The sequence below is a fragment of the Capricornis sumatraensis genome, chromosome 2 (assembly GCF_032405125.1).
Source record: "Capricornis sumatraensis isolate serow.1 chromosome 2, serow.2, whole genome shotgun sequence".
Classification (NCBI taxonomy): Eukaryota; Metazoa; Chordata; class Mammalia; order Artiodactyla; family Bovidae; genus Capricornis; species Capricornis sumatraensis.
The window spans coordinates 110,207,735-110,351,913 of record NC_091070.1 but is presented as its reverse complement, the minus strand read 5'-3'; the positions used below and the strand labels follow the sequence as shown (position 1 = coordinate 110,351,913).

General features: G+C 42.2%; 3 protein-coding genes across 3 annotated transcripts; 1 reads left to right on the top strand and 2 right to left on the bottom strand.

Moving 5' to 3' along the window:
- Window positions 1-20,560: 20,560 nt before the first annotated feature.
- On the bottom strand, window positions 20,561-29,953 carry LOC138071600 (SLAM family member 9-like; the record flags this gene model as incomplete). The annotated part of the gene is made up of 5 exons (XM_068963108.1): window positions 20,561-20,634; window positions 21,917-22,180; window positions 22,907-23,179; window positions 25,175-25,516; window positions 29,854-29,953. Coding segments are annotated over 5 exons (1,053 nt in total), but the record flags the coding sequence as incomplete, so codon positions are not given.
- A 21,308-nt stretch (window positions 29,954-51,261) lies between these two features.
- LY9 (lymphocyte antigen 9) lies at window positions 51,262-88,331 on the top strand. Its single transcript, XM_068966140.1, is given in 9 exon segments — window positions 51,262-51,385; window positions 69,911-70,234; window positions 76,682-76,957; window positions 77,452-77,790; window positions 80,304-80,413; window positions 81,392-81,443; window positions 85,014-85,294; window positions 85,668-85,742; window positions 88,263-88,331. Coding segments are annotated over 9 exon segments (1,650 nt in total).
- Window positions 88,332-96,456: 8,125 nt separating this feature from the next.
- CD244 (CD244 molecule) lies at window positions 96,457-130,030 on the bottom strand. The gene is made up of 11 exons (XM_068993852.1): window positions 129,999-130,030; window positions 125,199-125,238; window positions 112,717-112,819; window positions 106,536-106,874; window positions 106,171-106,461; window positions 104,589-104,696; window positions 104,095-104,159; window positions 101,740-101,793; window positions 99,978-100,043; window positions 98,101-98,157; window positions 96,457-96,537 (listed from the first exon to the last, which is right to left on the bottom strand). Exons 1-11 carry the CDS (start codon window positions 130,028-130,030, stop codon window positions 96,457-96,459), a joined length of 1,236 nt encoding a protein of 411 aa, XP_068849953.1.
- Between the last annotated feature and the right edge of the window lie 14,149 nt (window positions 130,031-144,179).

The window sequence follows — 144,179 nt, the reverse complement described above, 5'->3', positions numbered from 1 at the left end:
AACGTCTGTTCTTTATGTCTGTGTCTCTGTGGCTGCCCTGCAAGTAGCATTGTTGGTACCATCTTTCTAGATTCCATATACATGCGTTAAAGTATGGTATTTGTCTTTCTTTTTTTGACTTACTTCACTCTGTATGGCTTTAGGTTCATCCATCTCATTAGAACTGACTCAAATACATTCCTTTTTATAGTAAGCAATATTCCACTGTGTATATGTACCACAACTTCCTTATCCATTCATTTGCTGATGGACATCAATGTTGCTTCCATGTCCAAGCTATTGTAAATAGTGTTGCAATGAACATTGTGGTACATGTATCTTTTTCAGTTCTGATTTCCTCAGGGTATATTCCCAGTTGTGGGATTGCTGGGTCATGGGGTAGTCTTATTCCAGTTTTTAAAGAAATGTCCATACTGTTCCATAGTGGTTGTATCAATTTGCATTCCCACCAAAAGTGTAAGAGGGTTCCCTTTTCTCTACACTCTCTCCAGCATTTATTGTTTGTAGATTTTTTGATGATGACCAGTCTCACTGGTGTGAGATGATACCTCATTGTGGTTTTGATTTGAGTTTCTCTAATAGTGAGCAATGTTGAGCATCTTCTCATGTATTTATTATCCATCTGTATGCCCTCTTTGGAGGAATATCTGTTTAGGTCTTCTGCCCACTTTTTTTATTGGGTTGTTTGTTTTTCTAGTATTGAGCTGCATGAGTTGCTTGTATATTTTGGAGATTAATTCTTTGTGAGTTGTTTCATTTGCTATTATTTTCTCTCATTCTGAGGGCTGTCTTATCACCTTGCTTATAGTTTCCTTAGTTGTGCAAAAGCTTTTAAGTTTAATTAGGTCCAACTTATTTATTTTTGTTTTTATTTCCATTACTCTAGGAGGTGGGTCAGAAAGGATCTTGCTGTGATTTATGTCAGAGAGTGTTCTGCTTATGTTTTCCTCTAAGAGTTTTATAGTTTCGGGCCTTACACTTACATCTTTAATCAATTTTGCATTTATTTTTGTGCATAGTGTTAGAAACTGTTCTAATTTCATTCTTTTACATGTAGTTGACCAGTTTTTCCAGCACCATTTGCTGAAAAAACTGTCTTTTCTCCATTGTATATTTTTGCCTCTTTTGTCAAAGGTAAGGTTTCCACAGGTATGTGGATTTATCTCCAGGCCTTCTATTTTGTTCCATTGGTCTATATCTTTGTTTTTGTGCCAGTACCATGCTGTCTTCATGACTGTAGCTTTGTAGTATAGTCTGAGGTTGGGAAGGTTGCTTCCTCCAGTTCCATTCTTCTTTCTGAAGATTGCTTTGGCTATTCAGGATCTTTTTTGCTTCCACACAAATTGTGGAATTCCTTGCTTTAGTTCTATGAAAAATACAATTGGTAGTTTGATAGTGAGTGCATTGAGTCTGTAGATTGCTTTGGGTAATATAGTAATCTTCACAGTATTGATTCTTCCAATCCAAGAACATGGTATAACTCTCCATCTGTTTGTGTTAACTTTGATTTCTTTCATCGATGTCTTATAGTTTTCTGCATACAGGTCTTTTGTCTCTTTAGGTAGGTTTATTTCTAGGTATTTTATTCTTTTGTAGTGGTGAATGGGATTGTTTTCTTAATTTCTCTTTCTGGTTTTTCAGTTAGTTATGCAAGAGAAATGCATTTCAGTTAGAAATGCAAGAGATTTCTGTGTATTAATTTTATATCTGGCAACTTTATTATTTTCATTGATTAGCTCTAGTAATTTCCTGGTGGCTTCTATGTATATTATCATGTCATCTCCAAACAGTGACAGTTTTACTTCTTCTTTTCCAATTTGGAGTCCTTTCGTTTCTTTTTCTTCTCTGATTGCTGTAGCTAGGATTTCCAAAATTATGTTGAATAAAAGTGGTGAGAGTGGGCAAGACAACTCTTGTCTTGTTCCTGATCTTAGAGGAAATGCTTTCAGTGAGCAAGTGAGCCTGAGTGAGCAAGTGAGCCCTGATAAACTGAATAGCCAAAACAATCTTGAGAAAGAAAAATGGTTCTGGAGGAATCAATCTTCCTGACTTCAGACTATACTACAAAGCTACAGTAATTACAATAGAGTGCTACTGACACAAAATCAGAACTATAGACCAATGGAAAATGATAGAAAGCCCAGAGTTAGACCCATGCACCAATGGGTACCTTCTCTTTGACACAAGAAGCAAGAATATACAATGGAAAAAAGATGGCATCTTCAATAACTGGTTCTGGGAAAACTGGACAGCTACATGTGAAAGAATGAAACTAGAATACCTCTTAACACCAAACAAAAAAATAAACTCATAATGGATTAAAGACTTAAATAGAAGACCAGAATCTATAAAACTCCTAGAGGGTAACATAGGCAGCACACTCCTTGACATAAATCACAGAAAGATCCTCTGTGACCCACTTTCTAGAGTAATGGAAATAAAAGAAAAATAAACAAGGGGGACCTAATTAAACTCTAAAGTGTTTGCACAGCAAAGGAAATTATACATAAGGTGAAAAGACAACCCTCAGAACAGGAGAAAATAATAGCAAATGAATCAGTTGACAAAAGATTAATCTCCAAAACATACAAGCAGTTCATACAGCTGAATATCAGAAAAAACAAACAACCAATCAAAAAGTGGGCAGAACCTGAGACTGGATCTCCTTGAAGGAAGACAAGTCTTTGTTTCACAGACATGGGGACGCTTGGGCTGTAGGTGTTGCTGAATCGTCTTAGTACTGAGGCTTGAGGCCTGGTAGCTGGCCATGTGAAGATCATCTGTGGTCCTGGGCTCCTGTCCCAATTGGGCCTTTACTGCCCTGTCAGACCCCCAAATAGGGACCCTGCTCCCAAGAGAGAGTTGCTGAGCCAAGACCAGAAGTGGTGGGATGCACTAGGGCTTATTTTGCCCAAGCAGTGTCCTCCGTCTGCAGGACAGAGGCTGTGGAGACAGCTCAAGGCTCCAAGAACCTGGCCCAAATGAGATGCAGTTCTCCTAGTGCCTAGGGTGCCTGACTGCGGGGTCAGGAGGAGGGAGCATCCAGGTCTCTGCTCTTCCCGGCCTGCTGCATCCTGGTTTACGTCCACCTGCCCTAGCATGCTGGCTGGGTGACTTTGGAAGCTGTTCTCTTGCAATTTGCATCTGAACCTGTTGTCTCTGTGCACACGCACACACATACCCCACCCCCAGTCTTCCTGGAGCACGGGACTCCTCAGGCTGGGCACTCCACATACCTACTTGCCTCACATGCTATCTTATTGCTCCTGTGTGATGGCTGCTGCACCTCAGAAGTGGTTGTGTCCTTGGTTGTGTGGCTGGAGCCATGGGGTTTCCATGCCAAATACTCCAATAAAGTCCGTGCTTTTTGAGGCCAAAAAAAAAAAAAAAAAAGTGGACAGAAGACCTAAACAGATATTTCTCCAAAGAAGACATTCAGATGGCTAGTAAACACATGAAAAGATGCTCAACATCACTCATTTAGAGAAATGAAAATCAAAACTACAATGAGTTACCATCTCACACCAGTCACAAAATCTACAAACAATAAATGTTGGAGAGGGTGTTGAGAAAAGGGAACCCTCTTGCACTGGTGATGGGAATGTATTAAATAATTTGATACAGCCACTATGGAGAACAGTATGGAAGTTCCTTTAAAACTTTAAAAACTAGGAATAAAACTACCTTATGGTCCAACAATCACACTACTGGACATGCACCCTGAGGAAACCAGAATTTAAAAAGACTCATGTACCCCAATGTTCATTGCAACACTATAATAGCTAGGGCATGGAAGCCACCTAGAAGTCCATCAGCAGATGAATGGATGAAGACGTTGTACATATATACAATGGAATATTACTTAGCCATAAAAAGGAATGCATTTGAGTCAGTTCTAATGAGGTGAATGAACCTAGAGCCTACTATACAGAGTGAAGTAAGTCAGAAAGAGAAAAACAAATATCTTACATTACACATATATATGGAATCTAGAAGGATTGTACTGATGAACCTATCTGCAGAGCAACAATGGAGACACAGACATAGAGAACAGACTTGTAGATAGAGTAGGGAAAGGAGAGAGTGGGACAAATTGAAAGAGTAACATTACCATATGTAAAATAGACAGCAAGTGGGAATTTACTCTATGATATACGGAGCTAAAACCTGGTGATATGTGACCACTTAGAGAGGTGGGATGGGGTGGGAGATGGGATGGAGGTTCAAGAGGGAGAGAACATATATGTACCTATAGTGGATTCATGTTGATATATGGCAGATAGGAAAAGGAGTACGTCAAGGCTGTATATTGTCACCCTGCTTATTTAACTTACATGCAGAGTACATCATGAGAAATGCTGGACTGGAAGAAACACAAGCTGGAATCAAGATTGCCAGGAGAAATATCAATAACCTCAGATATGCAGATGACACCATCCTTATGGCAGAAAGTGAAGAGGAGCTAAAAAGCCTCTTGATGAAAGTGAGAGGAGAGTGAAAGAGCTGGCTTAAAGCTCAACATTCAGAAAACAAAGATCATGGCATCTGGTCCCATCACTTAATGAGAAATAGATGGGGAAACAGTAGAAATAATGTCAGACTTTATTTTTGGGGGCTCCAGAATCACTGAAGATGGTCACTGCAGCCATGAAGTTAAAAGATGCTTACTCCTTGGAAGAAAAGTTATGACCAACCTAGATAGTATATTCAAAAGCAGAGACATTACTTTGCCGACTAAGGTCCATCTAGTCAAGGCTACGGTTTTTCCTGTGGTCATGTATGGATGTGAGAGTTGAACTGTGAAGAAGGCTGAGCGCTGAAGAATTGATGCTTTTGAACTGTGGTGTTGGAGAAGACTCTTCAGAGTCCCCTGGACTGCAAGGAGATCCAACCAGTCCATTCTGAAGGAGATCAGCCCTGGGATTTCTTTGGAAGGAATGATGCTAAAGCTGAAACTCTTGGAAGGAAAGATGCAGTATTTTGGCCACCTCATGTGAAGAGTTGACTCATTTGAAAAGACTCTGATGCTGGGAGGGATTGGGGGCAGGAGGAGAAGGGGACGACTGAGGATGAGATGGCTGGATGGCATCACGGACTCGATGGACGTGAGTCTGAGTGAACTCCGGGAGATGGTGATGGACAGGGAGGCCTGGCATGCTGCAATTCATGGGGTCTCAAAGAGTCGGACACGACTGAGCCACTGAACTGAACACAATTCTGTAAACCAATTATCCTCTGATTAAAATAAATAAGTAAATAAGGGGGAAAAGTGTGATACATATGTACAATGGAATATTACTCAGCCATTAAGAAGAATGAAATAACACCATTTGAAGCAACATGGGTGGATCTGGAGATTGTCATACTAAGTGAAATCACAGAGAGAAAGAGAAATATTGTATGGTGTCCCTCATACATGTAATATAAAGAGAAATTATAAAAGTGAACTTATTTACAAATAAAGAAATAAATTCACAGACTTAGAGAACAAATTTATGGTTACTGGGTGAAAGGATAGCTAGGGAGTTTGGGGTCGACTTGTACATGTACACACTGCTATATTTTAAATGGATAACCAACGAGGACCTATTGTATAGCACAGGGAACTCTGCTCAATGTTATCTAGCAGCCTGGATTGGAGGGTAGTTTGGGGAAGACTTCCCTGGTGGCTCAGACGATAAAGCTGCTGTCTACAATGCGGGAGAGCCAGGTTCAATCCCTGGGTTGAGAAGATCCCCTGGAGAAGGAAATGGCAATCCACTCCAGTACTATTGCCTGGAAAATCCCATGGACAGAGGAGCCTGGTAGGCTACAGTCCATGGGGTTGCAAAGAGTCGGACACGACTGAGTGACTTCACTTGGAGAAGAATGGATACATGTATATGTATGGCTGAGTCCCTTTGCTGTCCACCTGAACATTGTTAATCAGGAATACTACTGCTGCTGCTGCTGCTGCTGCTGCTGCTGCTGCTGCTGCTGCTGCTGCTAAGTCGTTTCAGTCGTGTCCGACTCTGTGCAACCCCATAGACGGCAGCCCACCAGGTTCTACCATCCCTGGGATTCTCCAGGCAAGAATGCTGGAGTGGGTTGCCATTTCCTTCTCCAACGCATGAAAGTGAAAAGTGAAAGTGAAGTCGCTCAGTCGTGTCCGACTGTTTGAAACCCCATGGACTGCAGCCTACCAGGCTCCTCCATCCATGGGGTTTTCCAAGCAAGAGTACTGGAGTGGGTTGCCATTGCCTTCTCCAAGAAATACTGCAATATAAAATAAAAAACTAAAAAAAAAAAAAAAAGATGAGTAGGAGCTTAAATTAGATTTAGGTGCTTGCAGTATTAAAGTTGTTAGTGTTCATGAGCACCTGGTAGAAGCAAGCAAAGCTTATCTCTAGAAGAAAATCTATTTTGGGGCCTCAAATTTTTCTAAAAATAATTCTTCATAAACAGTGTTCTTCACACAACCAGAGATAATCAAGCATCTTAGAAGATAAGACATCATGAGCAAGAATTTCCTGGAGGGGACAGCCTGTCACAGACTAGCCCACTGTGGAGCATGACCCCTTTCTCTATTATTTCATCCTTAGGAGGAAGAGAGAACACTGCAAGACGTGTCCATTCATGTATTTGTAAAAAAATTTAAAGATACTTCGGGTTCAATCTGGCTGTAATTCTAAGCATGCCCTTTATTTGTTTATTTTAATAGCCAACTCTGTGGCAGAGGTGGGGGTGGGCAGTTGGGCTCCACCGTTCGGAAGGAGGAATGTCAAAGACCCTGCGGATAAGTTTTTTGTTGCGCTGAGTCTTTGTTGCTGCACACAGGCTTTGTCTAGTTACAGTGAGCACGGGCTTCTCATTGAGGTGGCTTCTATCGCCCTGGAGCACAGGCTCTAGACACACAGGCTTCAGTAACTGCAGCACGTGGGTTTGTAGTTGTGGCGCACAGGTTCATAGTTGCTCCGTGGCATGTTGAATCTTCCAGGACCAGGGCTCGAAACTGTGTCCTTGCATTGGCACGCAGATTCTTGTCCATTGCACCACCAAGAAAGTCCTAAGTGTGCCCTTTATTACAATTTGTCAAGAAGGTGACCAGAAAGAGAGAAGAGTTCACCAACTGTAAAATAATAATCTATAATATTGAATATTTACTGAGTATTGACTGTACACAAAGCATCATTCTAAACATTTAAAATATTGGTATATGTATATACACAAACATGTATGGGTGTATATATATATACACATATACATACATATCTATATACTTATTTAATCCTCATAATAAATATAACCATTTTACACAAGAGGTAATAGGCCAAAGATTATCTTTTGCCTTACTGATCTGGTTTGGTTTTGATTTTGGGCTTACAAATAATTCTGCTCTGGACATTCTTTTAAAATGAAACGTGCTGTTGTTCATCTTTTCCAGTTATTAAATCTTTTATTCTTGCAAATAATATCTATTATGCATCATCAATGTGCTCACCACACTTTCAGTTGCTGACAATAAAAATGAGAGACAAAGGTATAAACACTAAGAAAAGAGATGGCAGGTAAGAACTGAAAGGTGTGTACCAAGGGCTAAGAATTGTTTCCTCTTTGCCAAAGTAGTTCTTCATATGAGGTTGGCACAGCCTCAATGGATCAGCTTCCAAAAGGAATGATCCTGGAGCTGAGTCAGGCTGGGAAGGATGCAATTGACCAAAGTCCAGGTTAAGAAATGAAGATGAGTTCAAAGGAGAGCAGAAGTTAACAGCTGAGGTTTACCCTTCAGAGATTGTGGACAGCAAGGTGAGTGATGGGAAAGTGGAAGGAGACCAAAGACCAGGAAATTAAAAGACAGCGTGTTGTACTGCAGAAACCAACGCAACACTGTAAGCAATTATCCTACAATTAAAAATAATAACAGTATAAAAAAGAAGACAGTTGTGGGGACCAGAATTCCCCAGAGCTAGGAAAACACAGTTTTTGCTCTTGCTTTTCCACACCATCTCCACCCCAAACTAGTGAAAATGGAGTTGGTATTGCTAAGAGAGCTCTTTAAAATGGAGCCAAGAAACCATTAACAAAATGTGACTTACACATGTCTCAGGCAGGAGGGAATCTGTCCTTTTGAGCACTTATTGTCCTAATGAAGTCATCCAGAACATCCACCAGGAACTCAGGATACTTACTGGGAGAACTCAAGATTATACTTACTGGACTCTTACCCTGCAATAATTCATGAGAGTCTTTTATTTCTCCCCTACCCTAAATAGCTTCAGAGTCAATCACAATTTTCAATAGGCAACGTTTAACATCATCGTGCTTTTTGTCTTTATAAGCCTCTGACTCTTTCTCTTCCTCAGAACATTCTTTATACCCTTTGAGGGTTACCCAAATCAAAGTCTCCTAAATTAAAATTCTTTTTTTTTTTATTGGAGTATAGTTGTTTTGCTTTTGTCACCAAACTTATTTAACTTACATGCAGAGTAGATCATGCAAAATGCTGGCTGGATGAATCAAAAAATGGAATCAAGATTTCTGGAAGAAATATCAATAACCTCAGATATATAGATGATACCACCCTAACCAGGTGGCGTTAGTGGTAAAGAATCCACCTGCTTCATTCAAAAGACTTAAAAGATGCAGTTTTGATCCCTAGGTGGGGAAGAGCCCCTGGAGAAGGAAATGGAAACACACTTCAGTAGTCTTGCCTGGAGAATCCCACAGAGAGAGAAGCCTGGCAGGGTTGCAAAGAGTCAGATATGATGGAAGCAATGTAGTGGAACTAGTGTGGAATGCCAGAAAGCAGAGGAACTAAAGAGCCTCTTTATGAAAGTGAAAGAAGAGAGTGAAAAAGCTGGCTTAAAACTCAACATTCAAAAAATGAAGATTATGGCATCTGGTCCCATCACTTCATGGCTAATAGATGGGGAAAAAACGGAAACTGTGACAGACTTTATTTTCTTGGACTCCTAAAGCACTGCAGAGGGTGACTGCAGCCTTGAAATTAAAAGACACTTGCTCCTTGGAGGAAAAGTTATGACCAACCTAGACAGCATATTAAAAAGCAGAAATATCGCTTTGCCTACAAAGGTGCACATAGTCAAAGCTATGGCTTTTCCAGAAGTCATGTATGGATGTGAGAGTTGGACCATAAAGAAAGCTGAGCACCAAAGAATTAACTGTGGTGATGGAGAGGACTCTTGAGAGGCCCCTGGACAGCAAGGGAATCAAATCCATCAATCCTAAAGGAAATCAATCCTCAATATTCATTGGAAGAACTGCTGCTGAAGTTGAAGCTCCAACACTTTGGCTACCTGATGCAAAGAGCCAACTCCCTGGAAAAGACCCTGATGCTGGGAAAGATTGGAGGCAAGAGGAGAAGGGGATGATGATAAGATGGCATCACAAACTCAATGGACTTGAGTTTGAGCATACTCTGGGAAATGAAGAAGGACAGGGCAGCCTGGTGTGCTGCAGTCCATGGGATTACAGACTCAAACATGACTTAGCAACTGAACAACAACAACGAATAGTTGCTTTACAATGTTATATTAATTTCTGCTGTACAACAAAGTGAATCAGCTATAAGGACACATATACTCCTCCCTGTAAACCTCCCTCCCACCCCACTCCATCCCACCACTCTAAGTCATCACAGACCACTGAGCTCCATTGCTATAGAGTCACTTCCCACTCGCTATCTGTTTTACACATGGCAGTGTATATATGCCAATGCTACTCTCCCAGTTCATCCCACCCTCCCGTTCCCTTCCTGTGTTCACATGTGCATTCTCTCTATGTGTGTCTCTCTTCCTGCCCTGCAAATAGGGCAATCTGTACCATTTTTCTAGATTTCATACATATACAGTAATATACAATATATGTTTTTCTCTTCCTGACTTACTTCACTTAGTATGACAGATTCTAGGTCCATCTACTTCATTACAAATGTCCTGATTTCATTCCTTTTTATGGTTGAGTAACATACCATTGTATTATGTACTACATCTTCTTTATCTATTCATCTGTAAACTGACATTTAGGCTGTTTCCATGTCCTGGCTGTTGTAAATAGTGCTGCAATGACCAGACAACTATGGGTAAAAGAATGAAATTAGAACACTTCCTAACATCATACACAAATTCAAACAGATTAAAAACCTAACTGTGTCAGGCCAGACACTATAAAACTCTTAGAGGAAAACATAGGCAGAACACTCATTGACATAAATTGCAGCAAGATCCTTTTTGACCCACCTCTTACAGTAATGAAGATAAAAACAAAAATAAACAAATAGGACCTAATTAAACTTAAAAACTTTTGCACAGTGAAGAAAACCATAAATAAGACAAAAAGACAGCCCTCAGAATGGAACAAAATATTTGTAAATGAATCAACTGACAAAGGATTAATCTCCAAAATATACAAGCAGCTCATGCAACTTAACATTAAAAAAAAAAAAAACCCAATCAAAAAATAGGCAGAACACCTAAACAGACATTTCTCCAAAGAAGATATACAGATGGTGAACGAGCACATGAAAAGATGCTCAATTTTGCTCGTTATTAGAGAAATGCAAATCAAAACTACAATAAGATATCACTTCACACCAGTCAAAATGGCCACAAAATCTACAAACAATAAATCCTGGAGAGGATGTGAAGAAAAGGGAACCCTCTTGCTCTGTTGGTGAGAATGTAAATTAATACAGCCACTATGGAGAAGAGTATGGAGGTAAAAAACTAAAAACAGGACTGCTATATGATCCAATAATCCCGCTACTGTGTGTATACCTTGAGAAAACCACAATGATAATTAAGACCCTACACAAACTTTTCTTCTGTCCACACTGCCCACCATGCATGATCTTAGTTCTCTGACCAGGGATCAAACCTGTACCCCCTGCAGTGGAAGTGCAGAGTCTCAACCTCTGGACCACCAGAGAAATCCCCTAAGCTCTTTTCTTATTTGCAGGTCCCTGCATTATTTTTTGGTTGACATTAGGCAAAACAAAAACCAAGGGGTACACTGACTTGGAGCACCAGGGAACAAAAGTATATAAAAGAATTCTTAATTAAAAATGGGAAAGATAAAGAAATGTCCATGTTTCCAATGGTAGTTAATCACTAACCTGAATTACTCTTGCCACCCTGAAAACAGATGAGAGAAAAGAGGGAACAACTCTGGGTATTATATATCTCCTCCTGATCCTATAGCCATGGTCCTATAACCAGTAGGCTTCTCTGAATCTCAGTTTCCTTATCTAGAAAATATAGATAATAATTTCTACTTCATAGGTGCATAGTGGGATTAAAGATTAAAGGTACTCATACATGAAAAGGGTTTAGCAGAGAATTTATTACATGATAATCATTCAACAAGTTACCTAGGAGGCCATGCCTAATCATATGTATTTCATTCGGAACTGAGCCTTTAGGCCTTTAAGTGTGGTGGTGGTGGTGTAGTCCCTAAGTCGTGTCTGACTCTCACGACCCCATGGACTGGAGCCTGCCAGGCTTCTCTGACCGTGGGATTCTCCAAGCAAGAATACTGGAGTGGGTGGCCGTTTCCTTCTCCAGACCTTTAAATATAAAGAGTAGTTGAAAACCTGGGAATAGCTGTTAATCGGACAATTAAAATAGTGAAGCATGTGACAAGAAGTGGTAGACCAGTGCTCACAGATAAAGTGAAGTACTTAACACTCCCCTCTGTTTCATTTATTTGTTCATTCACACAGCCCAGATCAGAGCCATCCTTCTCCTGTTTAAACCTGATACACATGATTTTGGAGCTGGAAGAGACTCTAAGGGTAACTCAATGTAACCTCACGTTTCACAGATGAGAAACCAAAACAGACAGAAAGCAAGGAACCCTGGTCTGAAGTTCTGGGTGCAAGTCTTTTGCACACAAGCACACTCTGAGCAAGACTAAGCACAAAGGAAAAGAAAAAAACTCCTCTTAAGGTGACAATTTCACTTAGCAAAGTAGAGCTTAGTGTGGTCAAACCTCTATTTTTCACATGTACAGCAAATACTAGTGAAAGTATAGACTAGTATAATCCTCAAGGAAAGAAGGTAATTTCAAACAGAAGGTAGTCATACAAAAGGAAGGTATTAGGTCACAATTAACCATCTACATTGCAAATACAGAAGATGCACAGATGTATCTTGTCAAGTAACAAATGCCAAAGGACAGACACAAGAAGCTATTGTTCTTTTGGAAATTCACCAAAAACTCTCTTTCAGAGAAGTAGTTCAAACAGGAGAAAATGCCAAAGTGGTTTGCCCAGTTAGCAATACATCTGCACCTGTTGTCAGCTGGTTGTATCATGATGAGGAAGTCACTACTATTCCCCCACTAATTCCAGGGTGAAATGAAGCTGGAACTCCATTATAGTATTCCTTTCCTTGGTCCTGAAGCTTTGAACAACCTTTCTAACTGCTCTGTGCCTAATTGAGATTCTTCATCTGCAAACAATAAATTATTATATACATTTACCAAAAAATCACTTCACTTGTGACTGACTCTTTGCAATTCCATGGACTGTAGCCCACCAGGCTCCTCAGTCCATGAGATTTCCAAGGCAAGGATACTAAAGTGGTTTGCAACGTCCTTCTCTAGGGTATCTTCCCCATCCAAGGATCGAACCCAGGTCTCCTGCATTGCAGGTAGATTCTTTACCACTGAGACAGCAGGGAAGCACCTATTTTTTTTAAAAAAATAAGGAAATTATGAAAACAAAATCACAATGCAAACTAGTGACTTCGGGGTTTTCCAACAAAACATAAAGCAAGTGGATGTGAGAGTTGGACCATAAAGAAGGCTGAGCACCAAAGAACTGATGCTTTTGAACTATGGTGTTGGAGAGGACTCTTGAGAGGCCCCTGGACTGCAAGGAGATCAAATCAGTCATTTTTAAAGGAAATCAACCCTAAATATTCACTGGAAGTACTGGTACTGAATTGGAGCTGAAGTTCCAATACTTTGGCCACCTGAGGTGAAAAACTGACTTATTGGAAAAATTATCCCAATGCTGGGAAAGATTGAGGGCAGAAGAAGTTGGGGCAGACAATGAGATGGTTGGATGGCATTGTCGACTCAAAGGATTTGAGTTTGAGCAAATTGCAGAGACAGTGAAGGAAGCCTGGTGTGCTGCAGCCCTTGTGGTGAGGACCAATGAACAAAATAAAAAAAGCTCTGGGGTACATGTGTCTCTTTCAATTCTGGTTTCCTCGGTGCATATGCTATGTATGGCAAAACCAATACAATACTGTAAAGTAATTAGCCTCCAATTAAAATAAATAAATTTATATTTTAAAAAATGCCCTGGGTCAGCTTGCTGCTGTCCCCTCATGGTGTTAGCTGGAAAACCATGAGCAAATTCATCCAATGTACTAGTCCAGTTTAAGCTTTTGTTTGTTTGTTTGTTTTTACAATTTATAACTTCTATTTAGGAAAAGTCTCTTACTTAGTGCTGTCTCTCAGACCTGTTGGACTCTGCAACCCCATAAACTGTAGCCCACCAGGCTCATCTGTCTATGGAATTTCCCAGGCAAGGGAAATTGGAGTGGGTTGCCAGTTCCTGCTCCAGAGAATCTTCCCCACCCAGGGATCAAACCCAGCCCTCTTGTGTCTCCTATACTGGCAGGCAAATTCTTTACCATTGCACCACCTGGGAAGCCCCATCTCTTATTTAAAAACACAATAAAAAGAAATTGAAATATTTAGATACTAGGATTGTAAGCTCAACATTCAGAGAACTAAGATCATGGCATCCAGTCCCATCACTTCATGGCAAATAGATGGGGTAACAGTGGAAACAGTGGCTGACTTTATTTTTTGGGGTCCAAAATCACTGCAGATGGTGATTGCAGCCATGAAATTAAAAGAAGGTTACTCCTTAGAAGGAAAGTTATGACCAACCTAGTTAGTATATTAAAAAGAAAGACATTACTTTACCAACAAAGGCCTGTCTAGTCAAGGCTATGGTTTTTTCCAGTGGTCATATATGGAAGTGAGAGTTGGACCGTACAGAAAGCTGAGCACGAAAGAATTGATGCTTTTGAACTGTGGTGTTGGAGAAGACTCGAGCATCCTTTGGACTGCAAGGAGATCCAACGAGTTCATCCTAAGGGGTATCAGTCCTGGGTGCTCATTGGAAGGACTGATGTTGAAGCTGAAACTCCAATACTTTGGCCACCTGATGCAAAGAGCTGACTCATTTGAAAAGGCCCTGATGCTGGGAAAGATTGAGAGGAGAAGGAGACGACAGAGGATGAGATGGCTGGATGGCATCACTAACTCAATGGACATGGGTTTGGATGAACTCCGGGAGTTGGTAATGGACAGGGAGGCCTGGTGTGCTGCGATTCATGGGGTCACAAAGAGTCGGACACAACTGAGCAACTGAACTGAACAGAATTGAACTGAGGATTGTATTTATCTGAACTACGAACATATTAATAGATTGCTGATCATAGATTCTCATTATAGTCAGTTGTTTTTATATATTCTCTTTGAATGAAATATAAAACCATATGAAAAATATCTGTACATTAAGCTTCATGAGAACTGGAAAAACACATACAGTATTTTCATGGAGTAAAGCTGCCAAATTGTATCTACTTAATCCTTCTGAGGGAAGAATATTGAGGTAATATAATTAGGAAAGAAGTCTAAAAAGAGCACAGAGAAAAGAAGGCAGAATGTAATTGTTATAGAAGACACATAAGTGCCCTAGAAGACTGATAGGAATTGTAGGATAGAGGATTTAGATACTCTGGAATTTCATGTCTATTTCTGGACTTTCTTATTGCTTCAAAATTTAAAATAAACAACTGTAAAGTTGCGGATACTGCCCAACTAGACTCTACCCACTGTCGTGTAGACAAACAGAAATGATTGTGCTCCATCTTCCACAGAGATTTTATTAATAATTCACTCATTCATTTTTTAATTCACTCACTCAAGAAGCATTTAATGGCCACCTATTGTGTTCTATGGGCTTCCCTGGTGGCTCAGTGGTAAAGAATCTGCCTGTCAATGTAAGAGACGTGGGTTCAATCCCTGGGTTGGGAAAATCCCCTGGAGATGGAAATAGCAACCCACTCCAATATTCTTGAGTAGGAAATCACATGCACAGCGAAGCCTGCTGGGCTACAGCCTATGGGATCACAAAAGGGTCAGACATGACTTAACAACTAAAGAACAACAGCACTGTGTGCTATGGTCAAGAAACAGAGATAAATAAGGCGTGACTCCTAACCTCAAAAAGCTCTGATCTGATGAGAAAAATAAATGAATCAAGAAGCAGCTGGACAGATTTGAGTTTGGATAAAGAATTTTGGGAACAGAGAAGAGAGAGCCAGCCAGATGGAACAAGGGCAATCAGCCCTCTGGGCAAGGGGAGAAGCAGGTATGATAGCACAGAGGCTCCATAGCAGCCACGGGGCATTAATGGCTGTACTTTGGAGTGCAGAGAGAGAACAGGCGGGGAAAGAAGCCACATTGTAAAAATCTGTTTACTTTTCAATGGAGAAAAGCTAAGGGGGCTTTCCCAACAATTTGTTGCTCCATAGTCTAGACTGCCAATTTACTTTTTCATACCAATCATGGAACAATGGACCGGTTCAAAAATGGGAAAGGATTATGTCAAAGCTGTATATCATCACCTTGCTTATTTAACTTATATGCAGAGTGTATCATGAGAAATACCGGGCTGGATGAAACACAAGCTGGAATCAAGATTGCTGGGAGAAATATCAATAACCTCAGGTATGCAGATGACACCACCATTATAGCAGAAAATGAAGAGGAACTAAAGCGTCTCTTGAGGAAGATGAATGAAGAGAGTGAAAAAGCTGGCCTAAAACTCAACATTCAAAAAAACTAACATCATGGCATATGGTCCCCATCACTTCATAGCAAATAGATGGGGGGTGGGGAATAGAAATAGTGACAGGCTTTATTTTCTTGGGTTCCAAAATCAATGCAGATGGTGACTGCAGCCATGAAATTAAGACACTTGCTCCCTGGAAGAAAAGCTATGGCCAAACTAGACAGTGTATTAAAAAGCAGAGAGATCACTTCGCCTACAAAGGTCCATATAGTCAAAGCTATGATTTTTCCAGTAGTCACATATGGGTGTGAGAGTTGGACCATAAAGATAACTGAGCACTGAAGAATTGATGCTTTTAAACTGTGGTGTTGGAGAAGACTCTTGAGAGTCACTTGGACAGCAAGGAGATCAAATCAGCCAATCCTAAAGGAGATCAATCCTGAATATTCATTGGAAGGACTGATACTGAATTGGAGCTGAAGCTCCAACACTTTGGCCACCTGACGCAAAGAGCCAACTCATTGGAAAAGACCCTGATACTGGGAAAGGTTGAAGGCAGGAGGAGAAGGGGACAAAAGAGGACAAGATGGTTGGATGGCATCACCAACTCAATAGACATGAGTTTGAGCAAGCTCCAGAAGTTGGTGATGGACAGGGAAGCCTGGTGTGCTGCAGTCCATGGAGTCACAAGGAGTCAGACCCGACTGGGCAATTGAACAACAACAATAATACAACTGTAACTAATTTACTTCTGAGAGTCAGTCATTCCTTCGTGTTCTCACCTCTTTTTGCAACACCCAAGTGCTTCCGGCCATGCCTAACACTTAGACAACACTCAGGTCACACTTCACACATAAAATAGCATGTAATAAACACCCACTTTCCTCAGCTTTTTATGGGTAAAGACCAGGGTTTGAGCCTCTTCTCACCTAGATTTCTGAGGGCTACAATAACTCAGGATCTTTATATATATATATATATATGTATACACGACCTGTGCTGAGTCTTTTGCCACCTGCAGGCTTTGTCTAGTTGCAGAGAGTGGGGGTTACTCTTTGTTGCGGTGTGCAGGCTTCTCTGCTGTGGCTTCTCTTGTTGCAGAGCACAGGCTCTAGGTGCAAGAGCTTCAGTAGGTGCAAGAGCTGCAGTAGCTGCAGCACAGGCTCAGTAATTGTGGCTGGGGGGGGGTCCTACAGCACCTGGGCTCCAGTAGGTGTGACGCATGCTCTGCGGCATGTGTGCACTCACAGGCAGGCTGTTTCCCATCTACTGCACAAGGGAAGTCCCTCAGGATCGTTTCTATCAGGAATAAGCCTCCCATGTTGCTACCCAGCTGAGGTTAGTGATAAAGTACTCTGCTCCCACAAACACTGGTGACTTCTGCATGGTCTCTAAAACAAACCCTGAACAAATTCTTCCTTCTCCCCCATATCCCAGTGCCAGCCTACAGCCCATGAGTGAAGGGTGCTGGTTCTCTTCAGATGCAGAGAGTGGCACAGGTTCACATTCTAAGTCTGTGCCGTCAATCACTATGTATGTCCTGCCACAGAGCATGCTGTGTGGGCCACCTGATAGACAGCTGTGTGAGCAGTACACAAGATCACTGACAGCCCCAGAATGACTTCCTCAGTTAGGGCACTTCATTATCTTTTCAATAAGCATAAATATTAACTCATTAATAATGTTGAATTATGCTAAATGCATAATTGAAGCTGGATTTACTGAAAAGATATCCAACAGTGATTAAGTTTATTTGTTTCAACTAAAGTTTTACTGGCTATCCCTGCACCTTTGTTTAAACTGTTCTGAGGAACTCCCATCTCCTATCTAAGTCTTCCCAACCCCAGTCAGCTTCCTAGAACTTTTAATTGTCTTGTTGTTGTTGTTGTTGTTGTTCCTTATCTCTTTATGTTTTTTAGTATTTTAATTTTTTAAATATTACATATATACACACATATGGCCTTTAAAGTTCAACTTAGTAACATAAAACATAGCAAAAATTAGTCAACCTCTGCCACACGACGGAACTTCTCTCTCACATAGGTAACTATCATCAATTCTTTGTTTCTTATATTCCCTTGATATATAGAAATAATATATCTGGTTCTGCTATTTCTTGAGTTCAGGCACTATTTATTGACTTCATGCTATGGGAATGGGTATTTGGCTGTCTTATACCCTACGCTTCTTTGCCTTGCTCACTGCCACCCCACATTCCCCCTTAACAACACAAAAACTTTCCACAAAGTCTACCAGGAGAGTGGTGACATACCTTTTTGTTAAACTAATATTCAATATTAAAGATAATATATACTCACATTTGAGTCACATAGAGCATTACGACTGCATTTCCTTTCTAACAGCTCTTGGTTTTTCCTCAAGCCAATCATTTCTTTCTTCCACTTGTAAAACTTAGCTTAATGTGGTCAAATACAGGCATCAAGTAATCTAGCAATTCCACCTTTTCTGTGCCTTCAGAACTCTGAATCCTACCAGTAGGGCTTCATAATATGTGACCTCAAAAAATGTCACTTTAGGATTTATCCTCTTAACTACTTTTACATGTAACATACATCAATTTTGATTATGTTTATCATGCTGTATATTACATCCCTGTATTTGTTTATCTTATAACTGAAAGCTTGCACTTTTTAAACACCAGTTCATCCAATTCTCCCTTCTCCTACCTTACTGCTTCTGATAACCACAAATCTTATTTACAAAACAGAAGCAGATTCACAGACATAGAAAACAAACTTTCGGTTACCAAAGGAGAAGGTGGAGGGGGTGATAAATCAGTTTGCTATAAGTCTGAAATTAACACAGTATTGTAACTGACTATATTTCAACAAAAATTAATAAATAAAATTTAAAAAAATTTTAAAGAGTGGAGTCTCTATTCCCCACAGCTCTCTGGCTCTCCCACAAGTAAGCCCCAGTGATCTTTAAAGCCAAACATTCCGGGGGCTCATCTTCCCCCCGTGGAGGGCCTCTGCTCTGGGGATCTCGACATGGGGCTCAGACCACTCACTCCCTGGGGAGAACGTTTGTAATTGCAGTGGCCCTCTTATTTGTGGATGGTCTACCCGAGGATACTGGTCTTGACTATACCATGTCTCACTCTGGCTACTTCCTTGTCTCTTTAGTTTTAGGAAGTCTTTTCTGCTAGTCTTCCAGCTTTTCTCATTGATTGATAGTTCTCTGTAAACAGTTATAATTTGTGTGCCCATGGGCTTCCCCAGTGGCTCAGAGGTTAAAGTGTCTGCCTGCAATGCGGGAGACCTGGGGTCGATCCCTGGGTCAGGAAGATCCCCTGGAGAAGGAAACGGCAACCCACTCCAGTATGCTTGCCTGGAGACTCGCATGGATGGAGGAGCCTGGTGGGCTACAGTCCACAGGGTAGCAAAGAGTTGGACACGACTGAGCGACTTCACTTTCTTTCTTTGTTTATGGGAGGAAGAGAGTTCAGGGTCTTCCTACTCCATCATGCTCCATTCTATTCCTTTTAAAAAATGTAATATCTTCTCATGTTTCTAAGAATATTAAATACAGATTGGGGGGGGGGGTATTTTTTTTCCCTTGCTCCCTGCATGCTCTCTCTTTCAAGTTTTTTTTCTTTTTTCTTTTTTTAACTGATTCTGTTTGTTTGGAGACTCTCATTCACAGTTTTCCTCAAATATCTTGTGATCTTGGCTGCCTATTTATATTTCAGGATATACTTTACTAGAATCTTTGTAATGGATGGAGTGTCAATCTTCATTGTAAGTGAAGTAGAAACTAAAGTAATCGAGAGTGAAAAAGAGATGTTCAAGGTCATTCTCTCACCTAAATTATACTTTTGGCTCCATTGTTTGCACATGGTTCTAACTCTAGAGCAATCTATTTAGCACGTCAAAGCAGCTTGCTGTCAAAACCTCCAGTTTCTTTCTTTGGCTAGCTATTGAACACTCAAGGAAATTTTAGGCTAAAGATTCCATTTTTTTTCTTCCTTTTATCAAAAGCAGAAAGGAAAAAAAATGCGCAATCATATAGGACTCCAATGTTTATGAAACTTCCTAATAGTCCTCAAATCTTAAAAAGAATGTTCTCAACTCTAATCCACCTAGTCATTCATGTGTTAAAAAATATATATTGAGATATCTACCATAAGCCAAGAACCCTCGATGGCTGAATGTCTTGTGGGGGAGATAGACAAAAAACAAGTAAACTAACAAATTAACGTAAACTTACAAATTATGATAATTTGACAAAACCATCTGGGTACAATGACCCAGGAAGATTTGCTTAAATAAGGTGGTGAAAGAATGCTCCAAGGAGACAAAATTTAAGTTGAATCTGGGCCCTCTCAGCCCATTTACATAAATTTTAACAAAAAATAATATCTATGCACAATATTTAACAATTTTATTATCATTATATATTATATTTCAAACCATTTAATTTTTCTTAAATTGAATAAGCCTCTTTTCTTTCTGAACACGTTAAAACACAATTAAAACATAAGCAGATGGTTTTAAACAGAAAATACGTAGCCGTTTCTTCATTGTTTTGAACTCAGTTTGCAAACAAAATCAATTTCATGCTTTAATCAGTACAGGTGTTTCTCTCTCACACCTGGAGATTTGGGTATCAGGCCATATTCCTCTTTCTTTCTCTGTGTAAACTTCCTTATCTGTGTTTCACAGAGTGAGCTTCTTTTCACATTCCTACTCTTGGCTTTTCCACATGTCAAGTTCCAATCTATTTAATCTGCAAAGCTCCCAGGATCAAAAAGAGAAGGAACTCTTTCCTCAGGCAGCAGGGTAGGAAGGAACCTGAATTAACAATGATCACAGGTTAGGATCACAGTTTAAACATCTATTCCAAGCTGGGTATTGGAGGGCAGAGAAAGGTAAGCATGGGCTTTGTCATGATTCAATTGAGGAGACAGACACGTGCACAAAGGCCATCTTACAGCATGCTTGGGGTTCTTCTAAAGTCATTTACTAGAGTTAGCTGGAGGTGGTGACGATTGTGAGTTCCCCAAGGGGTGGGAATTTATCCAGACCTCTTCTTCGCCATATCTTCAATGACTAGAACAACATAGGCCTTAAAAATGCTCTGTAAATGTGTGTTGCTTATGAACAAAGAGGTGCTAAAATATTTATACTTTAGATACTGGGCAGACACAGAAGTGTTTTAAGCAGAAAAGAAACACAAGCACTTATTTCACTTAGAAGTCCTAGCAGCACCATCAGGAGGGTGATAGGGAGGGGAGAGAAGTTAGGAGACCAGGTGAAGAATATGTGAAGCAAGGAAGGTGTGAGCATGGGCAGGTAGCATGGGGAAGGTAAGTGTTCTAAATAACACCTGACTCTCTGCCTTTGGCAACAGGAAGAAAGGAAGAGGTGTGGGGAGAGGCTGGGCAAAGGACAGCATCATTCCTGAAAAGGACGGTGGCTGGAGAGAAAAAAGTCCAGGAGAGAGCTGCCCAGGTGCCTGAGGAAAGCAGGTCAGGGATAACAATTGAGGAGTAACCCATGAGCTTAGCCATCAGGACGCCACTGGGACAAACCAGCCATGAGGGGTTGAAGAGTGGATGGTTGGTGAGGAACCAGAGACAGGAAGCAGAGACAACCGCTTCAGAAGTCAGTGGAGAAGACGAGAGGGACAGGTGTGTTGGGACTGAGGTGGTTTCCTGCCGTGGCCTGTGGAAGCCAGGAGAAGCTACCCTTGCCTACCAGAGGAACACAGTCCCATTGCCCTCTCAGAGCAGCTACAGGCAAGGAAAAGGGCAGAAGCTTCACAGGCAAGGAGGTCTGGGGCCCCTCCTCCAGGGGCTCTGCAGGGCTGAATGGGGTGAGTGAACCAGCTTTCCTCAGGGAGCCCCAGGAACGAGCCATTACCCAGCTGAGCCTGCCACACGTCTAGGCACGGGGCCGACAGAAGGTGAGCAGAGCTCCCAAGTTCTCATCTCCAGCCACCCCAGAGACACTCCCTGTTGCAAACTAATCCAGCCCTCCTTTTCTTCAATCATTCCCAGAACCCCAAGGAAGGCAGGCAGGCATGCTGAGAATCTGGACTGGGAGAGAAGGGTTCTCAGAAGGAAGCAGTTACCTGAGCAGAGGGGCTTGACGGAGACTGAGCTGGAGCTCTGGCTGACAGGGTTCTTGAGTGTACAGTGATAGCTGTCGCTGACCCCATATCTCCAGGAGATGCTGAGAGTGGTGCCCCCGTGTGACACAACCGCCCCCTGGCCTCGGGGGTCCCAGCTGTACTGAACATCCTCTCCAGCCTGGTCCAGCAAACAGGCCAGGGTGAAGCAGGTCCCATCCTTCATGATCTGAGAGCTGGCTGTGATTTTGGGCTCCTGCGGTTTCTCTGTGCCCAGAAAGGAAGGTTCAAGCTATGAGAAGGCTCCAGCCTGGCCAAGCAGAGGAGAGGGAAGGTCAAGTCCAAACGTAAGTCCTCTAACCCCCTCACCATAGACATGCAGGATGAAATCCTTGGTGATGTTGATTGGGGCGCTATGCAGAGTTGTCCAGGCTCTCTAGGGGCCGGAGTCCTGCAGCCTCAGGGAGCTGATCTGAAGAGAGTAGCTGTGGCGGGGGACGCTCAGCCGCTGGCTGTAGGGTCGCTGAGCCCCAGCAACCAGGATTGGCTCCCCTGCTGGTCCTGGTTGCACAATAGCAACAAGGCCTTGAGAGCTCCAGGGAACCTTTTCTACCTCCTGCCCCACTGGGACCTCCAGGGGCAGAGTGGCTGACTTCCCAAGGGTGCCAATCACTGTCTCCCCTGCTGATTCCTCGCTGCCCACGATTCCTGGCCCTGCAGATGGAGAGAGAAAAACCACAGCTTCTGCATCAGGGCCTCCCTGCCCGCTCAGGGCAGCCACAGGTCTCAGCCATCCCCTCCTGCCCAGACCCCTCCAGGCTCCCCCTCGACTCCAGTGGGTCTCCCTCTCCCCGACGACTCGGACACACCCTGGCCCACCCACTCTCTCTCAAGTGTTTGCCTTTCTCCTCGGGGCCTGAAGGAGACAGGACTTCTTCCTCCACCTTCCATTTCAGAGCTGTCAAGCAGGGTACATGCTCGGATTCCAGGTACCTGAGCATGAAGGCGGCACCAGGATGGGAAGGGAGCTACTGTTACTGACTGGGTTCTTGACTGTGCAGGTGAAGTTTGGCGCGCTGTCCCCAGGCCGCAAGGTGACATTCAGGACAGACCCTCCATGGGACAGAGCGGTCTGGGGTCCCAGGGGTGTCCAGCTGTAGGTCACAGTGCCTCCTCTGCTTTCTGCCACGCATGTCAGGATGATGAGGCAGTGTCCATTCCCACTAATCCTGGTGCTCACTGTGACATGGGGCTGGGTCAACTGCTCTGTGTGTCAAAAAAAGAACCAGCTGAGGACTGGCAAACTGCTCTGGGCCTTCCCTTCATGGGGCAGAAGTAGGAAGTGCTGCCACCAAGCCCCTGCACCACACTGAATACACACAAGAAAAAACAGAGATAGAATTCTGCCCACATCTATTCTAGAGCTTTGGACTTTATAAGACATGTCACTTAATATCTCCTCTGATTCTTGGAACAATAGTATGAAATAGTAGCTTCATTGATGGGTTTGATCTCCTTACAGTCCAAGGGACCCTCAAGGGTCTTCAACACCACAATTCTTTGGTGCTCAGCTTTCTTTTATGGTCCAACTCTCGCATCCATACATGACTACTGTTAAAACCATAGCGTTGACTAGAGGCACTTTTATCGGCAAAGTAATGTCTCTGATTTTTAATATGAATTTTATTCTCACAAAAGGTAATGTTCTATTTTAGCAAGGACTGTACTGTATAGTCCATGGAGTCATAAAGAGTTGGACACCACTGAGTGACCTGCACTTTCCTACCTGCCAGCAAAGCTGTCATGGGACAACCGTGACTTGGGAAATGCCCTGTGAAGCATGAAAATCTGGCCTTTTATCATAACTGTTGCCCCAGAAACCGTCTCTGGAAGACCCCAACTCTGATCAGTTAGCACAGCCTTATATCCTGTTCAGAATCCACACTGAGCTTGTCCTACCAGAACAGCCATCAGCACAGTGAGAGGGGCTCTCCCACCACCTCTGGGTGAACAGCCCTACCCCAGGTCCCAACAGCCCTCCACCCAGTGTTCCCTTGTTCTGTCTGAGGAATGGGCCACAGTCATTCCAAGCCAATTTATGACAGAAATGCTTTCACCCCAACCATGTGAACCTGATCAGGGCAATTCTGTCAACCCAAGTTTAAAAAAAAAAAAAAAAACCCTTCATCTATTAATATTAGGAATATTCCCCTTTCCATAACCCAGGAAATTGTATGAGAAGGTCCTCCACTTTCCCACAATCACTCATCTTCCTGTGTTCATCCTCATGATTCATTGATACCTTCCAGCCACAGGATCCTGGTGACCTTGCCTGGTGAACTTGCCATCCACGGCAACATTGTCCCTCAGGCAAAGACTGGAATCACAGTTAATCCAAGTCTTGCAAAGGCCTTGTGATCCTCCCAGAACATGAGAAGTGGGTGGCATGTGAGACATTTCCTTGAAGCCATCTCCCACGGGCCTCCCACTGGTCCCTCCTGTCATGAGACTGTTTTTGTCTTGAGGTCCCAGACTTCCTGCTCCACCCCACAGAACAGAGCTGCTGACTATGAAACTTCTCTGCAGTCTAGAATTGGCTTCTCAGCAACTCCCATTATGGTCATCTGGCCCCTTTAGCCTCAGTGTCACCCTTTCTGGGCTGTGGGATGAGGACCCCGGGATCTGAGCCCTTTGGCCCCTCTCCCTCTCTACATAAGTAATAAACAGGCTAAATCTAAAAGTGCCTGACTGTGTCTCCACTGGCCAACATTGCTGCTGTGTGTGCCTGGCACCCCCGCCCCACTGTATTCTTTATAGTTTCCCCTGCTAAAACAATCACTGACATTTCCTTGAGGAATGTGATAGTAGTGTTCTCCTACATCTGTACAGAGCTTTACAAAGCTCTTTCTCGTGAATTTTATTCTCACAAAAGGTAATGTTCTATTTTAGCAAGGAGGAGGCTTAAGACTTCACAAGTCGGTTGTGGCAGAAGCTGGTTCTCAGGGCCCAAAATCCCATTCTCTGCCCAAATGTAGGGATTCTACTGCAATTGGTCTGGGACACATCCCAGCCATCAACATCTTTTAGGATATTCTCCCAGGCAACTCTACTTTCCATGTTTTTCTCAGTTAAACACATGTTAGTCTCATAATTAGAAAGAAAACTATAATTGTTTCTAAAAGGGAAGTGGAAAAGGCTATAAAAGTAACTGAAAGACAGGCTCCACACACACACACCTGTTGCCATACCCCAGATACTCACCGTAGACGTGCAGGCTGTACTCCCTGGTGTGGGTGAGGCGGGAGCTCTGAAGATTAACATGGGCTCGGTAGGACCCCGCATCTGCCCAACTCAGGTGGCTGATCTGCAGGGAGCGGTCTGGGCCCACCACACTCAGACGACCCCAGTACCACGAGTCTGCCTGGTGAAAGGTGTCTGGTCCTCCAGCTTCTACCAAGGTTACCGTGGCTATTGCCCCAGGGACCGAGCGACATACCCAGGAGATGCTCTCCACCTGCTGTCCATCCTGCAGCTGCAGGGACAGAGTGACAGAGCCCCCCAGGGTCCCAGTTACCACCGTGGGGGCTCTGGAAGCCCCTGGTCCTGCAGACAGAGAACAGCCTGTTACATTGAAGGCTCACAGCAGGCCTGAGGGAGAGTCAGGGCCATGATTCAGTTCAGTTCAGTCGCTCAGTCGTGTCCGACTCTTTGAGACCCCATGAATCGCAGCACGCCAGGCCTCCCTGTCCATCACCATCTCCTGGAGTTCACTCAGACTCACATCCATCGAGTCCGTGACGCCATCCAGCCATCTCATCCTCGGTCGTCCCCTTCTCCTGCCCCCAGTCCCTCCCAGCATCAGAGTCTTTTCCAATGAGTCAACTCTTCGCATGAGGTGGGAAAATAGAGACACACAGAATTTAGGTGCCTTGCTCAAGACAACATTGCTAGTAATAGACAGAACTAGAACTCAAGAGGGATTGATGCAGAAGCTGAAGCTCCAATACTTTGGCCACCTGATGCAAAGAGCCAGCTCACTGGAAAAGACCCTGATGGTGGGAAAGATTGGGAGCAAATGGTGAAGGGGATGTAAGAGGATGAGAGAGTCCATCACTGACTCAGTGGACATGAGTTTGAGCAAATTCTGGGGGGTAGTAGAAGACAGGGAAGCCTGGTGTGCTGCAGTCCTTGGGGTCGCAAAGAGTCGGACATGACAGTGACTGAAAAACGACAACCTCCACACCACAATGGTTTCTTCCACATTTATAGTAATTAATTAACATATAAGGAAATAATCAATGAAGGCTGTCCTAAAGGTTGCAGGTGCTAAGTGCCCTGGAGAGTAAGCAAAATCCTTGGGAGGGGCCCTGGTGTGGGGGGAAAGAGGTGGATAATCTCTAATGTTTCTGTGAGTCCATCCTTGCCAATTCAGGGAAAAGGAACAGAAATCATCCAGCCCAGTCGCATCCACACAAGAATTGCCTTGCAGCATCCCCCATGATTGCTTATTTGGCCACTTCTGAGACAAAAGCCAGCTCCTCTCAGGCACAGCCAGAATCTGGGAACATATCTTTCTAGAGCAGGGGGGCTAGTGTTGTGCTGGCCAGGCCACATTAAGCAGGGTGAGAGGGACAAGCATTTGAATACCAGCCTATAATGCACTTGAAAGAAGAGTGTAACTCCAGGGCACTAGTCAGTTCAAGCCCTTGCTCTACCAAGTGCTAGCTGTGTGATCTTGGGCAAGTTACTTAACCTTTCTGAGTCCAAGTTTTCTAACCTGTGAAACAGGGTTGCCATCTTCCAGGATTTTGTGTTAAATTAGACAATCACATAAATACTTCACTATGGTATTATTCAAGATACTTAATGTCACTGAGGGTTTCCTTGGTGCCTCATATGGTAAAGAATCTGCCTGCAATGCAGGAGACCTGAGTTCGATCTCTGGGTCGGGAAGATCCCCTGGAGAAGGGAATGGCAACCCACTCCAGTATTCTTGCCTAGAGAGTTCCCTGGGCAGAGGAACCTGGTGGTCTATAGTCCATGGGATCAAAAAGAGTCAGACACGACTGAGCAACTAACACTCACTCACTCTTTCAATGTCACTGAAGTAAGTTGGTGCCTACATCTTATTGCATCCTCACCAAAACTAGTTAGCACTCTTAAAGAGAAATATATATATATAAAAGAAGAACCCACTCCAAGTAGTGCAACCCATCTCTATTTTTTATAACACCGACATGCAGTCCCAGGAGGCAGAAAGTCTGAAACTGACTCAGGTCTGCTGCATAGCTGTTTAAAAAGAAAACAATGCCTGGCCCAGTGAGGGATGCAGGTTCTGATTCAAACTGGAATCCAGAAGTACTGGCTACATCACCGATTCTGAGCCATGAGGTGAGGCTTTTCTGCTGAAAGTTTAACTGAGAAGTCCTGTGATAGTAGCTGTGGTGACGAGGAGTAGGAGGGAGTTTGCTACGTTGTGGGAGTGGGCACTGCACACTGGGGGACATGCAGTGTCCCATGTGCCCGCCACAGAATCCACCCTATAGCCTGGTATTCCTTCTTCCCCTGCAGCTCTTCTGGCTCCACTTGGAGGAATGTGCAAGTTGATTGGAAGCATGCCAAGGCAGTGCTGACACCAGATGGATCTTCCTGTCCCAAGTTGGCCCAGAACCTTCAGTCGAGCTTGGAAGAATTCCACCCTTGATCAAGGAGCTATGCTCACCCTTGAGTACAGTGATTCCTTAAGCTTAGTTCAAGTGCTGCTTCATTTCTGGGGCCTTAGCTGAGCTCCATACTTCTGGTCCAGCCATGCCTCCCTCCCAGTTTCCTTCAGCCTATGGAAGCATCACTAGCAATTCCAGCTGAGCTATTTCAAATCCTAAAAGATGATGCTGTTAAAGTGCTTCGCTCAATATGCCAGCAAATTTGGAAAACTCAGCAGTGACCACAGGACTGGGAAAGGTCAGTTTTCATTCCAATCCCAAAGAAAGGCAATGCCTAAGAATGACACAATTGCAGTCATTTCACATGTTAGCAAAGTAATGCTCAAATTTCTCCAAGCCAGGCTTCAATAGTACATCAGCCAAGAACTTCTAAATGTTCAAGATGGATTTAGAAAAGGCAGAGGAACCAGAGATCAAATTGCCAACATCCGCTGGATCATCAAAAAAGCTAGTGAGTTCCAGGAAAATATCTACTTCTGCTTTATTAACTATACCAAAGCCTTTGACTGTGTGGATTACAACAAACTGGAAAATTCTTCAAGAGATGGGAATACCAGACCACCTGATTTGCCACCTGAGAAATCTGTATGCACAGGTCAAGAAGCCACATTTAGAATGGGACATGGAACAACAGACTGGTTCCAAACTGGGAAAGGAGTACATCAAGGCTGTATATTGTCACCCTGCTTATTTAAGTTATATGCAGAGTACATCCAAGAAGGCAATGGCACCCCACTCCAGTACTCTTGCCTGGAAAACCCCAAGGACAGAGGAGCCTGGTGGGCTGCACTGAGCAACTTTACTCTCACTTTTCACTTTCATGCATTGGAGAAAGAAATGGCAACCCACTCCAGTGTTCTTGCCTGGAGAATCCCAGGGATGGCAGAGCCTGGAGGGCTGCTGTCTATGGGGTCGCACAGAGTTGGACACGACTGAAATGACTTAGCAGCAGCAGCAGAGTACATCATGTGAAATGCCAGGCTGCATGAAGCACATGCTGGAATCAAGATTGCCGGGAGAAATATCAATAACCCCAGATACGCAGATGACACCACCCTTATGGCAGAAAGCAAAGAAGAACTAAAGAGCCTCTTGTTGAAAGTGAAGAGGAGAGTGGAAAAACTGGCTAAAAACTCAACATTCAAAAAATTAAGATCATAGCATACAGTACCATCGCTTCATGGCAAATAGATGGGGGAAAAATGGAAACGGTGACAGACTTTATTTTCTTGGGCTCCAAAAGCACTGCAGATGGTGACTGAAGCCATGGAATTAAAAGACACTTGCTCCTTGGAAGAAAAGCTATGACAAACCTAGACAGCATAGACATTACTTTGCTGACAGAAGTCCATCTAGTCAAAGCTATGGTTTTTTCAGTAGACGTGTATGGAAGTGAGAGTTGGACTATAAAGAAAGCTGAGTGCAGAAGAATTGATGCTTTTGAAGTGTGGTGTTGGAGAAGACCATCTGTCTCACCCATTTCTTCATGTGCCCAAAGGATGCCCCCATGGACAATGATTGCCAAGGGCATGACCTGAACACCACGGAAGAAGGGAAGCTGACTGATTCATTTACTCTGTGGGAGGACAGGAACGTGGCGGCAAGGGGAACCTGAGAGGAATCCGTTCTCTGAATTTCAATTCTGTGAATTTGGTTGGAGACAGTATGGTTCTGAGTTTCCTTGTTGCTTCTGCATTCCCACAGCTGTGCTGACTTCCATTCTCACAGATCACCAGCTGTGTGCCAGAAGGTGTCACCTTATGTCTTAGTTCATCTTCTGTAAAGTGGGCTTAATACTCTCTGCCTTATCTATACTACAAGATTGTTGGGGGAATCAGACTATTTTAAATTTGAGTAAAAGTTCTTTATAAACTGCCAAGTTTTAAACACCTCTAGGGGATTCTATGGCAGGCTTAGGGCACACCCTAAAGGCTAGAGTGGGGGCCAACAGGAAGTCAGGTAACGTCCTGGTAAGGACGTCCAGGCTCCTTGTGACTCACTAGCAGTGTGAGAGTGACAAGACACAATCAGGGTTTGCATGATCTGAGATGACAGTACACACACCTCACACACACTACTTCCCTCCCTGCCTCAAACACATATACAAGCACTTACACACAGTCTGGCTCCCAGTGAAGCAACACCTCCAGGGAAAATGACCTCCCAAAGTGTAAGGAGGTAGAGGTGCCTGGGAGGTAGTGGCAGGGACAGACTCACCAGGGAGAAGACCAAGGAGGAGCAAGGACCACAGGGGAGAAAAGGCCATTCTATACAGCAGACTGGCCCGCCTCAGGACGGCCAACGGACCGTACGTGTATAAATGTCAGCCCACAGACCTTCATTTCCCACTTTCAGAGCTCAGTTTAACCACATGTAGCTTTGAGTCACAGGATGTAAAAATAAAGGAACATGAAAGAAAGAAGCATGAGAAGCAGCAGAGTGAGCTATAAGCCAAAGCTGACAATGTCTCAGCCTCACTTTAAACCCTTCCAAGGTCCCCCACCGCTTATAAGCTAGTCTAACTAAGGTGACAGTCTTGGAGGACAAAATCCTTCAGGCTCTGCTGGCTTCCCGTCTTGAGCTTGGTCTCATGTTCTGTCACCACGTCTCCCATCCAGGACTCCCCACACACGATTTCTTACTGCTGGAAATGGTTGCTGCAACCTGGTTTACCCTAGTCCCTGCCACCTAGTTCACCTTTCTCCACCACCCTCCCATTCTCCCATTAAAGTTGTGACCACCTGGGGAAAGACTTCCTTGAAACCCCAGGCCAGAACAGGTGCCCTCTTCTGGGCCTCTCCGTTTCCTCCTATTCACCTCTATGGTTATATCCACCTTGCTTACTATAAAAGTCTGCTTACTCTCATACTCTTTCCCCAGTATACTCTCAGCTCCTTGACGGTAGGGTCTACCTTTTTCATCTTTTAGTTCCTAGTGACTAACTCAGTATCAGCATATGACATGAATTTAGTTCTTACATACTGTACTTTCTTTAGCACAGAAACAAGGCTGGAAAGACCCAGGAGAAAAGACTTTTGGGCCCACATCTACCTCCAACCACAAAGGACTACCAGATATTATTTTGCTCTCTTGGCCTGTTGGTGGTATGGTTGAGAGAGTTGTCTTAAAAGTCCTGATCCATGGGTGGATGGAGGGAAAAGGTAGAGCTGGGGCAGGTATAGAGATCCCTCCCTTCTTCTCCACACCTAAGAGTCCTGATGGCTTTGCGAGGCTATGCAAACTCCGCTGACATCTCTGTAGGATGTGATTTGACTAGTGTCCCCCGTTGGCTCCCTTACTTCTCAAATTTTGACAAGCATCTCCCTAGTCATTAGTGTATGGTGACTATACATCCTGACAAAACTTGAAGAGAATCCATGCTGCTTTTAAGAAGGTCACAAGTGGTCTCCCGTTGGTCACATGCTATAGACCCTTTGGCCCTTATCTTATGTGACTGCTCGGTGGAATTTGATATTGCAACCCTCCCTGCTTGAAACCTTCTCTTGGAGGTGCTCCAGGATGCTAGTCTCACTGGGTTCTCCTCACTCATTTATTCAAGGCATTGCGCTGAGACTGCTAATTCAAAGATGAAAAGAAGTCTCTGCAAGCATGTTGCTCATACGCCAGTGGGGAAGAAACTCACATAAATAGAAAAATACAGTGATGCGGATGACTTAGCCTGGGGATTGGATGCAGTGGGATAGGTGGGAAACTTTTTGATCTGAATCCTGCCTCTGCTGCTTCCTAGCCTTGTGATCTTAGCAAACTACTTTCCAATCAATAAAACTCCCCCATTACCATTTATTTACCTAAAGATGGTTTTAGTGCATAGAAAATCATTCATAGGCTATATTTTTAAGAATTCATATTCAGTTTATTAAAAAATAAATTAAAAACCTTGGTCAGCCTTAAGGCCAGTTCAGCTTACAAATCATGTTGGTCTATTTACTAATCAAGAAACTTTTAACAAACTTTTTTAGGGACTTTTGATAATATTTGACTGATTTTACAAATGTATAAATTGATTCTCTTAAGGACTTCAACCTATTCACAGATCACTGCCTTGTCATGGCAAAGGGGCTTGCATAACTCAATGAAGCTATGAGCCATGCCATGCACGGCCACCCAAGATGGACGGGTCATAGTGGAGAATTCTGACAAAACATGATCCACTGGAGGAGGGAATGGCCAACCACTCCAGTATACTTGCCATGAGAACTTCATGAACTATATAAAAAGACAAAAGGATATTGAAAGGTTGTTGTTGAATTACGACGCCAGGATTCTTGGCCCCCAGAGGAGAAGAATTCAATCTGGGGCCAGAGATGAGGCTTGATTGCTCAGAGCTTTTGTGTAACAAAGTTTTATTAAAGTATAAAGGAGATAGAGAAAGCTTCTGACATAGGCATCAGAAGGGGGCAGAAAGAGTATCCCCCTGCTAGTCTTTAGCTGGATGTTATATAGTCACCAGCAGTCTGTTAATGAAAGAAAGGAATGTCTCAAAACTTAGAATGGCACCAGACCCCTCACCCATAGGATGTATTTTGGGATAATCTTGGCTCCAAATGGTTCATCTTGGGCCATAAAAGGATTAACTTGAATCTTGAAGAAGGGCAGAGCACCATACAAATAGTGTCATTTACATAGATTAGAGGAACGACATCGGAGTATAACATACTGGTTTATCAAGTAGGTTCTGAGCCCAAAAGGCAGAACCGACTTGAAGACAGAGTTTGGGGTAAATGCATAGTACATTAGCATAGCTTAAGATAAACATTTCCATAAGAAAAAGGCAATGGTTAACTTCAAGTGAAACCAGGTGTCATTACGGCAACACAGAATTTTAAGAGAAACCTCCTTTTAAATTTGTATAGAGAAGAAAAAAAATATCGCTAGTTTGTTTCTTCCTGCCGCTTAAGGGAGATAAAAATGTCTGACACTTGCAGGCTATTTTCTCCATTCGGAGACCCCTGGCCTTCCTGCCTGTTACCCTCTCAATATGACACCAAAAGATGTCATATTGAGTCTCCCAGGTCTGAAGGTGTCCGAAATGCTAAAAGGGAAGAGCAGAGGACAGCTACTAAGCCCCAGAAAGAGTGAAGCAGCTGGGGCAAAGCAGAAATAATGCTCAATTGCGGGTGTATCTGATGATGAAAGTAAAATCCAATGTTGCAAGGAACAGTATTGCATAGGAACCTGGAATGCTAGGTTCATGAATCAAGGTAAATTGGATGTGGTCAAACAGGAGATGATAAGAATAAACATCAACATCTTAGGAATCAGTGATCTAAAATGGACAGGAATGGGCAAATTTAATTCCGATGATCATTATATCTATTATTGGGGCAAGAAGCACAAGAAAAAATGGAGTAGCCCTCATAATGAACAAATGAATCTGAAATGCAGTACTAGGGTGCAGCCTCAAAAAATAATAATAATAATAATAATGATCTTGGTTTCTTTCCAATGCAAGCCATTCAACATCACAGTAATTCAAGTCTATGCCCCTAACACCAATGCTGAAGAAGCTAAAGTTGATCAGATCTATGAAGACCTAGAAGACCACCTAGAACTAACATCAAATAAAGATGTTCTATTCATAATTGGGGATTGGAATGCAAAAGTAGGAAATCAAGAGATACCTGGAGTAACAGGCAAGTTTGACGTTGGAGTACAAAAGGAAGCAGAGCAAAAGCTAACAAAATTGTGCCAAGAGAATTCACTGGTCATAGCAAACACCTTTTTTCAACAACACAAGAGACGACTTTATGTATGGACATCACCAAATGGTCAATACTGAAATCAAATTGATTACACTTTTTGTAGCCAAAGATGGAGAAGCTGTATATAGTCAACAAATACGAGACCTGGAACTGACTGTGGCTCAGACCATCAGCTTCTCATAAGAAAATTTCAGGTTTAAACAAAGTGGGGGAAACCGCTAGGCTAGCCAGGTAAAACCTAAATCAAATCCCCTATGAATATGCAGTGGAGGTGTAGGATAGATTCAAGGAATTAGACCTAGTAACCAATGTGCCTGAAGAACTATGGGTGGGGATCTATAATATTGTACAGAAGACAGTGACCAATCCATCCCAAAGAAAAAGAAATACAAGAAGGCAAAGTGGTTATCTGAGGAGGCTTTACAAATAGCTGAGGAAAGAAGAGAAACAAAAAGCAAGGGAGAAACGGAAAGGTACATCCAACTAAACACAGGCTTCCAGAGAATGGCAAAGAGAGACAAGAAGGGCTTCTTCAATGAACAATGCAAAGAAACGGAGGAAAACAACAGAAGGGGAAAGACTAGAGTTCTCCTCAATAAAACTATATATATCAAGGGAACATTTCACGCAAAGATGGGCACAATAAAGGACAGTAATGGTAGAGACCTAGAAGAGGCAGAGAGATCAAGAAGAGACAGAAAGAATACACAAAAGAACTGTACAAAAAAATATCTCAATGACTCCAGTAACCATGACAGTGTGGTCAGTCACCCAGAGACAGTCATTCTAGTGCATGAAGTAAATTAGGCCTTAGGAAGCACTGCTGTCAATAAAGTTAGTGGAATTGCTTTAAAGTTATTTAAAACCCTAAAAGACAATACTATCAAAATGCTTCACTTAATATGTCAGCAAATCTGGAAGACCCAGCAGTGGCCACAGGACTGGAAAAAGTCAGTCCTCATTCCAGTTCCCAAGAAGGGCAGCACTAAATAAGGTTCAAATCGTGGGACAATTGCACTCATTTCCCATGCTAGTAAGCTCATGCTCAAAATCTTACAAGCTAGGCTTCAGGATTACATGAACCAAGAACTTCCAGATGTCTAAGCTGGGTTTAAAAAAGAAAGAAGAATTAGAGAAAAAATTGGCAACATTTGCTAGATCATAGAGAAAGCAAGGGAATTCCAGAAAAACATCTACCTCTGTTTCATCGACTACGCTAAAGCCTTTGACTGTGTGGCTCATAACAAACTGTGGAACCCTCTTAAAGAGATGGGAATACCAGATCATCTTACCTGTATCCTGAGAAACCTGTATGCAGGTCAAGAAGTAAGTTAGAACCCTGTGGAACAACTGACTGGTTCAGGATTGAGAAAGGAGTACAAGGCTTTTTTTGGTCACCCTGTTTATTAAACTTATACGCTGAGCACATCATGAGAAATACTGGGCTGGATGAGTTACAAGCTGGGATCAAGATAGACGGGAGAAATATCAGCAACCTTGTATATGCAAATGATACCCCTCTAATGATTGAGGGCTGGAGGAGAAGGGGTCAACAGAGGAAGACATGATTGGGGTCCAATAAAATTCCAGGACAAGGAATTTGCACCATCTACGTTGGGCCACCAGCGCCACTTGAATATCAAAAGGTGCCCCTCCTTGGGCTCCTTCTCGCGTGGAACTTAAAAGCCAGGGCAAGTAAGTATACGTGGTGAGCACCCACGCTCCAGATGGGAATTCAGCCAGAAAACGGGAGAGCAAGAAAGAAACGACATGGGAGAATCAGTCTTTCCAGAAACTGATCCCATTTCTTTATTTTTTAGGTTTGCTTATATACCTTTTGTTACACATAGAGACAAATGGAAATTTTAAAGTCACGTGGGGGTCAGCAGTCCTGACCTTTATCAAAATCAGGTGCTTCACATAAATGTATTTTAAAAAGGTCTTTAGGGGTTTTACATCATCTTCTGGCCATGAGGCCTGCTGACATTTTATGATACTTTCTTTCTGATAACCAAGAAACTTATTTCTTCCAAGGGTGTTTTTTCTTAAACCAGGCACCACCCTCTGAAGGTATCAGATAAAGTTGCATTCCTATAGGGTGAGGGTGTAGTGGGTTACAACTAAGAGAGGGATTTATTTAACCTAAGGTTAACATGATTATTCTTAAAGGTTAATACTTATTTCTCCTATATGCTAGTTATATTCATTATAAGGGCAGGGAATATGGAGATTTAGCAGCAAACATCAGCCCAACAAATGAAAACCCTTCACCAATGTTCCCCTTAAGATCTGTTTAGTCTTAAGATAGTGATAAAGTTACATTTTTACATAGCAAGGACACAGTGATTTATAACAAAGTACAGTGATCTATAACAAAAGAGAAAATTCATTAACTCAAAAAGTCTAGTATTGCTAACATCAAAAACTACTATATTTCCTTTTCTATATTCCAAATACATTAATATATTCCCTGGTGCCTAAGGATATGGAGGCCTGGTGGCAATCATGTGCATAGTGGCAGGAGTATGGATAATCCTGTCACACAAACTAGTCTGCCAGCAGAGAGGTTTGACCTGAGACACCCTTGTCACACCCAGGGCAGAAAATATGGAGACTTAGCAATTATTGGCACCACAAATGAAAAACCCTTTACCAATATAATTCCTAGCCAACCCGCTATACTAATAATTTCTAATTTCCCAAAAGAATCTGCCTTTAGTAAGTCTAAAACATCTCATGCCTCTCATGGGAGGCTGTAAACAATCACATGTGGCCGGACAAACCTGTACAGGCAGGCTAGAAGACCTTCAGAGGAGTTCGTAAGTTGAAACACTCTTGTCATGCCCAGGAATTTTTATTGACTTGGAGCTGTAAGTTAACTTCTTCTCTGAGAGAGGTAATGGGGGTCAGCCCCCCATAAAGTCAGAGGTGTAGGTGAGAGCATGAAACAGTAAACTAGGTAGACTCTGGTTTGGGGGGTAGATGCTCAGGAACAGGGGGTTTCCTGAGGCTCAATCCCACCTTTGCATAATGCCAAGCCTCCTTCCTCATGACCTTTGCCATGGGCGGAGTTCCTCACGGTGGCTCCCAGCAGATGGCATTACCGACTCAATGGTTATGAGTTTGAGTAAGCTCTGGGAGTTGGTAATGGACAGGGAGGCCTGGTGTGCTGCAGTCCTTGGGGTTGCAAAAAGTCAGACACTATTGAGTAACTGAACTGAACTGAATGGAAGAAAGCAAAGAGGAATTAAACCTCTTGATGAGGGTGAAGGAGAGTGAAAAACCCAGCTTAAAATTAAATATTAAAAAAAAAACTAAGATCATGGCATCCAGCTCCATCATATCATGGCAAATAGAAGGGGAAAAGATGGAAGCAGTGACAGATTTCCTCTTCTTGGGCTCTAAAATCACTGTGGATGGTGACTGCAGCCATGAAATCAGAAGATGGTTGTTTCTTGGCAGGAAAGCTATGACAAACCTAGACAGTATATTGAAAAGCAAAGACATCACTTTGCCAACAAAGGTCTGTATAGTCAAGGCTATCGTCTCTTCAGTGGTCACATATAGTTATGAGAGGTGGACTATAAAGAAGGCAAAGCACCAAAGAATTGATGCCTTTGAAGTGTGGTGCTGGAGAAGATTCTTGAGAGTTCCTTGGAGAACAAAGAGATCAAATCAGTCACTCTTAAAGGAAATCAACCCTGAATTCTCATTGGAAGGACTGATGCTGAGGCTGAAGTTCTAATATTTTTGTCACATGATGTGGACAGCTGACTCAATGGAAATGCTTGAGGGCAGAAGGAGAAGAGGGAGTCAGAGGATGAGATGGCTGGATGACATTGCTGATGCAATAGACATGAAGTTGGGCAAACTCCAGGAGAAGATGAAGGACAGGGAGGCCTGGTGTGCTACAATCCACAGGGTAGCAAAGAGTCGGACAAGACCGGGCAATTGAACAACAAGAACTTCAAATCTCACTATCAAGTGTTATATATTTAATTTCCTTTTAAAGGTTTGATCAACAAATAAGCCCTCCCAAATACTTATAGAAGGCTTCTAAATCTAACCCATTAAAGTTTTAATTATGGTAATTCTTAATTTGTTTTAAAATATTCAATACCTCATATATACTTGATAAGATTTCCAACTAAAATCCTAAATATAAATCAATTACTCAACTACATAGTTCAGATCAGAACCACAAAGTTAACTATAACTTTAATAAGCTAAATTTCTCAAACAATACATATACTTAAACAAATGTATTAATTAATATCTTGAACATGTCTATTCTGAATTCTTTGTCTTTCCAGGACTGAAAGATTCATAACTACAAAGGAAATAATAGTCTCAAGACCAGTTATTCCTTGGGGAACCTTCTCAGCCAAGTAGTTTAGTCACTCAATCACATCCCACTCTTTGGAGTGGGACTGTGGCCTACTAGACTTGTCTATCCTTGGGATTCTCCAGGCAAGAATACTGGAGTAGGTTGCCATTTCATTCTCCAGGGAATCTTCTTGACCCAGGGATCACAGCTGCATCTCCTGCATTGCAGGCAAATTCTTTTACCACTGAGCTATCAAGGAAGTCCTCTCAGCCAAAAGCAGTTGCTTAATGACCAAGCATCACTGAGATGTTAGCTGAGGTTCTATTTACTTGCTTTGCTGATGCCCTCTAAAACGCTGGTCTCATAGCTTGTGTCCTCTAGACTCAACTTGCTCACTGTTGTGTTATCTAATTCTTCCCCTCCCTGCAACTACAGAACTTGATTTTTCTTTTGCATTTCTTTTGTTCTAAGATATTTAACTCTCTTTCCATTTAGGTGTAAAGGGTTTTGAACTTGTCAAAATTCTATACTCTTTTCATATTCTTCCAATCTTTAGGAGTTTATACATATTAAAGCTCCACACAACATTAAAAGTAAAGTCCAAAAAAGTGCAGTTTTGTAAAATGCAGGGTCAGCTTAATTGCAGAATTCATGAAGAACTTACTAAGGGCTTATGGTGAGTCTATGCAACTAAATTTAGGACTGTGGCTTCAGGATCCAAATCATAGCCCAGGCTGGGGTTTGATGCTCTCTGAGGGCAATGCGCAGTAGATAAAAGCCTATGACTGGCTGGATTCCAGGACAGCAGCAGGGATTCAAGACATTTTCCAGGCATTTTTACCCTTTGCTGGTTTTGTTCAAGGATACTGAGAAACTGGAGATGCTGGGACCAACCTCCCTCCTCTCTGCCTCCCAGCACTAGGTGCCTTTGCATTAACAGCCAAATGAGAACATTAGCCTTCCTGTATGTGCACAGGGGCTAGGATAATACAAGACCCCATTTGCTGACTACATTAAATCAAAATTCACATTACTTTAGATTTTTACTGTACTTAATTACTATACTTAAATGATACTTCATTTGGAGTCTGTGTATCACAAGACTCATCTATGTTCATAACTTCAAAGAAGGTCCTCCCAATGACATTTTCCTCAATAAGCCTCAGGTGGCTTCCCTGGTGGCTCAGATGGTAAAGCATCTTCCTGCAATGCAGGAGACCTAGGTTTGATCCCTGGGTCAGGAAGATCCCCTGGAGAAGGAAATGGCGACCCACTCCAGTATTCTTGCCTGGGAAATTCCATGGATGGAGAAGCCCTGTAGGCTATAACCCATGGGATCGCAGAGTCGGACATGACTGAGCGACCTCACTTTCACTTTTCCTCATCTCTAAAATGGGGATAACGGGAGCATCAATGAAGTAGGGTTGATTTGAGAATTGAAAGAGAAAACATATTAAAATTTTGAGAGAAATTAAAGATAAAAAGAGAATTGAAAGAGAAAAGGAGAAAAAGCTCCAAGCACAAAGCCTTACCTATAGTAATTACTCAACAGATATTAGTGATTATTTTTATTATTATCAATACTTTTGTTCTCTCCTCCCACACAGGCTGTCATGCTCTTACCTGGGCTCCCTAAAAGCCCCTTACCTGTCTTCTCATACTGCAGTCTCATTCCTTCCATACAACTTTCACTACTGCTGTTGGAGTAAGCTTTCTACAAGTCCTTGAATCATGCCATTCCTCTGCTTAAAAACACACGCTAGGGCATTCTCTGCTGACTCAGTGGTAAGGAATCCATCTGCCAATGCAGGAGACATGGGTTTGATTTCTGATCCAGGAAGATGCCACGTGCTGCGGAGCAACAAAGCCCACGCACCACACCTACTGAACCCACATGCCGCAACTACTAAAGACCAAGCACTGTAGAGCCTGTGCTCCACAACAAGAGAAGCCAATGCAATAAGAAGTTTGTGCACCACAACTAGAGTAGCCTCCACTTGCCACACTGAGACAAAAAGTCCAAGGAACAATGAAGACCCAGCAGAGCCAAAAATAAATAAAGTTGTCTTTTTTTAAAAAAAGAAAAACACCTGCTGGATCACCACTGCCTTTAACCTGTTGTCTTAGTCCATTTGGGCCTCTAAAACAAAAATAGCATAGACTGGGTTCCTTATAAACAAGAAATTTACTTCTCACAGTTCTGGAAGCTAGGAAGTCAAGGTTTAAGTCACCAGCAGATGTGGTGTCTGGTGAGAGTCTACTTCCTGATTCATAGACAATCATCTTCTCATTGAGTCCTCACATGGCACAAACTCTGGGATCTCCTGTATAAGGATGCTAATTCCATTCTTGAGGGCTCCACTCTCTTGACCTCATCATCTCCCACTTCCTAATACCATCATATTTGGAGTTAGATTTCAACACGCAAATGTTAAGGAGACAAACATTCAGTCCCTAGCTCCTAGGTTGTAAGACCCTTTATATGGGCTTGGCAACCATTCTTGGCCCCACATCCTGCAGCTCCTCTCTAGACAGCTATGTTCTAGCCACAGGGCCAGTACTAGAGTGAAGTGATAGAGGCACCTAGAGCACGGGTTCCCCACCCCTGGGCCATGGACCAGTACCAGTCCATGGCCTGTTAGGAACTGGGCCATACAGCAGGAGGTGAGCAGTGGGCAAGTAAGCAAAGCTTCATCCGAATTTGCAGCAGCTCCCCATCGCTCTCATTAACACCTGAGCTCCACCCCCTGTCAGGTCAGCAGTGGCATTTGATTCTCAAAGGAGTGCAAACCCTACTGCACTTGAATCACCCCAAAACCATCCCCCAACCCTCACTTTGCAGAAAAATTGTCTTTCACAAAAAAGATTGGGGACAACTGATCCCCAAATTTAAGGAGACACAAATTTAAGAAGACATTTTCTCTCTCTGGATTGCACATCATCAGGATGACCAGCCTCTGGAGAAGCTCTCCATGGGCAGAGGCTGCTATTCTAATTGTCCTCCCCTTCCTCTCCTTCCTCTTAGACTTCCTAGGTTCAAATTCTCATTGACTACAAAACTCAGAGTGAGCTACTTAATCTCTTTGTACTTCAGTTTCCTGTTCTATTCAAGCTAAGTCACTTCAGTTGTGTGACTCTTTGCTACCCTATGGACTGTAGCCCACCAGGCTTCTCTGTCCATGGGACTTAGAGTGTTGACTCTGTCTATAGAGTAGAAATTATTTTTTAAAATATCCATCTCATAAAGCTGTTGTGAGGACTAATGAATTAATACATGTCAAATATTAGAAGAGAATTAGCACCCAAAAAGCACTCACTGAATGTTAACTAAAACTACACACTCCACCATCCTGAAGTTTTCAAGTCCTCTAATGTTACAGCATAAGTAAATATATGAATCTCAAGGTACAAGAAGTTACAGCTATTACACTGTCAGTTAAAAAGAAGCCAGCATCCCAAGGTAAGATAAAAGGAATTATGTCACCCCCAACCACCAGGACCCAGTGACTCCACAGAGACTGAGCCAGATCTGACTTTGAATGTTTGAGTGTTTCCTGTGGAGGCACAGGTCAGCAGTGGCCTGCCACAGGGACAGGGGCTCTGGCTGCAGCAGACCTGGGACATGAAGCATGTGGCATAAGCCCTCTTGGAGGAGGTCACCATTAGCCCCACCATAAAGCCGTCAAGCAGATGATGCACAAACTGCAGAACAATTATACCAAAGAAATTCTCGCACTGTTAAGAAAGCTCTTAAGGACTCACAACAGATTTCCCATCCTGGGAATCTGGCAAAGGGACTGAGAAATCCCAGGGAATTTGACCTTGGAGGCCAGTGAGATTTGATTACAGAACTCCCACAGGAATGGAGATACAGACTCTTGGAGAGCACAAGCAAAACCTTGTGTGTACCAGGAGCCAGGAGAAAGAAGCAGTGTCCCTATAAGAGACTGAGCCAGACTTGCCTGTGAGTGTCCAGGAGTCTCTAGCAAAGGCACGGGTTGACAGTGGCCTGCTGTGTGGTCAGGGGCACTGAATACAACAGTGCAGGAGTAAGTCCTTTTGAAAGAGGTCGCCATTACCTCCACCATAGTTTGGTCTCAGGCTAAACAACAGGGAGGGAACACAGACCAACCCATCAACAGAAAATTGGATTAAAGGTTTACTGAACCCAGCCCATTAGAATAAGACACAGATTCTCCCACAGTCAGTCTCTCCAATCAGGAAGCTTCCATAAGCCTCTTATCCTTATCCATCAGAGGGCAGACAGAATGAAAACCACAATCACAGAAAACTAACCAAACTGATCACATGGATCACAGCCTTGTCTAACTCAATGAAACTATGAGCCATGCTGTGTAGGATCACTCAAGATGAACAGGTCATGGCAGAGACTTCTGACAAAACGTGATCCAGTGGAGAAGGGAATAGCAAGCCATTTCAATATTCTTGCCTTGAGAACCCCATGAACAGTATGAAAAGGCAAAAAGATATGACACTGAAAGATGAACTCCCCAGGTTGGTAGTTGCCCAATATGCCACTGGAGAGCAGTGGAAAAGTAACTCCAGAAAGAATGAAGAGATGGAGCCAAAGTGAAAACAACACCCAGTTGTGGATGTGACTGGCAATGAAAATAAAGTCTGATGCTGTAAAGGAAAATGATGCAGAGGCATCTGGAATGTCAGGTCCATGAATCAAGGCAAATTGGAAGTGGTCAAATAGGAGATGGCAAGAGTGAACATCGACATTTTAGGAATCAGTGAACTAAAATGGACTGGAGCGGGCAAATTTAATTCAGATGACCATTATGTATACTACTGTAGGAAAGAATCCCTCAGAAGAAATGGAGTAGCCCCTCATAGTCAGCAAGAGTCTGAAATGCAGTACTTGGGTGCAGTCTCAAAAATGGCAAAATGACCTCTGTTTGTTTCCATTGTAAACCATTCAATATCACAGTAATCCAACTCTATGCCCCAACCACTAATGCTGAAGAAGCTGAAGCTGAACGGTCCTATGAAGACCTACAAGACCTTCTAGAACTAACACCCAAAAAAGATGTCCTTTTCATCATAGGGGCCTGGAATGCAAAAGTAGTAAGTCAAGAGATACCTGGAGCTACAGGCACGTTTGGCCTTGGAGTACAAAATGAAGCAGCACAAAGGCTAACAGAGTTTTTCCAAGAGAATGCACTGGTCATAGCAAATGCCCTTTTCCAAATACACAAGAAATGACTCTACACATGGACATCACAAGATGGTCAACACTGAAATCAGATTGATTATATTCTTTGCAACCGAAAATGGAGAAGCTTTATATAGTCAGCAAAAAGAAGACCAGGCGCTGACTGTGGCTCAGATCATGAACTCCTTACTGCAAAATTCAGACTTAAATTGAAGAAAGTAAGGATAACCTCTAGATCATTCGGGTATGACCTAAATCAAATCCCTTTACGATTATACAATGGAAGAGACAAATGAATTCAAGGATTAGATCTGACAAACGGAGTACCTGAAGAACTATGGATGGAGGTTTGTGACATTGTACAGGAGGCAACTGTACATAGTCAACAAAGTGATCAAAACCATCCATCCCCAAGAAAAAGAAATGCAAAAGGCAAAATGATTGCCTGAGGAGGCCTTACAAATAGTTGAGAAAAGAAGAGAAGCTAAAAGCAAAGGCAAAAAGAAAAGATATACCCATCTGAATATAAAGTTCCAAAGAATAGCAAGGAGAGATAAGAAAGCCTCCTAATGTGATCAATGCAAAGAAATAGAGGAAAATAATGGAATGGAAGACTAGAGATATCTTCAAGAAAGTTAGAGATACCAGGGGAATATTTCATGCAAAGATGGGCACAATAAAGGACAAAAATGGTATGGACCTAATAGAAGCAGGAAATATTAAGAAGAGGTGGCAAGAATACACAGAAGAACTATACAAAAAAAATCCTAATGACTCAGATAACCATGATGGTGTGATCACTCACCTATAGCCAGACATCCTGGAACTCAAAGTCAACTGGGCCTTAGGAAGCATCACTACGAACAAAGATAGTGGAGGTGATGGAATTCCAGGTGAGCTATTTCAAATCCTGAAAGATTATGCTATAAAGTGCTGTTGTAGCCACACCTTCCGGGAAACAAACTCACTCAGAAGGACGATGCAGATAGTGAAGAGCAGTTTATTACACCAGCGGGCCCAAGGCAGAGTCTCCTCTTAGCCAAGGACCCTGACCAGCTTCTGTGAAAATCTTTTATACCCTTTGTGTAGGTGTTCAAACCCATCTCCCCAAATTCCTTGAAACCTGCATAAACAAAGAGAGGTAGATCCAATCACAATAGCCCCATCACTCATGTGTCATGTGCTTAAACAGTTAAACAACTGGTCATTAATCGATAAGCCCAAGGTTGCTGCTAAGTCACTTCAGTCGTGTCTGACTCTGTGCGACCTAATGGACGGCAGCCCACCAGGCTCCCCCGTCCCTGAAATTCTCCAGGCAAGAACACTGGAGTGGGTTGCCATTTTCCTTCTCCAATGCATGAAAGTGAAACGTGAAAGTGAAGTCACTCAGTTGTGTCCGACTCCGTGCGACCCCATGGACTGCAGCCTACCAGGCTCCTCCATCCATGGGTTTTTCCAGGGAAGAGTACTGGAGTGGGGTGCCATTGCCTTCTCCAGGGAGAACATTATACGGAACCATCAGGTCCCTCAGATACTTTTAAAATCCCCTGTTAGTAGTTTAGCCAAATCTACTAAAATCACACAGCAATGAGCCCTTTACTTTTTCCTAATAGTAGGATCACAAAGCACTGAAGAAAAAATTACTGTGATCAACACAAAGCAATGCAAAATGACTGAAGACAAATGTGTTCAGTTACTCTTTTAAAATCTAACAGTTGTTAATATTGTTTTAAAAACATCAGGTTTTAGATTTAAATCTCTTACACAAAATTGATGATTCTATTATGTCAGAGATGGATTAGAAAAATGCAAGAATTTAGTGCCTACATCCACTCTCATAGTCCTGTCTGGGAAACGATTCCCCTCCACCTTTTTTTTTTTTTTTGGCCCTGCAGTAAGTTGTCCTGAGATTAATGATGAAACATTAGGTAAAATTAGCAAGCCTTTTTCTTCAATTATATAAAATCACCATTTAAAATATTATTTAAAAATATTAACAGCTGTTTTCTATCTTGTGCTTAATTCAGAAACAGGTATAAATTTGTTCCTTATAGATCAGAAAAACCCAATGTTACACTCTGATAAGTAAAGAAAAAAATTTATGACCTGTCTGGAGACAGGGATGATTAGTAGATGCTTTCTCTTAGGTGACAAGTAATCTAGGTATGACTCTCAGGGTTCCTTTGTCCGGAGTGGGTCTTATCCTTCTGCTGGTGTGTCATTTCCATAGGCGCTAAGCACAGAGTTCAGAGTCCATGGAAAAGGCAGCGGCACATGGCCAGCACTGAACAGGCCTAGGACAGAATCCAGGCCCTATGGTCTCCTCCTTCAGCGCTGCACTCAATATGCCAGCAAATCTGAAAAACTCAGCAGTGGCCACAGGATTGGAAAAGGTCAGTTTTCATTCCAATCCCAAAGAAGGTCAATGCCAAAGAATGTTTAAACTACCACACAACTGCACTCATCTCACACGCTAGCAAATTAATGCTCAAAATTCTCCAAGCCAGGCTTCAACAGTACATGAACTGAGAACTTCCAGATGTTCAAGTTGGATTTAGAAAAGGCAGATGAACCAGAGATCGTATTGTCAACATCCATTGAATCTTAAAAAAAAAAAAGCTGAGAGCTCCAGAAAAAATCTACTTCTGCTTTATTGACTATGTCAAAGCCTTTGACTGTGTGGATCACAACAAACTATGGAAAATTCTTCAAGAGATGGGAATACCAGACCACCTGACCTGCCTCCTAAGAAATCTGTATGCAGGTCAAGAAGCAACAGTTAGCACTGGACATGGAAAATAGACTGGTTCCAAATTGGGAAAGGAGTATGTCAAGGCTGTATATTGTCACCCTGCTTATTTAACTTATATAAGTCCATCTTGCAGAGTCCATCATGAGAAATGCTGGACTGGATGAAGCACAAGCTGAAATCAAGATTGCCAGAAGAAATATCAATAATCTCAGATATGCAAATGACACCACTCTTATGGCAGAAATCAAAGAGGAACTAAAATGCCTCCTGATGAAAGTGAAAGAGGAGAATGAAAAAGTTGGCTTAAAACTCAACATTCAGAAAACTAAGATCATGGCATCTGATCCCATGACTTCATGGCAAATAGATGGGGAAATAATGGAAACAATGACAGACTTTATTTTCTTGGGCTCCAAAAGCAGTGCAAATGGTGACTGTAGCCATGAAATTAAAAGAAGCTAACACCTTGGAAGTAAAGCTATGACCAACCTAGACAGCATATTAAGAAGCAGAGAGACATCACTTTTCTGACAGAGGTCTGTCTAGTCAAAGCTATGGCTTTTCCAGTAGTCATGTTTGGATGGATGTGAGAGTTAGACCATAAAGAAAGCTGAGCACTGAAGACTTGATGCTTTTGAACTGTGCTGTTGGAGAAGACTCTTGAGAGTCCTTTGGACTGCAAGGAGATTAAACCAGTCAATCCTAAAGGAAATCAGTCCTGATTGTTCATTGGAAGGACTGATGCTGAAGCTGAAACTCCAATCCTCTGGCCACCTGATGTGAAGAACTGACATCACTGACAGTATTGGAAAAGACCCTGATGCTGGGAAAGATTGAAGGCAGGAGAAGGGAAAAACAGAGGATGAGATAGTTGGATGGCATCACAGACTCGATGGACATTAGTTTGAGCAAGCTCTGGGAGTTGGTAATGGACGTGTCCATGGGGGTCACAAAACGCTGGGCACGACCGAGTGATTGAACTTACAACCTACCTTCTCAACTCAATTATACAACTGTCACTTACAATATCCATCCTCAGTGCAGTTTCCCTGGTGCTTTTTCCAGATTAGTTAAGTCTTTCAGTTGCATTGCCAGAAATTCAACACAATCTGGCTTAAGTAAAGTAGGGAATTTGTTGGGTCATAGTATTATTTATCCATTGCTAGGTAACCAGTTATTACCGGGGACCAGCCCCAGTTGGATCCAGGGTATCCGAAGCATGGACGATGTTGACAATGAGAGATTTATTTATTTAGAGATATAGAAGGAGATAAGGAAAGAATGTTGCAGTTAAGAAAATAGAGGAGAGAAAGAGGCTGATATTCCTTGGTTTACAAAGAAAGCCAATAAAGTCCCAAGACAAGGGACTTACACTGTTCACGTAGGCTACAGGGGCCCGCTTGAATAGCGGAGGGTGCCCCGCCTTGGGCTCCCTCTCGCATGGGTCTTAGAAGCCCGGGCAGAGAAGTGAACACAGCGAGCCCCTGCACTCCAAGGGATCAGCCTGAAAAAGAGAGTAAAAGAGAGAAAGAAAGAAAAAGAGAATTGACACGAGGAGCCAAGCAATGATGAGGCGAGGCCCAAAATTTTATTTTTTCCAGGGAGCTTATATACCTTAAGCTGTACATAGAGAATAATGGAAAATACAAAGTCATGCAGGGTCCACAGTCCTGACCCTTATCGAGACCAGGCTTTCTCTCTGCATACCTATCTGTATACACAGGTCTTAGGTGATTTACATCATCTTCTGGCCAGGAGGCCTATTAGCATTTTATGACCCTTTTCTAATAAGGGTCCGTCAACCAGAAAACTTATTTGCCCTGAAAGTGTTGTTCTTTCTAGTCTGGTGCCACTCTCAGAGCACTAAATAAAATTACATTCTTACATAGCAAGGATACAACGATTTATAACAAAGAAAGAGGAGTACAGTGATTTATAACAAAGAGAAAATCCATTAACTCAAAAGTCTAGTATTGCCAACATCAAAACTACTATATTCCTATTTCTGCATCCCAATTACATTGATTAATATCCTCCCAGGTGCCTAAAAGATAAAGGATATGGAGGCCTGGCAGCAATCCTTAACTCAACAATGAAACCCTTCACCAATATAATTCTTAGCTCTTTAAAAGACTCTGTCTTTAAGACGTTTTAAGCTTCTGTGCCTCTCACGGTTGGGAGGCTGTGAACAATCACATGCATAGTTGTAAAAGTCCAGGGAAACCTGTCAGGCAAGTTAGAGAGCTATCAAAGGGGTTTGAGCTGAGACATCCTTTTATTTGTAAGGCTCCCCGGACAGCCATTTTGCTTTTTTGCATTTCTTTTCTATGGGGATGGTCTTGATCCCTGTCTCCTGTACAATGTCACGAACCTCATTCCATAGTTCATCAGGCACTCTATCTATCAGATCTAGGCCCTTAAATCTATTTCTCACTTCCACTGTATAATCATAAGGGATTTGATTTAGGTCATACCTGAATGGTCTAGCGGTTTTCCCTACTTTCTTCAATTTAAGTCTGAATTTGGTAATAAGGAATTCATGATCTGAGCCACAGTCAGCTCCTGGTCTTGTTTTTGTTGACTGTATAGAGCTTCTCCATCTTTGGCTACAAAGAATATAATCTATCTGATTTCGGTGTTCACCATCTGGTGATGTCCATGTGTAAAGTCTTCTCTTGTGTTGTTGGAAGAGGGTGTTTGCTATGACCAGTGCATTTTCTTGGCAAAACTCTACTAGTCTTTGCCCTGCTTCATTCTGCATTCCAAGGCCAAATTTGCCTGTTACTCCAGGTGTTTCTTGACTTCCTACTTTTGCATAAAAAGAGAAGCAAAAAGCCAAGGAGAAAAGGAAAGATATAAGCATCTGAATGCAGAATTCCAAAGAATAGCAAGAAGAGATAAGAAAGCCTGCCTCAGCGATCTATGCAAAGAAATAGAGGAAAACAACAGATTGGGAAAGACTAGAGATCTCTTCAAGAAAATTAGAGATACCAAGGGAACATTTCATGCAAAGATGGGCTCGATAAAGGACAGAAATGGTATGGACCTAACAGAAGCAGAAGATATTAAGAAGAGATGGCAAGAATATACAGAAGAACTGTACAAAAAAGATCTTCACAAAGCAGATAATCACGATGGTGTGATCACTTACCTAGAGCCAGACATCTTGGAATGTGAAATCAAGTGGGCCTTAGAAAGCGTCACTACGAACAAAGCTAGTGGAGGTGATGGAATTCCAGTTGAGCTATTTCAAATCCTGAATGATGATGCTATGAAAGTGCTGCACTCAATATGCCAGCAAATTTGGAAAACTCAGCAATGGCCACAGGACTGGAAAAGGTCAGTTTTCATTCCAATCCCAAAGAAAGGCAATGCAAAAGAATGCTCAAACTACTGCACAATTGCACTCATCTCACATGCTAGTAAAGTATTGCTCAAAATTCTCCAAGCCAGGCTTCAGCAATAGGTGAACTGTGAACTCCCTGATGTTCAAGCTGGTTTTAGAAAAGGCAGAGGAAACAGAGATCAAATTGCCAACATCCGCTGGATCATGGAAAAAGCAAGAGTGCTCCAAAAAAATATCTATTTCTGCTTTATTGACTATGCCAGAGCCTTTGACTGTGTGGATCACAAGAAACTGTGGAAAATTCTGAAAGAGATGGGAATACCAGACCACCTGACCTGCCTCTTGAGAAATCTGCATGCAGTCCAGGAAACAACAGTTAGAACAAGACATGGAACAACAGACTGGTTCCAAATAGGAAAAGGAGTATTTCAAGGCTGTATATTGTCACCCTGCTTATTTAACTTCTATGCAGAGTACATCATGAGAAACACTGGACTGGAAGAAACACAAGCTGGAATCAAGATTGCTGGGAGAAATATCAATAACCTCAGATATGCAGATGACACCACCCTTATGGCAGAAAGTGAAGAGAAACTAAAAAGCCTCTTGATAAAATTGAAAGTGGAGAGTGAAAAAGTTGGCTTAAAGCTCAACATTCAGAAAACGAAGATCATGGCATCTGGTCCCATCACTTAATGGGAAATAGATGGGGAAACAGTGGAAACAGTGTCAGACTTTATTTTTGGGGGCTCCAAAATCACTGCAGATGGTGATTGCAGCCATGAAATTAAAAGACGCTTACTCCTTGGAAGAAAAGTATGCCCAATCTAGATAATATATTCAAAAGCAGAGACATTACTTTGCCGACTAAGGTCTGTCTAGTCAAGGCTATGGTTTTTCCAGTAGTCATGTATGGATATAAGAGCTGGACTGTAAAGAAGGCTGAGCGCCGAAGAATTGATGCTTTTGAACTGCGATGTTGGAGAAAACTCTTGAGAGTCCCTTGGACTGTGAGGAGATCCAACCAGTCCATTCTGAAGATCAACCCTGGGATTTCTTTGGAAGGAATGATGCTGAAGGTGAAACTCCAGTACTTTGGCCACCTCATGTGAAGAGTTGACTCATTGGAAAAGACTGATGCTGGGAGGGATTGGGGGTAGGAGAAGAAGGGGATGGCAGAGGATGAGATGGCTGGATAACATCACTGACTTGGTGGACGTGAGTCTGAGTGAACTCTGGGAGTTAGTGATGGACAGGGAGGCCTGGTGTGCTGTGATTCATGGGGTCACAAAGAGTCGGACACGACTGAGCAACTGAACTGAACTGAACTCCTTTTATACGCAGGAGACTATTAACTGGAGTGCTAAGTTAACTTTTTCCAGAGAAAGGTGGTCGGGGATAGCCCCTGTTAATGTCAGAAGAGTGTAGTATAGCCGACAGTAAACAGACAGATTTTGGTTTCAGGGTAGATGCTCAAGCAGAGGACGCCTTGAGACCTGACTTGTCTTTGCCTTTCAGGCCTCTTCCTCATGACCTTTGTCATGGGTGGGATCTCCCGTGCTGGATCCCAGCAAATTATGAAACTTGGCAGCTTAAAACGGTAAACATTTATTATCTCACAGTTTCTATGGATCAAGAATTTAGGCACACCTTAGCTGGGCACCTCTGGCTCACAGTCCCTCACTAAGCTACAGTCAAGGTGTCAGCCAGGACTACAGTCATTTCAAGGCCCTCTCAGGGGAGGATTCACTTCCAGTTTCACCTCCATGGCTCTTGGAAGGCTTCAAGTTCTCATCAACTATTGACATTAGTTCCTTGCTGGCTGGAGGCCATCCCTACAACGTAATACCTATCTCCTTGCATGAGGTCAGGGAAGGATGGAGGTGTGAAGGGAGGGTAGAGAGGGTCAGCCCAAAATAGAAGCCACATCCCATCCTTTCTGACACATTCTACTCACTAGAACCACGTCACTAAATCCATCTCATACTCAAGAATAGTTCATTACACCAGGGCATGTATAGCTATCTCTATCAGGAGGTAGAGATTTTTAAGGGGCATCTTCAGAGCCAAGTTTAGAACCTAATCCTCCTGAGACTGAAGCAAGTTATGCCCGTTATAGGTTTGCAAGTACTGTGAAGGTTAGTAATAGATTTGGGAGCTCTGCCCCAGCCTGAGCATATGGGAGGAGTCTGTGGTGCTTGGTACAAACAGCCCTCGCTGGGACACGCACACACACACAGTTGCAGAAGCTGTGGTAAATGCTTCTTCCTTCAGCCCATGATCTGAAAGTAGATCATCATGGCGAGCCCAAGGAGACACACAGATGACTGGGCTCTGCAACCTTTCTCCAAAAAGCCACCGAAGAGTCAACCACACATATTCTCTCCCTATCTATGGACCCCTCTCCTCTTCTTGCTCATGGGTAAGTCCACACTGGGGCCACTGGTATTCCCGTGAGGCTGGTCACATTTTTGCTGGGGATTCTAGTTATTTAAGGACTTCCCAGGTGGCACAGTGGTAAAGAATCTGCCTGCCAATGCAGGAGCCACAGGAGCTGCGGGTTCCATCCCAGGGCTGGGAAGAGCTCCTAGAGGAGGAAATGGCATCCCACTCCAGCATTCTTGCCTGAAAAACTCTGTGGACAGAGGAACCTGGTGGGCTACTGTCCTTGGGGTCTCAAAGATTCAGACATGACTGAGCAACTGAGCATGACACACAGCACTAGTTGTTAAAAGCAGGAAACTGTCTTCTTTTGATAATTTTTCTGTGGGTTCCACCTTACTGTGAGCTCTGTGTGTGTGTGTGTGAGAGAGAGAGTGAGTATACATAGTTACACACCATGAGTAGGTAAATTTCTAGCCCCAGACTCAAATAACCCCAGGTTCAGAGTCTATTCCTCTTGCTCTCACATTTTCAAGATAAGAAATGCTGCACGATGAGTTTGTTCCCTATGCAATGTGGGTAAGACCTGCAGAGGGATACAGGAAAGTTGTCCTGATAACAAATCACCTACCAGTTTCCAAGAGAGGGATAAGACTGCTGCTGCTGCTGCTGCTGTTGCTGTTGCTAAGTCACTTCAGTCATGTCCAATTCTGTGCGACCCCATAGATGGCAGCCCACTAGGCTCCTCTGTCCCTGGGATTCTTCAGGCAAGAACACTGGAGTGGGTTGCCATTTCCTTCTCCAATGCATGAAAGTGAAAAGTGAAAGTGAAGTCTCTCAGTCGTGCCCAACTCAGCAACTCCATGGACTGCAGCCTACAGGCTCCGCCATCCATAGGATTTTCCAGGCAAGAGTACTGGTGTGAGGTGCCATTGCCTTCTCCGGATAGGACTGCTGGAGCTTCTTTTTATATCCTGCCTTGTTTATCACATGTTTTGAGGCTTCACTGGGGATCTGCAGATGGTCTGGTGGCCCTCAGCTAATTGGCTTCTATCTGAATATCCTTTCTTCCCAACATTCTAGCTCCCCCTGAAGGCCCAATTTCTGCTAGTTTCTGGGAACTTTTCTCAGGAACATGGCCTGAGCCACCTCTCTCCAGTGGGCAGAACTGACCCAGTACCTAGAAAGGGTCTCAACCACTGACACAGTGGCAGCTACTGTCCCTCTGGAATTCTGCTTCCTCATCAGGGATTTAGGGAGGATAATGCAGGACAGGGACCTGACAGCAGTAAGGATGAAGTTAGTGGCCGAGCAGTGAGGAGGACTCTAGAAAACTCTCAGATGCATATATAGGGTAGAGGGACCCTAGACCTCAGGCTGCATTTCAGTCTAACCTCTCTTCACTTTCTATTTCATCTTTGTTCACCATAAGAACACAGGTAGCAGCAAGGCTATTTATATTCACACTCAACTCTTGGGGTGCTTCCTGGTTGTGTTGGATAAACCTGGAATTAGCCACATTCAACGGCATCCAGATGGTCAACACACTGAATTTCAAACAGTTTGGGGCAGAGAGACATCTCCCTCTTTCTGACATCACCAGTTAGGGTGACCTCAAGCCTCACTGTTTTGGTCTAGAAGGCAGTTTTCTTGATGCTTCTGTGTTTCCAAGGAGTGATTTCAGGAACTTAGGCGGCAGTAGGGTGAACAAGTCCAACCCCCTGCCCCCAGCTTTAATATAAGGAATATTCAAAATTAAGTCCTTGTTTCATCATTTATCAGGTGTGTGAGACTCTATTTCTTAAGTGTAGAATACAAACAATAAAATGTACTATGCAAGACTGTTTTATAGATTAAGGATGTATGTGTAAATGTTTGGCATACAGTAGGTGGAAGCTATGTTTGTTATTATAATAATCACTGTTATAAGTACATTATTCAGAAAATATTAAAGGATGGGCAAGTCAAATTCAGTTATCACAATCTTTAAACCCTCCCTTTAATAATTTGTCAAATGATGTAGTTTAAGATAAGATGGATGATACCTGCAGCTCCTGTATGGGACCTATGTAGCACTGCTTGCTGCTATAGGATCTGACCTGTGGGAACCACATCCTGCTCCTCCCACTGACATGTGTGTTTTTCTTTACCATTGTTGTGAGGAGAGACAAGGTCAAGACACATTCATATGCTCCCAGCCAAGACCTACCACCTTCTGGGCTCCCAGGATGGGGTGTCAGTGCTCCCAGCCTCTATACCCCAGGGTATCATCTACCCAGAATCTGGGTTCTGCCACTGATCAACCCTGTAATCTCAGGCAAGTGGCTTAAACTCCCTAAATTTCAGCTCCTTGTCAGAAAAAAGGGCTGCTTATGAGATTAATTTTGAGAATTCAAATGAATGATTTCTACAAAGTGCCTAACACACATAGCAATCATAAGCAGGGTCTTCCAGATGACAAGAGCTCTTTTCAGTTCAGTTCAGTTCAGTCGTTCAGTCGTGTCCGACTCTTTGCGACCCCATGAATCACAGCACGCCAGGCCTCCCTTTTCATCACCATCTCCCGGAGTTCACTCAGACTCACGTCCATCGAGTCCGTGATGCCATCTAGCCATCTCATCCTTGGTCATCCCCTTCTCCTCCTGCCCCCAATCCCTCCCAGCATCAGAGTCTTTTCCAATGAGTCAACTCTTCGCATGAGGTGGCCAAACTACTGGAGCTTCACCTTCAGCACCATTCCTTCCAAAGAAATCCCAGGGTTGATCTCCTTTAGAATGGACTGGTTGGATCTCCTTGCAGTTCAAGGGACCCTCAAGAGTCTTCTCCAACACCACAGTTCAAACGCATCAATTCTTCGGCGCTCAGCCTTCTTCACAGTCCAACTCTCACATCCATATGTGACCACAGGAAAAACCATAGCCTTGACTAGACGGACCTTAGTTGGCAAAGTAATGTCTCTGCTTTTGAATATACTATCTAGGTTGGTCATAACTCTTCTTCCAAGGAGTAAGCGTCTTTTAATTTCATGGCTGTAATCACCATCTGCAGTGATTTTGGAGCCCAAAAAAATAAAGTCTGACACTGTTTCCACTGTTTCCCCATCTATTTCCCATGAAGTGATGGGACCAGATGCCATGATCTTCGTTTTCTGAATGTTGAGCTTTAAGCCAACTTTTTCACTCTCCTCTTTCACTTTTATCAAGAGGCTTTTGAGTTCCTCTTCACTTTTGGCCATAAGGATGGTGTCATTTGCATATCTGAGGTTACTGATATTTCTCCCAGCAATCTTGATTCCAGCTTGTGTTTCTTCCAGTCCAGCATTTCTCATGATGTACTCTGCATATAAGTTAAATAAGCAGGGTGACAATATACAGCCTTGACGTACTCCTTTTCCTATTTGGAACCAGTCTGTTGTTCCATGTTCAGTTCTAACTGTTGCTTCCTGACCTGCATACAGATTTCTCAAGAGGCAGGTTATGTGATCTGGTATTCCCATCTCTTTCAGAATTTTCCACAGTTTATTGTGATCCACACAGTCAAAGGCTTTGACATAGTCAAGAAAGCAGAAATAGATGTTTTTCTGGAACTCTCTTGCTTTTTCCATGATCCAGTGGATATTGGCAATTTGATCTCTGGTTCCTCTGCCTTTTCTAAAACCAGCTTGAACATCAGGGAGTTCATGGTTTACATATTGCTGAAGTCTGGCTTGGAGAATTTTGAGCATTACTTTACTAGCATGTGAGATGAGTGCAATTGTGTTGTAGTTTGAGCATTCTTTGGCATTGCCTTTCTTTGGGATTGGAATGAAAACTGACCTTTTCCAGTTCTGTGGCCACTTCTGAGTTTTCCAAATTTGCTGGCATATTGAGTGCAGCACTTTCACAGCATCATCTTTCAGGATTTGAAATAGCTCAACTGGAATTCCATCACCTCCACTAGCTTTGTTCATAGTGATGCTTTCTAATACCGACTTGACTTCATATTCCAAGATGTCTGGCTCTAGATTAGTGATCACATCATCATGATTATCCCTTTTAGGCAACTTCAAATCACCATCACATCAGCTGAGCTTCTGTCTTCTGAATCTGCCCCAGAGTCTACCTGAACAGACCGTCTCAAGTCTAGGGTGTCTAGTCCTGTGTCCTCCGTGGCAGCCTCTCCAGAAGGTCCAAGTGCTCAGCTGATGGGGTTCTAGGCAGAGACCACTCCCCTGGCCTACACCAGGCTCTACTCTGCATCTGTGTTTTCTGTGACCTTTAGGCTTTAAGAACACACTTCAAATTTTTCCCATCCTTCCCAGCTATTTTTTGGCCTCTCCACTCTCTCCAACATTCTCTACATGTTTTTCTTTCTTTCTTTCTAATATAAATTTTATTTATTTTAATTGGAGGCCAATTACTTTACAATATTGTATTGGTTTGCCATACATCAGCATGAATCCGCCATGGTGTACATGTGTTCCCCATCCTGAACCCACCTCCTCCCTCCCTCCCCATACCATCCCTCAGGGTCATCCCAGTGCACCAGCCCTGAGCATCCTGTATCATGCATCAAATCTGGACTGGCGATGTGTTTCACATATGATATACATTTTTCAATGCCAGTCTCCCAAATCATCCCACCCTTGCCCTCTCCCACAGAGTTCAAAAGACTGTTCTATACATCTGAGTCTTTTTTGCCATCTCTCACACAGGGTTATTGTTACCATCTTTCAAAATTTCATATATATGCATTAGTATACTGTATTGGTGTTTTTCTTTCTGGCTTACTTCACTCCTTATAATAGCCTCCAGTTTCATCCACCTCATTAGAACTGATTCAAATGCATTCTTTTTAATGGCTGAGTAATATTCCATTATGTATATATACCACAGCTTTCTTATCCATTCGTCTGCTGATGGACATCTAGGCTGCTTCCATGTCTTGGCTATTATAAACGTGCTGCAATGAACACTGGGGTTTACGAGTCTCTTTCAATTCTGGTTTCCTCAGTGTGTATGCCCAGCAGTGGGATTGCTGGGTCATATGGCAGTTATATTTCCAGTTTTCTAAAGAATCTCCACACTGTTCTCCATAGTGGTTGTACTAGTTTGCCTTCCCACCAACAGTGTAAGAGGGTTCTCTTTTCTCCCACCCTCTCCAGCATTTATTGCTTGTAGACTTTTGGATCGCAGCCATTCTGACTGGTGTGAAATGGTACCTCATTGTGGTTTTGATTTGCATTTCTCTGATAACGAGTGATGTTGAGCATCTTTTCATGTGTTTATTAGCCATCTGTATGTCTTCTTTGGAGAAATGTCTGTTTAAGTCTTTGGCCCATTTTTTGATTGGGTCATTTATTTTTCTGGAGTTGAGCTGCAGGAGTTGTTTGTATATTTTTGAGATTAATTCTTTGTCAGTTGCTTCATTTGCTATTTTTTTCTCCCATTCTGAAGGCTGTCTTTTCACCTTGCTTACAGTTTCCTTTGTTGTGCAGAAGCTTTTAATTTTAATTAGGTCCCATTTGTTTATTTTTGCTTTGAGTTCCAATGTTCTGGGAGGTGGGTCATACAGGATCCTGCTGTGATTTATGTCAGAAAGTGTTTGCCTATGTTCTCCTCTAAGAGTTTTATGGTTTTTGTCAGATTCTTAATCCATTTTGAGTTTATTTTTGTGTATGGTGTTAGAAAGTGTTCTAGTGTCATTCTTTTACAAGTGGTTGACCTGTTTTTCCAGCACCACTTGTTAAAGAGATTGTCTTTTCTCCATTGTATATTCTTGCCTCCTTTGTTCAAGATAAGGTGTCCATAGATGCATGGATGCCAGAGTCCTTCCCCAGTGGATTCAGGGTAATTCGAAGGTGGGGACGGAATCGGCGTCCTAGGAAAAAACTTATTTAATTACAGATAGAGAAAGATTAGAAAATTAGCGGAGAAAAAGAGGCTGAATAACTTGGTTTACATGGAATACCAATCACCACCTACATACGCCACAGGCATCTTTCTGTTCTCCCAAAGGAGAGGAGGCACTGAGGCCTCCCCGGTCCAATCTTAGAAGCCCAGGCAAAATTAGTAGGCTTGGTGAGTACCCATGTACCAGATGGGAAATTGGCCAGAAAATAGTAGGAGAGAAAAAGAGGCTGAATAACTTGGTTTATGTGGGATACCAATAAAATTCCAAGACAAGGAATTTGCACCATCTACGTTGGGCCACCAGTGCCACTTGAATACCAGAAGGTACCCCTCCTTGGGCTCCTTCTCATATGGAACTTAAAATCCAGGGTAAGTAAGTAGACGTGGTGGGCACCCACGCTCCAGATGGGAATTCAGTCAGAAAAAGAAAGAAGCGACATGGGGGAATCAGTCTTTCCAGAAACTGATCCCATTTCTTTATTTTTTAGGTTTGCTTATATACCTTTTGTTACACATAGGTATGAATACAGAGTCATGCGGGGGTCAGCAGTCCTGACCTTTATTAAAATCAGGTGCTTCACATAAATGTATATATAAAAAAAAAAGGTCTTAGGGGTTTTACATCATCTTCTAGCCATGAGGCCTGCTGACATTTTATGATCCTTTCTTTCTGATAACAAAAAAACTTATTTTTTCCAAGGGTGTTTTTTCTTAAACCAGGCACCACCCTCCAAATAAAGTTGCATTCCTATAGGGTGAGGCTATAGTGAGTTACAATCAAGAAAGGAATTTATTTAACCCAAGGTAAACATGATTAATCTTAAAGGTTAATACTTATTTCTCCTATATGCTTAAAGGTTAATACTTATTTCTCCTATATGCTAGTTATATTCATTATAAGGGCAGGGAATATGGAGATTTAGCAGCAAACATCAGCCCAACAAATGAAAACCCTTCACCAATGTTCCCCTTAAGATCTATTTAGTCTTAAGATAGTGATAAAGTTAGATTTTTGCATAGCAAGGACACAGTGATTTATAACAAAGTACAATGATCTATTACAAAAGAGAAAATTCATTAACTCAAAAAGTCTAGTATTGCTAACCTTAAAAACTACTATATTTCCTTTTCTGTATTCCAAATACATTGATTAATATATTCCCAGGTGCCTAAGGATATGGAGGCCTGGTGGCAATCATTGACTCAACAATGAGAAAAGCCCTATGCTAATTAAGACTTTCAAAATACTCCAAACTCTCTGTGCTGTTTATGGTTGAGAGGTAATAAACAATCATGTGCTTGGCAGGAGTATGGATAATCTTGTCACACAAACTAGTCTGCCAGCAGAGAGGTTTGACCTGAGACACCCTTGTCACACCCAGGGCAGGGAATTAGCAGCAATTATTGGCACCACAAATGAAAAACCCTTTACCAATATAATTCCTATCCAACCCACTATACTAATAATTTCTAACTTCCCAAAAGAATCTGCCTTTAGTAAGTCTAAAACATCTCATGCCTCTCATGGTTGGGAGGCTTTAAACAATCACATGTGGCCGGACGAACCTGTACAGGCAGGCTAGATAACCTTCAGAGGAGTTTGTAAGTTGAAACACTCTTGTCACTGAATTTTTATTTACTTAGAGCTGTAAGCTAACTCCTTCTCCGAGAGAGGTAATGGGAGTCAGCCCCCATAAAGTCAGCGGTGTAGATGAGAGCATCAAACAGTAAAATAGGTAGATTCTGGTTTAGGGTTAGATGCTCAGGAACAGGGGGTTTCCTGAGGCTTGATCATGCCTTTGCGTAAGCCTCCTTCCTCATGACCTTTGCCATGGGCGGAGTTCCTCACGCTGGCTCCCGGCACGTGGATTTATCTCTGGGCTTTCTGTTTGGTTCCATTGATCTATATTTCTATCTTTGTGCCGATACCATACTGTCTTGATGACTGTGGCTATGTAGTGGAGCCTGAAGTCAGGCAGGTTGATTCCTCCAGTTCCATTCTTCTTTCTCAAGATAGCTTTGGCTATTCAAGGTTTTTTGCATTTCCATACAAATTGTGAAATTACTTGTTCTACCTCTGTGAAAAATACAGTTGGTAGCTTGATACGGAATGCATTAAATCTATAGATTGCTTTGGGTAGCATACACAGTTTCACTATATTGATTCTTCCAATCCATGAACGAGGTATATTTCTCCATCTATTAGTGTCCTCTTTGATTTTTTTCTATATATAGGTCTTTTGTTTCTTTAGGTAGATATATTTCTAAGTATTTTATTCTTTTCTTTGCAATGGTGAATAGAACTGTTTCCTTAATTTCTCTTTCTATTTTTCATTATTAGTGTATAGGAATGCAAGAGATTTCTGTGTGTTGATTTTATATTCTGCAACTTTACTATATTCATTGATTAGCTCTAGTAATTTTCTGGTGGAGTCTTTAGGGTTTTCTATGTAGAGGATCATGTCATCTGCAAACAGTGAGAAATTAACTTCTTCTTTTCCAATTTGGATTCCTTTTATTTCTTTTTCTGCTCTGATTGATGGGGGCCAAACTTCCAAAACTATGTTGAATAGTAGTGGTGAAAATGGGCACCCTTGTCTTGTTCCTGACTTTAGGGGAAATGCTTTCAATTTTTCACCGTTGAGGATAATGTTTACTGTGGGTTTGTCATATATAGCTTGGAGAAGGGAATGGCAAGCCACATCAGCATTCTTGCCTTGAGAACCCCATGAACAGCATGAAAAGGCAAAATGATAGGATACCAAAAGAGGAACTCCCCAGGTCATTAGGTGCCCAATATGCTACTGGAGATCAGTGGAGAAATAATTCCGGAAAGAATGAAGGGATGGAGCCAAGCAAAAACAATACCCAGTTGTGGATGTGATTGGCAATAGAAGCAAGATCCGATGCTGTAAAGAGCAATATTGCATGGGAACCTGGAATGTCAGGTCCATGAATCAAGGCAAATTGGAAGGGTCAAACAAGAGATGGCAAGGGTGAACGTCGACATTCTAGGAATCAGCAAACTAAAATGGACTGGAATGGGTGAATTTACCACAGATGTCCACTGTATCTACTGTGGGCAGGAATCCCTCAGAAGGAATGGAGTAGCCATCATAGTCAACAAAAGAGTCCGAAATGCAGTACTTGGATGCAATCTCAAAAACGACAAAATGATCTCTGTTCGTCTCCAAGGCAAACCACTCAGTATCACAGTTATCCAAGTCTATGCCCCAACCAGTAATGCTGAAGAAACTGAAGTTGAACAGCTTTAAGAAGACCTACAAGACCTTTTAGAACTAACACCCAAAAAAAAAGATGTCCCTTTCATTATAGGAGACTGGAATGCAAAAGTAGGAAGTCAAGAAACACCTGGAGTAACAGGTAAATTTGGCCTTGGAATGTGGAATGAAGCAGGGCAAAGACTAGTAGAGATTTGCCAAGAAAATGCACTGGTCATAGCAAACACCCTCTTCCAACAACACAAGAGAAGACTCTACACATGGACATCACCAGATGGTCAACACCAAAATCAGATTGATTATATTCTATGCAGCCAAAGATGGAGAAGCTCTATACAGTCAACATAAACAAAACCAGGAGCTGACTGTGGCTCAGATCATGAACTCCTTATTACCAAATTCAGACTTAAATTGAAGAAAGTAGGGAAAACCGCTAGACCATTCAGGTATGACCTAAATCAAATCCCTTATGATTATACAGTGGAAGTGAGAAATAGATTTAAGGGCCTAGATCTGATAGATAGAGTACCTGATGAACTATGGAATGAAGTTCGTGACATTGTACAGGAGACAGGGATCAAGACCATCCCCATGGAAAAGAAATGCAAAAAAGCAAAATGGCTGTCTGAGGAGGCCTTACAAACAGCTGTGAAAAGAAGAGAAGTGAAAAGCAAAGGAGAAAAGGAAAGATAGAAGCATCTGAATGCAGAGTTCCAAAGAAGAGCAAGAAGAGATAAGAAAGCCTTCTTCAGTGATCAATGCAAAGAAACAGTGGGAAAGAACAGAATGGGAAAGACTAGAGATCTCTTCAAGAAAATTATAGCTACCAAGGGAACATTTCATGCAAAGATGGGCTCGATAAAGGACAGAAATGGTATGGACCTAACAGAAGCAGAAGATATTAAGAAGAGGTGGCGAGCATACATGGAAGAACTGTACAAAAAAGATCTTCACGACCCAGATAATCATGATGATGTGATCACTAATCAAGAGCCAGACATCTTGGAAAATGAAGTCAAGTGGGCCTTAGAAAGCATCACTACGAACAAAGCTAGTGGAGGTGATGGAATTCCAGTTGAGCTGTTTCAAATCCTGAAAGATGATGCTGTGAAAGTGCTGCACTCAATATGCCAGCAACTTTGGAAAACTCAGCAGTGGCCACAGGACTGGAAAAGGTCAGTTTTCATTCCAATTCCAAAGAAAGGAAATGCAAAAGAATGCTCAAACTACTGCACAATTCCACTCATCTCACATGCTAGTAAAGTAATGCTCAAAATTCTCCAAGCCAGGCTTCAGCAGTACATGAACTATGAACTCCCTGATGTTCAAGCTGGTTTTAGAAAAAGCAGAGGAACAAGAGATCAAATTGTCAACATCTGCTGGATCATGGAAAAAGCAAGAGCGTTCCAGAAAAACATCTATTTCTGCATTCTTGACTATGCTAAAGTCTTTGACTGTGTGGATCAAAATAAACTGTGGAAAATTCTGAAAGAGATGGGAATACCAGACCACCAGACCTGCCTCTTGAGAAATCTGTATGCAGGTCAGGAAGCAGCAGTTAGAACTGGACATGGAACAACAGACTGGTTCCAAATAGGAAAAGGAGTACGTCAAGGCTGTATATTGTCACCGTGCTTATTTAACTTCTGTGGAAAGTACATCATGAGAAACACTGGACTGGAAGAAACACAAGCTGGAATCAAGATTGCCAGGAGAAATATCAATAAACTCAGATATGCAGATGACACCACCCTTATGGCAGAAAGTGAAGAGGAACTAAAAAGCCTCTTGATGAAAGTGAAAGAGGAGAGCGAAAAAGTTGGCTTAAAGTTCAACATTCAGAAAACGAAGATCATGGTATCTGGTCCCATCACTTCATGGGAAATAGATGGGGAAACAGTGGAAACAGTGTCAGACTTTATTTTTTTGGGCTCCAAAATCACTGCAGATGGTGACTGCAGCCATGAAATTAAAAGACACTTACTCCTTGGAAGAAAAGTTATGACCAACCTAGATAGTATATTCAAAAGCAGAGACATTACTTTGCCAACAAAGGTCCGTCTAGTCAAGGCTATGGTTTTTCCTGTGGTCATGTATGGATGTGAGAGTTGGACTGTAAAGAAAGCAGAGCACCGAAGAATTGATGCTTTTGAACTGTGGTGTTGGAGAAGACTCTTGAGAGTCCCTTGGACTGCAAGGAGATCCAACCAGTCCTTTCTGAAGGAGATCAGCCCTGGGATTTCTTTGGAAGGAATGATGCTAAAGCTGAAACTCCAGTACTTTGGCTACCTCATGAGAATAGTTGACTCATTGGAAAAGACTCTGATGCTGGGAGGGATCAGGGGCAGGAGGAGAAGGGGACGACCGAGGATGAGATGGCTGGATGGCATCACGGACTCGATGGACGTGAGTCTGAGTGAACTCTGGGAGATGGTGATGAACAGGGAGGCCTGGCGTGCTGTGATTCATGGGGTCGCAAAGAGTCGGACACGACTGAGTGACTGAACTGAACTGATGTTGAGTTATGTTCCTTCTATTTCTGCTTTCTGGAGAGTTTTTATCATAAATGGATGTTGAATTTTGTCAAAAGCTTTCTGTGCATCTATTGAGATAACCATATGGATTTTGTTTTTCAATTTGTTAATGTGGTGTATTACATTGATTGATTTGTGGATATTGAAGAATCCTTGCATCCCTGGGATAAAGCCCACTTGGTCATGGTGTATGACCTTTTTAATGTGTTGTTGGATTCTGATTGCTAGAATTTTGTTGAGGATTTTTGCATCTATGTTCATCAGTGATATTGGCTTGTAGTTTTCTTTTTTTGTGGCGTCTTTGTCAGGTTTTGGTATTAGGGTGATGGTGGCCTCATAGAATGAGTTTGGAAGTTGACCTTCCTCTGCAATTTTCTGGAAGAGTTTGAGTAGGATAGGTGTTAGCTCTTCTTGAAATTTTTGGTAGAATTCAGCTGTGATGCCATCTGGACCTGGGCTTTTGTTTGCTGGAAGATTTCTGATTACAGTTTTGATTTCCGTGCTTGTGATTGGTCTCTTAAGATTTTCTATTTCTTCCTGGTTCAGTTTTGGAAGATTGTACTTTTCTAAGAATTTGTCCATTTCTCCATGTCGTCCATTTTATTGGCATATAATTGCTGATTGTAGTCTCTTATGATCCTTTGTATTTCTGTGTTGTCTGTTGTGATCTCTCCATTTTCATTCCTAATTTTACCTATTTGATTTTTCTCTCTTTGTTTCTTGATGAGTCTGGCTAATGGTTTGTCAATTTTATTTATCCTTTCAAAGAACCAGCTTTTAGCTTTGTTGATTTTTGTTATAGTCTGTTTTGTTTCTTTCACATTTATTTCTGCCCTAATTTGAAAGATTTCTTTCCTCCTACTAACCCTGGGATTTTTTATTTCTTCCTTTTCTAGTTGCTTTAGATGTAGAGTTAGGTTATTTATTTGACTTTTTTCTTGTTTCTTGAGGTATGCCTGTATTGCTATGAACCTTCCCCTTAGCACTGCTTTTACAGTGTCCCACAGGTTTTGGGTCCTTTTGCTTTCATTTTCATTCATTTCTATGCATATTTTGACTTCTTTTTTTATTTCTTTTGTGATTTGTTGGTCATTTCATCCTCCATATGTTGGAATTTTTAATAGTTTTTCTCCTGTAACTGACATCTAATCTTACTGCATTGTGGTCAGAAAAGATGCTTGGAATGATTTCCATTTTTTAAAGTTTACCAAGGCTTGATTTATGGCCCAGGATGTGATCTATCCTGGAGAAGGTTCCGTGTGCGCTTGAGAAAAAGGTGAAATTCATTGTTTTGGGGTGAAATGTCCTATAGATATCAATTAGGTCTAACTGGTCTATTGTATCGTTTAAAGTTTGTGTTTCCTTGTTAATTTTCTGTTTAGTTGATCTATTCATAGGTGTGAGTGGGGTATTAAAGTCTCCCACTATTATTGTGTTGTTGTTAATTTCCACTTTCATACTTGTTAGCCTTTGTCTTACATATTGTGGTGCTCCTATGTTGGGTGCATATATATTTATAATTGTTATATCTTCTTGGATTGATCCTTTGATCATTATGTAGTGTCCTACTTTGTCTCTTTTCACAGCCTTTGTTTTAAAGTCTATTTTATCTGATATGAGTATTGCTACTGCTGCTTTCTTTTGGTCTCTGTTTGCATGGAATACCTTTTTCCAGCCTTTCACTTTCAGTCTGTATGTGTCCCTTGTTTTGAGGTGGTTCTCTTGTAGACAACATATATAGGGGTCTTGTTTTTGTATCCATTCAGCCAGTCTTTGTCTTTTGGTTGGGGCGTTCAACCCATTTACGTTTATGGTGATTATTGATAAGTATGATCCTGTTGCCATTTACTTTATTGTTTTGTAGTTTATTCAAGTTTATACATCCTTTCTGTGTTTCCTGTCTAGAGAAGATCCTTTAGCATTTGTTGGAGAGCTGGTTTCGTGGTGTTGAATTCTCTCAGCTTTTGCTTGTTTGTAAAGCTTTTTATTTCTCCTTCATATTTGAATGAGATCCTTGCTGGGTACAGTAATCTGGGCTGTAGGCTATTTTCTTTCATTACTCTAAGTATGTCTTGCCATTCCCTCTGGCCTGAAGAGTTTCTATTGAAAGATCAGTTGTTATCCTTATGGGAATCCCCTTGTGTGTTATTTGTTGTGTTTCCCTTGCTGCTTTTAACATTTGTTCTTTGTGTTTGATCTTTGTTAATTTGATTAATTTGTGTCTTGAGGTGTTTCGCCTTGGGTAAATCCTGTTTGGGACTCTCTGGGTTTCTTGGACTTGGGTGATTATTTCCTTCCCCATTTTAGGGAAGTTTTCAACTATTATCTCCTCAAGGATTTTCTCATGGTCTTTCTTTTTGTCTTCTTCTGGGACTCCTATGATTCAAATGTTGGGGTGTTTAATATTGTCCCAGAGGTCTCTGAGATTGTCCTCATTTCTTTTTTGTTGTTGTTTATGTTTTTATTTTTTTATTCTTTTTATTTTTAAAAAAATTTTTATTTTTACTTTATTTTACTTTACAATACTGTATTGGTTTTGCCATACATTGACATGAATCCACCATGGGTGTACATGCATTCCCAAACATGAACCCCCCTCCCACCTCCCTCCCCATAACATCTCTCTGGGTCATCCCCATGCACCAGCCCCAAGCATGCTGTATCCTGCATCGGACATAAATTCGTTTTTCTCTTTTCCTGTCTGCTTCATTTATTTCTACCATTCTATCTTCTATTTCACTAATCCTATCTTCTGCCTCCATTATTCTACTATTTGTTCCCTCCATAGTGTTTTTGATCTCATTTATTGCATTATTCATTATATATTGACTCTTTTTTATTTCTTCTAGGTCCTTGTTAAACCTTTCTTGCATCTTCTCAATCCTTGTCTCTGGGCTATTTATCTGTGATTCCGTCTTGTGTTCAATATTTTGAATCGTTTTCACTATCATTATTTGGAATTCTTTATCAGGTAGACTCCCTATCTCTTCCTCTTTTGTTTGGTTTGGTGGGCATTTCTCCTGTTCTTTTACCTGCTGGGTATTCCTCTGTCTCTTCATCTTGTTTATATTGCTGTGTTTGGGGTTTCCTTTCTGTATTCTGGCAGTTTGTGGAGTTCTCTTTATTGTGGAGTTTCCTCGCTGTGGGTGGGGTTGTACGGGTGGCTTGTGAAGGTTTCCTGGTTAGGGAAGCTTGTGTTGGTGTTCTGGTGGGTGGAGCTGGATTTCTTCTCTCTGGAGTGCAATGAAGTAATGAGTTATGAGATGTCAGTGGGTTTAGAGTGACTTTGGACCACGTTTATATTGAAGCTCAGGTCTATGTTCCTGAGTTGCTGGAGAAATTGCATGGTATGTCTTGCTCTGGAACTTGTTGGCCCTTGGGTGGTACTTGGTTTCAGTGTAGGTATGGAGGCGTTTGATGAGCTCCTGTTGATTAGTGTTCCCTGGAGTCAGGAGTTCTCTGGTGTTCTCAGGATTTGGACTTAAGCCTCCTGCTTCTGGTTTTCAGTCTTATTTTTACTATAGCCTCAAGACTGCTCCATCTATACAGCACTGCTGATAAAACATCTAGGTTGAACATGAAAAGTTTCTCCACAGTGAGGGACATTCAGAGAGGTTCACAGAGTTACGTGGAGAAGAGAAGAGGGAGGAGGGAGATAGAGGTGACCAGGATGAGATGAGGTGGAATCAAAAGAGGAGAGAGCAAGCTAGCCAGTAATCACTTCCTTATGTGCACTCCACAGTCTGGACTGCTCAGAGATGTTCACGGAGTTACATAGAGAAGAGAAGAGGGAGGAAGGAGACAGAGGTGGCCAGGAGGATAAAGAGGGGAATCAAAAGGAGAGAGACAGATCCAGCTAGTAACCAGTTCCCTAAGTGTTCTCCACACCCCAGAACACACAAAGAGATTTCACAGATTTGGGTAGAGAAGAGAAGGGGGAGGGAGGAGATAGAGGCGACCTGGTGGAGAAAAAGGAGAGTCCAAAGGAGGAGAGAGCAGTCAAGCCAGTAATCTCGCTCCCAAGTAAAAACGGGTACTGAAGATTGGGTTCTTAAAGGTACAAAATTGATAACAAATACCAAAAAGCAAAGATTAAAAATCTAGAGAAGAGGTTGGATTTTCAAATACAATATTAGAGGAAAAAAAAGTCACAAAAATTATAAAATATATATATATGAAGTTTACTTTTAAAAATAGGGTCTCTCTCTCTTTTTTTTGCAAAGTAATAGTAGGTTATAAAAATGAAAATTAAAGCAATAATAAAGTGAAAGAAAGTGAAGTCGCTCGGTTGTGTCTGACTCTTTGCAACCCCATGGACTGCAGCCAGCAGGTTCCTCCCTCCATGGGATTCTCCAGGCAAGAGTATTGGAGTGGGTTGCCATTATAGAGGACTTAAAATTTAAAAATAAAAAAATTAAAGAATGATAGTAAAAATATATCTAGGACTTTGTCTGGTGTTGTGGGCAGTGTGGGGTCAGTTTATTTTTGGATAGTTCCTTGAACCGGCTTATATTTCTCAAGATCTATAGGGCCCTTCCTATGTAGTTGGTACTAACTACAGGGTGTGTTTTTTTGTTTGCTTGTTTGTTTTAACTACAGAGTTTTAATCTATTGCATCTGTCACTTCCAAGGTGGTTCCCTCTGTTTTAGCTTCTTCTGTTTGCTGGTCTCTTCAGTGTCTAATTTCCACCCTGACACAAGAGGGCGGTGGTGGACACTTTTTTTAGGCTCACTTGTTCAGTCTTGCTGTTGGGAGGGAGGGACACTTCAAACAAATAACACTGGCATGTGCTTGCAGTGTCTCAGCCACACTGGGTTTGCCCCTGCTCACGGCTTAGGCTTAGGCTCTAGGTTGCTCTGCCGGGAACTGTCTAAGGCCAGCCCTGGGCTGCATGCACCTCCCAGGTCTAAGCTGCTCAGTTTCAGGTACTGGGGTACTCCTCAGAGGCGCAGACTCAGTTGGGCCTGCATTTTGTGCCCTTTCCAAGTCGAAGCAGCTCAGGTGACCAGGTGTTTGGCGAGCGCGGTTGTTGCAACTTATCACCTCCTCCGTCCCTGCCACTTGGTTTTCTGGGTGTACATCTGGCGCACCTTCTCAGGAGGATGTTGACCACCCAAAATCCCAAGAAGTCTTGGTTAGCAACGAAGCCTGCTTGCAGTTTGGTAGATAATGCCTCTCTGGGGCCGCGATTGCCCCCTTCTGGCTCTGGCTGCCTGTCACCGGATGGGGATGGTCTGCAGCCGGCTAGCTCTGTTCAGTCGTTTGTTCTGTGAGTGGGCCTGGCGGTGTCTTAGGTTAGGGCTTTTCCCGTGGTAGCTATCCCACAGTCTGGTTTGCTAGCCCAAGTTAGTTCGCTCTGATTACCCTCAGGGCATTCAGGCTCGATCCTTACTCTAAGCAATGCAGCCCGCGCCTCCCTGCCCAGCCCCCGCTTGCTAATGGCGGGTGCAGGAGTCTGCGCTGCTTCTCTGCTGGGGGAGTTACAGCTGGGCATGTAATCTGTGGGTTTTAATTTTTTATTTATTTTTCCTCCCGGTTATGTTGCCCTCTGTGGTTCCAAGGCTCGTCACAGGCTTGGCAGTGAGAGTGTTTCCTGGTGTTTGGAAACGTCTCTCTTTTTTAAGACTCCCTTCCCAGGATGGAGCTCCATCCCTACCTCTTTTGTTTCTCTTTTTATCTTTTATATTTTTTCCTGCATCCTTACAAAGACAACGGGCTTCTTTTCTGGGTCCCTGATGTCTTCTTCCGGCATTCAGAAGTTGTTTTGTGGAATTTACTCAGCGTTCAAATGTTCTTTTGGTGAATTTGTGGGGGAGAAAGTGGTCTCCCCGTCCTATTCCTCCGCCATCTAAGGACTGCCTCCTCTCTACATATTTTTCTATGCAAAATTCCTGGTGGGAACAGCCTGAGCCCTGAACCCATCTGGTTTAGTCTAGGGTTTGCAGAGCACTCTTGAGAGCCGTAGAAGCCTGGAATCTGAGAATCAAGCTGGAGTCATCCAGCAGAATGCACAAGGCCTCTCCAAGGAAATAAGCTGCTGTAGCCAAACATCAGGGCTCTGGAAGCCTTGGAAACAATGGTTATCCATGACCTGAGTCTTTCCTGAGAAGAGGAAATCAGGTGCTTAATCAATGCTACCTACTATTCCCAACCCCAAGTCTTTTTCCTAAGGATAGACCAGATTTTCCTGGCCTTGCCAAAGTTAAGTAGAGATTCCCTGGACATTGAGGAAAAGGTAAGGTGAAAGGTGAAAAGATTTTTTTTGTTCCCAATATTTTATTATGAAAACTCTCAAACATATAGAAAACTGGAAATAATTTTGCAGTGAACACTCAGATACCTCCCATCTGAGTTCTCCCATTGGGGTTTTACTTTTCTTGCTATATCACACACCTATTCATCTATTCACTGGTTTAGTCATCCATCAATACATCTTGTTTTTTTAAAGGTGCTGCTTTTTTACTTCATTAATCCTTTATGATTTACAGCAACCTGGTTTTATTTCATCTCTAACACATTTCTGGAAGAAGATGGTACAGGTGGGACATTTCTAGCTTATAGATGAGTAAACTCATTCTCAGGGAAATTCAGAAATTCATCCAAAGTCACTATTCTCATTTCCTTGTGGAATGGAAGACTATAAAGTCTTTTGTACTGATTATTGTAGGTAGATTCATGAGAGAAAATGTCAGGTGAGTGAATGAATAACTTTGCTAAGCAATGGACCTAGAGGGAGGATGGCCAAAATATCATCTCATTTCTCAACATCTAGCATTTATTATCAACATGTGTTTTTACAATGAATGAATGACTGAATGCATGAATAGACAAACAAATGAATGAATGCTGGCTAGAGGATCCCAGCTGCTTCTCCAAGTCCCTCTTTTGTCTCTGCAGGGAAAGGAGCCTCTGAAAAGGACTCAGCCTCAACAGTGGTGAAAGGCATTGTAGGGGGTTCAGTGATTCTCTCCCTGAACATTTCAGTGGATGCAGAAATTGAGCACATCACCTGGAGTGGTCCCAAAGAAGCTTTTGCTTTAGCACTCCCAAGTGGAAAGATTTTTTGGTTAGACAAAAGCTACCAAGGGCGAATAAACATCCCAGAAAGCAACTATTTGTCTATTAACAATCTGACTCTGAAAGATGCTGGTTCATACAAAGCCCGGATAAACCAAAAGGGATCTAAAGACATCGATGAGAAATTCATCTTATATATCTATGGTGAGTTCTAAAGAGCATGTGTGAGCTTTGACCTTTTATTTTTAAAAGCAGTCTTTTTTCCTCACCAGGAATTTATCTAAGATGAAGAGAGCAATGATATTGGCCGTTTTCACCCAGTTCCATAAATACAGATGTCAAGAGTGAAAAACAACCAAAATATTGTTAAAAGCCATTTAGAGTCTCTCTCTGTTAATATACTTTATCCATCTTGTTAGAGTTTCCATAACAAAATATCACATACTGGATCACTTAAACAACTGGAATTCATTTTCTCACAGTTCTGGAGGGTTGAAGCCCGAGATCAAGGTGTCGGCAAGCTTGATTTCTTCTGAGCCGCACTGCTTGGCCTGCAGATGGCCAGCACTTCAGCGTGTCCTCACATGATGGTCCCTCTGTCTGCACTGTCTTAGTCTCCTCTCTTTACAAGGACACCAGTCATACTGGATTAAGGCCCACATTACAACCCCACTTTAACTTAATTATCTCTTTAAAGGCTCTGTCTCCAAATACAGCCACATTCTGAGGCACTAGGGATTATGACTTCAACATAGGAATTTTTATTCAGCCCACTGAATAAAAATAAAGATAGCACTGTGGTCTCTGATCCCCCAAAACCCTTGTCTTTGTCACAAAATACATTCACCTCATATCAACAGCCCCCAAAGTCTTAACTCATTCCATCATCAAATTCAAAATCTTATCTAGGTATCATCTAAATCATATGTACGTGAGATGTGAGGCAAAATTCCCCTCCAGTTATGGACCTGTGAAACCAGACAAGTTACATGCTTTCATGTTGGCACAGGGACACGATAGACATTTACATTCCAAAAGGGAGAAATTGGAAAGAAGAAAGGGGTCACAGGTCCCAAGGAAGTCTAACCCTATTAAGGCAAATTCCATTAGGTTTTTAAAAAATTTTTATTGGGGTATAGTTGATTGACAATGTAGTGTTAGTTTCAGATGTACCGCATAGTAAATCTGTTACACATGTATGTATATCCACTCTTTCTTAGATTCTTTTCCCATATAGGCCATTACAGAATATTGAGTAGAGTCCCTGTGCTATGCGCAGGGAATATACAGTAGTTCCCTGTGCTATACAGTAGGTCCCTATTACTTAATCTGTTTTATATGTAGTACTGTGTATATGTCAATACCAATCTCCTAATTTCTCCTTCTCCTTCTCTGGTAACCAGTTTATTTTTTACATCTGTAATTCTATTTCTATTTTACAGATACGTTTATTTTTAAGATTCCATGTATAAGCAATATCATATGATGTCTTTCTCTGTTTGACTTACTTCACTCAGTTCGACAATCTCTAGGCCCATTCATGTTGCTATAAACGGAATTCTTTCTTTCTTTTTTTTATCACTGAGTACTACATCTTTTTAAGGTTCAAGAACCACCCCCACCAACACGCTCTGGGCCTACATCCTTTAGGCCCATGATGCCAGTGGCAGACCCATTAACCTCTGAACTTCCCATGGGGTCATTCTTCCCTTTTCCTGAAGGATAAGGGATGATCTCAGCTGGATATCTCTACTGGCTCATTCTTGAAAATCTCCCAAATCTGATAGCCTTCCTTCATTTAGTGCCATCTGTGTCTGTTTAGTCCAAGCTGGCAGAATTTCTACTTAGATAGTTGATTGGATCCATGAATCACACCATTATCTATCCATACTCTCAGTGTTTTCTCCAGACACAAATTCTCATTTTTTTGCAATATAGATAGACTGAGACTTTTCCAAATCTTCAAATTCGGGTTTCTTCTTGCTTAACAATTCCTTCCTCAATTTATCTTTACTTTCTGACATTTTACTACTAGCAAAAGGAGAAAACAGGGTTCCGGGGTAGTTCAGTTGGTAAAGAATCCACCTGCAATGCAGGAGACCTGGGTTCAATCCCTGGGTTGGGAACATCCCCTGGAGGAGGGCATGGCAACCCACTCCAGTGTTCTTGCCTGAAGAATTCCACAAACAGAGGAGCCTGGAAGCCTATGGTCCATGGGGTCGCAAAGAATCAGGCTCAACTGAGCCACTAAGTACAGCACAAAAAGAGAAAACAAGTATTGCCGTCACCACTTTGCTTGGAGATCTCCTTAACTGAACATAAGTTCATCACTTAAATGTTCAAAAGTAGAACACAATTTGTCTAAGTTTGGTTCTTCATTTTCAACTAACACCTTACCAGGAACACCGTTAATGTTTATATTTCTACCAATGTTATGTTGCTGATAATATGTCTATCTCTGAGATAATAGAGGCTTTCTCTACAGCTGTCTTCTTTTTTTTTTTTTTAATTTTAAAATCTTGAATTCTTACATGTGTTCCCAAACATGAACCCCCCCTCCCACCTCCCTCCCCATAACATCTCAGTGGGTCATCCCCATGCACCAACCCCAAGCATGCTGTATCCTGCGTCAGACATAGACTGGCGATTCAATTCTTACATGATAGTATACATGATAGAATGCCATTCTCCAAAATCATCCCACCCTCTCCCTCTCCCTCTGAGTCCAAAGTCCGTTATACACAGCTGTGTCTTTTTTCCTGTCTTGCATACAGGGTCGTCATTGCCATCTTTCTAAATTCCATATATATGTGTTAGTATACTGTATTGGTGTTTTTCTTTCTGGCTTACTTCACTCTGTATAATCGGCTCCAGTTTCATCCATCTCATCAGAACAGATTCAGATGAATTCTTTTTAACGGCTGAGTAATACTCCATTGTGTATATGTACCACAGCTTTCTTATCCATTCATCTGCTGATGGACATCTAGGTTGTTTCCATGTCCTGGCTATTATAAACAGTGCTGCAATGAACATTGGGGTACGTGTGTCTCTTTCAATTCTGGTTTCCTCGGTGTTCTACAGCTGTCTTCTTCCCTTTTAAGCTCTTACCAGAATCACCTTTAACATCCCTATTTTTATGAACAGTCTCTTGAAGACAATCTAGGCTTTTTCTCATATGCATTTTAAAACTCTTCCAGCTTCTATCCATTAACCAGTTCCAAAGTCACTTCAACGTTTTTGAGAATTTGTCACAGTAGCACCCCACGTCTGGTGCAAAAGTGTATTGGGTGGCTAGGGCTGTCATAACAAAACAGCACAGACTGAGTGACTTAAATAAGAAAGATTTATTTTTTTCACAAGTCAGAAGGCTAGTTAAGATGTCAGCAGGTTTGGTTTCTTCTGAGGCCTCTTTCCTTGGCTTGCATACGGCCACCTTCTTTCCCTGTGTCCTCAGATGGTTGTCTCTGTCTGTGTTGTCTTTATCTCAGTCTCCTTTTTTGTTTTTTTAATTTTTATTTATTTATTTATTTTAATTGGAGGCTAATAACTTTACAATATTGTAGTGGTTTTTGCCAAACATCGACATGAATCAGCCACAGGCCCACATGTGCTCCCCATCCAGAACCCTCCTCCCACCTCCCTCCCCATCCCATCCCTCTGGGTCATCCCAGTGCACTGGCCCTGAGCACCCTGTCTCATGCATCTAACTTGGACCAGCGGTCCACTTCACATATGATAATATACACATTTCAATTCTACCCTCTCAAATCATCCCACCCTCGCCTTCTCCCACAGAGTCCAAAAGACTGTTCTTTACATCTGTGTCTCTTTTGCTGTCTTGCTTATAGGGTCATCGTTACCATCTTTCTAAATTCCATATATATGTGTTAGTATACTGTATTGGTGTTTTTCTTTCTGACTTACTTCACTCTGAATAATAGGCTCCAGTTTCATCCACCTCATTAGAACTTATTCAAACGCATTCTTTTTAATACCTGAGTAATATTCCATTGTGTATATGTACCACAGCTTTCTTATCCATTCGTCTGCTGATGGACATCTAGGTTGCTTCCATGTCCTGGCTATTGTAAACAGTGCTGTGATAAACATTGGGGTACATGGGTCTCTTTCAATTCTGGTTTCCTTGGTGTGTATGCCCAGCAGTGGGATTGATGGTTCATATGGCAGTTCTATTTCCAGTTTTTTTTAAGGAATCTCCACACTGTTCTCCATAGTGGCTGTACTAGTTTGCATTCCCACCAACAGTGTAAGAGGGTTCCCTTTCTCCACACCCTCTCCAGCATTTATTGTTTTGTAGACTTTTTGATAGCAGCCATTCTGACAGGCGTGAGATGGTATCTCATTGTGGTTGTGATTTGCATTTCTCTGATAATGAGGGATGTTGAGCATCTTTTCATGTGTTTGTTAGCCATCTGTATGTCTTATTTGGAGAAATGTCTGTTTAGGTCTTTGTCCCATTTTTTGATTGGGTCATTTATTTTTCTGGAGTTGAGCTGCAGGAGTTGTTTGTATATTTTTGAGATTAATTCTTTGTCAGCTGCTTCATTTGCTGTTATTTTCTCCCATTCTGAAGGCTGTCTTTAAACCTTGCTTATAGTTTCCTTCGTTGTGCAAAAGCTTTTAAGTTTAATTAGGTCCAATTTGTTTATTTTTGCTTTTATTTCCATTATTCTGGGAGGTGGGTCATAGAGGATCCTGCTGTGATTTATGTCAGAGAATGTTTTGCGTATGTTTTCCCCTAAGAATTTTATATTTTCTGGTCTTACATTTAGATCTTTAATCCATTTTGAGTTTGTTTTTGTGTATGGTGTTAGAAAGTGTTCTAGTTTCATTCTTTTATAAGTGGTTGACCAGTTTTCCCAGCACCACTTGTTAAAGTGCTTGTCTTTTCCCCATTGTATATTCTTGCCTCCTTTGTCAAAGGTAAGGTGTCCATAGGTGTGTGGATTTATCTCTGGGCTTACTATTTTGTTCCATTGATCTATATTTCTGTCTTTGTGCCAGTACCATACTGTCTTGATGACTGTGGCTTTGTAGTAGAGCCTGAAGTCAGGCAGGTTGATTCCTCCAGTTCCATTCTTCTTTCTCAAGATTGCTTTAGCTATTTGAGGTTTTTTGTATTTCCATACAAATTGTGAAATTATTTGTTCTAGTTCTCTGAAAAATGCCATTGGTAGCTTGATAGGTAGTGCATTAAATCTATAGATTGCTTTGGGTAGTATACTCATTTTCACTATATTGATTTTTCTGATTCATGAACATGGTATATTTCTCCATCTCTTTGTGTCCTCTTTGATTTCTTACATCAGTGTTTTATAGTTTTCTATATATAGGTCTTTTGTTTCTTTAGGTAGATATATTCCTAAGTATTCTATTCTTTTTGTTGCAATGGTGAATGGAATTGTTTCCTTAATTTCTCTTTCTGTTTTCTCATTGTTAGTGTATAGGAATGCAAGGGATTTCTGTGTGTTAATTTTATATCCTGCAACTTTTTTTTTAGGACATCAGTCATGTTGGACTAGGGACCATCCTAATGACCTGATTTTAAATTAATTACCTTTGTTTCCAAATACAGTTCTATATTCAATCACACTCCAAGGTACTAGGGGTTTAAGACTTCAACATATGCATTGGGGGGGGGGGGACAAAATTAAGCCTATGGCTTAATTTTTCTATCATATTGTTTGACCTTCTTTACTGATTTGTAGGGAGCTCTGTGTATATTAAGGAAATAGAATTCTATGCCGTTAAGAGAAACAGAAATAACCAACTTAATATTTACTAATATATAACAATTTCTAAAATATATTATTAAAAATTTTAAAAGCTTCAGGACTATGTATAATATGCTATCATACATGTGTCTATAACTAGAATATCTCTGAAAAGATCAACAAGAAATTCATAACACTAATTCCCTCCAGGAACAATAATTCCTAAGGAGAAAACTTTTTCCTAAGGAGAAAAATTAGGTGGCTAGGGGCAAAAGAGCTTGTTTCTTTGTGTGTGTATGTATACCTTTTGTATCTTTGCAATTTCAATTTTATATATTGCCTATTCCAAAAAAAAAAAAAGAAAGTGAACTTACACACACACACTGTGAACAGAGGAGATGGAACAAAAGGGAAGGAGAGGACCAGGAAGAAAGTCTGAAAAAAAAATGGATTTCAAATTTAGACCAAAAGGCAAGGGCAACTCAAATTATAGAGGTAGAGCTTCCAACTCCCTAGAGTCTGAGGCTAGCTCAATTCATTCATTTATTAATACTTACCAAAGATTCATGAGTGCCTTTCATGGGTCAGGCAGATGCTGGATGTTCAGGTAAGGATACTGGCTCTGTCTTTAAGGAATTCACAGACTGGTGGGGGGTGGGGGGAAGAGTATTCAGACTATTGTCATGTTGAGTCACAGTGATAACACCTGTAGAGGGTACTAGGTAAGCACAGAGGAAAGGCACTCAACCTTTGTGGGAGACTAAGTACAAAAGAAAGAAAAACTTCCCTCAGGAACAGACAATGCTGGCCTCTCCCTTCTGCCCTCTGCTCTTCTACCATCCCCTTCTTTTTCCCTTAGCCCTTTCCTACTGGGGAAGCAGTCAGAGTATTTTCATTGCCATTGTCCTTGCAGAACAGCTGCAGGAGCCCCAAGTCACCATACAGTCTGTGAACGTGTCTGAGAATGCCTCCTGTACCATCACCCTGGTATGCTCTGTGGAGGGGGCAGGGGGAGATATTCAGTACAAATGGACTTCGAGGGATCCTCATGCTTCTGAATCCTGGGGGCAACCTACTCTCACCATCTCCTGGTTGCCCTGTGACGCAGACCTACCATACACCTGCACAGCCAAGAACCCCGTCAGCCAGAGCAGCTCCCACCCTGTCCATGTTTCACAGTTCTGTACAGGTAACTGGCTCCACTGAGACCCAGAAATAGTCTAAGCAGCTATAGAGTCTAAACCCCAGGATTCTGGCAGGACACAGATGAAGTAGCGAGGTAAGAGAATAGACTTGCAGATTCCTTTTTCTCTACCCTCAAGAGGCTAAGAGAGACTGACAGGGGACTTAGGCACTCCCAGGGCACTGTGAAACCCTAAGAGTCTGCAGAGAGAGGGAAAGAAAGTATGGATGCAGAAATCTAGATTGCTCTTTGCTGCAGTAGGGGTGTCTCCTAGGGTGTCCTCAAAAGGGCAGAGAGACAGGAGAGGCCTAGGTATGCACTAGGCAGAGCCAGGTGCTTACTTGGCCTGACATGTGAAAGCAGCAGGTATGCTTCATCAGAAAAGCGGGGAAGGGATCCTGGGCAGGAGGGTCTCTGGGACTTCAGTCCCTTCAGGCAGGCTGAGGGTCAAAGGGTCAGGACCAGTGGCTGAAATTGCAACATCTCGTCTCTGACTACAGATCTAGGAGCCTCCTGAGGAGAACCAATGGGGGAGATGGTGCTGGGGGTCCTTGGGGAGCCAATCACCCTGTCCCTGGCACTCCTGGACAGTCAGCACATAGACAATGTTGTCTGGATGTTTAACACGTCTATTATCAGCAAAGAGTGGAGAGAAGAAGCAACAGCCAATCAGCTCATTGAGTTCAAGGATCCGGATCAGAACACAGTGTGGGTCTCAAGCCAAGACTACTCTCTAAAGATTGTCCAGCTGAAGATGGAGCACACTGGCGTCTACCATGCCTATGTGTGCTCAAATGCCACAGTTGCCAGTGTGAAGCACATCAATCTGCACATTTACTGTGAGTTTCTGAGTTGAGCACCCATCATTAGATTCCTTTCCTGAAAGATTTCTCTCTTCGCTTCCTATCCCACCTCCCTCCTCCTACAAAATGCCTCAGACCACTAGGACGACTACTCAGTTCACACCAGTCAGTTCACAGGAGGACAATACAACCAGCAGATGGGCAAAATCTCCCTGCTCAGAACCCCCTTCTTCTAGGTTTCCAGTTAAGCCTCAACCAAGCAACTTTCGGTACTTGCCCTGTCCTCCTGCATTGATTATTGGGTAGGGCCAGGAACTCTCCAACATGTATTTTTATAGAACATTGCAATTTTGTATAAAGGCAAAGCTGGCTGGGATAAAATCATAGAAGACTGTGGACAAAGTCTTTAATATCCTGTGAGCTTCAAGAGCTTGGAAGGGTACTCACCTTCCCTAAGTGTGAGGTACAGAACTCACAGTATCCCTCCTCCACCTTGGGCTTCACTGGAGCTTGCTGGACACTCTGTATAATTTATATTTGCCAGCTCCTTCACCTGTGCCATTCAGACATGGTCGACCTATTTCCTGTCTGGGCGTGTTGGTGTCTCAGTACTTGGGAAAGGAGTCATGATCCATGATCCTGTTAAAATATGTAAGTCAGCTAGTTCACATCTATTGTTGCCTACTGTGACTCAAATATCAAAGAACCAGGAAGAAAACCAAGTAAAAGGAACAAGAAACTGGGAACAAAGGGTGTCAGCCATATGTTGCTTTTAAAATTGCTAGTATTTATTAAGTACTTACTCTGCGACAATGCTCTGCTTTCTTTTCTGTGTTCCTTTTCTTGTGTAAGTAAACAAATTAGATGATGGTACCTCAGAATGCAAGCCTTGGAGGGTCTCAGGGCAGGTAGAAGCATTGTGCTTATCTGCACTGATTGGTTTGCTTGTTCTTCACGATATACAATATAGAATGATGTAGTATGTTTTTTCACCTTTCATTAACTCCTCTGTTTCACATATCTGAGCATCAGGTGGTAAGCTGAGATTTCATAGCAACCAAAGGAAAGGCCAGATGAACCTACCCAGCCCTAAGGCAGTGTCAACACACGACTTCATGAATATGTTTTGAATGGTCCCTGCCCAGTGGGCGGGCCTGACTCCACATCTGGTCTGCCTTTCTCCTCACACAGAGAGGCTGAAGAAGCCAAAAGTCATGAGGAGCCTCGGGCTCATGAAGGACAGCATCTGCAAAGTCAGCCTGACATGCTCAGTGGAGGACAGTGGACACAATGTAACATATGGATGGACCCCTCTGCCTAAAGGAGCTGTCATTTCCCAAGGGGGAGCTCACCTCAGCATCTCCTGGAGAAGTGGAGAAAAACACCCCAACTTCACCTGCACAGCCAGCAACCCTGTCAGCAACAGCTCTCAGCAGTTTCTTTCTAGGGACCTCTGTCCAGGTTGCTCCCCATCTCTGTTCAGCCAGACCTCAGAGCCTTGGGTCCTTGGACCCAAGAGTTTTCCTTCCAAGTGGTTCTTTATGAAGTGCAGCAAGCAGAGTGAGAGTCTTTAGAGCAGCACATGACAATAGAAATATAACAGAAGTCACATAGGTAATTTAAATTTTTAAGTCATATGGAAAAGGCAAAAGCAAAGGTAAAATTAATTTTAATCATATATTTTATTTTACCCAACATATCCAAAATATCATCCTTCAACATGTAATCAATACAAAGAATTAATTCATGACATAATTTTCATTTCAGTTTGTATGAAGCTTTTGAAATCCAGAATGTACTTTACCCTTATGGCACATCTCAATGAAGATGCTAAATTCTCAGGGGAAGTACTTGATCTGTATTCAAATTTAATAAAATTTGACATTGAAAAAATATATTTATATCCAACTTGTTCCAAATATACTTAACAGTTTTTCAATTAGGAATTGAGTAACTATTTTTAAATTTAAATTTTAATTAATTGAAATTAAATAGTTTAATTCCTCAGTCATACTAACCAAGATCACACAGCAAAAGCAGAATTGAGATTCAACATTCTGTGCTCTGCTCTTCCCTAGGGAGAAGTAGAGGAGAAAAAAAAAGGAAGGTCACCCAAGGTGTGAAAATGCTGAGTCAGGCTGTGACTGGCAAATGGGTTTAGAGCCCTGATCAATAGTAATCTGGACCTAGAACTACCTACCTAGAACTCTCCTTATGCCATTTTTAGAGAAGGGCAGTGGTGTGATGGATAAGGGTGTTTTAGAGTCTGGCAACCTGCATTCAAGTCCCAGCTCCGGTTCTCTGTGACACTGGCCAAATAAACCTCACCATCAGGGATGGCGCCTGCCTTACTGCTATAATTTCTTGCTTAGAGGATGACTGCTCAATACACAGCTGTAGAATGAATGAATGAATGAATGAAAAGGAATATTTTCTGCAATAGTGTGGGATTGTAAGAGGCAGGTAGGATGCCCATTCTGTTCTGTCCACAGTTTTCCCAAACTCTCTTGTTATTACTTATACTAATATCCCCCATTTCCTCTTCACAGGACCTGAGAGAATCACAGAGTTTTGGATCGGGCTCTCCCTGGTGGTTCTTTTCATCCTTCTGGGCTTTGGGATCTCTGGCTGGTGCTTTTGGAAGCAACAAAGACGATGGGAGTTTCTGAGATCAGGGACATCTGCCAGCACTAGGCCATTTCCTTGGAACCTTTAAAGACGTCCTTGTCCTCTTATAACCCCCTCCTACCCCTTCTCTCTCAAGACCTCATTTCTTCTCAGAGTGATCAGGGAGGGGTGTCAGTGGGGACTCTTTAGTTGCAAAAAATTGAAACCCAACTCAAACTGGCTTAGACAAAAAAGGGTGAGGAGAAGCTTAAGGGGAGTGAGTTGTTATCTGAGGGCTCATATGGTCAATCTTTGGGGAAGGAAAGGAAGAGCTGGCCTAGAGACAAATATCACCAGAGACTCAAAAGTCACTAGAGCGCTCCATCTTTCATCCCTATCTTTCCCTTTGAGCCAGCTTAGCTCTCTTTCCTCAGCCAACTGAAGGGCAGGGTGGGTAAAATGTACCAAAACAGAGCAGCTAGCAGCTCCAGAAGCACATGTACTAGTAGTTCAGACACCAGGAGGGGGAGAAAGATGTTTCCCCACCAACTCCAGTTTGCAGAACCTTAGAAACCTGATTGGCTCCACTTAAGTCATGTGACTTTTGCTTGGACTAGTCACTGTGGGCAATAGGATGAACTTTTGTGATTGGCAGCTCTTTCTGGAATATTGAAGGGAGATGGAACAGTTTCAGGAAGAACAGATTGGTTAGAACACAGGGTCCCTGGAAGAATTACTGTGAGTCAGCAAACCAAACAGATAAGTGGCTACCACAGATGGATTATAGCTCTCCCTACACAGAGATGGCAGGAGCCTGCAGAACATTCTCCTCAGCTGAAAATGACCCTAGACTCTGGCCATCCCTTCCTGTGGGCTTGTACTCACATCAGGGTTCACCCTCCTCCCAAAAGCCTTTTCCCTGTCTACATCTTCAGAAATCTCTCTCCCTCTCCTCTGACTCACACAAAATCAGAGACTCTCTCCTCTCACAGCCCTATTGACACTCCTTCTCTAACTTGGTTTCCCAGGTTCAGCCCCAGCTTTCAGTTCCAGTCAAGCTGAGGCATCAGTGAACACACCAGGTAATGTGTCACCAATGACAGAGGCTATGGGGTCCCAGGCCACACGGAAGCTCCAGAGCATGGCTACTCAGAGTGTGATCTGCATGTGTGACCAGCAACATGAGTATCCCCAGGAGCTTGTTAGAAATGCAAATCTTGGGCACCACCCCGTAATACTGAACATGAATCTGTATTTTAACGAGATCTGTAGGTGAGTCACAAGACTGTTAAAGTTTGAGAAGCAACGTGTTAAAGGAAGGTGATTTGGGGAACAAGACACAAGGAGGCTGGACTCCTGAAAGATGATAACCAGAGCTAGGAGAAGTAGTCTGTCCTCTGGGATCTCTAGGATTCCTCAGGTATTGACTGTCATTACTGCAGTGTGCCCCATGATGAGGATGAAGTTATTGGCTCCACTCCAAGAATGGAGATACAAAGACCAGATGCAATAGTAAATCTGTGACAGAAGGAAAATTAACACTTCACTGAAATTAAAATTCATAAGACTTTCTAGTTACCTATTACCCAGGAGTATTACTGAAGCAGTGGTTTTTGGATTTTTGAAAAAGCTAAGGAATGCTTTCTTCAAACAAAATATTATGCAACACCCCAAAAGTACAATGCATGTAAAAGTGGAGCTGTTCTGCGGAGCTTTGGGATGGAGAGCTGAGATGCCTGCATCCTACTCACCCACTCCGGAATCTCAGTGTTCTAAACTGCCACCTTGAACTCTGGAGCTCTGGCGTTCTAAGGAATCCCCAAACCCTGACCACTCAGTCAAACCCTTCTTTTAAAAATATCCTGTGTTACCTCTCATGGAGGGGATGCCCCAAGGAGGTAGAATAGGAAGAGGGCCTGCTGCGGGGAGTCAGGGGCTCAGTGTCTATTTGTAGCCTTTTCTGATAGGACAGTGTAACCAAGAAAAAAGGGGCAAGAAATGGAAATAAACCTGGACTTTGGAGATTCCCCCCAGCTTCCTCCTTAGAGATGGCAGGACAGACCCTGGTCTCCGCTAGCCTGAAGTCCCCTTCCTTGGCATCCTGGGCCAAGAGGAAGAGTGAAAATGTATTGGGGATGCCACTGTCATCCGTGGCCCTCCTGCCTCCCTCAGCACCTCTCCCCAGTGCCTAAGTCCTGCTTCTTTCATTTCTCCACTATCTCTTCAGCTTCCTTTTCTCTAAAGACTGCCACTGCCTGAGTTCATGCTGTCACCAATTTTTTGTTTTATTGAATAGGTTCTTTTTTTTTTTCATTGAAAAGTCAAATATTCACATGGTATAAATTAAAAATAATCCCCTCCTTCCAAATCCCAATGCCCAGGTATTTCCCTGAAAAGACCTCCATTGTTAAGATATGTGTATCTTTACACCCTTTGAGAGCATTTTCATGCATTTACAAGCTATATATTTTTCCTTTGATCACATATGCGAGAGTAATCTATTCCATTTTTCTGAGTCTGCTTTTTTAACTTAATTGTAGATTAAGACTGACTCTCATTTATTCCATTCTACAGATATACCTTAACAAGTCTTTATTAACAGACATTCCCATTCCTTGTAACTTCCTCTCTAAAATACTATAATAGTTTCCTAACTAGCCATTCCCTCTCCAGATTTTCTCCTTTTTAACCCTTCTGATCCCACTTTGCAAAGCCCCATTATGACTATTCTAGAAACATCAACGGCTCCTTGTGGTCTTTGTCTGTTACTCAAAAGGCAAGATAACCTAGTGGTCATGTGTGTAAATTCTTCAATATTTATTTATGTATTTATTTTTGGCTGCATTCAGTCTTAGTTGCAGACGCTGGATCTTCGTTGTGGCACACAGGCTGCTCTCTAGCTGTGGCCCAGGCTCCAGAGCATGTGGGCTCTGTGGTTTGTGGTGTGCAGGCTCTCTAGTTGAGGAGCATGGGCTCAGGAGTTGCGGTGCACAGGCTTAGTTGCCCTGCGGCCTGTGGGATCTTAGTTTCCCGACCAGGGATCCAACCTGCATCCCCTGGTTGGAAGACAGATTCTTAACCACTGGACCATCAGGGAACTCCCAGGTGTATAAGATCTGAGGTCAGATAATTCTGTGTTTCAATCTTAGCTCTCCTCCTTTGTAGTGATCTTGGGCATTTCAGTCTCTAAACCTTAGTTACCTTACTTTGCAAAATGAGGGCACCAACCTCTCAGCATTGCTGTGAGGACTGCAAGGGACAACAGGGAGTCCACAGTATACACTCAATAGGAGATAACTCCGTGTGTCGAAGCAGGGAGGCTCAGACATGTCCGACTCTTTGTGACCGCATGGACACAGAAGCCCACCAGGCTTCCTCTGTCCATGGGATTCTCCAGGTAAGAATACTGGACTGGCTTGACATTTCCTTCTCCAGGGGATCTTCCTGACCCAGGGATCGAACCTGCATGTCTTATGTCTCGTGCATTGGCAGACACATTCTTTACCACTAGCACTACCTGACTTAACAGGTAGATAAGTACTATTATCACTCAATACTGGGCCAGGTCACCTTTAGTCTACTTTTTTCCTACATAAAAGTCATAGGGAGCAGTACTGAGTATCAGGTAAGAACATCAGGGAGCAGACTACTTGCATTCAAATCCTGGCTCTCCCACTTAAACTTGGGCAAATATTCAACCTTAATGTGCTCCGTTTCTTAACCTGTGAAACATAAATATGGATAGTTATTATCTATGCTTAATGGGGTTTTATGCAAGTTGAATGAATTTATTCATGACAAGCATTGTTTTTAGAACAGTGCGTGACACCACAGTTGGCACCTAAAAAAGTGTAAGCCATTATTATTCTGCATGTAGATCAAATGGGCTGATTGATATGCCCCAAAGGCAGTAGAGGTCCACCCAGTTGTTTAAAGCAGCCACCCATTCTGATTGTCCTATGCCCAAACCAGGTGGTTGCTAAATATTTTAAATATCAACCTTTCCCAAAAGAGAGGGTGCCTCAAGTTTCATACCTGCCTTTAATCATGCTGTTCTCTCCACCAAGAATCCACTTTCACTCATCGAAGTCCCAGTGTGAAAGCCCACCTTAATTCCATCCTTTCATAAGCTCTTCTCTGCTTCTGAACTGGAGGCTATGTCCTCTCACTGATGCACTTTCCTCCTAGATTTCCTGTGACATTGTCAGAGCTGGCCTGACATAATTTGATTTATGTATGTATCTGACTCCCAGCTAGACAGTGTACTCCTTCAACACCAGGTCTAATTCACCTTTATGTTTCCCCAGAATACCTAGTTTACTTTATTCAACAAGGCCAGTTTTGCTCACTGAGAGATGCTAAGCCCATCACATGTCACACTCGATGAATGTTTATCAAATGAATGAATAAGTGAGTGCTTGTAAGAGAGGAGGAAGGGGGAGGGGAAGGGGAATGGAGCCCCATGAGGGAAGACAGGAAAACACCTTCCTTCTCCTCCAGCTTTCTAGGCCTCATCTGGGGTAGGAGTCAAAGCAGCCTGAATCCTTACACAAAGCAAGAGAGAGGGGGCTGCTGGTACATCCTTTACCAACCCTGAAAATGTGTTCCAGAGCCCACTGCTGGTCACACACCATACTCCATTTTTTCCCAAGGGTATGAGAAGCTGGATACTCTCCCTAAGACTGCCAGGCACGCCTCCGACAGCAGCTCTGACAGCAATGGGATGACTGACGAGGATGAGGAGAGGACAAGGATGCACCAGCCCGTCAATGGAAGAGACCAGATGTGTGACTCGGTCACTAAGGAAGAAGCCGGACTTGACTTGGACTCTGAGGGCCAAGCAGAGTATGATCTCGTCACTCCAGATGACATGGCACCAGCGCTTGTCGTTGAAGGGGAAATGGTGTACACACACGTATTCCTTAATTTGCAGGTGAGCTCTTTTGATCAGTACACCTTCCCTCACCCTTCCCTTCGAGGACCATCCAATATTCTGGAAGGCTAATCCCTCCAAACTGGGGGACAGGCACAGTCATGCATGGGTAGAGAATTTTGATTCTATCCATGTTTACCAACCTCAGGGACCCTCAAAGCAAAGGAACCCATCCCTCAGCTCCCAATCTTCTGCCATAAATAAGGGAGGTGCTTGGAAAAGAGAGGTGCTGTCTCCACTGCACTAAGGCAATGCCACTCTCTGTGTGAAATCAGAATCTGGTGAGATGTTCCTTCACCTCAAGGACTGAGGGCAAACCTCTGGAAAACTCTTTTTGGGTGATTATGGACAGTCTGGCGTTGATCTGTTACAGGGAAAGACTCCAGTTCCTCAGAAGAAAGAGGATTCAGCCACACTCTACTGCTCTATACAGAGAACAATTTCCTCTGTATCCTGAGGTCCATAAAGTGAGACCCAGACCATTTTAACTGAAAGAGAGGAACTTAAGCTCCACCCACTGTGCACCCCCTGACACACTCCTTGGTCCTTAGAAACAATTATTCCTGATTTACATCTGTGCAGCCAAAAGCTGAACATTTCTAATTAATTTAATAATATCTTATATTGCTTGGTCTTAACACTGATGAAAATGAGTCTGTAAACACAAACACTATATGGTCCATATATGTTTCTAAATCTATCTCTCATCCATCAAAATGGAAACTTTCCAAAACAATTGGAATATAACCAACAGTATAATGTCAAGACTTTTTGGAAAATGTGCTATTAATTAGAGCACATTGGTCTCATTATAGTGTTAAAAGATCCCTTAAGCATAGAAATGGAGAAGAAAATGGCAACCCACTCCAGCATTCTTGTCTGGAGAATCCCATGGACAGAGAAGCCTGGGGGGGGGGGGGTACTGTCCTTGGGGTCGCACAGAGTCAGACACGACTGAGTGACTGAGCACTAAACATAGAAATTCCCATTAATCATAAGTTTATATGAACTTTTATAGTTTATAAAACATTGACAAACATAGTCTCATCTGATCCTTTTAATACCTCTGTAAGTGTGCTATTGTGCAAATTTTATAGCCAGGGAAGCTGAGATTGAGGAAACTAAGTTTGCCTAAGTACACAGAGCTAGTGGTTAGGAAACCAGAGTTTTTAATTAATCCAGAAAACTCTTAAACGATTAACTTCGATCTGAATCTAGCTGGCTGTTCCACTTTCATTTTCCTGAAAATATTGGGCCCATTCATACTTTCGCTTTAAAGTCTCCCCCAGAATTCCCTCCCTGTAAAATGTTCAAATAAGATTTTATTTTTTAGCTCTCAAAGTTTTTCAGTTATGCCCCTTTTCCATAGTTGCTGAATCAAACAGTAAATATTTATTGAATACCTTTTGTTTGCCCAGAACTGGGCTGAGTGCTCTGGGGATTCAGATATGTTTAAGGCACTAGCCTTGACTTTTAAGACTTGTTATATTATCTATCTTTAATGTAGGAGAGTTGGAGTGATTTAGTAACTTGGATGGGAAGAAAAAATACTCCACATGACTACATATTATGTATGCAGTTTCCAAGGGTTTTTCATACATTGGAAATGGTAGATAGCACTACACAGAGGTAGACAGGAACGACTTCATGGAAAAAAATAATTTGGACTAGACCTTAAAAGACTGATAGAATTTGCTTGGTAAACACTTGTGCAACTATATAGTTTGATTCAACCATCTTCTGCCTCACGTCCTGATTTCTAGAGCAGGGCCTAATGCTTAACCAGCTAAGAACTTTATCTTTGGCCTTGAACCCAAATCTGTATTATTCACCATTCCCAAAGCTGCTTGGGCCTGGCCCTTTGTGTTTACATCAATACTAGTCAATCTTAAAGTCATGAACATCAGTCCCTGCTCCAAGTTTCAGACAGGTCATGAGACCCCCTTTGTCTGGTCAGTCCTAAATGACTCCTACACCACTCTAGGAACTTAAGGTCCCTAAAAGCACCCTCACCCACAATATAAGTGAAAAGTCAATGCATTTCCTGAGCCAACCTCCAGATCAAATTTATTCTTTACCTTCAGAATTTTAAGGAATCCTAGTTCTGGGTTTCCTAAAGCCACTATTTCCCACTTGATCAGGAAATCCTCAAGACTTCTTTGGTTATTATTTTCTAACACTTGTACCTACATGATATCTGAAAGAAGGCTGTGCTATTCCCAAGCTGTTGCTGGTACCTGACCTCCTCTCTGGGCTTCCCAGGTGGCTCAGAGATAAAGAATTCACCTACAATACAGGAGACTCAGGTATGATCCCTTGATCAGGAAGATTCCCTGGAGGAGGAAATGGCAACCCACCCCAATATTCTTGCCTGGAAAATCCCATGAACAGAGGAGCCAGGCGGGCTACAGCCCATGGGGTGGCAAAAGAATGGACACGACTTAGTGACTAAAGAACAACAGACCTTCCCTCTGCCTCAGCTTATGTCTCATCCGCTCTTTTGAGCCTTTCCTGAACACTCATACACAAGGGATTCCTAGAACCCTTGGAACATGAAGGTCTAATGGTTTAGACTATTACTATGGAACTCAACCTCTAAAATTTGAATTATCTTTATAAATGTTTCTCTCGCTAGGGTGAAGATTGGGATCCTAAACGGAAGCTTCTTGAGAGCAAGGCCTTTTATTGCCATTTATGAACCCCCTCAACTTGTTGCACAAAACTGTCCTAAATCTCCCTTCCAGAGAGCTTGGCACATAGCGCTTACCATTAGGAGATTTTCCATAAATGATTATCATCAGCTTGAATGATTGCTCCATCCCTAGGCCAATCCATATGACCTTATTTCTATAGGATGGACCAATCATAGCCTTGCCTCACCTTCCTCTTTCCTCCCAGCATAAGGCTGAGAAAATTGGTACCTTCCAGGCTTTATTAACCATATCCTTGTGTGTCTTTTGGCTCACAGGTTGTGCCACAACTGCAACAGAATGACCTTAAGTCTCCTGAAATACCTACCTATGAAAATGTCCCCTGAAAAGAAAAGCAGCTACCTCCCTCAGTGAGGTTGGAGAGGCTGCTAGACCTAATAAGACCTGGGCCTCTGCAGACAGAACTTCAGAATTTCCTTCATTGTCTCAGAATTGCCTGGATTTGTGCCTCCTCTTTTTCTCACACCTCGTGAATTCCCACATCCATTAACAAATCAGACAGCCTCTGGGCTCCATTTGTCTCCTTCTGTGCTCATACTGTACAACCTCTCAGCTCAGATGCATGCCTCAAAATTCTGCCAAGGCTTGACACATCGTCGAAGGGGACCAGGATCTTCACATGGTCCTATAAACAGCTGCTAAAATAAATCCAACAGGTAGTCTCACTTATGAACACAAAGATCTAAGTGAAATCATGACCACTGTAGTATTTTTCAAATAAAGATTAGAAATAACCTAAGTGTCCATTTAGTAGGAATCTGATTAGACACATGAAAGTCTACCCATCCAATGGCAAAGCCTGCCACCTTTTTAAAGAAGGAAAGTAGAGACTAATATGTCCTGCTATAGAAGGAGCTCTAAGATACGTCATTTGATGAGCAGAACAAAGTCCTGGACAGTGTGTATCATATGTCACCAATTGAACAAAAAAGAAATAGATAGCTGTATGTTCACATAAAGAAAAATTCTGAAAGTAAATGCAAAAAATTATCAGTGGCTGCCTCTGGGAGGAAGCTGGGCTGGTTTGGGGATTTTTTTTTACTGCATATATTTTGTACAGCTGGATTTTTTAAACCGTTTGTGTGTATTACTCTTTTTAACCAGTATGCTTGGGCTTCCTTTGTGGCTCAGCTGGTAAAGAATCTACCTGCAAAGCAGGAGACCTGGGTTCGATCCCTGGGTTGGGGAGATTCCCTGGAGAAGGGAAAGGCTACCCACTCCTGTATTCTGGTCTGGAGAAGTCCACGGAGTCACAAAGAGTCGGACACGACTGAGTGACTTTCACTTTCACATTACTCTATTTATATGTTTTTAAGCACTTAAAAGTGATGGAATTCCAGTTGAGCTATTTCAAATCCTAAAAGATGAGCTGTGAAACTGCTGCACTCAATATGCCAGCAAATTTGGAAAACTCAGCTGTGGCCACAGGGCTGGAAATGATCAGTTTTCATTCCAATCTCAAAGAAAGGCAATGCCAAAGAATGCTCAAACTACTGCACAATTGCACTCATCTCATATGCTACTTAAGTAATGCTCAAAATTCTCCAAGCCAGGCTTCAGCAATATGTGAACTGTGAACTTCCAGATGTTCAAGCTGGTTTTAGAAAAGGCAGAGGAACCAGAGATCAAATTACCAACATCTGCTGGATCATGGAAAAACCAAGAGAGTTCCAGAAAAACATCTATTTCTGCTTTATTGACTATGCCAAAGCCTTTGACTATGTGGATCACAATAAACTATAGAAAATTCTGAAAGAGATGGGAATACCAGACCACCTGACCTGCCTCTTGAGAAACCTGTATACAGGTCAGGAAGCAACAGTTAGAATTGAACATGGAACAACAGACTGGTTCCAAATAGGAACATGGAACAACAGACTGGTTCCAAGTAGGAAAAGGAGTATGTCAAGGCTGTATATTGTCACCCTGCTTATTTAACTTCTATGCAGTGTACCTCATGAGAAACGCTGGGCTGGAGGAAGCACAAGCTGGAATCAAGGTTGCTGGGAGAAATATCAAAACCTTAGATATGCAGATGACACCACCCTTATGGCAGAAAGTGAAGAAGAACTAAACAGCCTCTTGATGAAAGTGAAAGAAGAGAGTGAAAAAGTTGGCTTAAAGCTCAACATTCAGAAAACTAAGATCATGGCATCTGGTCCCATCACTTCATGAGAAATAGACGGGGAAACAGTGGAAACAGTGGCTGACTTTACTTTTCTGGGCTCCAAAATGACTACAGATGGTCACTGCAGCCATGAAATTAAAAGACGCTTGCTCCTTGGAAGGAAAGTTATGACCAACCTAGACAGCATATTAAAAAGCAGTGACATTACTTTGCCAACAAAGGTCCATCTAGTCAAGGCTATGGTTTTTCCAGTGGTCATATATGGATGTGAGAGTTGGACTGTGGAGAAGGCTGAGCGCTGAAGAATTGATGCTTTTGAAGTGTGGTGTTGGAGAAGACTCTTAAGAGTCCCTTGGACTGCAAGAAAATCCAACCAGTGCATCCTAAAGGAGATCAGTCCTGGGTGTTCATTGGAAGGACTGATGTTGAAGCTGAAACTCCAATACTTTGGCCACCTGATGCGGACTTATTGGAAAAGATCCTGATGCTGGGAAAGATTGAGGGCAGGAGGAGAAGGGGACAACAGAGAATGAGATGGCTGGATGGCATCACTGACACAATGGACATGGGTTTGGGTGGACTCTGGGAGTTGGTGTTGGACAGGGAGGCCTGGCATGCTGGTATTCATGGGGTCACAAAGAGTCGGACACGACTGAGCGGCTGAACTGAACTGAAGCGCTTAAAATGCCCCTTCTGTATAAGATTCCCATATTTACCCCAAAGGGATTTTCCTCCTTTTTGTCATGTCCAGATGAATAAAAGCCATATCTCTCTTCTGCCCCAAACAGTCACCTCCATCTTGTCTCCCTGCCTAAGGCTGTATTTGTCACCCTGCTTATTTAACTTATATGCAGACTACATCATGAGAAACGCTGGACTGAAAGAAAAACAAGCTGGAATCAAAATTGCCGGGAGAAATATCAACAACCTCATGTATGCACATGACACCACCCTTATGGCTGAAAGTGAAGAGGAGCTAAAAAGCCTCTTGATGAAAGTGAAAGAGGAGAGCAAAAAAGTTGGCTTAAAGCTCAACATTCAGAAAACGAAGATCATGGCATCTGGTCCCATCACTTCATGGGAAATAGATGGGGAAACAGTGGAAACAGTGTCAGACTTTATTTTTGGGGGCTCCAAAATCACTGCAGATGGTGACTGCAGCCATGAAATTAAAAGAAGCTTACTCCTTGGAAGAAAAGTTATGACCAACCTAGATAGTATATTCAAAAGCAGAGACATTACTTTGCCAACTAAGGTCCGTCTAGTCAAGGCTATGGTTTTTCCTGTGGTCATGTATGGATGTGAGAGTTGGACTGTGAAGAAGGCTGAGCACCGAAGAGTTGATGCTTTTGAACTGTGGTGTTGAAGAAGACTCTTGAGAGTCCCTTGGACTGCAAGGAGATCCAACCAGTCCATTCTGAAGGAGATCAGCCCTGGGATTTCTTTGGAAGGAATGATGCTAAAGCTGAAGCTCCAGTACTTTGGCCACCTCATGCGAAGAGTTGACTCATTGGAAAAGACGCTGATGCTGGGAGGGATTGGGGGCAGGAGGAGAAGGGGACGACCGAGGATGAGATGGCTGGATGGCATCACGGACTCAATGGACGTGAGTCTGAGTGAACTCCGGGAGATGGTGATGGACAGGGAGGCCTGGCGTGCAGCGATTCATGAGGTCGCAAAGAGTCGGACACGACTGAGTGACTGAACTGAACTGAACTGAACTGACTTACATTCATGATACTCTTGTGTGCACTTGTGTTACTTATGTTTGCGGCCCATTTGTGTTTTTTAATACTGTGCTTCTGCTGTCATTTGCCCCAGCACATGGTCTGTGGAATCAGAATGTCCTCTGTGGCCTGCAGTGGGTACTCCCAGGGAGCCAGGCAGTGCTTCATACACAGCAGGAGCTTAACTACTGCTTTGTTCATTGGCTGGACATTGTATGGATAATTTTTTTTATTTTATTTTATTTATTTGGTTGCTGCTGGGAGCCAGCACAGAAGATCCCACCCATGACAAGGTCATGCGGAAGAGCCTGACAAGGCAAGGCAGATCAGGTCTCAAGGGGTCCCCTGGATCTGCTTGAGCACCTACCCCGAAACCAAAATTTGTTTACTGTCTGCTATACTATACTCTTGTCACATTAACAGGGGGCTATCCCCAACCACCTTTCTTTGGAAAATTAACTTAGAGCTCCAGTTAATAGTCTCCTGCATATAAAAGGAGTGTCTCAGCTCAAACCCCTCTGATGGCTCTCTAACTTGCCTGACAGGTTTACCTGGACTTTTACAACTACGTATGTGATTGTTCACAGCCTCCCAACCATGAGAGGCACGGGAAGCTTAAAACATCTTAAAGATATAGAGCCTTTTAAAGAGCTAAGAATTATATTGGTGAAGGGTTTCATTGTTGAGTTACTGATTGCTGCCAGGCCTCCATATCCTTTATCTTTTAGACACCTGGGAGGATATTAATCAATGTAATTGGGATGCAGAAATAAGAATATAGTAATTTTGATGTTAGCAATACTAGATTTTTGAGTTAATGAATTTTCTCTTTGTTATAAATCACTGTACTCCTCTTTCTTTGTTATAAATTGTTGTATCCTTGCTATGTAAGAATGTAACTTTATTTAGTGCTTTCTGAGAGTGGCACCAGACTTTGGAAAGAACAACACTTTTAGGGCAAACAAGTTTTCTGGTTGACGGACCCTTATCAGAAAAGGGTCATAAAATGCTAATAGGCCTCCTGGCCAGAAGATGATGTAAATCACCTAAGACCTGTGTATACAGATAGGTATGCAGAGAGAAAGCCTGGTGTCCATAAGAGTCAGAGCTGCTGACCCTGCATGACTCTGTTTCTTACGTTTATCTCTATGTACAACCCAAAGTTTAAAAGCTTCCCTGAAAAATAAAGTGACGGACCAGTTCCATGAAAGCCTGGTTCCCCCAATTCTTTCTTTCCCTCAATTCTTTCTTTCTGTCTTTCTTTCTCTCTTTCTTTTTCAGGCTGCTCCCTTGGAGCACAGGGGCCCTCCATCTTCACTTATCTGGCTGGACCTCTAAGACCTGAACGGGAAGGCGCTCTGCATCTTCACTCCCTCCGGAGACTGGGAGGGTGCCTGCTGCCTACGTGAATGGTACAAGTCCCTTGTCTTGGGGCTTTATTGGCTTTCTGTGTAAACCAAAGAATATCAGCCTCTTTCTCTCCTCTATTTTCTTAACTATAACATTCTTTTCTTATCTCTCTATATCTCTAAATAAATCTCAGTCACCAACACCGTCATGCTTCAGATACCCTGGATCCAACCAGGGCTGGACCCCGGTAGGCTGCGTTGAGTCTTAGTTGTGGCATGTGGGATCTTTTGTTGTGGTGCATGGGCTTCATTTCCAGCAGCATGTGGGATCTTAGTTGCTGGACCAGGGATTGAATTCAGGTATTCTGCATTGCAAAATGGATTCTTAACCACTGGACAGTCAGGGAAGTCCTGAATTCCAGTATTTTAAACGGAAATTTTGACTATACTTCACTTTTGCTTTCTGCATGCATTTTGCAACTGCATTCCCTGACTATGAGTTGACTCCATTATAGAAGACTATGGTCATGTGGCCCCTTTCATAAAATAAAGAACAAAACCTGGCAACTGAAAGGTCTGTAAAGCCTCTGAAGACCATTGGTAAGTAAATGCTGGTGTCAAGTGCCTCAGACATCAAACATAGTGAAAAGTGTCCCAGGTTCATTTGCAATTTGAATAATTCAATACGTTTCCATTTGCTTCAATAAGTTGAAATAAGTTTCCATTTAAACAATTCAACATGAAGCTTTCTTGCTTCCAACTCAAAACCCAAGTCAGCCCAGCACCATACACAGAAAAGAACATAAATCCAACTCCATAAAGCACTGAGGAGTAATAACTAATGTTTTCATTGTTTTTTTTTTTTTTTAATGAGGCTACAGAAGAGGTGGAGGTGCACAGTCACAAACACATTCAGATTTCCTACCACTCTCTGTAGCTATCGTTCATCTTGAAGGTTCTGTAGTCACTCCAAACTCCTTCCCTTTCTGCTCAGACTTTTCCCTCTTCCTCCTCAGTCACCCATCCTGCCCCCAGTCTTCTTTCTTCCATGCATCTCATGACATTTGTAGATCAGTGATGACTAAGGTAGATCAATGAAGCTTTTCTAGTTGTTGGGTTTTTTTTTTTTTTGGTTTTTTTGTTTGTTTGTTTGTTTGTTTTTACAACAACCCTGCTTCCACACTGGGCACAATAAAGGGGAAGAAGAGGGAAGGAGAATTTTCCTCTCCCTCAGGCACAGGCCAGGCTCCTCCATTGCTGGTTGTTGTTTAGTCACTCAGTCGTGTCTTTTTGCAACCCCATGGACTATAGCCCACCAGGCTCCTCTGTCCATGGGTTTCCCAGGCAAGAATATTGGAGTGGGTTGCCATTTCCTTCTCCGATAATTATCTTTTTAAGACATTATCACAGAGTTCAACAAAGACATACAAGACGATAATGATAATCATTATTATACTCCAGAATAGAGCATCCTAGAAGTCCCTGGACCCATAGGATCTCTTCTGCTCCTTAAATAAATCCGCCCAATTCCAGATCTACGCAATTCAGGGGATGTAAAAGGGCAGCAGTAGGCAATGGTTAGTATCTCTGCTGTTCATCTCAATTGCTGTGACCCCTATAATTTGCTCTGCTTCTTCTCACGAAACTCCTGACTCAGCTGCTCAGCTGCCCACAATTGCCTTGGATCTTCTCCCCGTCCTTTTGCATATATCCTCCGATTTGTACCCCAACACTTTCTCCCAGATGTGGTCTATGGACTATTCTCCAGGAAGAAGCTAGCTTGACCAATCACACACCCACAGGAGAGAAGGATCTGAGGGGCATGAGCAAGTGGCTATCCCCCAAGCTTAAGTGACCCCTGGGATCTGGGGACCCTAGAATCTGCTGTTCCAGTGTGAACAGGGCTAGGAGACAACTGACAACTCACCAGGAGTCCAGACTCCTCTCCAGCAGGAGTTAAACAGCATGTGTTTATTGATGGCCTACAAGTGCCCTTTGGCTGGGAGAGGAAAAGTACAGAGTAGGGAAGAGACCCTTTTACATTTTCTTTCCTAAATTTCAGAAAAGAAATTTAGACTGCCTTTAAGTAATAGCACAGTAATAGTTCTATATTAAATTCATACCTTAAGCACAGAGTGGGGCAATTGAAAAATCAGACTCCATGCAATGTTACCTTTTGGGGTCTCTGACCAGGCCCTCTTCCAGTTCCCCCTTTCCTGGGCTCAGCTAGACTTTCAGCTTGCTCCCCATAGTCTTGTGGAAGAGTCTGGCTTGAAGGCTCAGGGGAGCCCAGCAAGGTGCCTGGTTCCTAAGTGCTCAGCTGCCTGAGCCCTCCCTCCAGTGTTTGCCATGGGGAGCATCAGGACTCAGAACTTAAATGATACTGTTTCTAAAAGTGAGGAATGTGTAAATAAGCTAAAATAGATGTCTAATAATGTGTTTTTGTAAATCAAACATCATTCTGCAGGCAAAGCTGCTTCCGCTGCCTGATTGTTAGGATGGCATGGACTCTGGGTGATTTTCCCACTCAGCGATGGGCCTGATTTGCATCATCTACTCTTGCTCCTGCCCACACCCCTTTGTGACCAGATGGCTAGAGGTAAAGTTTAATATGTAGTGGGGAAGTTTTTCCTCTGTATTGGAATGTAGCCCAGGTCTGGCCTCCTTGGAGAACTTGCCAGTGGCTTAGGGCTGTTCAGTATACCTTCACAGAGAGACCTCTTTCTTCTCCTCTGAGCCCCTGCTATCTTTCCTTCCTTTTTGGAAGATGGGTCTGGGCCAAGGAAGGGTCTAGAAATGTGGTCATCACTGATTATGGAAGAGTGAAGATGAGTCACCAGGGGAAAACCAGGAAAACAGAATCTTAATGTGATAGTAACACCACCACACATTTACATAGCACTTGAAGATGACCAGCACTGGGACACGCTGTGTCGTCTTTTGGAAACTACCCAACATCTCTATCTGTTCTTGTCTGGTCTGTGAGTTGAGATATTATTTAACAGCCTTGCTCTTAAAGCAGCTGTTAGAAATCATTTTCAAATAAATAAAGTTATATTTTTTAAAAATACAAGTAATGTTAAAAAAAAAAAAGAAATCATTTTCAAAACAAATATAGACCATGCACAAACTCTTATATCATCTCCAGACTAGGAACCACTCTGCAGAGAATCATGTGGCATCACCCATTGTGCTAATTCCCAAAGCAGAAGTTGGGCTGTAAGAGGGGTGAGAACAGCCATGGCAACTAGGAATATATCCAGAAGTTCTCCAGCTCCCTACGACTCAGTCGAGCAGGGTTCTCAGCTTTGGAAGTTCTTTTTCCAACCTGCAGAAGAAAAGAAGAATTTCAGACTCTCCCACTATGAGATCCTTGTAACAGCCCTGTGGGCTATGGATTATTATCCCCATTCATCATTCATAGCAAAAGGAAGCTCAGCCAGGTAAGGGAAATAACTCAAGGTCAACAACCAGTAAGAAGTAAGAGGCTTGAATCCAATTCTTCTGGCTCCATTCCTAGCGCTTTTTAACGACACCATGCTTCTTCATGACCCACTTTGCCTTGGCCCACACAGTGTCCTCTACAAACCTTGACTGTCCAGCTGGCTTTAATGTGAGGCCGCAGCTCAAGTGCCAGAAATTCAAGCAGGCACCCATCCACACTCTCCCTTGTGACCCGTGGCAACATCTTTATCAGGCCACAGGTAAAAGCTCAGGTGTTACATGAGGCTGATGAGCGGGGTGCTTTTCATGCCTTAAATTCTCTGGGTATAAATAGGAAGTGTAATTATACTACCTTGTAGCTTTCTGTGAAGATTAGATGAGATAGTGTACATGAAGCCACTGGCAGGCTACCACTGATATAGTGCCTACTTTCCATTCCCTAAAAGGCTTGATGAGAATCAATCCAGCCACCAGGCTCAATGGTCACCATTGTGCAGTGTCCATCCCAGCAGCAGCTGACGATTATATGTGTCCTGGAGTGATGCCCTATTACTTGCTAACTTGGGGAAATCATTATGATTCATTTATCCTCCCTTCTCTGCTCCCCAATTCCCAACACACACAAATCCGTGGAAGAGAGAGAGGTCCAATGTGTGGCCCACAGCCGGGAAACCAGTCTGGGGACATCCCTAGTTTAAAACTCAGTCTTGGGGACTTCCCTGGTGGTCCAGTGGCTAAGAATCCACATTCCCAATGCAGCAGGCTGGAGTTTGAATCTTGGTCAGGGAACTAGATCCCACATGCCACAACTAAGAGTTCATATGCTGCAACTAAAGATATCACATGCAGCAGCGAAGATTGAAGATCCCACATGCCATAAATCAGACCTGGAGCAGCCAAATAAACAAATAGTGGGGAAAGATCTCCCCCAAAGGAGTCAAATCCACAAAATATGATAAGATCTTAGGTTAGACCATAGCTCTTCTTGAACCTCCACCTCCTCATTTCTAACATGAAGATTCACATTAGAAGATCCCTAATGCTGCTGCTGCTGCTGCTGCTGCTGCTGCTAAGTCACTTCAGTCGTGTCCAACTCTGTGTGACCTCATAGACGGCAGCCCACCAGGCTCCCCCATCCCTGGGATTCTCCAGGCAAGAACACTGGAGTGGGTTGCCATTTCCTTCTCCAGTGCATGAAAGTGAAAAGTGAAAGTGAAGTCTCTCAGTCATGTCCAACCCACAGCGACCCCATGGACTGCAGGCTTCCAGGCTCCTCCGTCCATGGGATTTTCCAGCAAAAGTACTGGAGTGGGATGCTATTGCCTTCTCTGAGAAGATCCCTGAAATCCCTCCAACTCTGAGATACTATGGATGACTTTTCTCACGTGTGATTTCAGGACTCTGCTGTGAGTACTAAACCCATTCAGAAAGAATTCCAGAATCTTACCTCTTCATAGATAGTTTTACTGAAGGACGGGCTTCGTTTCGTCTTCTTGGATCCAGTCTGAAATTTCAGAGGGGAAAGAGTGCTTAACTTCAAGTTAAGAAATGTCTTACTTTTAATTGATGTGAGAAGTCCCAAAGGAGACTCAGAACCCAGAAAGTCCCTGAAGTTTTCTCACCCAGAATTGACTAGAATTTTCTACCCTGGGAATAAACAATGGTGCTCATGGTTTCCAAAGAAGGCACAAGACACACTTGCCTATGATATGATATTTCTGAACCAAAGTCAACCACCCTCACATACCCCTGAAATCCACACATACTCATATTCCCAGCACCCACACAGACACACACCCTTCAGACAAGTCTAATTCAAATACTGACTCAAACTGTGTATCTTTTCAACACATAACATACATACGCACGGTTCACGTAAACAATTCTGCCACACACTTAAGTACCAGTCTTAGCGCATACTCTGAACACGAGAAACACTGGAGACATGGGAACTCAGCAGCTTTCTTGGCAGTATACGGAGCTTTCAAAACCTAATACCAAAGCATATGATCACGATGTCTGTGACTGTATGTTCATAAACTATAGTGTATAATTTAAATATGGGCTTCCCTCATGGCTCAGCAGTGAAGAACCCACTTGCCAGTGCAGGAGATGACGATTTGATCCCTGGAATGGGGAGATCCCCTGGAGAAGGAAATGGCAACCCACTCCAGTATTCTTGCCTGATAAGTCCCACGGACAGATGAGCCTGGTGGGCTACAGTTCTTGGGGTCACAAAAGAGTCAGGCATGATTTAACAAGAAAACAACAACATAATTTAAATATAAATATCTCTCATGAAATCTGGGCTTCCCAGGTGCCACTGGTGGTAGAGAACCTGCCAATACAGGAGACGTTAGAGATGCAGGTTCAATCCCTGGGTCGAGAAGATCCCTTGAAGGAGAGCATGGCAACCCACTCCAGTATTCTTGCCTGGAGAATCCCATGGTCAGAGGACCCTGTAGTCCATAGGGTCACAGAGTCAGACAGGCCTGAAACAACTTAGTACACATGCGTGGTAGAATCCAAGTTGTCTTAAAGACTTATTAGAACGGGAGTGAATGAAAAATCTAAAGAACTTCCAAAACCCTCTCTTCCATTTGACACAAACACAGGAGCCTTGGCCCATATAAGTGCAACACTCCCACAGTTTGGCAGATTCCCAGCTTCCACACTACAGTGGCAAGGTTTTGGCTTCATACTGTGACTCCAGCCTTGGACTTAACATTCTTCCCATCCCCTTTCTTCCAAGGTAGAAATATGACCAGGGGCATTAAGATGCCCTACTTTATGGTTCCACGCACAGTAACAGCCATGAGCTCAGCTTGGAGCGGGTTTCAAGGGGACTGTGATGGGTTACCTCAGTCTAGAGACCACCAGCAGCAGGTGACTGGCCAGAACCTTCGTCTGAAAGTCAACACTGTGTCTCTCTTGGCCCAGTCTACTCCTCCAGCTGTAGATTATATGCCCCTGCCTTGAAAACCTCTCCAGGATCTCTCAGCATAGCCTCAGCTGGCCTAATGAGCACTCCTTGGTCCTTCTGAACAAGGCGCCTCCTCTCTGTTTTTGATGATCTGCTGCCTCCCACAGAAACTCACAGAGAATCCAACTCTCCTCCTAATCTCAGAGCTGTTCTTTTTCTCCAAACAGAACCAGAAAGGCATTTCTAGTTGATCCATTAACATTTAAACAGTCATTTCACACAAGCTGCTCAGATACACACAGTGGAAGACAACTCACTTAGAAGTACGCTCACGCAGACGCACAACACACCGTCTGCAAGCACACACCTGCATATGCATGCAGCCCATGGAGGAGACTTACCTTGCAGGGAGTCTGTACCAATGAATACAGTGTATTTGCATTATCTTGTGACGTGGAAGCAGAAGCCTAAAGAGAACAGAAACAAAGCCATTTCAGAAGCAACAGCCAGCACAATCCTAGGGAGGCAGGCATCTATCTCCTCCATTCCTCACCCTCAATCTTCCCCAGATGGAAGCTTGAGATGTTAGTGAAAAGAACCCCAGACTATTTGGGAGGTCAGACAACCTGAATGCTAGTCCTGCTTTGCCATCAAAGACAGCTGCTAGTTGCTGCGTGCTTTCTCTGTATGTGCATCCTCCCCTAACCCTTATAACAAGCCTACAAAATAAGAATGCTCAAAATTCACCCCATTCTACAGGTGATACTCCAAAAGGGTAAATAACCCAATCATACAGTGTGCTCACTGTAGAAGCAGAATTTAAACCTCAGACTCTCCAAGCTTCTCTCGTCCACACCTCAGTAGCTCCCTTTGACATCACGCCTTCCCTCTCTGGACCTGACCCAGGCGTTCTCAAAGGCAGGTAACCACCCTCTTTTTGCTCAGAGGAGAAAGCTCATTCTCACCAGCATCTCAGTCTGAGAGGAGCTCTTCTCTTGCATTTATTTAAATTCCTCTTGTTATAATTCAGAGTGGCTGAAGCCAGAAGTTGTCCTTACATCTCTCTTTGACACACTCTGACCCAGCAAATCACATCGTCTTAAGGGGAACAAGAGAAAGCAACACCCAGCTTGGGAATTCCAGAATGGCTCTGAGTGGTTGGGTGCCTCCCTCCCTCCTTTCCTCTTTCTTTTCCGTTTCTATCTTTCTCCCCTTGGATTGCCTCTGCTTGTCCTCTTCCCCTTCCCTTTCTTCTCTTCCTTCTTTTCTTGATCTTCCTCGGAAGCTTATCACCATTCCCTAAGAGTTTTCTTTGCCCTGCAGCCTAGCCACAAAGCTAAAGAGTTTGCTGCTTGAAGTCTTAGTGTAAAAAAAATAAATAAATAAAAGTCATTTTTATCAGAAATTTTCATCACTGGCCACCAGGAGGCAGCATTTCTTTTGAAAAAGATGCCCCAATCTGGGTTATCAATAGTCACTTTAGCAGTCAGTTTTAGAGGTTGCTTCTCTAGTCTATGAACGAAGTCCTACAGTCCCAAAATGTTAAAGATGAAGTAGGTAGAGGTAGAGAGAAGACTCGAAAGTCATTTGGCTCAGCTTTGTCACAGCAGAGCTATGTGGCCTTGAGCACATTTAGTTAGACTTTGAGTCTGTTTCCTCATCTACGAAATGAGGTTCCTATTAGACCTATTTCATGAGGTTGTTTTGTGAGATTCAGTAAGAAAGTGGCATGTTACGTGCTTAGTAACTGTTATTATTATGTCGTAATTAGATAAAAGAACAATACAGATGCATTCTCTCCTAAAAACAGGTATAGTTAAGGGCAAGAATGAAAAGTACAAAGTCCCCAAGTACGGGGAGCATCAGGAAGAGAAAACAGAAGTTGAGTCCCCTGAGAAATTTCCTCGTCCCACTGGACCACCCTTGTTACCAAGCATGGAAGAGAAAAGAATGTCTGTGTCCGACTTTCCAGTCCTGTTCAGCTGTCAAGACATTCCAGAACCGCACTCATCTATACAAACAATGTAACACAACTGAGGCCAAACTGTCTTCCAGACTCCAGGAGCACCAAGGTCTTACTCTGCCATTCAAGGGTGTGAGTTTCTAGGGTGGCATTAGGAAACCCTAATGGCATGGAATGGATTCTAAAAACCAGAGTGATACCTGGGACTGGATCATGGAGTAGATGGTATTCCCTTCTCCAGGGGGTTTCTGCTCCTGCGCAAAAGATAGTAGAGGGACATATGGTGACGTGAGCAGACAGTTGTGTCTGTCTGGACTTGAATTGACTGGGGGGAAACAGGATAAGAAATGGGGCTCCGGGGAGCATGAGAAGGAAGTGGTCCTTGCACATCTCAGGATGGGGACAGATACTCACCATGCAGCAGTTAGTGTCAGGAGTGAGAAACCACCCAGATGTGAAAGAATCGCACCAAATGACCCTGCCCAAGGGAGTCTCCTGTAACTTGCTTTACTTTGGTAACTTAGAAACTTGCCTTTGCTGACATTCTGATTAAATTTGCAGTGTAATTATTGACAATGGGCTGAGCTTTGGGTGGGGCTCTAATCTGAGCCTTACCTATTAAGAAGGGGCTTCCCTGGTGGCTCAGATGATAAATAATCTACCTACAATGCAGGAGACCCGGGTTCGATCCCTGGGTCAGGAAGTTCCCCTATAGAAGAAAATGGCAACCCACTCCAAAGGACACAAATTTGGGGACCCTAATTGTTCCAAATCCCCCTCTCTAGACCCAGCTTTGGTGGCCAGCTTGCCCTTGGCCTCAATCCAGCCCCATGCAGCTGTGGTGCTGAGTGGAGCCCTGGCCAAGACCCAGGGCAGGGAGCACACTGCCTCCCTGCTCCCCTCTTCAGCCCTGCCCCACAGGAGACTGGGGCTTGTGGCATTTCATGATCCCTGAGTACACACTGCCAGGTCTGGCCCGGGGAGAGCCCATGGAGCCTGTTACAGTCGACTAGACAAGGAACAAGCTGAGCTCCCCGGAAGCAGGACAGCACTGAGAGAAGCAGGAAACAGCCATCCTCAGAGGCTAGACTCAAGGCATCTGGCAAGAAACAGAAGTTTATGCTTTTCTCTTCTGCCCAGACCTGACTGAAGTATCTCCAGAAAGGTCAAAGCCAGGACCACGTGAAGCTTGAGATATAAGCCTTCAAGCAGAACCCTGGGGACTCTAGGGACAGGCTGTGGAGAGATGGGGCCACAGAAGGAGGAAGACCTGAGTCAGAAGCAGAGTAACAGACTTCCATCCCCAACAGGTCTCTTTCACTCTAAATAGTTACTTTCCCCTGTGTTCTCCTTTTACCTAATTTAAAGTCATCTTTATTCTGCTGGGGAGGAAAGGCTATTTTTACTGAGTATTTGGGCATCCGTGACTGTTGGAAGATGCACTTGCTCCCAGGAACTGTACCAGCATCCAGTAGTGATGGGAGAGATAAAGTCTCCTGCAGTTTTCCATGCCCCATTATTCCAAGGAAAGAGGCCAGGGGAGCTGCTCTAATTTCAAACTCCCTCATTCCAAAGCCTAGACCTTTAGGAAGCTGCTTCTCTGTTCTGTGAGGCCTCACAGGGCCTCACACTGGTCACCAAGAGGAGCCCCACTGCAGTGACTTCCTCCTGAAGTGAAGCATCAGGAATGGGAGTGGGAAGAGGGCCCATCCTCCCTACACCCATCACCCTTCCCTCCTGGCATTTCAGCTGGGCACTGCCTTTCCCCAGGGCCTGTCCCCACAACCTGCCCTGCTCAGGGGCAGCGCAGCCCCCTGCAGTTTCCTCCTTGACAGCCCTGGACAACAGACGGAGTTGGCCACAGCCTGCAGATACTGACTGGTCAGAGAGGTTCCCAGGGGAACTAACCTTTGCTCCAACCTGGTTGCTTTTTAGCACCTCAGCCAGACTCAAGCATCTTCTTCTAAAAATACCATGAGCATAGGTCACGGAGCCAGCTATGAAACTGCTGTGCTTTGTCTAGTCAGGCTGGCATCCTTCCCAGCCTGGGCAATGATTAAGGGACCCACAAAAATAAACTCAGATTTGCAAGGACCTATCGTGAGTTTGAGTGAACTCTGGGAGTTGGTGATGGACAGGGAGGCCTGGCATGCTGCGATTCATGGGGTCTCAAAGAGTCAGACACAACTGAGTGACTGAACTGAACTGAACTGAGGAATTTGTGGTCAGACACAAAAAGCAAGCAGGCTGGACTATTCCTGGAGCTTATCTTGGCTGGTGAGACCAGGCAGAAATGAGGATACCAGGGCACCATCCCTTCCCAGGAGGTAAAATTCTGCACCAAGATCCCCTTCTGCTTCTTTTGTCTTCTCTGCCCCCTGGTTTCCCTCTTCTCCTCCATGGCCAGAGCTAAGAGGCTAACGGAGAGAGAAGATGCGTGGAAAGAACTGAGGACAATTGTCTGGTCCTCACTCTCCCCCTGCCCAGAATGGCCGTCCCCAAAAAAATATCTTTCAGATTAGCTGAGAGAAATCCCAGCCCCCAGCATGTCATACTTGATTCCTCCTGGTTCGCATGGTGTTGACATCTTCATAGACTGTCAGAACTTCTGGGATTGTCCCTGTTAGAGGAGGGAAGCAAAGAAAAGAGCTGCAGAGATCTCCAGAAGATGTTCCACCCAGGCTTCCACTTCCGGCAGCCCCATCTCCATCCCATATGACTTAGACCCTGAGGAAAGTTCTAGAAAGGAGGCAAGTTACTGTTTTTCCCAGGATACCTGAAGAGCACAGTGGCAGCAACCTCACCTGACATACCCATTCTATCAGGCCAGGCAGACTGCAGGCACATTTGCACGTTGGGGAACGGGCTGTAGGCATCCAGCAGCTACCCCAGAGGGGAAGAACAGAAAGAGGCCCCAGCGGCCACTGCCACCCCTCCACCAACCATACACACACACACACACACACACACTGCTCGATTTACTGGGGGCCCAGGCACATGCCACCGGAGATGTCAAATCAGGCGACACATCTAGGGATTCTGCACTTACGTGACTGTTTCCTCTTCCTCCTCCACACACAGAACCAGGTGAGGGTGCCCAGGAACAGTGCCACGAGGAGAATCACGATGCTCACCAAAATGAACAGAAAGGTGAAACCTGAGGGAGATGGAAGACACGAGCCTTGAGTGCTAAGCCCCCTCTCTTCTCCCTTCCCATCCGTCTGCTGTGGAATCTGTTTCAGAACCACACTCCCCTCTCAGGTGGCTGGTCTCCTCCCTCCCTGTGAATTCACCATCAAAGTCACTTCCCTGCTCATTTGGGCGACCTCCCTTGAGTGATGCTAAGATCATGAGTATTAGTATCTCACAGACCTAGCTCCATTCTAATTCTATAGACTCCATGCACCTGGATAATGTCCTTAACCTCTCTGAGCCTGTTTTCTCACTTAGAGAAAAGAGACAGCGTTATCTACACATGGGGGTTAATTATGACTTTAATATATGTAAAACATCTGGCACAGCAAATGTTACATCCATTCTTTTGTTTTTAACTCAACAAACATTTGTTGGACACCTACTATGTGCCAGGCAAGTCTTCCACTTCACCTTCTGTTATTCCTGCCTTCACTGCTCTTCTTCATTCAAACGTTAACATTTGTGTCACAAATGAAGCCTGATACATAACCCAACCAACATGGGGAGAAGGGAAATGAATTAATGTTCCAGGTGCCAGCTGACCAGGCTCTTTACAAACATAATCTTAATCTTAGCAGCACTCCTGTGAGATACTTACTATTATCATCCCTAGTTTAGTCAAAAGAAAAGCTGAGGTTCAGAGAGGTAATGAATCAGCTTGGGATCTGAGAGCTGGTGAATGATGAAGCCACGGCTGGCATGAACAAAACTCCAGTGTCCTTGTCACTCCATATTCCTTCAGCTTGTTTCTTTTTTGCTCACGAGTGTTTAGTTTGTTGCTGTGTTTGGTTAGAAGTTTCTTGAGAATGGGGACAGCAGGTTTTTTCCTGTGTCCTCTATGCTGATACCTATGCTGATGGCACATTAAGTTTTTGTTTATATAATGAAAAATGGTATAAACTTAACTCAGAAAAAAAGGAAAAATAAAATTTGACTCAGGATAACTCTTAGATTGAGCATAAGCAAAAAGAGAAAAAAACCAAGAACTCTTCTAAGTACCCCCAAGATGATCCTGATGACCACGTGAGCCAGAGCACAGCGTACAGCATAGTTACCTCTTGGGAAACGATATGGCCTGGGGGAGTTATCACTCAGGAGGAGGAAGGAGGTCTCCATCAGTCTCTCAGAAAAAGAATGTAGTGATCAGCACCCACGTCAGGGCAGTGACTCATCAAACAACTAAGCATTCCCTATACGAAGGAGAAACTCACATCTCCCGAAAGGAAGTTCTTTATGGGGATAAAATTCTTCCCTGACCAAGACAGCTGTGGTTTTACAGGAACTGTATGCCTAGAGGCCAAGGCTTACCTGGGGAAGGGCTGCAAAGCTCTGTGGGAGTCAGTCAGGGGATCTCTTATCAAGTCTCCTTTGCAATGAGCCTGGCTGTGGGGCTCCACACCTTCAGCCCCTCTTATATCCCAAAGTGCTCCACTTACCTTGGTGGTCTCTCTGACAGCCCTGCGTTAGCTGGAGGCTGTGGTTTGCCCAACTGACTAGATTGCTGACATTGCAGGTATATAAGTGCGAACCATTGACATCAACGTTCTCCACCAGTTCTGTGATGTTCCCAGGTATCTGGATCAGATTACTCCCTTTATACCAAGCATAGCTCACATCACCACCTCTGGTGACTAAGCAGGACAGAGTCACTTGACAAACGCCCCCATCCAGGACCTTCCACTTCTCCACCAGGTGGGGCTTCTCAACACGATCTAGAAGCAGAGATTCTGATCAGAAAGATGCTGGAAATACAAGCCCTGCAAGAGTTACAGGGGCAAGATGAGCTGTCCTGAGGACTCACCAAATATAGAAACCTGGAACTTGTGTTCCCAAACTTTCCCAGAGTGATCGGTGACCTCCAGGACGTAGAGGCCACTGTCCTGTGGCTGAGCTGCCTTGATGAGAAGAGTGAAGTCCTTGCTTGTAACATTGAATCTTTGGTTGAAATGATTTAAAGTCTGATTCAAAGTTCCCCTTTCTTCAGTCCAGCCAGAACCATTCTTCCAAGACAGCATAAAATGATTACTTGAATTTGAGTATGAGGGCATCTTCCATTTAACAGAGTATATATTTGTTTGTAAGCTGGGGGCGTGTAACCGCACAGGCTCTCCTGAGATTCCAACCACATCAGCAGCAGAACCTAGGAATTACAGGAAAGAGAACCCATGCTGGAGCTGGAAGGAAGGGTATCAAGCTGGAGCAATGTGGGTTGTTGAATGTGAGCTCCCTTAAACCAAGAGGATGGAAATGCATATGAAGAGCCCGGAGTCCAAGAAAACCTGAAAGTCTATCTCCCTTATCTGCCTCCCCTACCCCATGCTCTGTGCCCTCATCTGAAGAGCCCACAAACCAGTAACAACAATAAAAATCTCTTGAGTGCCTATTATGGGACAGGAAGATTTTAAACACTTGACATATTTTTTACTTTTTCACTTTACAATGACTCAAAAATGGTCTTAGCCCCATTTTAGAGATGAGGAAACTGAGTTAGAAAGAACTTAAAAGTAACTGGACCACGTTACACAGAGAAAGATGAATCTAAAATCCAGTCAGTTTGGCTTTAGAGGACAAATCTTTAACCAATATGTTGTAAATATCGTATATGAAGTCTCTCTTTCCCTGTAGTGCTGAGGTAAGCAACAGTGGCCAGCAGTGACTACTGGAGATTCTTTTTATTTTTTCATTTTTAGTTTTAATTGGAGGATAATTGCTTTACAATACTGTGTTGGTTTCTGCCATGTATCAACATGTATCAGTCATAGGTATACTTACATGTCCACTTCCTCTTGAACCTCCCTCCCATCTACCACTCCATCTCACCTCTCTAAGTTGTTACAGAGCACCGGGGTTGAGCTCTTTGCCTCATACAGCAAATTCTCATAATCTATTTTACATATGGTAACGTACATGTTTTAATGTTACTCTTTTTCAATTCATCTCCTGCTCCATCCCCCACTGTGTCCATAAGTCTGTTCTCTATGTCTGTGTCTCCATTAACACTCTGCAAGTAGGTTCATCGGTTTCATGCTTCTAGATTTCATATACATATGTTAATATGTGTTTTTCTCTTTCTGACCTACTTAACTCTGTATAAATAGGCTCTAGGTTCATTAACATTGACTCAGATGTGTTCTTTTTTATGGCTGAGTACAAGCTGAAGTCAAGATTGCCAGGAGAAATACTAATAACCTCAGATATGCAGATGACACCACCCTTATGGCAGAAAGTGAAGAGGAACTAAAGAGCTTCTTGATGAAAGTGAAAGAGAAGAGTGAAAATGTTGGCTTAAAGCTCAACATTCAGAAAACGAAGATCATGGCATCTGGTCCCATCACTTCATGGGAAATAGATGGGGAAACAGTGGAAACAGTGTCAGACTTTATATTCTGGGGCTCCAAAATCACTGCAGATGGTGACTGCAGCCATGAAATTAAAAGACGCTTACTCCTTGGAAGAAAAGTCATGACCAACCTAGATAGTATATTCAAAAGCAGAGATATTACTTATGCCAACTAAGGTCCGTCTAGTCAAGGCTATGGTTTTTCCTGTGGTCATGTATGGATGTGAGAGCTGGACTGTGAAGAAGGCTGAGCGCCGAAGAATTGATGCTTTTGAACTGCGGTGTTGGAGAAGACTCTTGAGAGTCCCTTGGACTGCAAGGAGATCCAACCAGTCCATTCTGAAGGAGATCAGCCCTGGGATTTCTTTGGAAGGAATGATGCTAAAGCTGAAGCTCCAGTAGTTTGGCCACCTCATGCGAAGAGTTGACTCATTGGAAAAGACTCTGATGCTGGGAGGTATTGGGGGCAGGAGGAGAAGGGGACAACAGAGGATGAGATGGCTGGATAACATCACTGACTCGATGGACACGAGTCTGAGTGAACTCCAGGAGTTGGTGATGAACAGGGAGGCCTGGCGTGCTGCGATTCATGGGGTCAGAAAGAGTCGGACACGACTGAGCGACTGAACTGAACTGAACTGAATATTCCATTGTATATATGCACCACAACTTCTTTACCCATTTATCTGTTGATGGACATCTAGGTTGCTCCCATGTCCTAGTTATTGTAAACAGTGCTGCAGCGAATATGTGTACATGTGTCTTTTTCAATTATGATTTCATATGACCAGACCCAGTAAGGTTAACTCCTCAAGCTGAACTCATGGCTCCCTCATCTGTCCTCCCATAGAACTAGAACTAGATTCATAATCCTTTCTTTTAGCACTTAAAGTGTTCATTTTAGGACTGTGATCATTATTCATTAAGGTTTGCCAATTTTTTAGTTACCAGAAATTATCCACAGGATTGTTCCATAGAAAACAAATCAAGAGAGAAAAATAAAACTATACTTCCAAAGCGTATCCCAGTACATCCCTCCCAAAGGACAAAGAAGGGGACTAATGAACATAGAAGTGTGACCTAGAGCTGCTTGTCATTGCCTATGCTAGAGCACCCCACTGCAATCAACGTAAACAAGTGGAAATTCCTGTGGCCATTTTTGTCAGGGAAGCTATGTGGCATGGCCCAGTGAAAGCAGAGACAGGTGGATGCCTGTTTGAGTGGGCTGAAAAGGGTCAGGGAGAATCTGGAGGAGAGAACAGAAGATGGAGGTAGTTATACAAACATATTTTTTCAAATGGAGAACATTGAAAATAGAGCAATGGACAGAGATTTCTAGATGTCCACATGCATTATAAACATGCATTCCTAACCATACATTCACACTGGCATTTTCTCAAGAGACTAAGTAAATAATTAAAGGACTTGTAATTGCTATTTGGTGGAGATAATATGTTTCTCTGATTTGACACTCCTAAAAGTAAAACACATGGAGTTCCTATTCATATTCTTATGACTTGAACTGGCTCTGCTCATTACCAGACCAAAAGCAGAGACTGTGCTATATGCCTCTGCGACTGTCTCTTGAGATCCTGCCCCTATCTAAAGATCTTGAGAACAAGGGTGAACAATAAAATAATTACTAAACCTATGAAAAGGATGTGCACTGTGCTCACCAATTATGCAGCCTTTACCCAGGGACCTAAAAAGGCAGAGCCTCTTCATGAATAAGATATGATTCTTGATGCTAGAGAATTTGTGATCTGGAAATAGAACATGTTTTCATTCTGCAGCACACACTTCAACATTGAGATAAATAATCATCTAAGCAATTCTAATTCCAATAATGGAAGACTAGACTAAGACATACAGCCAATACTTCCACTGAAAATAACTAGAAAAATGAGCAAAATATAAAAATATGTTGTTAACAGCATCAGAGAGCTAATAAAGTCATACAAAGTTATATGTCCAAGATCTGTAAGAAGGAAATTCAGAGAAGTGAGACCAGCATTTTTGACTCCTGCTCCTTAGAAGCATCTTCTGAGTCCATAAAAAGCAGCTGGGAAGCTGAGAATTTGAGCAGAGTTTACAGTAAACTCAAGGACCTAAAAGAACATGGAGTTCAGGAATATCTTGCTAAGAAGTGGGTGCGCCTAAAATTCATCATATTTGGGGTTGGTACCACAAAGAGGTACACAGTAAAAGTAAGGATGAATAAGGAATAGGCCAGCTCTTGTAGAGATTAAAGCCCAATTTTGAATAATCTCAACCCTGGATTGGATTAACATTATAAAAAATCTCCAGTATTTCTAATATAGCTGCCTATTAGAGACAAATATAAATTATTCTTGTAGGAAAATAACAAAAGCCAGCACATTAAATATTTCTAAAATTTTTCATACAACAATGTCCAAAATGAAATAAAAAATAAACAGACATAAGAAGAAGAAACATGTCCATAAACCAAGAGAACTAGGCCCAAGGGATATTTAAATAATAATGTTATCAATCATAAGCTTTAAAGTAATTTTGTTTAACATGTTTAAGGAAATAAAATATGCTTGAGAATTATAGCAACAAACAAGTGCGATAGAAAGCAAAAGCGGCCATGCTCTCTGCAGTGTGACTTTGTAGCTCCTTCCATCATCAAGAGATAGAGTTCCCTTTCCCATCTCTGTAACCAGGCTGGCCTTCTGAAGAGAATGCAGCAAAAATTAGGTTCTATTAGTTCTAAGCCTAAATCTACAAAGGCATTGCACATGCCTCTTGGAATGTGCCTTTACACGTTCTCTTGAAACCTGTCTAGATGGCATACAAACAAGACTCAGATAGCCTTCTGGAGGATGAGAGCTCACATGGGGCAAGCTAAGGCCATCTTAGATCCGCCATCCCCAGCCAGTCTGGCAGCTGACCATATTTGCATAAATGGTGCAAGCTGAAATGAAAAGAATAACTCAGTTGACCTCTGCCCAAATTGCCAACTAGTGGATTCATTGACTAAATAAGTGGTGGTTGTTTTAAACTACTAAGATTGGAGGTGCTTCATTGTACAGCAATAATTACCTGAAAAAATGAAATTTTTTAGGTTCTGTTAGTTCTAAGCCTAAGATCTTAGAGCCAAATGAAAATGAGCCAACTCGTTAGAAAAGACCCTGATGCTGGGAAGTATTGAAGACAGGAGGAGAAGGGGACGACAGAGGACAAGATAGTTGGATGGCATCATTGACTCAATGGAGAGGAGTCTAAGCAGCTCTGGGAGATGGTGAAAGACGGGGAAGCCTGGCGTGCTGCTGTCCATGGGGTTACAAAGAGCTGGACATGACTGAGTGATTGAACAACAGCAAAAATGAAAATTATAGAAATAAAACATAAAATAACTGAAAAATTAACTCAACTGAGAACTTTTCTGATTACAACAGTATGAAACTGTTTGAAACTGTAACAGTATGAAAACTGTTTCTTTTTTCACAGAAAGAAAAATGAGAAAAGAACAAACATATGGAGACTAAACATTGTGCTCCTAAAAAGCCAATGGGTCAGCAATGAAATCAAAAAAAGAAATCAGAAAAAGCCTGTAGATAAATGAAAATGAAAACATAGTCTTAGACTACGTTTTATAACAAAGATTATAACCTCATGAGATAACCTTATGAGTTATCAAAGATAATGATATCATAACCTTATGAGTTAACAAACTTATGCAGCAAAAGCAGTTCTAAGAGGGAAGTTCATAGCAATACAGGCCCACCTCAAAAAATAAGAAAAATCTCAAACAAGCTACCTATAGCCTAAAAGAATTAGAAAACGAACAAACAAAACACAAAGTCAGCATAAGGAAGAAAATAATGAAGATGAGAGAGAAAATAGAGATCAAAAAACAATAGAAAAGACCCATAAGTCCAAGAATTAATTTTTTGAAAAGGTGAACAAAATCAACAAATCTCTAGCCAGGCTCACCAAGAAGAAAAGAGAGAGGACCCAAATAAACAAAATAAGAAATGTAAGACAAGACATTTTAATCACTGAAACCACAAAAAAAAAAAAACATTTTTTAAAAACTGAGAACACAGTGAATAGTTATATGCAAGCAAATTGGACAACCTGGAAGAAATTAACAAGTTTCTAGAAACATATAGCCAGCTAAAACTGAGTCAGGAAGAAACAGACCATTTAAACAGACTGAACACTACAAGTGAAATAGAATCTGTAATTTAACAAAACTCCCTGCAAACAAAAATCCAAGACTGGACAGCTTTACTAAGGAATTCTACCGAACTTCTACTTATCCTTCTCACCATAATCCTGATACCAAAACCAGCTAACAACAAAACCAAGACACAACAAAAGAAAATTACAAGCCAATATCTTTAATGAATGTAGATGCAAAAATCCTTAATAAAATATTAGCAAACTGAGTCCAACATTACATAAAAAGGGATCATACACTATGACCAAGTTGCTTTCATTCCAGGGTCACAAGGATGGTTCAACATACATAAATCAATCAATGTGATACACCACATTCACACAAGGAAAGATAAAACATGATTATCTCAATAGACACAGGAAATGCATTTGACAAAACTCAACATCCACTCATGATATTTAAACAAAACAACAACAAAAAAAAAACCCTTACCAAACTGGTTATAGAGGGAACATATCTCAACATAATAAAAGTCATTTATGACAATGCCATAGTCAACATAATACTCAATGGTGAAAAGCTGAAAGTCTTCCCACTAAAATTTGGGATAAGAAAAAATTCTGATTTTCTGCACTTCTATTCAATATAGTATTGGAAGTCCTAGACACAGCAATCCAACAAGAAAAAGAAATAAAAGGTATCCAAATTGGAAAGAAAGATGTAAAACTGTTAGCAGATTACAAAATACAGAAATATAGAAAACCCTGAAGACTCCACACAAAAACAATTAGAACTAACAGATGAATTCAGCAAGGTAACAGAATATAAGATTAATACACAGAAATCAGTTACATTTCTTTACACTAACAATGAAATACCAGAAAGGGAATGTAAAAAAGAAAAAACGATACCTTTTAAAATCACCCCCTCACACACACACACACACACACAAATACTTAGGAATAAACCTGACCAACGAGGTAAAAGACTTATATGCTGAGAACTATAAAACATTAACAAAGGAAATTAAAGATAATTCAAAGAAATGGAAAGATATCTCATACTCTTATATTAATTAATTAAAAATATTAATTATTGTTAAACTGGCCATATTACCCAAAGCGATCTACAGATTTAATACAATCTCTACCAAATTACTCATGACACTTTTCACCAAACTAGAACAAATAATCTTAAAATTTATATGGGATCATAAAAGACCCAGAAAGGCCAAAGCAATACTCAGGAAAAAGAACAAAGCAAGAGGCATAACCCTCCCATGCTTCAGATAAACACTACAAAGCTACAGTAATCAGAACAGTGTGGTATTGTCACAAAAACAGACATATGGATCAATGGAACAGACTAGAAAGCCCAGAAGTAAACCTGCATATCTTCAGTCAATTAATCTTCAACGAAGAAGGCAAGAATATAGAATGGGAAAAAGACAGCTTTTTCAGTAAGTGGTACAGGGAAACTTTTACAGTTGAATACAAATCAATGAAGTTAGAACACACCTTCACACTGCCACACACATCAGAGTAGTCTCCACTCAGATGGGGGTTAGTGGGTTAGAGAATGGGAGTCAGGCTCTGCCACATGGATTGACTCTTCTTTTAACAAATGATTTTTCTGTAGCAGGCAAGGCTGTTCGATAGCATTTTAACCACAGTAGAACTTCTTCCAAAATTGAAGTCAGTCCATTCAAACCCTGCTGCTTCTTCATCAACTAAATTTATGTAATATTCTGAATCCTTTGCTGTCGTTTTAACAATTGATTGCATTCACCATCTCTTATGAGTGCAGTTTGTGGCAACCCAAAAGAATTGCAATAATGACATCAAAGATCACTGATCACAGATCATCATTACAAATATAATAATAATGAAAACATCTGAAATATTGAGGGAATTACCCAAATGTGACAAGGAGACACAAAGTGAGCAAATGCTGCTGTTGGGAAAATGGAGCCAATAGACTTCTGCGACACAGAGTTGATGTAAACCTTCAATTTATAAAAAACTCAATGACTGCAAAGTGCAATAACATGAAGTTCAATAAAATAAGGTATGCCTGTTTATAACTGACAACCCAACAAAAAAATGGCAGAAGACTGGCAGGCAGGCACTTGACAAAAACCTGATACTCAATTGACAAATAAGCAGCAAAAATGTTCCCAACATTGTTGGGAATCAGAAAATGATGAGATTACTATATCTCCACCAAAATGGCTAAAAGACTGAAAATTCCAAGTGTTGGTAGGGATGAGATGCAATTGAGGCTCTCATTCATTGCTAGGGAGAGTCCAAATTGGCACAATCACTTTGGAAAACTAACAATATCTTTTAAAACTAAAGTTACATATGCCCTATGGCCCACAAGAGTATTTCTTGTGAATACTCAAGAAAATGTATACAATAAAGCTCATAATGGCTTTATTCATAATAATTCAAGAAGGGGGAAAATCCCAAATACCAGTCATCATTAGCTTAGTAAATAAATCATGTTATATTCATATGATGAAAAATTACACAGCAATGAAAAAGAATAAACTACTCTACAAGCAAAAATGTGGATGCATCTTATCAACACTGTTAAAACAACACTGTTACTAATAAAGAAATGTTTTACTTCTTGAGATGGGTGGTGGTTACATGTACATATATATGTAAAAGTTCATCTACATGTAAAAGAATGAAATTAGAATACTCCCTAACACCATACATAAGAAGAAACTCAAAATGGATTGAAGACCTAAATGTAAGGCCAGACACTATAAAACTCAGAGTTTAACATAGGCAGAACACTCTGACACAAATCATAGCAAGATCTTTTCTCACCCACCACCTAAAGTAATGAATATATTAAATAAAAATAAACAAATGAGAGCCAACCAAACTTAAAAGTTTTTGCACAACAAAGAAAACCATAAACAAGACAAACGAAAATCATCAGGATGGGAGAAAATATTTTCATATGAAGCAACTGACAAGGGATTAATTTCCAAGACATAAAAACATTGTTTAATATAAAAAAATCCAATCAATAGTCAATAATGGGTGGAAGACCTAAATAGACATTTCTCCAAAGAAAACATACAGATGGACAATAAACACATGAAAAGATGCTCAACATCATTAATTATTCAGTTCAGTTCAGTTCAGTTCAGTCGCTCAGTCGTGTCCGACTCTTTATGACCCCATGAATCGCAGCACACCAGGCCTCCCTGTCCATCACCAACTCCCGGAGTTCACTCAAACTCGTGTCCATCGAGTCAGTGATGCCATCCAGCCATCTCATCCTGGGTCGTCCCCTTCTCCTCCTGCCCCCAATCCCTCCCAGCATCAAAGTCTTTTCCAATGAGTCAACACTTCGCATGAGGTGGAGTTTCAGCTTCAGCATCATTCCTTCCAAAGAAATCCCAGGGCTGATCTCCTTCAGAATGGACTGGTTGGATCTCCTTGCAGTCCAAGGGACTCTCAAGAGTCTTCTCCAACACCGCAGTTCAAAAGCATCAATTCTTCGGCACTCAGCTTTCTTCATAGTCCAACTCTCACATCCATACATGACCACAGGAAAAACCATAGCCTTGACTAGACGGACCTTTGTTGGCAATGTCTCTGCTTTTCAATATGCTATCTAGGTTGGTCATAACTTTTCTTCCATTAATTATCAGAGAAACACAAATCGAAACTATAGTGAGTTACCACCTCACACTGATCAGAATGGCCATCATCAAAATATGTACAAACAATAAATGCTGGAGAGGATGTGGAGAAGAGGGAATCCTCTTACACTGTTGGTGGGAAGGTGGTGTAGCCACTATGAAGAATGATATGGAAGTTCTTAATAGAGCTGCCACATGACCCAGCAATCCCACTTCTGTGCATATACCTGAGTAAACCATAATTCCAAAAGACACATGCACCCAATGTTTATTGAAGCACTGTTTACAATAGTCAGGATATGGAGGCAAACTAAATGTCCATCAACAGAGGAATGGATAAAGAGGATGAGGCATGTATATACAATGCCGTATTACTCAGCCATAAAAAGGAATGAAATTGTGCCATTTGGACAGACGGCACAGATGTGGATGGGTCTAGAGACTGTCATACAGAGTGAAGTCAGTCAGAAAGAAAAAAACAAATATCATATACTAACACACATACTAACATGTTTCACAGAAATTTGAAATCTAGAAAAATTACACAGATGAAACTATTTTCAAAGCAGAAAGAGACACAGATGTAGAGAACAAATGTATGGACACTAAGCAGGGAAAGGGAGAGAGGAATGAATTGGGAGATTAGGATTGACATACAGACACTACTGATGTTATGTATAAAACAGATAACTAATGAGAGCCTACTGTATAGCACAGGGAGCCCTTCTCAGTGTCTGTGGTGACCAAATGGGAAGGAAATTAAATAAAGGAAGGGGATAAATATATCCTTATGGCTGATTCACTTTGCTGCACAGCAGAAAATAATCTAACATTGTAATATAAAAGTTTTTAAGTTCATCAAGCTGTTTGCTTAAACTTTTTGTATATTACTATATCTTATATTTTGATAAAATATTACAAAGGAGTAATTACTACTCTTCAGAGAGCTCTTTTGATCATTTAACTTGTACATTTAATATGTGCAAGTTATGTACAAGTTCTTACCAAAGTACATCTGTAATATGTACAAGCTCTTGTAATATGTACAAGCTCTTATCAAAGTACATTTAATATGTACCCAAATAAACAAAGTACATTTAATATGTACTTTGATAAGAGCAAAGGGTGATATTGCCACTTGTGGAAACATTACCAGAGCAAGAGTGGAAAAATAGATTTCTAAATCTCCTTTTAGCTAATTATTAGAAAAGTCTTCCTGATAGTTAACTCAAATGACAACCAGAAATCAGTGGGTAGGAAACTTTCACAGGTAAAACAGACTAGAAAGTAAGCTAGGTAAATTTACAGATTGATGAAGATTTCCTAAACCCATGGTACATCTATAAAAATCAGTGAGCTCCTTTGAGGCAATGAGAAGACTATTCACTCCTGTACTCAACAAGTATTTACTGAATATTCTCTATGAGTCAGACATTGTTCTAGGGAAGATATGTTAATCTCAACAGTTGATCTTTGAGGCCTGTTAATTCCCTGTTGCAGGGGACAGGGGAGATGGCCTGTGAATCACAAGGATATGTAATATCATCCCTGGAGTCTGCCCACTAGATGCCAGCACCCCTACCCCAGTCATGACAACAACAACAACAAAAAATATGTTCGACATTTCCAATTGTTCTTTGGGGGGCAAAATTGAGACCCACTGTACAGGGGCATTGAATTAGAAAAGTGAGCAAGAGAGACAAGATCCCTGCACTCGTGAAGCTTACGCTTCAGTTACACACCATAAATAAGAGAAAAATGAAACAAGGTCCTTTCAGAGAAGCATAAGTGCCATGAAAGTAGTTTTAAAAGATAATGTAACGGAGTGATTGGTAGATTCATGGCCAGAGAAAGTGGCATTTGAGCTAAGAAATGAAAGATGTGAAGAATTCAGTCAGGAGGAGAACTATAGAAAAAGCATTCCAAGTAGGGGGAACCACAGCTTCAAGGGCCCTCTGGGGACAGGGAATCAAGCAGAAGGTCCAGCCCTTAGGCAGAATATTAGAGATAGAATTAAGAGAGATGGAAATACATATATATCATAAGTCTTAATTTTCTAGAAACAGGACATCACCTTCACAGACTATGGAAACAGGAGACAATTTTTTTATAAAATTACATCCAAGAGATTAGCCCAGGCAAGTAGAGTTGGGGAGAACTGTGAATAGAATGGTACAGGGAAAGATGGAAATGCCCCAGTACATCACAAGCAAGTGCTAAAGGAAGGGCTGCCCGGGTGGCTCAGTGGTAAAGAATCCTCCTGCCAATGCAGGAGATGTGAGTTCAGTCCCTGGATAAGGAAGATCTTCTGGAGGAGGAAATGACAACCCACTCCAGTATTCTTGCCTAAAAAAATCCCATGGACAGAGGAGCCTGGCAGGCCATAGTCCACGAGGTTGCAAAGAAGCAGACATGACTGAGTACACACACAGACATGCACAAAGGAAGATATGGAACTCCCCAGACTGGTTAACTGACTGCAGTAGTATCCATCAAATGAAGGGTAAAGGGTAAGACCCAGTGGAGAGGGAACCACATCAATAGATACACATTTTACTGGCCAGGCACTGGGCTGAGTAATGAGTATCCAAATTTCCACCCCACCTAAGGTGGTAAAGGGCTTCCCAGCTGGCGCTAGCAGTAAAGAATCCATCTGCCAGTGCAGGAGACAGAAAAGTCCCGGATTTGACCCCTGAGTGGGGAAGATCCCCCGGAGGAGGGCATGGCAACCCACTCCAGTATTCTTGTCTGAAGAGTCCCATGGACAGAGGAAACTGGCAGGCTCCAGTCCAGAAAGTCGCAGAGAGTCAAACGTGACTGAAGCAACTGGGCACACACGCAAGACAGTAAAGAGCTCAGGCTGCAGATGGCTCCTGAGTATTCCATGGGTGGTAACTCCAAGAGCAATAATAAAAGCTGAGTTTGGGACTTTCCTGGTGGTCCAGTGGTTAAGAGTTAGCTGTCCAGTGCAGGGAATGTGGGTTTGATCCCTGGTGAGGGAACTAAGATCGCACACACCATGGGGCAACTAAGCCCATGGGCCACTAGAGAAGCCCGGGAGCCACAAGGAAGGGTCTCACATGCCTCAACTGAGACCCGATGCAGCCAAAAAAGAAAAAAACAGGTTCAAGGGCTCTCAAGGAGGGGTGCCAGAAGTCCTTGATACAAAACCAAAATTTATAGGGCAGGGCATGATTTTAAATAAGGAATGAAAGCCAAATAGTAAGAAGAGAACAGGACCAAAACAGAAGCATGTACAGATAATATGGAAGCTGTGAAGACCCACAGTTGCTAGTGCATGCATGGAGACATCTTACTGGCCCAAAGGCAGGGAAGAAGTTCAGCCAATACACCAAAGAAAGCTCTCTAGGTTTTGCTCAGAGCTGGCATCTGTTATGATTACTGTTGCTCATATCATATCTGCGAGTAGATATTTGCAATATCACTCCTATTTTAGAGAATAGGATTGTTAAGGGCACTGGGCAAAGATATAAAAGAAAAGTTACAATCTCTGTTTTCCTATGCATACAGTCTAGAGGAATAGAGACCTAAAAGAGCCAAAGACTTGATGTGAACTGTGCTATGAGGGTATGCCCAAGGCGTGACACAAGCATAAGGAAAGCGTGCATTATTTTTCCCCGGGGCATTAAGAATGGCTTCCCAGAGGAGGTGACCTAGCTGTTGCCTAGGGCATCCACACCTGCCAGGGATATAGCGAAAGGTGTATGGAATAGGGCATCAGAGACAGAGCAGCCGCATATGTGTGGACACCCATGTCTCTGACTTACAGGTCTGCTAAGGATGGGCCAAAAGCTCTCTCCAACAGGTTTGGATAGTGGAGTGATAAAACATAAGTTTAATTTTAGAGGGTTGTGATGGTTTTATTTTACTTTTACCTTTTTTAAAATTGAGAGGTAGCACAAACATCAAAGTGCGCCTAAGATATAAACATAACATAATGAATAATTATAAATTCCTGTATAATCACCACCAGATCAAAACATAGAGTCTTCAGGACTTCCCTGGTTGCACAGTGGGATGAGTTCACCTGCCAATGCAGGGGTCACAGGTCTGATCCCAGATCCTGGAAGATCCCGCATGATGAGGAGCAACGGAGCCGGTGCACCACAGCTACTGAAGCTTGCAAGCTCTAGGGCCCGTGAGCCACAGCTGAGACCCTGTGCCACAACTCCTGAAGCCCACGTGCCCTAGAACCAGCAAGTCGCAGCTGCTGAGCCGGCGTTCTGCGACTGCTGAAGCCTGTGCTCCTACAGCCCATGCTCTGCAACAAGAGAAGCCACCACAATGGGAAGCCTGCATACCGAAACTAGAGAATCGCCCCAACCCTGCACAGGTAGAGAAAGCCCACGAGCTCAAAGAAAAGCCAGCGCAGCCAAAAATGAAAAAATAAAATAAATGTAAAATAAATAAATAAATAAATAACTGTGTTTGACAGTGTGTGCAAGTCAAAAATAAAATAAATTAAGGAAATAGAGACTTCATTCTAGTTCTTCTTCATTGTGACAAAATTGAATAGGAAGTACACAAGGACTGATTAAGCTATAGACTAGACTGTTAAATACTTAAGGAATTGAATGTGTGATCTACACTTCTGATGCTATGCTGCCTTTGTGGTCATTTTTAAATTACACTATTCTATTTTCTTTTACTTTCATGTGAATTGCACCAGTTTGTACACTTACAACGAGTCTGTCTCCAAATAAAAAGGGATTAGGAAAGAAACTACCAGAGGAAGAACATCAGGTGTCATTTTGCTTTGTTGGTTTGGTTTTTCTGAGGTAATGGAAATATACACATATGGACAGTATGTATATTTATATACACATATATGTGTCATTTTTATATACATAAAAGTCTCTCTCCACTCCCCATTCCTGGCACAGAGTTTCCGATCCTTATAATTTCCCAGTGATAAAGGCATCTTTTGCTTTAGCATTTAGTCTTTGACCCCATCCCTGACACAGGGCTCCTAAAACCTTTGTAAATTCCTTAGTAAGAAGAGCACCAGGAACATCCTTTGTTTTATTAAAATGACTCTGGGGACTTCCCTGGTGGTCCAGTGGTTAAGAATCCACCTGCCAATGCAGTGGGCACAGACCAACCCCTACTCAGGTAAGATCTCACATGCTGCAGGACGACTAAGGCCATGCGCAAAAACTACCGAGGCCCACACACTCTAGACTCCATGCTCTGCAACAAGAGAAGACACTGCAGTGAGAAGCCTCACACTGCAACTAGAGAGCATCCTCCACTCTCCACAACTAGAGAAAAGCCTGCAGGTAGCAATGAAGACCCAGTGCAGCCAGAAAGTAAGTTAAATAAATAATTTTTAAAAAATATATTTTAAAGGTGACTCAGGGTGGACTCAGGTGGGAGGGACTGGGCAAAAAAAAAAAAAAAGGCCAAGCCGTGATTAAAAGCTTGAAATTTTCAGCCACATTCCCCATTCTTCAGAGGAGGGACAGAGAATGGAAATGGGAGTTAATAGGAGCTAATAGTTAAAAACTGACCACATCTAAGTGAAGAAACCCTCACAAAATCCCAATAGAATGAGTTCAGTGGAGTTTCCCGCTTGGTGAACGTCAACTGCAAGGGAACAGAAGCTCCCTTTCAGACCTTGCCCTGGGTATCTCTTCATCTGGCTGTTCATCTGTACCTTTTTTCATATTATTTAATAAACTGGGAAATATGTTTCCTTGAGTTCTATGAACTGCTCTAGCAAATTCATTGAACCAGAGGACGAGGTCACTGGAACCTCTGATCTACAACCTGGGCTTGAGACTGGTGTCTGTAATATCAGGGGGAGGCAGTCTTGTGGAAACACAGCCCTTAACCTCTGAGCTCTAACTCTGTCTCTGGGCAGATGGTGTCAGAACTGAGTCAAATTGTAGGACACACAGCTGGTGTCACAGAAGATTCCTTGGTGTGGGGAAAAAATCACAAACACATTCAGTGACCAGAGGTACCAGAAAGAAAGTGTCCTGTATGAGTAGTAAAAGAGACACTTGGGAAAGAAAAACACAGGAGAGGAAAGCTGGGTGGTATTCCAACACAGATTTTCAAATGGCAGGATAATGAACTAAGAGCGGAGAACCAATAGAAAAGGAACAGTTGAAGAAAGATCAGAGATATCATGGACTGGGCAGGTCCCGGATGGCCTACCAGAAGAAGGCATGATGACCTTGGACAGGGACTGACCAAGGACGGGAGGAGAGCTCCCTAACACAGAGCAGAGGCGAGTGTGGTCACCTAAAGGAGATAAGGTGAGGTCAGCTAACGTTAAGGGATTGTTGATGGAGTTGGCAGAATCCCTAACGGGGATCTCCATTTCCTTGGAGAAGGAGAGTGTAGGCCAATAGAAGCTGTGATGATGGAATAGGATCTTGAAGAGACAGTGAAGGTTCGGAATCACCCCTCTGGAGAATGGGGAAAGCTGTAGATCAAAAACAAAGATTCCCAGGACACCTGTGGACCCAGCTGAAATTGAAGACTCTCAGTCTGTAGCTGCTCTTTGTTGTTCAATATTCTTCTGCAGCCCTCAACAGCCCAATGTGGGGGAAAGGAAGATATTTCAGGGTGAGGCAGGACTGGACAGGGAGGCAGATAGGGTGAGGTTGCCGTGGGAGGGATAGGGCAATAAGGTGAGTCGGAGTGTAATTGATGTAGAAAGACCTGGTCTCTGTCCCTGAGGGCCGTGCGTGCCAAAGAGAGAGACAATAAATGCCAGTGCGGAAAGGTAACTCAACAGAAGTTCTCACTTGCTTAGTGAGAGGTAGAGGTGGCCGCGACAAGTGGCGGGGTGTTCAGAGGGGAGAGGCCGCAGCAGGTTCCGGTGGCCAGAGGAGGCCCCGGGGTTGCAGCCGCCCACGCTGTTAGCGCTCAGCAACTTGGAGGCCCCTTTTCCGGTGGTTAAGAAAGAATGGGGTAAAACAACTTTGCAAAGGGAGGGCAGAGCTGCTGCCTCCAGAGCCACGCAGTGTCCACAATAAGCCCAGCTTCCTCTGATGTGGACGTGCTGATCTGAGGAAGGGGAGGTGGGAGGAAGGGGAGGTGGGAGGAAGGGTGTGGCCTGAGCCCCGGGAAAGGGGGCAGGAGAGAGAAAATACAACTTTCAGAAAAGTATAACTTCCCCTACCTAGCAAAGGATGTTGAGGTTTTCTCAGTTCTGAGTTATGACACCAGGCTTGGGGTGAGGCAACAGAAGGGGTTCCTGATGTGGACTGAGTGGATAAAGCTCAGTGAGTTCCCCAAAGTGCTGGGGCAGGTCTGGCTCTAGTTAAGGCAAAAGTACATAAAATATCCTCCAGGTCCACAACCCATTTTATCACCTCTCTTCTTCTCAGCCTAGCCCCACCCTTGGGAGCTTCCTACTGACTGCTCCTCTCAGATAAAGCAACTTCTCCTCCCCACCCCACCCCACCCCCACCCCCACCCCACGTCAAATTTATCTAGCCTAGGTCCCACTGTTTGTATCAGTTAACTGAATCATGCCATTTGTAATACTGTCTTTCTCCAAGATAAATGTGTGAATCATGCCATTTGTAATAATGTCTTTCTCCAAGATAAATGTGTGTTTGTTTCTCATGTTTCCTTGTTCAAATCTGTGTTTTCCCTCCTGTTTTGGCTCTTCCCTCTGCCTATCTTGTCCTTCTACCTTACTCCTCTCTCCTGAACTCTTCTTATTATTATTTTTATTTATTTATTTTTTTTTTTTTTTTTTTTTAATTTTCGGCTGTGCTGGGTCTTTGTTCCTATGCCCAGGCTTTCTCTAGCTGTGTTGAGGGTGGGCCACTCTCTATTGTAGAATGCAGGCTTCTCACTGCAGCGGCATCTTGTATTACAGATCATGAGCTCTAGGTACTCGGGCTTCAGTAGTTGTGGCACAGGACCTTGGTTGCTCTCTGTCATGTGGGATCTTCCCAGACCAGGAATCGAACTTGTGTCTTTTGCTTTGCAAAGCAAACTTAACCACAGGACCACCAGAGAAGTCTTATCCTGAACTCTTGCTTATCCTTCAAGGCCACTTCCCCAGTGTCCCAACCTAGAAGGAATTTCCATCTTCTTTGCACCCTTTGTGCTTGGCATTAATCTGCCTGTCAGTGACACGTAGTATTTTCTATCTTCCCTTAGAGTTGATATTATACAGGCCTATTTTCCCCTGTCTGAAAGATTCATAAGGATGGAACCAAATTGTGTTTCATCTTTGTTTCCTCTACAAAATCTTACATAGTTCTTGGAACATAGGAAAGTTTTAATGAAATGTTCAGTTGATTAAATAATTAATTAAATTCAGTTCCCAGAAATGACTCTTTGTGGGAATCTCGTGCAGAATACCAGAAACGCCACAGATATGTGGTTCCCCTGGCTTTGACTTTCACCTTTCAGGCGTCCCAGCCCTGCGCTTTCATTTCCCATTTGCAGGTCTAGAGAACACAAAGGCAGTGACCCTGAAGCTACTTGGAACTCTCACACAGCGCTTGGTTCAGCCACTTTGGAAAAGAGTTTGGCAGCATCTGCTAGATGTATATATACATACCCAGGGATTCTACCCCCAGAGATACACCCAACAGACATGCGTGCACAAAAAGGCCCATAGGGGACTTCCCTGGCTGTCCAGTGGTTTAGATTTTGTACTTCCACTGCAGAAGGTGCAAATTTGATCCCTGGTCAAGAACTAAGATCCTGAGTTCCACACAGCACAGCCAAAGAAAGAAGAAAGAAAAATGGCTCATAGCAGTGTGATTATAATAGGGAAAATACTTTGGGAACAACCCAAAGGTTCATCAATAGTAGAATACATGAATAAACTATTGTACAGCCATGAAAACAACCAGCTACAAGTGAAAACAGAGATAAATCTCATCAGATGTTGAGCAAAAGAAGCCAAATGCAAGAGTACATAATTATGATTCCATTTATATACAGGCAAAACTAACCTATGATGTTAGAAGTCAAAAGAGTAGTTATATTTGTGGAAGACAGAGGAGATAACAAAGGGAGAGAGCGTGTGGTAGATACATGGGTGTATTCACTTAACAATAACTCATTACTGTGTATGTTTATAGTTTTGTGCACTTCTCTGCACACATATCATGAAGACAATGGTCCAGCTACCTCTGGAGATATTTCTACAGAACTGGTTCCCTCTGGTAGTGCTGCAGCCCTGAGTTTCCTGAGTCCTCATCTGTCTCCTATACACAGGAACTTCATTGTTCATGCTTTGTTTGAGGGGAAGTACAAAGAGGAAAAGATGGACAAAAATGAATCCAGTCTTCTTAGAACTTACCTGGATCCCAGCCAAAGCATTTGCAATCAGTGACTCCCACCTGAGAAGTGAAAGTTTCAACACAACCTACAGGAATAGTCTGCAGCCTTCAGAGCTGTCTGTAAGATGCTGTCCCTGCCCTTATTTATTTACTTTTTTGTCCAGCACATCTCACCCCAAACCTTGCAGCTCCTGGGCATTGAGTCTCTGGTGTGTCCTTTAGAGTTTCCTCAGAATGCATAGCCAAAATCTGAATTTAGGGTTCAAAGTGAACTTTAGGGCTCAAGTCCACTCTTATGAGCGGTGATTTGAAGTTCCTTGCTCCCCAACACATCTGACCCAAAAGTCATCCCAGTTGTCCTCTAAGAGGTCTGAAAATAATTCATTTATTTTCTCAACTAACATGTTTTGACCACTTGCTGTGTTAGGCACTTTGTTGTGCGCTAACCACAGCTGTAATTGTAGGTTAACTGATGTAAACGGTGTAGGCTCTGTGAATGAAGGAGTTGTCTGCTGATTCACATCTGAATCCTCAGTTTCTAGCCCAGCACCTGGTGCAGAGCTGTTCAAAGCATACCCAGGGAAGGAATGCGAATAGAGAGGGAAGATGCTATTGCGAAAACAGACTGTTTTCCAATACAGTATAATCACGTGCTTCAATGTCTTGAATACATGTTGCCTTAAGATAAAACTATTGACATCTATATATGCATACTTATAACTGATTCAAGTTGTACAGCAGAAACTAACACATTGTAAAGAAATTATCCTCCAATTTAAAAAAAGTCAAAGAGAGAAGCAAGTGATACAAACTGCTAAAACATTTTCCAAAAATATTCAACATGGTAGCTATCTAGAAGGCATATAAAATTGATAAATTGTCAGAAACTTTAAGAGAATAAAAACACAAATTTACAGAGCATACCTACATATGAAATTACATACACAGGACTCTATGAGAAATAAATGCATTAGTCATTTTTTGAATAACAAATGCCTGTGCACTGCTTATCTGTGTGTGTTTTTTGATGAAAACTCAAGCTTTAATAAATACTTGTTTTAATAAAATAAAACATAAAACTTTTAAGACTGTGCAATATCAATCTATCCATCTAATTCAAAGATCTTTATGTCAAAAATATTTTCATATACCAATAGTAAAAGAAAAATTGTTGAAGTCTCCCTAAGACCTTGGTTATGGCAAGAAACCCTCAGAAAAGGGTCACACTTAAAACTTGATCATCTTATCTCAACATGCTCTAACTCACTTTCTATTCAATTAATTAGAGTTCAACAAAGGATTACCAAATAATCTCTCTCTTCTTAACTCTGACTATAAAACTAAGAGAAATATATGCCTTGCTTCCAAAGAGCTGAATAACATGAACTTTCAGTCTGGAGTTCTTGTAATAACTCACCATTTCTCTAAGCACTTTATATACTATATCTCATCTAATCCTCACACATCCCCTTGGAAGCACACACCGCTGTTAATTTCATGATTTGAATGAAAAATTGAGAAACAAGAGGTTGGTTAACTTCCTCAAGGCCACAGAGATAGTACATGCCTTAAAATTTAAATAGTTTTCCCAATGAAACTTTCTGGTAGGCCAATAAACTCACTTTTTTCTATGGATTATTTAAAGTGTTCATTCTTTCAATAAATATTTATTGAGGATATACTTGTGCCAGATACTGCTCAAGATGCTGGAGATACAGGAGTGAACAAAACAAAAGCCCTGCCTTCATGGATCTTGCATTCTAATAAGGTGAAGTGGAAACTGGGAGACAGAAAATAAAACAAAAATAAACATGTAGTATGTAAAATGGAGACGAGCATACAGAGAGAAATAAGCCAAGAGGGAGACAAGGAGGTGCAAGATGGAGGGGCTATTTTTAGTGGAAAAGATATCATTGCAGAGGTAGTACCTGAGCAGAATAAGGAAGCAAACCTCACAGAAAATGAGGAGGAAGCAGCAGTCCATGTAGAAAACAGTGCAAAGGCCCAGTGAAACAAGTGTGAGGGCCATAGGTCAGCGAGACTGAAACACAGTGAGAAGAGCAGAGGAGAGGCAATGGCCGGGGAGGCTGGATCACACGCACCACGGTGAAATGTATGGCTTTTCCTCTGTGAGAAGTGAGAGAGCTTTGGAAGACTTGTGCAAAGCATAACATGAACTTCTTACACATATGTGATGTGTACTGAATTCTTCAGTAAACGAAGTTTTAGAAAAAAATGTTTCACTCTCATTGTGTCTCCGGATTGGATGCACTGAAAAAGACATGATGTCACTTTTGTGGTATTCCTGCCAAAAATGCTTGACCTGAATCTTATGACCAAATGTCAGACAAACTCAGATTGTAGAACTCTCTGGAAAACAACTGACTTGTACTCCAAAAATGTTGATGTTATAAAATATGCAGAAAGTTCAGGGAATGACTGTAGATTAAAGATGACCAAAAAGACACAGCAACTGGAACTTCCCTGGTCCACTGGTTAAGAATCTGCCTTGCAATGCAGGTGATACAGGTGTGATCCTTGGTTGAGGAACTAAGATACCATGTACCTTGGAGCAACTAAGCCTGCGTGTCTCAGATACTGAAGCCTGAGAGACCCAACTGCTAGTAGAGAGTTTAGTTCATGCGCTGCAATGAAAGATCCACGTGAAGCGAAGAAGATACTTTGCACCACAAGTGAGACCCAATACAGCCAAATAAACAAATAATTTAAAAAACAGACATAATAACAATGCAATACGTGATCCTGGTTGGATTCTGGATGGGAAAAAAAGATGTTATATCGCACATCTGGGGCTTCCCAGGTGGTTCTAATAGTAAAGAACCCGCCTGCCAATACAGGAGACTAGGAGACATGGGTTCAACCCCTAGGTTGGGAAGATCCCCTGAAGGAGGGCATGGCAACCCACTCCAGTATTCTTGCCTTGAGAATCTCATGGACAGACAAACCCAATGGGCTATGTCTATAGGGTCACACAGAGTAGGACACGACTTAAGCGACTTAGCAAGCATGCACACAGCACTGGGGGGACATTTGGTAATATTTAAATATGTATTATATATTTGATTGCATTGATGTTAAATTTACTAAATTTTATAACTGTGCTGATATCATGATATGGGGACATTCTTGTTTTTTGAAGATGTGTGCTAAAATAGTTAAGAGTAAAAGGGGGTGACATCTGCAATTTACCCTTGAATATTCCACAAAAAATAATTATTATTATACAGCTATTCACACATGCATATATTTGGATAGAAAGAGAAATACAGCAAATGTGATAAAATGTTAACAACTGGTTAATCTAGATGAAGGAAATACAAGAATTCTTTGTACTATTCTTGCAACATCCCTGAAATGTCAAAATTATTTTAAACTAAGAAGTTTAAAATTTTAAACAAATAACTATAGCAGTTTCAGTCAACTTACACAAGGCCAGCCCTACAGACACAGTGTATAGTAAGAAGAGAGAAAACTTCCGTAAGGCCCAAGTCCATCCTTTCCAGTGCTCGAAGAATCGCCACCTGGCTTCCCACTGCAATGGATTTGGCATGGCCGTGCCCAGAGACAGTGCCACAAGGATGGAGGGAGCATCATGTAGGCTCATGATCTCAGAGTCACCCTGGACCTTCTGTTCCTGCACTCCCAAAGCCAGGCATCAAACCCTGTGGGTCCTACCTTGGCTTTCAAGGTTCTAATCTAGCTTTCTTGCCTGGGATCCTGTATCTTTGGATCCCCCTCTAGCCCACATACATGATCCCCAGGCTCCAGACTTCTCTCTCTGCTCCCTGTTCCTCATCACACCATGCCCTACTCCACCTGTACTCATACAAATGCCGGAGCCTAAAATGTATCTTCTTGAAGGATATCTGAGTGCCAGGGGCTCAGTGATTGAACTGGGTACCCAGGGACAGCTTGTAACAGGCCCTAAACAAACACTTCCCTGTGCTGCAGTTTCCTCCCTTTGCAACCAAGTGTGCCTTCCTCTCATTCCACCTCCATTCACCATGCCCTGCAAAGAGTTACTGATTTAAAATGCAGGCTCCAAGTTTCAGAGCATCCTAGACAAGGTTGGAGAGAAAGGAGGAGCACCCCTCACTGAGATTCCCTGCCCCTCATTTGTTGGCTCAGGGCCCACCTGAGAGTTTTCAGTTTGCGATGGAACTTCCTAATAGTGTCTCCTTCTCTTCCCTTCCCCACCCCCTGCCCCCAGCCAAAGTGAAAGTGTTAGTCACTCAGTCATGTTCAACTCTTGGTGATCCCATGGACTTCTGCCTGCCAGGCTCCTCTGTGCACAAAACGCTGCAGGCAGGAATACTGGAGTAGGTAGCCATTCCCTTCTCTTGAGGATCTTCCCAACCCAGGAATCGAACCCCAGTCTCCCTCATTGCGGGCAGATTCTTTACCATCTGAGCCACTAGGAAAGCCCCCAGTCAACATTTCCCTAATAATTCTCCGGCTCACTTGGCCTCTGGGCTGCTGACAGAGTTGATGGAGAGGGACCAGCCCTTGCAAGTAAAGCCTCTGTTCAGGCCTTCATCTCACGCCTCCTATCCCCCTCCCCCACTCCACACCGCCTATCGCTTGCCAGGGCTCAACTTTCCTGCCTCAGAGAATAATCTGTCAGTCTCTGAGCTTCAGAACCACTCGACTTCCTTTGAGAAACCCAAGTTCATGGCCGCTTCTTCTCTCTTTTGGCAACTGCACCAAATGAGAGGGTATTTCATTCTTACAGCCAGCAGAGAGGACACTTTCTCCCCCCTAGACAGAAAGGAAAACTGAAGCTGGTGCGAAGGACTCACCTTGCCAAGGTGGCCTGGATTGCTGATGGCATGGCCAGATGCACACTTCTCAAAGACCTCCCAACCCACTGCCAGCCTTTGCTGTCTGACCCAGCCTGCCCAGAGCTGCAGGGAGCTGCTCTGAGTCACAGGTCCAGGTGACCAGGTAAGCAGCACAATCTGGAGGCTCACATCCCGATTTCCCTGAAGGCCACAGCTCCTGGTCCATGCCAGCCCACCCCTACCAGGCTGGGCCTCCTTACCTTGGCCCTGATGTCCCTTGATGAGCAGGAGGAGTGTGAGGGCAAGCACTTGCCCCAGCATGCCCACAGAACAGATGTAAGAAGCTGACAGAGGGGTCAAGCCAGCTCCCCTCCCACCAGATATTCTGCCCTGCACAAGCTCAGCAGCCACCCATCAGCAGAAGGGTGACAGGGAGCAGAACTCTGTCGGGCTTCAGCCACAATTTCCTCAGCTTGAGGATGTTCTCATCAGCTGAACGCTAGCAGGGTTGTTGAGGAAGCCCCAGTCCCTGGACCTGGTCTGATAGTTCCCACAAGCTAAACTTGCGAAGTTCACCTCAAGTGGGCGGATGCTCAGAATACACAGTGACTCACAAAACCAACTTAGAAATCTTGTCCTGAGCTCTGCCCCAGCCCAGCTGCTTTGTTTAAAGGACAGATGCCCAAGAAAGTTCCCAATTCTCTGCATCCTACTGGCAATATAGAGAAAACTATATGGGGACCAAACAGCCACTGTGTAGGCCTGTCCAATCCCAACAGACATTGTGAAGAGGAAGGACAGAGGGTTTGGGAAGGATGTAGATTGAAAAGTGGATCACTAGACAAATAGATGAAATGCCAAAGGAGACAAGTAAAGGCACTGGAAAAATCTAGCAGGCCTGGGGATTTTCTGAAGGTTGATACCGAAGTTTCAACCTAAGCACATCCAAATTAAAATGTTTCCATAATAATATCCTTTTGCCTAGCTTCCGATGTACTTTTAAATTCCTTCCCATCCTCTTTTTCTACTTTCCCGTAATAGTTCTTTCTTCTCAGCTTCTCTCACCCAGACTGCATGCAGACCCATTTTTGCTGCCCCCCAACACACACTTTGATCCCACCCTCCAGAAAGGCCAGGCAGCCTTTGACTCTTCACACCGCCATGGAGGGGTGGAGGCATCCCACTTTCCCCAGAACTCAATAGCTTTGAGGCCACACCCAGAGTTCTTTGCCCTTCTTTTTCTTCTGCTTTCCCCTGAGCAGAAAATATTTTCAGTTCCCTTCAGTTCAGCCTTTCTTCTCCTTTTCCATCTGTTGATCCATTTCCAGTCACTGTGTCTGAAGTCGGGCTGAGGGGAGGCAGAATGCAAGAATTGCCTGCCAAAAAAAAAAGGCAGCAATGATTTTCTGGGTAGAACACTGGATTTGCAGTCAAGAATGTAGGATTCCCAAATGGCACTAGTGGTAAAGATTCCACCTGCCAATGCAGGAGACCTAAGAGACACAAATTTGATCCATGGGTAGGGAAGATCCCCTGGAGGAGGTCAACATTCTTGCCTGGAGAATCCCATGCACAGAGGAGCCTGGCAGGCTACAGTCCACAGGGTCGCACAGAGTTGGACACAACTGAAGCGACTTGGCACACACACGCATATAGACTTGAGTTCCAGTTCAGCAACTCACAGCCTGTGCGATCCTGACCAAATTATTTTCTGAGCCTGTGGGGCCAACAGCTGGCTCCCAACAGCACTTGGCTCCCATCCCTCACAAGGTAGTTTTCAGAATCAAATTAGACGTATAATCTCCATTAATTGAAGTAAAGAAAAACAAGCAGGTTAACAAGTTATTTTGATATGTATATGCATATTACACAAACAAATGTATTTTTTTAAAAAGAATCAAATTAAAAACTATACCTGAGAGTATGCATATTAAAAACTCTGAACAATAAAGTTTTTTTTTTTTTAAATGCAGACCTACATAGATTTTTCCTGTTGATTTAATGGTTATCATCTCTTCTTTTTTTTTCCCCTCCCAAGAGGCAGCCCTTTAGCCCTGGGAAGTTTCCTCAGAGTTGATCTGGCAGTGCCCCTGACCTTGAGATGGTGCTCAAGACATGATACAGTAGGAAGGACAAATTTCCTCCCATGAAAGATGGAATAGTTCCAGTTCTGAGACTAATTGTAAATTTGGGATCCCTAAGACTACCTTCAATTTTGATAATTTACTAGAAGGCAATTTAACAGAAATCATTACTGTGGTAAATATATATGCTCTGGGACTTCCCTGGTGGTTCAGTAGTTGGGAGTCTGTCTGCCAATGCAGGGGACACAGATTCAGTCTCTAAGATCTCACATGCCATGGGGCAATTAAGCCAGTGCACCACAAGTATTGAGCCCATATTCTAGAGCCTGCATGCTACAAATGCTGAAGCCCTAGAGCCTGTGTTCCATGAGAAGAAAACCAAACTCAATGAGAGGCCCATGCACCGCAACTAGAGAGCAGCTCCTGCTCACCAAGACAAGAGAAAATCTGTGCACAGCAGTGAAGAGCCTGTGCACTGCAACAAACACAGCCAAAAAAGAAAAAGCGGCCCTTTCAACTAGCAATACCCACTCTTTGAGTTTATCCACAGATATACTGTCATTAATGCAAGAAAATATTTTCATAAATGCTCAAAGGTTCTTCCTTATAGCATTGATAAGTAAAAAATCAGAAATAATCTATATGTTAATCATAGGCAACAATTTTATAAATATGGTATATTCATTCTATATTATAGTATATTAAAAAGCCTTCTAAAAGAATAAACTCTGTAACAACCTCAAGAGGTAGGGTGTGGAAGGAGGTGGCAGGGAGGTTCAAGGGGGAGGGAACATATATATGCCTATGGCTGATTCATGTTGATGTTTGGCAGAAACGAACACAACACTGTAATTATCCTTCAATTAAAAACAAAAAAAATGAAAGAGTAAAATAAATGTCTACATATTCATATGAAAAGAGCTCTAAGACATTCACAAAACCATCTACATAATATAATTCTGTTTAGACGGACAAAACGAATGTATGTATATTTATGTTCTCTGAATGGTTGTAAATGTAGGGAAACATGCCTGGGGAAAAAAATATTCATGATGATAACCTTTAGATAAAGATACAGAATTTTGAGTAGAGGTAAGTGAGAGAGTGAGTTTTACTTTTTATTCCACATATGCTTCCTGTTCAGAACTTTTTTTTTTTCCTTTTTTCACTTGTATTTATTTTCTAAGAGAAGAATATGAACTTATGAGGGTGCTCTGATAACTGAAAATTACACCATGGGACACTACCTGTTTAGCAAAAAGAGACTAATTGACATTTGAACAATAATAATATATAGCTTACAGTCTGATTTTTTGAAAGTTAATAGGCAAAAATATATTGATTTGTATCAAACTTTCTTGGGTAAAGCCCACACAAACTAACAGATAAAGTACACTAATTTTACAAGCAAAAAGTAGGAAGAGCAGCAGATGAAAATTATGACCAACTCACAGCACTGCTGACGTATTGTTTCAGACAGCAGTCCATTTGAAAATTGTAGGAATTCTAACTATCTGTCTGCTCGTTAATTGTGGGAGCTCAACAACCTGCCAAGCCCTATGCAGCTGCCAGTCTTCCTGTGGAATTCTAATTTGGATTCTTCATATACCAAGGTCAATTCATGTATTAGGCCCAGTAGACACAGTGCCTAGGGTACAGGATGCATTCAGGAGCCCACAAATGCCTTGATTTCTTTTAAAATAAGAAAATAAATAAAACAAGAATGGATATACAATAATGAATCTTCCTGGATTATATTTGTCTTTATATCAGTGCAGTCATAGAACAGAATTACAAATTTTTTTCTTATTTTTTTAATGGAGGAAGAGGTCTACAAAGGCAGGAGTGCCTAGGGCTCTCTGAAATCATGGTAAAACTTTTATTGTAAGCTCTAATACTCTGCTAATGTTGCTCATGGATACCATATTTTCATGGATCTTAATAATTCACAATAGCAATTAATGCTATATGAAATTCTATGGAGCTGTTTGTCATGTGGTAAGAACTAAAGAAAGAATGTGTGTTTCAGCATCTGAGTTGGAGGATCCTCATAGTCCACCCATGAACAGAGGGCCGTAATTCAGTGACCGCAGCTCTCCCTGACGTAGGCTAGCAACAGAAAGGAATGTGTTAGAGATTCTGAACCCGAGGCCCTAGTCAGCCTTGCTAATCAGAATGTGCATTTTTTTTTTACTGCAAATATTTATCTATTTTTCTTTTTTCTTTTTTAATTTTTTTTACATTTTTTAAAATTTTATTTTTACTTTATTTTACTTTACAATACTGTATTGGTTTTGCCATATATTGACATGAATCCACCACGGGCATATACGAGCTCCCAATCCTGAATCCCCCTCCCACCTCCCACCCCATATCATCTCTCTGGATCATCCCCATGCACCAGCCCCAAGCATCCTGTATCCTGTATCGAACATAGACTGGCACTTCGTTTCTTACATGATAGTATACATGTTTCAATGCCGTTCTCCCAAATCATCCCACCCTCTCCCTCTCCCTCACAGTCCAAAAGTCCGTTCTATACATCTGTGCCTCTTTTGCTGTCTCACAAAAAGGGTCATCATTACCATCTTTCTAAATTCCGTATATATGTGTCAGTATACTGTATTGGTGTTTTTCTTTCTGGCTTACTTCACTCTGTATAATCGGCTCCAGTTTCATCCATCTCATCAGAACTGATTCAAATGAATTCTTTTTAACGGCTGAGTAATACTCCATTGTGTATATGTACCACAGCTTTCTTATCCATTCATCTGCTGATGGACATCTAGGTTGTTTCCATGTCCTGGCTATTATAAACAGTGCTGCGATGAACATTGGGGTACATGTGTCTCTTCCAATTCTGATTTCCTCAGTGTGGATGCCCAGCAGTGGGATTGCTGGGTCATAAGGCAGTGTTCAGAACTTTTTACAATGACTATATTATATGTGCAATGATTTAAAATATCAGCTCTCAGGCTGCCCTGGGTGTTCCAGTGGTTAAGACTCCACAAGGGCTCCATGGTTGGTGGGGGAACTAAGATACCACATGCCTTGAAGTGTGGTCAAAACAAAAAAGAATGTAAAAAAATATGTGTATAATATATCAGTTCCCCAGGTTTCTAGATTTTCACATACATAACATAAGATCAATGTATTCATGGAACTTTCTAAACAAGCAGAACCAATACAAGATATATAGACATAGGGAGATAGAGATGGAAATAGAGATAAAGAGAACAGATTCAACAAGGTACAGAGACTGACAAATCCAAAATCTGCCGAGCTAATGACTCAGTTTGAAGGTCCTTAGGCAGAATTTTCTTTAACTTGGGGGAGAGTAAACCTTCCCCCAACCCCTGCCCCATTACAAAGGTGCTACAGTACATGATCTGTGACTGGTTGAATCTATGAATGTAGAACCGCCTGAATGGAGGGGCAGCTATAAAGTTACACTCAGATTTTAGACTGGTGGGGACAGAATTAGCACCATTCACCCCAACATTGTTCATTTTTCAAGGGTCATCTGTATAGAAAGCAAAATCTGATTTAGCATAAATTATATACTTAAATTGTTACATTTGACAAAAATGGAGAGAAAATATGACTCTAGGTGCCCTGCCACCAGTTTGTGAACTACATCTATTTTGTGAATTATAAATTTAGGAGATCAAAAGTGAATGATAAGGCAATTTGTGCAAGACAGTGTTCCCTTTTCTTATTAAAACTGTGCTCACTTGTTGCTGTTCAGTTGCTCAGGCATGTCTGACTCTTTGTGACCCCATGGATTGCAGCACACCAGGCCTCCCATCCTTCACTACCTCCATTAGGTGGCCAAATTATTGGTGCTTCAACTTCAGCATTAGTCCTTCCAATGAATATCCAGGGTTGATTTCGTTTAGGATTGACTGATTTGAACTTCTTACTGTCTAGAGACTCAAGAGTCATTCCCAGCACCACAGTTTGAAAGCATGAATTCCTCAGTTCTCAGCCTTTTTTATGGTCCCACTCTCAGATTCATACAACAACTATTCATTCATAGCTTTCACTACACAGACCTTTGTCAGCAAAGTGATGGCTCTGCTTTTTAACACTCTGTCTAGGTTTGTCATAGCTTTTCTTTCAAGGAGCATGCATCTTCTAATTTCATGGCTTCAGTTACAATCTGCAGTGATTCTGGAGCCCAAGAAAATAAAGTCCGTCACTGTCTCCATTGTTTCCCCATCTATTTGCCATGAAGTGATGGGACTGCATGCTGTGATCTTAGTTTTTTATGTTGAGTTTTAAGTCAGCTTTTTCACTCTCCCCTTTCACCTTCATCAAGAGACTCTTTAGTTGCTCTTTGCTTTCTGTGAAGCAGTGTCATCTTTCTGTGAAACAGTGTCGTCTGCATATCTGAAGTTGTTGATATTTCACCTGGAAACCTTGATTCCAGCCTGTGATTTCTACAGCCCAACAATTTGCGTGATGTACTCTGCATAGAAGTTAAATAAGTAGTGTGACATTATACAGCATTGATCTACTCCTTTCTCAATTTGAACCAGTCCATTCTTTCACGTCCAGTTCTAACTGTTGCTTCTTAACCTGCATACAAGTTTCTCAGGAGGCAGGTAAGGTGGTCTGTATTCACATCTCTTGAAGAATTTTTCACAGTTTGTTGTGATCCACACAGTCAAAGGCTTTCATGTAGTCATTGAAGCAGAAGTAGATGTTTTTCTGGAACTCTCTTGCATTTTTGATGATCCAGCGAACATTGGCAACTTGAACTCTGGTTCCTCTGCCTTTTCTAAATCCAGCTTGTACGTCTTGAAGTTCTCTGTTTATGTACTGTTGAAGTCTAGCCTGAAGGATTTTGAGCATTCAGTTCAGTTCAGTCACTCAGTCATGTCCGACTCTTTATGACCCCATGAATTGCAGCACGCCAGGCCTCACTGTCCATCACCAACTCCCGGAGTTCACTTAGATTCATGTCCATCGAGTCAGTGATGCCATCCAGCCATCTCATCCTCTGTCATCCCCCTCTCCTCCTGCCCCCAGTCCCTCCCAGCATCAGAGTCTTTTCCAATGAGGCAACTCTTTGCATGAGGTGGCCAAAGTACTGGAGTTTCAGCTTTTGAGCATTGCCTTACTAGCAAGTGAATTAAGCCCAATTGTGCAGTAGTTTGAACTACAATCTTTTGGCATTGCCTTTCTCTGAGATTGGAATGAAAACATCTTTTTCAGTCCTGCGCCCACTGCTGAGTTGTCAAAAATTGTTGGCATATTGAGTGCAGCACTTTCACACCATCATCTCTTAGGATTTGAAATAGTTCAAATGGAATCCCAATACCTCCACTAGCTTTGTAGTGATGCTTCCTAAGGCCCACTTGACTTCATACTCCAGGATGTCTGGCTCCAAGTGAATGATCACACCATTGTGGTTATCTGAGTTATTAAGATCTTTTTGTGTAATTCTTCTTTGTATTCTTGCCACTTCTTCTTAGTATCTTCTGCTTCTGTTAGGTCCATACCATTTCTGTCCTTTATTGTGCCCATCTTTGCATGAAATATTCCCATGGTATCTTTAATTTTCTTGAAGAGATCTCTAGTCTTTCCCATCCTATTGTTTTCCTCTATTTCTTTGCATTGTTCACTTAAGAAGGCTTTCTTATGTCTCCTTGCTATTCTTTGTAACTGCATTCAGATGGCTATATCTCTCCTTTTCTCCTTTTCTTTTCACTTCTTTTCTTTTCTCAGCTATTTGAAAGCCTCTTCAGACAACCATTTTGCACTGTTGCATTTCTTTTGGGGGGGAGATGGTTTTGGTCACCACATTCTATAAAACGTTATAAACCTCCATCTATAGTTCTTCAGGAACTCTGTCTATCAGATCTAACCCTTGAATCTATTTGTCACTTCCACCATATAATTATAAAGGATTTGATTTAGGTCATATCTGAATGGTCTAGTGTTTTTCCCCTACTTTCTTCCTTTTAAGCCTGATTTTTGAAATATGGAGCTCATGATCTGAGTCACAGTCAGCTTCCAGTCTTGTTTTTGCTGACTGTATAGAGCTTCTCCATCTTCAGCTGCAAAATATATAATCAATCTGATTTCAGTGTTGAGCATCTGATGTTCATGTGTAGTGTCATCTTTTTTGTTGTTGGAAGAGAGTGTTTGCTATGGCCAGTGTGTTCTCTTGGCAAAACTCTGCTAGCCTTTGACTGGCTTCATTTTGTACACCAAGGTCAAATCTGTCTATTACTCCAGTATCTCTTGACTCCCACTTTTGCATTCCAGTCCCCTAGGATGAAAAAGACATCTTTTTTTGGTGTTAATGATAGAAGGTTTTGTATGTCTTTTAGAGGATCTTCATCTCCTTCAGCACTAGTGGTTGGGGTATAGACTTGGATTGCTGTGACACTGAACAGATCGCCACACTGTCACTTTTGAAAACAAATGTTAGAGAGTGTTTTGCCTATGTTCTCCTCTAGGAGCTTTATAGTTTCTGGTCTTACATTTAGATCTTTAATCGATTTTGAGTTTATTTTTGTATGCGGTGTTAGAAAGTGATCTAGTTTCATTCTTTTACAAGTGGTTGACCAGTTTTCCCAGCACCACTTGTTAAAGAGATTGTCTTTACTCCATTGTATATTCTTGCCTCCTTTGTCAAAGATAAGGTGTCCATATGTGTGGGGATTTATCTCTGGGCTTTCTATTTTGTTCCATTGATCTATATGTCTGTCTTTGTGCCAGTACCATACTGTTTTGATGATTGTGGCTCTGTAGTAGAGCCTGAAGTCAGGCAAGTTGATTCCTCCAGTTCCATTCTTCTTTCTCAAGATTGCTTTGGCAATTCGAGGTTTTTTGTATTTCCATACAAATCTTGAAATTATTTGTTCTAGTTCTGTGAAAAATATGGCTGGTAGCTTGATAGGGATTGCATTGAATTTGTAAATTGCTTTGGGTAGTATACTCATTTTCACTATATTGATTCTTCTGATCCATGAACATGGTATATTTCTCCATCTATTAGTGTCCTCTTTGATTTCTTTCATCAGTGTTTTATAGTTTTCTATATATAGGTCTTTAGTTTCTTTGGGTAGATATATTCCTAAGTATTTTATTCTTTTCGTTGCAATGGTGAATGGAATTGTTTCCTTAATTTCTTTTTCTACTTTCTAATTATTAGTGTATAGGAATGCAAGGGATTTCTGTGTGTTGATTTTATATCCTGCAACTTTACTATATTCATTGATGAGCTCTAGTAATTTTCTGGTGGAGTCTTTAGGATTTTCCATGTAGAGGATCATGTCGTCTGCAAACAGTGAGAGTTTTACTTCTTCTTTTCCAATTTGGATTCCTTTTATTTCTTTTTCTGCTCTGATTGCTGTGGCCAAAACTTCCAGAACTATGTTGAATAGTAGCTCCTAGAGGAGAACATAGGCAAAACACTCTCCGACATAAATCACAGCAGGATCCTCTATGATCCACCTCCCAGAATACTGGAAATAAAAGCAAAAATAAACAAATGGGATCTAATTAAAATTTAAAGCTTCTGCACAACAAAGGAAACTATAAGCAAGGTGAAAAGACAGCCTTCTGAATGGGAGAAAATAATAGCAAATGAAGCAACTGACAAACAACTAATCTCAAAAATATACAAGCAACTCCTGCAGCTCAATTCCAGAAAAATAAACGACCCAATCAAAAAATGGGCCAAAGAACTAAATAGACATTTCTCCAAAGAAGACATACGGATGGCTAACAAACACATGAAAAGATGCTCAACATCACTCATTATCAGAGAAATGCAAATCAAAACCACAATGAGGTACCACTTCACACCAGTCAGAATGGCTGCGATCCAAAAATCTGCAAGCAATAAATGCTGGAGAGGGTGTGGAGAAAAGGGAACCCTCCTACACTGTTGGTGGGAATGCAAACTAGTACAGCCACTTTGGAGAACAGTCAGTGTGGAGATTCCTTAAAAAATTGCAAATAGAACTGCCTTATGACCCAGCAATCCCACTGCTGGGCATACACACCGAGGAAACCAGAATTGAAAGAGACACATGTACCCCAATGTTCATCTCAGCACTGTTTATAATAGCCAGGACATGGAAACAACCTAGATGTCCATCAGCAGATGAATGGATAAGAAAGCTGTGGTACATATACACAATGGAGTATTACTCAGCCGTTAAAAAGAATTCATTTGAATCAGTTCTGATGAGATGGATGAAACTGGAGCCGATTATACAGAGTGAAGTAAGCCAGAAAGAAAAACACCAATACAGTATACTAACACATATATATGGAATTTAGAAAGATGGCAATGACGACCCTGTATGCAAGACAGGAAAAAAGACACAGCTGTGTATAACGGACTTTTGGACTCAGAGGGAGAGGGAGAGGGTGGGATGATTTGGGAGAATGGCATTCTATCATGTATACTATCATGTAAGAATTGAATCGCCAGTCTATGTCTGACGCAGGATACAGCATGCTTGGGGCTGGTGCATGGGGATGACCCACTGAGATGTTGTGGGGAGGGAGGTGGGAAGGGGATTCATGTTTGGGAACACATGTAAGAATTAAAGATTTTAAAATTAAAAAAAAAACAACTTCATGATAAATTTTAAGATTAAATAATAAGTGACCATAAGAGTACAAATGAGATTTTTTTAAAATAGCAGCATAACTGTTGTAATTTTGCTCAATAAATATATTTACTATCAACTGGAAAAAAAAAGAAAAAGAAAACAAATGCATGTGATCAAAGTTTCAACTTGCAGTTCGAAGCTTACAGCCAAGTTATCTTATCATTTTAATGACATGAGCATTCATTAACCAATTAACCATAAATGAAATTTTCTTGATTTGATAAACTCTGTTCTGGAATATTTTCTTTTCTTCACATTGTTGTTTGTCTGTCATGTAAAATCTATATCGGTGTTGACAGATTCCGATTCTTTGTCCAGTTGTATCAACCACATGGGTTTCACATGCCCACATACCCACTCACTAGACCACAAAAAATGAAGAGCCTAGATCGGATATCCCAATCCCCAGGTGTTCCCCTTTTCTCTACCTTCCCCCTCAATACCACCTCCCTACATAACTCTCACGAGTCTCAGTCTTTCTGGCAGACTGTTCTAGCTGTCCCTGCTGGTATTTCTTAGCAGGTCTATGTGCTTTCTTCTTGTGAGGACGGAGTCTTGGGGATTACGTGCTGGGGCCTCCCCTTACCCCAATCTCTTATCTGATACTTTATTTCCATCTCCTATCCCAGTCAGGGCAGTCCCGCACAAGCTCAGGCAGCTAGGCACATCATTAAGAGTCTAAAAGTACACCAGTCTCATTCCAACTGATGGTTTTAAAGTATCATTTCAGATTTATAAATGTTAAGTGGAGACACTTGCTGTCTTGTGTCTTAATATTAACAGTTCTTACCAGCCTATATCAAAGGATAACTTTTGGATCTTGGACCCCATAGATTTTACTCCTATTCACTTCCTCAAGTCTGAAAAAAATACCATTTTATTTTTCACATCTAGCCCCTTTTGATTAATTAAAACTTCCACCCCACTAGTGGGAAAAACAAGTTGGAATTCCACCAGTTTGAATCTTTAGATATTATCTTTAGATATCAATGAATATCTACAGGTAATGCTTAAAGAAAGACAATAAAATTTCCTCTTTTTCTACCATTTCAACCATTAGCAGCTTTCCAATTTAGTTGTATATTTACCTCATGAAGAATGAAAGCTGTGGGGTTCTGCCCGGAGGGAGTAGTTTAGAGAAGTCATGTAAGAGAATCATGGAAGCACAATCTTGATGAGTTGTTTTTTTCCCATTGTCTATGGAATTTGCTATAGGATCCTATGGTTAATCACTTCCTTGAAATTTCAAAACAATGTAAATGAGACACTCTCATCCTTTCATTTTCTTTCTCACCTTCCCTATGATCCCAAGAAGATTTCAAGCTTTCTTTAAGTGAACTTGGTATATCAATCACCAACAGATTTACCTAACCTCTTTTCCTCTGAATCGTCAAAATCTTGAGAAATATGGAATGAACTATTCTGACAATCAGAATTTTTCATATGAAAAATCATAGTAAATTCTTCAAGGGACCAGCAAAAGATCTTGAGCACAGGAAATAATAGCAATTAATACAGACTATAACACCTTTCTTATTTCCTAATTTTATGCTCATCATAAAAGGATGGATTGAAAATCTTTGACACTGAAAACTTCCTTAAAACATACTATTACTAAAGTAAAAATACATGATACACATTAAAAGAACAAATTTGTAACATGTATAACCAACAAAAGGTTAGTATTAACTACCCTTATGGCAGAAAGTGAAGAGGAACTAAAAAGCCTCTTGATGAAAGTGAAAGAGAAGAATGAAAAAGTTGGCTTAAAGCTCAACATTCAGAAAACTAAGATCATGGCATTTGGTCCCACCACTTTGTGGGAAATAAATGGGGAAACAGTGGAAACAGTGTCAGACTTTATTTTGAGAGGGCTCCAAAATCACTGCAGATAGTGATTGCAGCCATGAAATTAAAAGACTCTTACTCCTTGGAAGGAAAGTTATGACCAACGTAGATAGCATATTCAAAAGCAGAGACATTACTTTGCCAACAAAGGTCCGTCTAGTCAAGGCTATGGTTTTTCCAGTAGTCATGTATGGATGTGAGAGTTGGACTGTGAAGAAAGCTGAGCGCCGAAGAATTGGTCCTTTTGAACTGTGGTGTTGGAGAAGACTCTTGAGAGTCCCATGGACTGCAAGGAGATTCAACCAGTCCATTTTAAAGATCAGTCCTGGGTGTTCTTTGGAAGGAATGATGCTAAGCTGAAACGCCAGTACTTTGGCCACTTCATGTGAAGAGTTGACTCATTGGAAAAGTCTCTGATGCTGGGAGGGATTGTGGACAGGAGAAAAATGGGACGACAGAGGATGAGATGGCTGGATGGCATCACCGACTCGATGGCGGTGAGTCTGAGTGAACTCTGAGAATTGGTGATGGACTGGGAGGACTGGCGTGCTGCGATTCATGGGGTTGGAAAGAATCGGACACGACTGAGTGACTGAACTGAACTGATTATATAAAGAAATTTTATTAATCAATCAATTAATAAAAGGATAAACAATCTAATAGGAAAATTTGCAAAATATATGAACAAGGATTTCACAGAAAAAGAGATACATATAGCCAATAAACACATGAAGATTTATTCAACCTCACTAGGAATGAGAAAATTCAAATTATGAATATTTAATTCATAAAAAATAAAGTCTGATAATACCAAGTATTCAAGAAGATAGGTACTGATTGAAATTGTTATATATGCTGATGGAAATATAAATTGGTACACTTGGGAGGGTGAAGACTATTATCTTGAAAAGTTGAATATTCTCAAACTCTGATGACACAGAAATTTGAATTCTAGTCATATCCTCAAGAGAACTTTAGCACATATGTACCCAGAGATACACACAACAATGTTTTTGGCCGCATTGTGCTTAATTGGAAAAATGAAACAAATGCTCAATAATGAGACAGTAGAAATATAAATTGTGTGCATATGCATACAAGGGCTTCCCTGGCAGCTCAGATGGTAAAGAATTCACCTCCAGTGCAGAAGACCCAAGTTTAATCCCTGAGTTGGGAACATCCCATGGAGAAGGGAATGGCAACCCACACCAGTATTCTCACCTGGAGAATCCCAGGGACAGAGGATCCTGGTGGGCTACTGTCCTTGGGGTCACAAAGAGTCAGACACAACTGAGTGACTAAGCACGTACACATATCCATACAATGGAACATCAATAACATTACAAATAAGTGAACTGTACAACAACATAAAAGAATCATAGAAATATAACTTAGAAAAAAGTATGCTCCCAAAAGACAGCATATAATATGATTTTATACAGTCTGAAAGCAGAAATTAAACAGTGATTTGCTAAAGAATCCACCTGCAATGCAGGAGACCCCAGTTTGATTCCTGGGTCAGGAAGATCTGCTGCAGAAGGGATAGGCTACTCACTCCAGTATTCTTGGGCTTCCCTTGCAGCTCAGCTGGTAAAGAATCTGCTTGCAATGTGGAGACCAGGGCT

Coding starts and splice junctions, on each gene's coding strand:
- CD244 (XM_068993852.1), bottom strand. CDS start 130,030: ATGCCATCAGCAATCCAGGCCACCTTGGCAAG. Junction 106,875..112,716: donor TTCCCTCTATAACCAGTTTG/GTAAGGGTTTTT, acceptor TGTAATTCCTAG/GTTCTGCTGCTGATGTGGTT. Junction 101,794..104,094: donor TGCGAACCAGGAGGAATCAA/GTATGACATGCT, acceptor TCTTTTGCGCAG/GAGCAGAAACCCCCTGGAGA.